Consider the following 144,179-nt stretch of genomic DNA (forward strand, 5'->3'; position numbering starts at 1 on the left):
TCCCGATGAGAGTTTTTCTATTGTCAGCTTTACCCCTATTAAGCCACTCAAAATTTAATACACGTAAATTAATTTTGTTTTGGTAAAGGCGATGGCGGATAAGAATCCGAAATAGAAGGTGACAAGTGGGAAAAACATTCAAACACACTTTTATCATGATTGGTTTTAAGCGATTCCATGTTCACTAGAAATTAACCCGATGGCAAAAAATATTAAAGGTAAACAAACCCCCATTAAGCAGTACCTCCCATTTTTCTATGGGTGGCCGCTTAATAGGGGTTCGACCGAGTATATTAATAAAGTTAACGTTACTGTTACTGTCAGCCGAAATAGAAAAAACTCTTGGTTACGAAAAACGATGATTAGAACAGAAAATTAGATAAATTCACCCAACAACAACAAGAACCCAGAATAACTTGAAAGCTAATCAAGCTGAGTGAAATTAAACAGTAGACTTTAAGAAAATAATTCCTTACAACACATTACCAAAAGTTCAAGGATTGGAAGCCAGGAATGCGCATGTACAGCTTTGATGTACAGAACTCAGCAAAAATATCAAGTGTTGGCATATACGTTAGCTATAGAACTGCAGTAATGCAAATCTCTTTCATAAATAAATGTGTTTCCATGCAGTTAGCACAAGTTTTCTTTATATATATGAAGCTAGACCAGCTGTTTTCCAGGGGAGGGTGAGGAGGACTCACATGTTAATTGGGCCAGGATGTTTGTATCCCGACATAGCTAAGCCTTATTTTATCCCTTAAAGATTCCATTCTAAGCAACCACAAAAGCAAGAGCTATTCTAGTATACTAAAGACACTGTTCATGATGGTTATGACATGTTTTGAGAAAGAAAATTCATTAAACATTTCGTCCCAGATCTATGAACAACATCAAAACATTATCACGGACCTTTGAATTGTTTATTTCGTCGTTTAAAACTCTAACAGATTCCTTTAAAATAAATAAAATATTCAAGTTCTGTCTGGAACACCCTAAATGAAACTAAAATCCGAGGGATACGGCGAGTATCCCCACCCCTTTCATATAGAAGTCCTCCCGGGAGGTGGACACATGTATGCAGGTCCCCTTAACTTTGTCTTGGCTTTCACAATTGTTTTGAAATTGTTGAACTTTACCGTTGAATTAATGCAAGTAACTAAGTCACCCATGTAATGTATGTGTAAGTAGTTTTTGTTATTTACCCACGGAGCATCGAGGAGTTCTTAGGAATTCTTTATTAAGGAAACGTGCCTAGAGACTGAATTGGAATTTGCAGTTTCTGATTTTGTAGATGTAGTAAAATTAGATAACTCTGAGAAAACTCTCGAACAAGGATGAGAGCCAACTTCAAACTTGTAGTCCAGATAACTAACTGGTTTAACATAACCCTGTAATTATGTCCTACTCAGTATTAAACGAACAACAAGATTGTCTTAAATGATTTTTTTATGCTCTGTGATATCGCACGTTTTTAAAATGTATGCTGTCCGTATTGTTGGGCGCAACATTTTGGCGCGTTTGGCCACCCTGTTGCGACGTGATTCGACACGTTGAATGTTGTTGGCTCAAATTTGACCATTTTCAAACTTGAGCCATTTTTTTAAAACACCCAAAATGTGGCAACACGTCGCAACAGAGTGGCCAAACCCACGCAACATGTTGCGCCCAACAATGTTGCGATATGTTGCGTTGAAGATGTTGCGATCGTTTGGCCGGGTCCGTATGGGATTAACTCTTTGTGACAACACTGAAAACTGATCCACGCATATCGTTGTAGAGGAAATCTGAAAATTTGCACTTTTTTGCGCCAGATTTATTTCTTTCTCCTTTCATGAGGCGTTTCTCTCTCATATTTTTCATTACTGTTACACGGCTTTGCCCCGGGAAAATCTTCCAGACTTTAGAGTGACCTACCAGTAGCGTTCCTTACATGTCTGAAGAAAAAATGTATCAAATCGCGTTCCCCGTACGTGTCGTTATAATTCATTAATATCTGGTGATGCAGAAGTGACCTTCACACTATTACACATACTAACTTGACGCCTAAGATCGAGGCTTAAAATCGTCAACGTTAATATTGAAATAGCTGTATTTGTTTAGCTAAATATCACCATTAATTACTGCGCCATCTTAATTCTTGACTTGACAATTAAGAAGCTGGTTATTTCTCACAGGGCGAGAAAATCCATTGATTTTCTATTCAGAGCGGAAAAACGTACTGCGCGGCTTTCTGCGCATCCCTAACTCCACTTGCGGGCTCAGGTAGTAATGCAAGCTGTATGGTGTGGCAGTGGTTGGAAACAGCGGCGTATGTCGTTCGAATCATTTATTTATACTTGGGCAAGCGTGAATCGTTTTCGGCATTTCTCTGTTAAGAAACGAGTCTCCCCCTGCCTGCTGAGGGGCTCTCTTACTTATATATTCAATCGGTTGCTTATATGAATGCAATATGTAAAGAGTGTTTGTGGGGGAAAAAATGTGTCTTCGCACCGAGATTTCTTGTAGAGATCGTTTTCGCGTGACGTCATCACTTTCCGAAATCCAAAACTAAAGAGCCACCAAAGTTTTTATCCTCATCAGGCATAAGGGACAATACACTTATATTTGTTTAAATTTTACAGCTCAATAGCGTGCTTCGTTTGGAAACCAGGGGCCCGTTTCTCGAAAGCCCCGGAAACGTTTCGGGCCCGTAAAGCCAAAGCAAAATCTCGAACCTTACGATTACAGAGCTGTTTTATTCACATATTCTTAGGATGAAGAAAAGTTCCCTTCATACAAGAAGTTTCAGGCGTATACACTTCTCCGACTTTAGAAACAGATGGACTAAAAATGGCTTTGCGGACCCGAAAAGTTTCCGGGGCTTTCCAGAAACGGGTCCCAGAGCATTTTGAATTTCAGCGTTATGGAGGTGCGTGACACAAGGCTACGATCGAGTTTGGTGAAAAATATATACTTATCTCATGATTTTGAGCCTTTTTAGAAGTTAGAACATTAGGATAAGTGCTTGTGTTAATGCTTGTTTGTTCAGTACTGGTAATGAGTCACCTAGAAAGCCAAAGTAAGGTCCAGATGTTTACACTATTTTCCGGCCGCCATATTGGTGTACCACGGATGCACACCAACATGGCGCTTTCTTACTGGGCTCTGTAAATTTCTGCGAAACATTTCGACGAATATCTGAAGTTTGGAGAAACGCACAGGCCCAAAACTTAGAAAAGTGTCTTATTTAGTTATCTTCTGTAGCATCACAATTTCTTAAGTTTTTCCACTAGATAGGTTGTTATTCATTTTTCTTTCTTTTGTTTTAATTGCGTGAAAGAGAAAACGATCTATACAGCGGAAAAATAAAGGCTTTAGGTTGATTTTGTCAGAACAAATTGATTCCCCAGGAAAAGAATACACCAGCTTTTCATTAGTGACGTTAAAATGTTCCTTGTTACCTCGAAAATGCGAAAGATCGACGAAATAGACCTTCTTAGCTTGGTTGTTTTGTTGTCCCATTTCAGGCCATGTGATGATATTCTTGAATTCTTGCTTTCAAATTTTCAAATAGTCGCATTTGTATGAATGAATAATTTCAAGATAGATAAAAGAACAATTCTCTAGAGAATATCACGTGGTCTGTAATGGGAAAACAAACCGCCCAAGCTAAAAACGTCTATTCCCGCCATTTTTTTCAAACCTGGAAGTCTGGTATGCGGCCAAAACTCGCGCATGCTTATGCGTTTTTCCGCTCTGAATTCTAACTGGTGTTTCTCTTTCTTTTGACGCATTTGCATACCTGGGTACAAGGAAATGTACTGTCGTACCGTCTCGATTCCAAAGAGTCGAAACAATTACAGTACAATATTAGTATGACATTACTACTGTAAAAGCTTATTTAAAATGTTAAATGCATTTAATTAACTCTCTGTAACACGTTCTTCACCGAGCCAGAATAAACGCTTTTACCCTTTTCAACCGCCAGGGTGTGAATTTATATTCGGGAACTTCCATAGAGAACTTAATTCTTAGGGGAGGAGGGAGGGTAAATTTCCAAAATGCGAATCTTTCAACCTCAAAATTCCTAAAATTTCGCGAGGTAAATATATTGGAACAGGAATTCTCGGTAAGAAAATTTTCAAAGTTTGGGTATACCTTGCGAGGATGTAATCTTTTCCGCAGCTTTAGGAAATCCCTCTTCCATTCGCCGATAGAAATTTCCCCAAATTCAACCGGAATTTTGGTCAAATAAAAAAATCGCACGAGGTTTCTGTAGCATGAAGCGAGAAGAGAATTTCTGATCCAGGATAGGAGGCTACTCGAGAGTAGGTTAACCCCAACTGGGATTTAATTTGTCGATACCCATTTACTCTCCTGGGTGGAGAGAAGCACCGTGAGTAAGAACACAGCACAGCGGCCCCAACCACGGCTCGAACCCAGACCCCTCGATCCAGAGTCCACTAACCATGCGGTCACTTTGTCTTCATACAAATTGAGCCAAGAATTACAAACTGCGATGATTATTACAAAGTGAGACAGCACACCATTTTTTGATCCTTTGAATGCCCGGGTTCTAGACCCAAAAAGTTTTGACTCCCGCTCTTCTTAAAAGAATTGAAATGAAAGAAAATATTTATGAGATTACAAAAAGATATACATAAAAGTTCAAGTTTTTAACATGCCTTATTCGAAAAAAACTAAGTAAGTAATTATAAATTGAAACAACAAAAATAAGAAAGAATAATCTGTACACTACAAACGTGTCCTTGTAAGTCTAATTTATAGGATAGTTTCAAAATATTCAGTTTTAAAGCTATAAAGCTGGTTCAAGCCATTGTCTCGAACTTTCCTGGGCTACGATAAATTTGAAAATGAAAATGCGTGTTAAAACATTTGTTTAGAAATTACAACCCTGAAGAAAGTTGACTTGTTTTGTACTAGCCCTTGATGCTGTACGCATTTCAATTATGCATTGCAAATATGCATTGCTGACTTATTCTGCATCATCGACTAAATTAATTGTGACTTGATGAGTAGCAAAAACTAAACTGTTTGAAAGAACATTAAAAAATTACCAAAAGCTTAAAAATGGAGATGAATATTAAAACATTTTACATTTTAGAAATTACGTCTAGGAAAACTGACTTGTTTGGAATAACCTAGCTTGACAGTTATAATACATTTTAGAAATGTCATAAAAGAATACTCTTTTACGTGGGTTAATTCGACGGTTGTCAGTTTAGAGCAGTAGTGAGTAAATAATAGTCTCTAACAATACAGTAAAGCCCAAAATTAAGGCAAGCTCTGGTACAAGCTGTAAAACATCTGAAATTCCTTCAGTTCCCTGCTGGAACTACATAACTTTGGACAATTTCTTTTCTGCTAAAGTGGATCTACAGTTAAGCTTTTTTGCTTGTTATGTTTAAACAAGGAAGATATCGTTAATTATTCATCAGGAACGTGTGCTTTTTCAAATTAAACAAACTGTCTCTCGTCCACTTCCGAGTTTATCCTGCAGCAGAACTTTACAGGTTGAGACTGAAGCGTTTGCTCCCAGGAAAAAAGAAATAGTTGCTCGATGAGCACATGAATCCACGGCCGAAGGTAAGTCGATTAGGAATCTTTGCAGGACCTGGGTTTAATTCAATGTCTCCAGATAACAAAAGCTTCTTTTCTGACAAGATGTAGTTCTTCTTATCCAACTGAACTCGGACAAAAATTCTGGATAACATTTATGATTCGTACCAGAAGACCAACACTTTTCTTGTTCAAATTTTGTTTAAAAAAAAATCGAGTAAAAAAAGACTCTTCTTCATGAGCAAGCTTGACAATCCATAGTTCATCCCTTGAAATATCTCGAAAGGGATGAATAATCCCTCGAAAGGGTTGAATAATCCCTCGAAAGGGATTCGAGTTTCCTTGAGAGGAATGAATTACGCGAACAGTGAATTCGTGATTCTGTGCCATTTGGGTCGCCCAGTGATGTAACCGGCCTGATCGCAGATTCTGTTCTACATTGCGAAATATTGTTTTAAAATTTGAGTGCATGGCATAAATGTCCTCTGCATCACAAGCAACATTAGGGACCTTTATACAATGCGAGGACAGGTAGGCCAAGACGGGAACGGCAGTGGACGCGGGAAACTTTCGCGTACCGTGTCGCCAAAGACAAAATGCTTTAAGTTGTGTAATTTTCGAATAGGACGGCGACGCCAATAACTCTAGCTTTATAAAAGCTTTTCATAAAACCATTGAAATCCCTTTGAGATAGTATTGAAATATTATCCGGTTAAGCTGAAACGATGGTGAACAGACGACACGGAACTTACTCTTGTTTATATGTGTAAAGCAAACCTTCCTGATCTGTCGGTATTTAATACTGAAAGAATCCAGAATTTCCGTATGAAGAATTTATGTGAACGATCTTTGTATCGACCTGGTTCACATAGCTTTTTGTTAGCAGAGCCCTTTAGAATCGATCCTGCCGGTAGCTGAAACAAATATTTATAATAAAACAACCCTTACGTTGAGTTCCGGGTTGCATGAAAACATGAAATAAACATCAATTTGCAAATGTGCATTTTATTTGCTCGATAGCTGCTTTGAAGGCACGTAACAATCGTATTTCCAATTAAAACCTTTCGAAAACCCCTCAAAATCATGAAAGATCATTCGAGAACAATGTTTTGGCACGTTCGCTGATAGCTGTACCTGGTTATATCAGAAAAAATAGAAAACTTTGTCTACTCACCAATTCGCGTCACTTCCAAGAGATCTGTGACGTCATTGCGGAAGCCTGGGGAAAGAAATTTTAATGCCGTATCCCATAAACCAACGCGGGCCATGCGGGAAGGTTTGCAACAAAGAAGTCGTTCCATGGAAGAGAGATATTTATTCTAAATTAGACTGAAAGTGAAAGGTCTAAGTCTTACTTACTAGGATGTCTTCTGTGGGTCGAATCCTGGTATAATTCTTTCGGATTTCGTCAGCGCTCGATTCTTTCCTGTAGAAGAGTGTTGAATTTATATCAGGAGCCATAATCGGGGACGGAGACCGTAAGTGCGCGCCATTTCTAGTATTGGGGCTCTCCCCATGATATGGGATAATTTTTCTATTTTTAGCACAAATTGCGCCATCGCCAGCGGCACACGCGCATACATGCTGCGAGCATTTTTGCGGATGTCGCGCGGGGAAAATGGCGTGCGAAATTCCCGAAATTTATCATGTTTTTGGCCCACAACTCAACGCGTTTACGTCTGTTTGAATTTTGCGTAAGTCTTTGAATTTTGCGTAAGTTTAAGTGAAGTAAGACAGTGTCGAATTTAGGTATGTTCCGCTTTAAGCTTATATATATCGCTGACCAAGTTGTGCTCCGATGCTTCTTTTACATGAGCTGTATATTACTCCCCTTTAAATTTTACATATGTTGAAGATTAACAGCTTTTCCATGACACAGCAAAAAACTAGCTGGATACATTTAAATATAGCAGAGTTTCAAGACTTCATAGTTTCCTAGCTCCTCTTGCCACACGCTTGCGAGGAATTTGCCAGTCTATCGCGACCGAAAAGTAAAACAAAATAATTGCTAGTTTGAGTTTCGCCTGAATTGTAAGCAACGCTTGATGTTTCATCAAGGCCCAATAACTTTACGTCCGTAGATACTGCTCAGTATATTTGTGTAAAAATCCAGTAAATTATCTGTTGTCGATGAATGAGAGCGCCCGCCGATGTGTGTTTTGTACAGTCAGTCAAATTGTACTTCTGCCGCACTTTCGTGTGAAAACGAACATCGAGCTCAAATAATAACTCTATAAGAGTGAAGAATGATCATCGCAGTTAATTTTCCAATTTAAGCAATTGGAAAGAGGAAGCCTGAAAAAATCAGGGCTTCAACGGGCTTCCCGTTGAAGCCCTGATTATTTTTTTTTTTTTTTTTTTTTTTTTTTTTTCAGGCTTCTTCTTTCCAATTGCTTAAATTGGAAAATTAACTGCGATGATCATTCTTCACTCTCATCTACAACCGCAGTTCATATATGAATTATTTCACATAAACTTCACATAATAACTCTAGTTTTTAAACGTGTTTAAGATTGATAAATGTTTGAGAACATGTTAAAAGCTAAGCTGAAAATATGTGAATAAAGCAGAAATAATCAGCAAAGTTACGATGACGCTCTCTTTAATCAACTTCAAATAACGATTTCGATTTTGTTGATCGAGTTATCAAAACTCCTTATCTATTTTCATTTTCGCAGTGTAAAATTTCACTCTGTTGAAGAAACACACATGATGTTAGTAGCCGTTTTGCGCCGGTTCGTGAAATTTGTTGCAGCATCTCAGCACAAAAGATAACGAAACAAATCTTTGTCAAGATTTGTTGACAGTTGAAAACACCGACTCGGACTTGAAAGTGCACGACCTCCACTATGCAAATGACTACTTGTGCGCGTCAGACTTTCCTTTCAAAAGCTTTTGCAAACTCGCCAAACAAGTAGAAACAACAAGAAACCATCAAAACAGGTTTTGGTTATGATTAAGCATTGTCTGAGAAACTCACAAATTAACTCGATACCATAGTAGAGATTCAGTTTCTTGCTATATTCTTAAGTCAGAACAAACGCAAAAGCAAGCACGTAAGCTTGCAACTAGCGCGAGCAGATCTTATTATTCATTCCCAGCGCGAGATTGAAGTCTTGTTTTCGACCCTGTAAAACCCACCTTTTTTGTTAGCTCAGAGCATAAAACTACATACAAGCGCCCTGGTTCTAAGTCTCTGCCTTATTCCCTGCCATCGCTGTGAAAAATATGCAAGAGAATCTCTCAACTCTCACCATTTGATCACGCAACGTGACAACATCCACGCGGGAGCCCCCGACATGTGCGTGGATCCGCGCGGATATATGACGTCAGGATGGCGCAATTTGTTCTCAAGGGCCCATTAACCGATTTATGCGCGCGCTCGCGCGCGTTGCTAAGGAGGTGAATTTTTACTTCCGGTTACTTACGTCAGCCTGAGCACGGAAAATAAAAACTCAATAAAAACTCAATAACTTCTAAATTCGCTAACATTTTAGATGTTTTTCTTTGTGTTTCACAAAATGCAAAGTAAAAAAAGTGTAGGCAAAGACAAAATAAGAGAAACACAGAAAAACAAGAGCAATAGAAAGAGAAAAACTAACTCCGTGTGGCTCTGTTTGATCTTACCGAAGTGCACTGGTAGTGTAAATTGCGCACGTGCTGATAGGGTAACTTCCAATATATATCGAGCGCACTTCCGGTTTCTTCAAATGCTAAAGGAAACGCGGTTTTTCATTAACTCCAGCCTTTTTTGACGTATTTCGATTAAAACCAACGTTGGAAACATAGCTATGTATTCCTTTTTCGAAATCATGCTTTTTTCAGAAAATTACGAATTTTTTATATTTTGAAATTCTCTCAAAATCTGACCTTTTAGAAATGAAACAAAATCTATGCATGGCGTAATGAGGATTTAAATTAAAATATTAATTCAATGAAAAAAATCCCGATAAAGTAATTTGCCTGGGAGCCTTTGCATTTTTCCAGTATTAGTCACATGACAGTGGGCGTGGCCTGATGACGTCATCACTAGTATTACTGATCATGAAAAAGTTAAAACACATGAAATAACTCTAAAGTAACTAAAAATGATGAGGTTATATGAGAATAAATTTTCCTTAGCAACGGCTCGAAAAGATCGGTTAATGGGCCCTTAAAATAGAAAAATTGTCCCATATCATAGGTGCGCGCGGATCCCAAGACTTACGGTCTCCGTCCCCGATTATGGCTCCTGATTTACATTCAATCAGTGAGTAAATTTTGACGGAGTACTCAGTTTTATTCTGCGGTGGAAGTGTTGTTAACAGATCTAAACAAGCTAGCTGTCGACCGACTCTGACGAGAGTCGGATCTTTCAGGACCGGATATCTTTCCTCGGGATTTCTATGGACGTGCGAACTAGGTGGGGAAGTTTCCTGTAGGCCTCCATCGGCTGGTCGCTTCAAGGGTGGAATTTTTAGTAGCAGCTAGCGCTTTTTCCATTGGCTGAATTTTGACTCTCTTTGACGCATCAGTCCTACCGTAATCCGTCAAGCTTGATCGACTTCTCATCAAGATGGACAGACTTGGCCAATCCGGTTTTAAGTGCAGACCAGAACTGCTGGTCACTACCGAGAACAGCTATAACATAAAAAGGATCAAAAAATGAAATGAATAGACTTCAGCCCTCCTTTTGCAAATGTGTATGCAGGGTTGTGCAACACATCACCACTTTCTTAAACTGTAAAAATTCTGTTATACCCCATTTATGTAAAATGTAGGTTTTCATAATTATGCAGGACTTTTAGTGTACCGGTAGCCCTTTTTTTTTATTTTTAAATATCCCAAAAAGGGAGCAAACTTGTGAAAGACATGCACATTATTCCTAATTTTAAAAGTACTTTGGTGATATTTCAAAATGGCACTTTATACTTTGGTTTTTGTTACTCTTATTGTGTAGTTCTAAGAAATATCCATAACCACCCTACAGATCCCTACCTCCATTGTGTCAAGGACAGTAAAGCTAAAGAAAAAATTTCTGGTGCCTTGGTGGGTTTAAACCAAAAAACCTTCTCTGGAGAAGATGTGGATATTTCCCTGCACAATACAATCACTATCAGTGTAAACTAGTTTGAATCGGCACATTTTACCTGCTCCAATTTTGGCAATTCGCAAACATAGCGTTTCAGCTGACCGAAGGTCAAGGTGAGCAGTACCAGGGTAGTACTCAGAAAGGGTGTACCATTCAAATTTTTACGCCCAGTGTTCCCAAGATTTTGTTTGGCGAACTCTCCGTGCTTTTCTTTGGTGGGGGTTTTTCCACACAGTTCAGTCTCAAAGTGTTCTGGCAACTCTCTGCATCTGAAACTGTGTTTCTGGACACACTCTATACACACTGTATACACACTCTATACACTATATTATTTTCAAATTATATTTCACAAAAAAGGGCATGCCCGCAACTAGCAAAGGCTAATCTAGGCGTGCCATCCCTTAATAGCCGAATTACAAAAACATACGAAATAAGAAATTAATTAATTAAATTGAAGGAAAAAATACAGTATTAAATAACAACAAGAAATCCGTTTCATTGACCTAATTTAAAATATTAAAGGTACAGCTACAGTTGGCTCCGGTGGTCTAGGGCTTCTGGGATTGGATGAGTGGATTTGGCAGATGAACTGCCAGTAGATAATCTTCTCTCCTTACCATTCCCACATGTGTGTCTAATAATTTTTATTTCTTGCCTAGTCAGTGGGTGTTTAATTGTTTATAGTTCTTTAAGTTGTTTGTAAAAAGTATGACCACATTTTTTTGTTGTCTCATAGTCATCATTCCCCAACCAAAGGGCAACAGTCAAAACCGTGCTAAGTAAATTGCAAGGCTCGATTAGTTTCACTCTTACACTGGTTTCTCCTGTCAGATGACGAGACCATTTTAGTCAAGAAAAGCCATCTGTGTAATCCATTAAAGTCAGACAATTATTGGGTGTATTGATTACACTCTGAGTACCAGGTTGGGTAAGAAACAATGACAATGTACTTTTCAATGTCAACATGACCTACAACCACTTCTCCAAATTCACTGAATTCTAGACCAAGTTGTTTCCGTAATTCTTGGTGAGTGTCATTCAGATGACCAAAAATCTCATCCTTGCTTAAAATTGGATTGATGCCAATGGGCCCTTCCAATATTTTCCCCCACTTGTTTCTCAGTACATCTTGTGTTTCTTTTTGACCAATCGTAAGTGACCCCACAATTCGACAAGAAAATTCCATAAATGCCGAGTGCTGTTTTCTAAAAACACAAGGCATAATGGGCTCCTGGCATAACAACATTCTTGAAAAAAGAACCATTGTCAATTTCGAGGAGCCAGTCGCAAGAATAAGGTTTGTTTTTTGAAACTATTTCAGTGAACACTTGCCTCTGGTTGTAGGAACCAGTGCTTGGTGAGGGCTCTGGACAAAACAGTGCTTGAAGTTCTGGGTAGCGCAGGAACAGTTCATTTCTGGACTTGCATAATTTGCTGTGAAAATCGCGAGTTCCATCAGTTCTGTGGAGTAAAAAGTCAACGGGTGACACAATTTTGGCAATCCTTGGTAAAACTAAATCCACAAGTTCTTCATCGTTCATACAGTTCAGCAGCTTGCTGACCCTTTGCATCCTTGAATAAGGGTTACTCTCGTCGTCTAGAAATTTTTCTACCCATTGTCTTAATGAAACCCGTTTCCGGGAGATTGGCAAGCAACCGGGTTTGTGCTTCGGATAAAGACGAAGATGTTCGTTTAAAATCTTTTTGTTTTTGTAAAATTTACCACAGTTTTGAAATGGGCAATGAAGACGAATTACTGACACGGCGTTACACACATTTTCCTTGGCTTGACAAGACATCCAAACAAATAATAAAAAGCCACAATACAAACAATTAGCCGGCAAAAGAAACAATATGTAAGTACATTAAATGTTGGATGTCGCCTCGTCAAAAAGCCCGTAAAAATTGTGCCACCCGCGACAATGAAACTGACTTCGAGAGAGCAACGAAGGCTCCATCAAAACTTCTTTAAAATCAGCACTCATAAACAAAATAAAATTAAGACAAACACACCATTCCCAAAAACCAATAACAGCTTTCTCCTGGCTTTCGGTAATGCGAGTAACATTTTCTGTTGATAAAGCCAATGTCCAGTACATAACAAAGAAATAAAAAAGCTAACTTCATAAAACGCAGGAGAACATCGAGCTTACGTTTGGATTGTCTGCAACGCTCCTCGCTAAAAGCTGTCAAAGCATTCAACAACGCAGAGTTTCTCTTCTTGGCAATAACTGCATTGTACAAACTACCCAATGACAAGTCTTCCCACTTGTTGACGGCGAAAGTATTTTACTACATCGAGCTCGCATCCCGTCGACCAGCCGCCATGATTCGAAAACAGATTTAATTGCTGCACGCGTTGGTTTATGGGATACGGCATTAAAATTTCTTTCTCCAGGTCCCGCAATAACATCACAGATAACCTGGAGCAAAGACCGTGGGAAAACGATTCTGCAATGTCATACGTACGGTCAGCGGTTAGAGATCGTAGTCATTGACAATGCTCCGTAAACGCTGTGCTTCTGCTAGTAAATTCGCATTTTTTTTTTTCCTCCGTTTTCCCAAGCAACTCCCTCTTACGAACATTGACAGGTTTGACTAACCGAACGTCTGCCGACAAATCAATCGTGACTAATCTTCACATATTTTGTTCCTCTCAATCGTACAGTCGGTCATTCAGGCATTAACCGGGAAGCGATCTTCGCACATCCGAAGTTTGATTAAGCACGAATATTCTTTTGTTACACGATTTTGGTTAACGGACACGCTCGATGACACAGAATCTACGGCCCTCTGGCCGTAGATTCAAAAACACAACAAAACAGGTAAAATGAGCCCAAATTATGAAATACTCAATTTTCTGCTATGCGAAATGTATGGTTGATGTCTTAACAGTATATGTAGCAGTTTCTTACCAGTCCTAGCTTAGTTTTCAGTGTTTACTACAAGAGAAAGTCGCAGTTTGCCCAAGCAAGACGTACCCCTCTGGTAAGCCCTTCCATGTATTGCATAATTTTGGTGAAAAATGTAATCTTGATTACATTCGATTCAGAGTTATATATAATGTTTCCAGAGGCATTGTTTCATATTAACTGATTGTCCCTAAGTATTCTGACTTAACGCTTGAAAAAGATGGAGTTTCCTCTTTGCAGAAGGCGAAGGGAAAAGCATTTCAACAATTTATTTGTAGTGTATGGGTTAATAGAATGTGAAAATAAGCTCTTATTCCCAGGTATTTGCCAGGTGTAGGTGCAAGGTACACGGATCCTTTTCTCTGTCCTTGTCATTTATTGTCTGATAACGACTATTTAATACGACCGTTGAAGTGGCAAGCATCAGTGTTAAAGAAATGCCAAAGAAAACGTACCGGATAGCATGATAAATGAATGATTTTATTCCGCGAAAGAAATCTGGAAATGATCACTAATCTTCAACTACATGAAGAGCAGTTTTATCATTATTATTATTATGATTATTATTATTATTATTTTATTTCATCTTAGAAGTTACAATACTCACTTACAAATACATACACATATAATACACAGTGGACCTCTTTACAGATATATATTACACACACTCTTTTTTAACATTATAACGACAAGCTAGCGCAGTACAACATTATAATTGCATTGGTTTTCAATATACTTGTCCCATTTTTTTAAGATGGATGGGCAACTTGTTACAAGATTTGGCGACCATCATTTCAAGTCGGTGAATCGTCTTAATCCTAGCGTTTAATACTATAATGGATGGTTTGGTTTTATTACATCTGCAGGAATAAATATATTTTTTCGCAATCAACAAAATTTCGGTGGGGCCAAACCACCCCTAAAATGGGGCATGTAAACGTGTGTTTTGCAATAATTTTGTGAGTTTTGAGGATTTGTCCACGAACTTGGCAAGGAGGTATGGGACATTGACCAATAATTTTGATTTTAAATGTTACAGAAAGTTTCAAGTTATGACGTCACAATTAATGACTTCATACCAAACTCGTAAATTCAGTTTACTAATTTGGAAACGTTTTTGCCCGTGTTCGAAGGTAATCATCAAGACAAGTTCAGTGCCGCAAACCGTTTGTCCATATCACAAAAACTAGCTGAGATATGACTTTTCGAAGTTTGAAGTTTGAGTTTTCCCAGGAAAGAAGTTCCCCCGTGCGAAATATTTGTAAGTTAGAGTTGTTGTTTTGGTGCCACTATGTCCAGTTAGGGACCGTTCATTTTTTATGAGGTAGGGGGGGTTGGTGGGATTTGGGGGGGGGCCATGCGAAAAAAAATGGCTTTCGAGGGGGGGCCATCCCAAAAAAATAAGGGGAAAAGGGGGGGTCACGTGAAATATTTTAGTAAAACTTTAAAATGGCGTAATGTTTGAATATCAAAAAAATTGCTATAGAATAAACATAGAAGGCACGATACAAATTTATTACAAACTTTCCTTCTGCTTTAAAAAAACGTTTGGCGACAAAAAGCATTTGTAGCTACTGAAAAGAAGTATTTAACACTGTTATTTTTGAATGCAACTTTCAATGGCACTCATCTTCATCTCCGCTGTCGTCGAGTTCTTCGTCGCCGCTTGTGCTGCTATGGGAGTCTCTTTCACCAATGCTGCAAGAAGCAGCAATGCTTTCCGTCAGAGTGTACTCTTCAGGGTACATGAAGGTGTAAACATAATCTCTGACTTCCCGCTCAAGGTTGGTGGTGATTCTGCTTCTTGCAGCATTGGTGAAATAATTCCCTTCCAAGAGCTGTGCGATGTATGGTCCATCTCTTCTAAATATCGACGTCGCAACATCCTCAACTTTAAGACACTCTTCCGGGACGGCCGTTCCAGGAGGGTACACAAGGCCTTGTGGAAGATCATTTCCTAATGGGTTTCCAACACAGATTCCATAAACTCGTTGGACGTTGTTTTCAGTCCGCTTCCTCTTTCTTTCATTTGACTTTCTGCGGTTTTCTTTTTTCCTTCTCCTTTTGTTGATGTGCTGTTTGAGTATGCCTTTGAATATGCTGTTATAATTGCTCTTCTTGTTTTCTAGTGCTTCCATGTCCTGCGTGACCTTCGTCAACTTAGCTTCTGTACATTTGATCTGTTTTACATTAAAACTGTGGGCAAATTCTTCGCCCTGCTTTAAAGCAAGCCCATTGGACTGAAAGAGTGTGGAATCGTGTTCCTTTACATCTTTCAATATGACATTCAACTTTTCCACCATTGCTCTGTGCTCTTTGATGGAGAAGTTCAGTTTTCTTCCATCACTGGACTTCAACTGGTACCCTTGCATGGAAAACTCACTCACCCTTTCTGAACAGCCATCCGCACTTAGAAAGATTGCTTCTTTTGCTTGTAAGATGTCAAACTGCCTGGATCGTTCAGCTGTAAACCTTTTCTTAAACGACTCGTCGCTTTCGCCATTATTGCGCATTTTGGAATGAGCCTCTTTCATGATGCTCATGTAGTAATGCGCTCTTTCCCCGATTGGATTAACAATATAAAGAAGAAAGAGCATGGAAGTGACAGGCTGGTTTTATCTGACCCAGAGAGCGTTGCTCTATTTGCAGATAAGTTTATTGTCAAATCGAAGTTTGTGGTGGATTATCTTCAGCATCTTGAAGTGCTGGAATTTAAAAGGAAAAAGAGAGCAGAAGAAAAGGCAAAGTTAAGTAGGGAAGAGGATTATCCTTGGACTGAGTTGTGCGAAGATCTAACCAAGCTTAAAAAGCTACGTGTTCCAGAACTAAACAAGTACTCAAAACACCACGAGGTGAAGCAGCATTTGAAAACCAGCAAGAGTGAGAAAGTAAAGGCAATTGTAAGACATTCATGCTTGCAGCAGAAGAGTCCTCTCAGAGCTGGCCAACCAACACTGAGAAATGCCAGGACATTGACACAACATGACAACAGGGCAAGTGCTGACAGCAGTGAAAGGGATGAAAGTGACAATGATGAGTATGACAGTGATGCCATTGACTCTGGGGGAGAAGATGACTCAAGTGACGTCATTCTTGCATTCATCAATTCAGATGAGGAAGATGCCAATGAGAGGCCAAATGCCACACGCTCAGGGCGAGCCACAACTAGGAGATCCGAAATTGACTTCTCTTTCTTTTGATTTGTTTTTTAAACAACAGCTCTCTGTCGTATAGAGATTGTAAATATTGTCTTCATAGTGAGCACAATAACGTGAAGTAGGGGGATAATAGAGAAATATTAAAAAAGTTGAAATCTGAATATTGTTTGTTCAATTTTTTTTGGGGGGGGGGGTCATCCCAAAAAATGACCGCTATAAGGGGGGGCCATGTGAAAAAATTGGTAAGCTGAGGGGGGGTCATGCGATTTTTAAATGGTGCTTCCCAAATCCCACCAGCCCCCCCTCCCTCATAAAAAATGAACGGTCCCTTATAGTGCAGATGGGGCTTCCCAGACGATAAGAACAAATGTAATACAAAAAATCACAATGGAAGATTTTCTTGTCACTGATAAAGCCGCAAAACTGTGTTTGTGACGTCATAAAATGTGACGTTATCAATTCTTTCATCTTTTATAACATCGCTATAAAACACAAAACTAAAATTCTAAAATCATACGATTTTTGGCCACTCTAAGCATTATATCTCAGCAAAATATTAGCTTTCCCAGAAAAGAGCTGAAAAAAATTTGACAAGGGTTTCGATTTCTGAGAAAAAGTATGGCTTGGTAGGTTTCCCAAGGGGGACGCAAATTTATACAGTATCAAGGATATTTGTGACGTCATCATTTAAGATTTTGTGTCGGTCTTGATGTCGAGACAATCGGGACAAGAACGCAAGCTCATGCGCCGAGTTTGGTAAAGAAATAAACAAAGAATACCAAAATAGCCCAAATGCCCCATTTTCTGTTTTTTTGGCCCCACCGTTTACAAATAAATCTCTTTTACAATCCATTATACCTTCATTATGTCTTTATTAGAAAGAGGTTCAATTTCAATATCTAGGTTGCTCATCCGTTTTATAACTTCTGCCCAGAATTTCTTGGTGTAATGGCAAGTTACAAAAAGATGTTCAAGAGATTCGTCTGCTATCCACAAAAAGAGCGAGCTGGAGATGGAATTATCCCAATTTTGCTAAGGAGGACATTCGTGGCAAGACAGCTGTTGAGAAGTTTATACAGTGGAACCTCGATTTAGCGAACCTCTATTTAACGAAGTCCTCGATATAACGAACGATATTCTATCTCTTTTTTTTTTTCAATAAGTGTAATGATAGCACGCTTCTGTGAGTTCAACAATTCTCCATGATCGTAAGAATAATTTAAAGTTTCAACCATTAGATTACTTACAATATTCCAAAAAGCCTTATAAAATTCTGCCATTAAGCCGTCATCAGTTAGTTCAAGCCAAATTCTCTCGTATTTTCCTCGGAAGTTTATTCCATCTTCTCTTGCATCAGTGTGCATAATTGTATGTACCTTAGAGCATACAGTCTTACGTTCTGGACAAGTCAATTGTTTTCCTTACTATCTCACAGGCTCTTTCTACACAGTGCTGACATTACATTCATATATTGCCTATGTTGTAACAAAGACTAATTTTTTGAGGCAACATTCAAAAACTACGATAAGTTTGAAAATGAAACATTAAACATTTTAGAAATTACGTCTGCGAGAATTGTCTTGTTTGGGCTAATCTTTGACAGTTTACAATGTTAGAATTTTAGAAATGACATTTAAGAATATTGTTTGGCTGGGTTAATTTGACGGTATGACAGTTTAAAACAGTAGTGAGTAAATAATAGCCTTATAAAAATACAGTAAAGCCCAGAATTGAGACAGGCGCGGGGACAAGGTGTAAAACACTAAGTTTTCTTTAGTTCTTTGGACAATATGTAAGCAAAGAAATTTTAAGACGAACAAGAACTAAATTTCTTTAATCAATCACTATGCTGCTAAAGAGGAATCTACCGTTAGGCTCTCTTCCTTCTTAGGTTCAACAAGTAAAATATCATTAATTATTAATCAAGTTGGCCCTTGCGTGTTTTTAATTAAACAAACTGTGAGTTGTCTACTTTTATTTCCACAGAAAGAAAAGTTATCGTACAGCAGGAATTTTCAGTTTGAGACCGAAGCGCGGGCTTCCAAAAAAACAAAACAGCAGAAAAGGTAAAATGGACGCAAATTACCAAATAATTAATTTTCTTTCGGTAAAAATGTATCGTGGATGTTTTAACATCTTGTTCATCATTTCAGTGTAGTCGGTTTACCACAAGAGGAAGACACAGTTTGCACAAAGAAGGCAAAGCCTTCTGGTACGTTTTTCCTAATAAGTACTTTTTTAACAGTAGGTATTATATAATTGTAACATTTTTTGGGGATGAAAAAGTCATCTTCTTTCCAGTGGTAGTGTTCCCATTGTTGCGTTAGTATTCGGAAATTACGCTTGAAAATTATGAGCTCAGCCGAGAGCAACTCTAGCTTCTGAAGTGTTCTTCAAACTTTCCAAGTGCATCGTAAGTCCATAGACGCACAACCAAAAGCACGAACTAGCTCTTCGTTTAATAGATATTTGGAACAATCGAGTAACAACGTTATTTCGACGATGCAGTCATATTCTCTTTTATGTTCAGTTCAAGTGCGTCTTTGTTAGTACGCTTTGAGTTTTTTGAGGTCGATTTTTCTGTTGTCTCGTGAGTAGCTTCCACACATTTCAAGTATTAGAGTCTTGTAACTGCCATACTTTTTTTCTTTCTTTTTGACTAGAATAATTCTTTGATTTAAAAGAACATTTTAAAACAATGGTAAATTAAAATACTTGTTTTAAAAGACTTCGGGCTAACCCTAGACAGTTTAGAGTTTTGAATGATGGCGAAAAAAATCGCTATTACCTCAGTGCTACATTTGCATAACTACAATAAAATGGAGAAGCGAGACAGGTTCTGACAAAGGTCTTTGAACTATTTATGAGACAAGAAAGATTTTCAAACCGAGGAACAATTCCAGAGACAACTCTTTCATTTTCAGTTTGCTGTAATGATCTTTCATCACTTTGCTGCTGTTGTCGTACTTTCCTCTGTTAGGTTCTCGTCCTTTCCTAGTTTAAAATGGCATTAATTATTTATCGCATCGATTAACTGTTCTCCTATGAAATAAAAAAAAAACTGTTGTTAGCAGTCGTAGCTACTACCGTTTGGTGAATGTAAAAACGTCAACTCGAATTCAAACCAACAACTCGCAACTGGCAATTTCAACTCGCAACTCGACTCGACTCGCGTTCTTCCCACTCACAAACTTTACACCAAAACAGAACAAAATTAAAACATAGGGTTGATGTGGTTTTCTGCAGGTATGTAAGATGATACCACTGTTGTTTCTACAAGCCATTGTTCTTTTTGGCGCAGCACAGATAAGTAAGCCATTCACTCATTTAATCTTTGTGCTATTGTGTTTCAACATTGTGTTTCAACATTGTGTTCCCTGTGGCCGTGATCGTTAAGTGTAGCACCCTGCCGGCCACTGTAACAAATTCAAGGCCCATGGCAAATTAGAGCGCCAGCATTGCCATTATAATAACCACCACATTCCTAGTTTTCAACATCTTGCACATATATCACGACAGTCCCTAAGATCTGTGGTAAAGCAGAATTCTGACGAATACAATGGAAAATGCAGTATCATAGAATATTTTCTTTCAAACTTTCAACTAATGCTGTTCTGATAAAGTCTTTCTTTCGACGTAAAAGCGCATGGCCAGAAATTGCGGACATCGCAACGGCGCAGGCGCGAGGTTACTTGACAATATGGCCGCCAAACACTCAAAGGAAATGTATGGCAGAAATAAAACAAAATAAAATAGAGCGCGTTCTGGCTTACCGGGAACAAGTGCCGCGATCCGGTAGAGTTCTTGAAAGTTTCCTCGGCTATTCTGATAAGTTGGTTTTCACCAACAAATGTTACTGGCCCTGCTTTTAATCGATGTTTATTTTCGAAGCTTGGCCCATACAATGCTCTACAAAACAGGGGCTTGAAATCCCATTTTTGCATCCCAAGAAGATTTTGATCCTCTGTAGCAGACAACATAATCGGGATATCCCAAGTGCCGCGATCGCTTGAAGAAAAGCACCGTATGATGTACTATTTGACCAATTTTCACCTGCGATGCTGATTTCCTCGCTCTGCTTTTTGGTTTTAAAAAGCTTGCAAAATGACGGAAATTAAGTTCGTAAACAGCCACGTTAAAATCCCCAAATCCGCTGTCTTTGCACGGCGATATTTCGGCTGCAAATGGTCCGATTTTTCTCCAAAAGACATCGTTTGAAAGGCAATTTTCTCTAGTTTTTACTTTTATGCAATTATTTCGGTCAGCAGTTATTTACATGCCCAACAACATCTTTTTGTACAACAACTTTTTCTCTAATGTCGTTGAGCCCGAAGTACGCCGTACTGAACAACGGTATGCACCACCAAAATGTGTACTAGACATATGCCGCACGAAAATTAACAGACTCGATGTCCGGAATTTCTGGCCATGACTCTGTCAATAAATACTCATGCATGGTTAGTTAAAGTGATTTAACTTTGACTTTTTAAAACGTAATTAACTGCTTCCAACAATTAGACTTAGAGTCTCTAAAAACGGTTTTGAAGAAAAGAAGCCGTCGCCACTTAGCTTCGGCCCTCTATGGTTACCCTGCCGGGGTCTTGGCCCTCATTGGCCGAAGAGTATAATGACTCGGACAAGACATAAGAAGGGGATAACGCCTGTAAGCTTTTCGGCATTCATGCCGTGATCATCTTCAAATAAGCCTTTTCTCAGTCACGACTGATTTCCTATCAAGTTGTTATAAAACAGATTAGGCATAATATCCACAGTGGAACACTCGCGTCACCGTTCACCCCAGTTTAATACGGTCACCTCGTTAATACGGCCTGGTCACCTCGTTATTATGCCTACTTTATTCTGGCCCGAGCGAAAGCCCAGTCAGTCGCTGTCTTATTTAAAGAACCCCTTCAATACGGCCACCCCGTTGATACGGTCACCCCTTTAATACGGTCACCCCGTTATTACGGGCAGATTTTTGTGGCCCGTTGGTAACCGGATTAATGGGGTTCCACTATAAAACGAAATCTAAGTACAAGTATCAAGATTTGAGGGTTGTAATACAATTTTTTCTGAATTGATCAACCTTGTTTGAGTTTGAATTTAATCCAAACTTTATGATTATTTTCAGCACCTACCAGCGGAGGTAAGTAAAATATCTAGGAAAGGTAATGGATTTGTTCAAATTCGGCCGTTCCTGTTGAGAAATTCTTCAATGTTTTCGTTTAATTTAATTTGCTGCGTTTCCTCATTCAGATCACTATGCGTTTGTTTTCTGAGGTCAGCAGAATAGAATAGATTAAGCGTTCGTGTTTACAAAAGACTGCAGTGATTCTACGAACCTTATATTAGTTCAGATCAGAAAAAGGTTCTCCTCACGATAAATAGTGAGAAAAAACTCTATGAGGTTATCTAATGATCTAGGTAAATATAATATTTTTGGACAAAACCGGAAAGAATAATTAAGTAAAAATCAAATACCCTACAATAAGGAGTCACAATTAATTTTCCATGACTCTAAACTGTCTTGTTGTAACTAACTGGTATGTTTTTACTTGAAGTGGATGGTTGTACAAATTACGCGGTCCTGAGTGAAGCAGACCGCGCTCAAGGAAACGCAGAACCGCCTCATGGCAGAGACGATAGCACCCTGAAACCGGGTTGGTATCGTTTCCAAGGAGCTGCCGGGGATCGGATGCCGGACAAATGTGTTCCCTTGAATCACTGCGGTGTTAAATTTCCAGGTTGGCTTAATGGTGCACACCCGACAGTCGCTGAAGGAGTGGTGACACGTAAAGTCTGTTTTAATATTTTCCCAAACTGCTGTTGGGGTAGCAACATCATTAAAGTGAAGAACTGCGGCTCTTACTACGTGTATGAGTTACAGAAGACACCTACTCCGCTCAGTCGCTATTGTGGTAACGCCGGCGCTGGTAAGTTGCATTGATCAGTTGTGTTAATAGCCAACCTGAATGACTGAAAATATACCATGAGCCTGAAATATGTTGACAAACCTCCCAGCGTATCTAATCGAACAAAATCGAACCAAAATTCAATCGAACTCCATCGTTCGATTGAGTTCGGCAATCGAACATCTATTTTGCCGTGAGTTCGATTATCGAACCAATTGAACAAAATCGAACGCAATCGTATTCAATCCGATTCGATTTTGTCTGGATCCATTTCTTGATAAGTAAATCACGCAGGAGTCAATCCTTTATTGAATGGAATTAATAGAACAACGTCCAAACATCAAACTGAATGTCAATGTTCGGTTATACATATGCACAAGAGAACAAAACGACAGTTAAATACTGAAATGCATTATTGTTTACATTTTTATAATAGTGGGGAGAAAATGGCTTCTGTTCTGAATGTTGCCGTAGTACTCAAATAGAAGTTGCACTATTTCATTAACTGCTTTGGAACCGATCTTCTTAACAATACGACACTCTGCTCCCACATCAACGCTAAAACGACATTTTTGATACCCTTTTACAGCACATGTAATGTCGATACATGCAGTCTCATCACGGGTCTCCTGGATATCACTTTGGGTTCTTGACGCTCTCGACATTTCTTTTGGTACTTTTAGGGTTCACTGAAAACTGACAGTCATTCCACCTTCAGTAGAAATTTCCGTCGACCACGTGGCTATTATGGGGTATTATGCAGATGTGACAATCGTCCTATCAAATCGCTAACAAATTTAGGATTCAGGGAGATTAGGGGAGCCGTTCACCGTACAAAATTTCCACAAAATACACACTTGTTTGACAATAGTGTAAGGCATTTCTTTTTTTCATTATTTCGTTTTTTATCAGTGTTAATATTGAAACATAAAAATCAAACAAACAGGAGTTCGGTAATCGCACGTTTGATTGAGTAGGATTTGTCGACCGTTCGGTTATCGAGCATTCGATTTTGTTCGGTTGTCGACCGTTCAGCAATCGAGCGTTCCATTTTGCTTGATTGACCAAATTTCAGTGTGAGTTCGATTATACTCGATTACCGAGTCCAATCGAACAATTGGTTTTCGATTGGGTTCCACAACCGAACGTTCGATTAGATACGCCGGGAAACCTAGAACGTCAAACAAAATAAGAAAGAATAAGTTAATATGGCAAGCCTGAACAAAAATGTAGAGGATACCCTACAAAAAGGAAGGACGTGCAGGAATCAATGAAAACTTGAGATTTTCTACATTAACTGTTACTTTTTTTTCTAACTTCCGAGGCCGAACAGAAGCCATGTTCACCAATCTTCACACATTCACGGTGCACCTGTCAGAAGGTTAACTTGCCGATCACGCAATTAATATGCATGCATGCACTGTCCAAAATTTAAAACTCAATTTCTCTTCGGCAGTTTATCAGGAAAACTTGGCACCGCGAAACACACCATTGGCGATCTTGCCCGGGGTAATTATGATTGTTCTCAGTCACTCAACATTTATGTCAGTGAATTTTCCCAAAGTAAGATCGGTTGCATCAGTCTTTCCCCAGGGAATCCTTGCATTTACCAGGAACAATGACCTCGCGTACTGTAACCGCGGTTAATTTGAAATCTAATTTTCTCAGACATAAGTCACTCTATGAAAAATTGAACACCTTCATTCCCTGGGTACGTGCAACCTTACCAAAGTAATTTGAAATTTCTTATTTTACTACGGAAAAAAAAATTAATAGAGAAAATCATGTTTATATAGGTGAAGTAACCACGGTTACGATGACAAGTCTGATGAAAATGAAAGGTCTAAGCAGTACAATGGTTACTGCGAGTACATTAAAAATCTTGCCACGTTTCTAAGGCAACTGAACTTTGAAATGGCCGGCCATGGTTTATCAGTCAACAGTCAACATGGTTTATCAGTCAACATATCGAGTTGAGGATAGTTCTAACATAGACAGATATACTGAATAGGTTTAAATCAAGATAAACGTGAAAGTTATGACTGTAGACTTATAAATTAGCTTTCTACGCGTAGTCCTTGGCGTCGTAAGACACCAAACACCTCTGTGAGAAACTTCAGAATTGTTTTACAGAAGTAAGAATGAAAGGGACGGTTCAAACTACTTGGCATGCCAATGTTAGAGCCTTTGGAGATCTATTTAAAGCCGGAAGGGGGGCAGCAGCTAGCAGCTCTACTGCTTAGGTCAGAGAGTTTGTTAACAGAGGAAAAGAATTCGAGAAGAAAGGACGCTTCTTCAGTGAGCTAATAATACGTCCAACACTGATATCGAAAGAGCTCCTTTGCGACCAGCATTAAGGTCGAAGTTCACCAATCTTCTACACACGGAACTGGCGCCTGGTAAAAGGTTTAACTTGCAGAGCACGCCCTGCAAGTGCACTGTCCAAAAACTCAACTTCTCACTGGCAGTTTACCCATCATTACCCCTAGCCTGGGGTAATAAACAATTATTGGATGAGGTTTATGTGATATCCAGATTAATCCCTACCGAGAGCTTGATTACTCTGGATATCACAAAAACCGAATCTAATAATTGTTTTATTATACACTGAACAAACAAAAAAATGAAAGTGATGTTTTCTTCTTCACTGACAGCAAGCAACACAAGGCGCGCGAACTTGACATGACACTGTGGTCACACATGACATGATTACCAGTGACCTTGAATGCCCTTGACATGATTATTATATAATCTGCAGCTAGATGACGTCACAGGCGCCGATTTCGAAAATTCACTGTACGCTTTCAGCCAATCAGAAAAGAAATAGTGAGTTCAATATATAATAATGATGGTTATCTGTCAATAGAGAATCTCCGTTCTCGGGGAGGGTACTTCCAGAAAAATTGGGTGGGGGTGTGCGGCGAGTTTCCCAAAACCCTCACCCGTCAACTAACATGTGATAAAAATCTAGAGACCAAAATGGCCAAAATCGATACCCTATTTCTGACCAAAACGGCCTAAAAATCATACCCTTCCTATATAGCCAATTAGTACTGTCTTCCAATACAATAAAAAGAAATTCCTGCTTGTTAACTTGGAAAACCATTGTTGGCTTTCCTAGAATTTTCGATCGACAAAGAAATGAATGAGCTACGGTAAATCCTCTCGATACATTACCAAGAACAGAGATATCTTTGACGGACGAAAATGATTCGGGAGGAAAGCAGGTTTCTTCCGTAAGCAGTCCTAATATGTCAGTGTCTGTGAAGAGGATTTAGATAAAGTTTTGAACGACTAGTGGATTTATACTAAAACAGTTAGACTATTCGATCGCTTTCGATTTCTTTGCGTAATAGGTGACTCGTTAACTATTATTCATGTGATAAAAAATCTCGAGCTCAAAATCTGATTGCTAAATATTGCCTCAATAGCCACGTTCTAGCGTTTAAAGGGGATTTCGAGAGCAGAGTCTCTAGTATCTCGATTCACGTAAAAAGCTAAGTAAAACGATTAGCTGTTTTCTCAACATAAGTCTCATTCGAATTTTTTTGCATGGGTTTTCATGCGTTTTACCGAAGCCAAAATTCGACATTTGAAACGATATCGACGACGTCATGACCTCCTGCAACATATTTTCTAGCTCAGCCCTGCCACTCGGTCAATAAGCTCAAACGTTTGTGCCAATCCGAGCTTGGCTTTATTAATGTACTATGGCTTGCTATACGTACTTAAATTTAGACGCAGTGGAACAGTGGAACATAGAAAAAAGGAAACATTTCCTAAGTTATTACTTTGTTCACTTATTACTGATTGAGTTGATTTCCTATACAGCATGTGTTCCACCGGGAGAATTCCTTGAAGGATCGAGTGGATTCTTTTCAAGCCCGAATTTTCCAAACGGCTTCTACACAAACAGCAATTGTACCTGGAATATCACAGTACCCTTTGGCCGAATTATTAAACTAACCTTCTTTAGCTTCACTTTGGAGCAAAACCAAAGCTCCGCGTGTATTGGAGAGCCAGAGGGGGCCAGAGTTTTTGTCACTAATGTTGCCTCGGATGATGGCGCTCAAGAATTTCAGATATGTGGGCGAGAACTTCCTGCTCCAGTGTACTCTGTCGGAAATACCATCCAAGTTACGTTGCGATCTGTTGCCAATGGTTACCCAGGACTCAATGCATCTTATGAAGCGATAGATGGACTACTACGTAAGTCAGTTTCTTATGACAAAAGAAAGAAAATGGGGAGCAATATGGTCGTATATCTACCATACTATAAATTAAATTATTTCAAAACGAACAAAATATATACAGAGAAAACCTCCCTAAAAGGCTATAAACGTGCAGTGAATTTAAGTTTCAGCCTATTCCTAGGATTACCTAATGTGTGCGTTGCGCAGTGTATGTATTAAAGTTACCTGAAACGGTTTTTTCTCTTTGGTCTTCTTGTTTCAGTTAAGGGACCGTTCATTTTTTATGAGGGAGGGGGGGCTGGTGGGATTTGGGAAGCACCATTTAAAAATCGCATGACCCCCCCTCAGCTTACCAATTTTTTCACATGGCCCCCCCTTATAGCGGTCATTTTTTGGGATGACCCCCCCCCAAAAAAAAAAATTGAACAAACAATATTTAGATTTCAACTTTTTTAATATTTCTCTATTATCCCCCTACTTCACGTTATTGTGCTCACTATGAAGACAATATTTACAATCTCTGTACGACAGAGAGCTGTTTTTTAAAAAACAAATCAAAAGAAAGAGAAGTCAATTTCGGATCTCCTAGTTATGGTTCGCCCTGAGCGTGTGGCATTTGGCCTCTCATTGGCATCTTCCTCATCTGAATTGATGAATGCAAGAATGACGTCACTTGAGTCATCTCCTCCCCCAGAGTCAATGGCATCACTGTCATACTCATCATAGTCACTTTCATCCGTTTCACTGCTGTCAGCACTTGCCCTGTTGTCATTTTGTGTCAATGTCCTGGCATTTCTCAGTGTTGGTTGGCCAGCTCTGAGAGGACTCTTCTGCTGCAAGCATGAATGTCTTACAATTGCCTTTACTTTCTCACTCTTGCTGCTTTTCAAATGCTGCTTCAGCCCGTGGTGGTTTGAGTACTTGTTTAGTTCTGGAACACGTAGCTTTTTAAGCTTGGTTAGACCTTCGCACAACTCAGTCCAAGGATAATCCTCCTCCCTACTTAACTTTGCCTTTTCTTCTGCTCTCTTTTTCCTTTTAAATTCCAGCACTTCAAGATGCTGAGGATAATCCACCACAAACTTCGATTTGAGAATAAACTTATCTGCAAATAGAGCAACGCTCTCTGGGTCAGATAAAACCAGCCTGTCACTTCCATGCTCTTTCTTCTTTATATTGTTAATCCAATCGGGGAAAGAGCGCATTACTACATGAGCATCATGAAAGAGGCTCATTCCAAAATGCGCAATAATGGCGAAAGCGACGAGTCGTTTAAGAAAAGGTTTACAGCTGAACGATCCAGGCAGTTTGACATCTTACAAGCAAAAGAAGCAATTTTTCTAGGTGCGGATGGCTGTTCAGAAAGGGCGAGTGAGTTTTCCATGCAACGGTACCAGTTGAAGCCCAGTGATGGAAGAAAACTGAACTTCTCCATCAAAGAGCACAGAGCAATGGTGGAAAAGTTGAATGTCATATTGAAAGATGTAAACGAACACGATTCCACACTCTTTCAGTCCAATGGGCTTGCTTTAAAGCAGGGCGAAGAATTTGCCCACAGTTTTAATGTAAAACAGATCAAATGTACAGAAGCTAAGTTGATGAAGGTCACGCAGGACATGGAAGCACTAGAATATAAGAAGAGCAATTATAACAGCATATTCAAAGGCATACTCAAACAGCACATCAACAAAAGGAGAAGGAAAAAAGAAAACCGCAAAAAGTCAAATGAAAGAAAGAGGAAGCGGACTGAAAACAACGTCCAACGAGTTTATGGAATCTGTGTTGGAAACCCGCTAGGAAATGATCTTCCACAATGCCTTGTGTACCCTCCTAGAACGGCCGTCCCGGAAGAGTGTCTTAAAGTTGAGGATGTTGCCACGTCGAAATGTAGAAGAGATGGGCCATACATCGGCCAGCTCTTGGAAGGGAATTATTTCACCAATGCTGCAAGAAGCAGAATCACCACCAACCTTGAGCGGGAAGTCAGAGATTATGTTTACACCTTCATGTACCCTGAAGAGTACACTCTGACGGAAAGCATTGCTGCTTCTTGCAGCATTGGTGAAAGAGACTCCCATAGCAGCACAAGCGGCGACGAAGAACTCGACGACAGCGGAGATGAAGATGAGTGCCGGTGAAAGTTGCATTCGAAAATAACAGTGTTAAATACTTCTTTTCAGTAGCTACAAATGCTTTTTGTCGCCAAACGTTTTTTTAAAGAAGAAGGAAAGTTTGTAATAAATTTGTATCCTGCCTTCTATGTTTATTCTGTAGCAATTTTTTTGATATTCAAACATTATGCCATTTTAAAGTTTTACTAAAATATTTCACGTGACCCCCCCTTTTTCCCTTATTTTTTTGGGATGGCCCCCCCTCGAAAGCCATTTTTTTTCGCATGGCCCCCCCCCCAAATCCCACCAGCCCCCCCTACCTTATAAAAAATGAACGGTCCCGTATGTCCTAGAAACATCACCCTTACTGAGACATCAGGTGTTATTACTAGTCCTTTTTACCCCAGAAAGTATCCAGATAACCTGAACTGCAGCTGGCAGATAACAGCATGCCAGGGAAACCGTGTTAAGCTAGAAATTGACATGGGCCTAAAAATCCAACAATGCGGTCCACAGAACGCGTGCACGTGTGATTATCTGCAAATTCAAAATGGTTTCACGGCTGATCCGGATTCAAATGACAAAATATGTGGTGCACCTGGTGAGACTATAACATATTACTCAATTCTTGAGATCCTGAAAGTGCTATTTGTCTCTGATGATACGCAGTCCAAGCAGTACGACGGATTTTCAGCAACTTACACGCAACTGAGTTACACTTCCCCAAGTAAGAAACAAATTTATTTATTATTGAGCCACAGCAAGAGAGAATGCTGTGTTTGCGAAATGATTCTCGCTGCTATCTGGTAACTTTTTAACGTTAGTGGTACTAGTTATATTTCTCGTTTTTTCGTGACCTTGAAGCTAGTGATCCCCTGGCCTTGTGGTGACAACCTAATGGTAAAACAACAGACCATAAAACCGGTAACTAGATGTTTGTGGAGATCCATTGCAGTTCTCCACATGATTTACGATTTGAAGAGCAATGTTCTGTAAATTTTCTCTGAACTGAAATTGAAAGTTAACTTCAGAGCAGTTTTCCCTAAACTCTGAATCAACTCTCTATAGTCATTAACATATTTTCCCAGGGGTTCTCCCACACAGCAACAACAACAGCAATGCAAGAATGTTGTTGAATGCAAGATAAACATAAGCGTTATCGGTAACTAAAACATTCACTCTGCATTTTCTTTTGTGATGGGCATAATGACCATCGTATAAGGCGATCTAAGAAGTTAGACATCATAATTGAATTAAAAAATTATATATTTTGCAGGCTCGTCAAGTCATCCTTTAATATCAGTGCCCCCAGCCATTTCATCATCCTTTTCAGCCTCTCAGAAAACACCGCTCAATGTGCTGCCAGCCTTGACACAGAATATCTTAGCAACAAGTGCAATAAATACAAAGAGTATAAATGCATCACGAGCTACTGAATCACACTTGTCATTACTTGAAAGCAGTGTAAGTCGAGGTAAGGATTGAACTTTGTTGTAAAATTTAACTAATAGTATGAACGTTTCATTTCTCCTTACAATGCCTCACACGAAAACTGACGGGAAAATATTTGGCCCTCGGTTATTCTAATTTATTTTTATTATAGTAAAGGAGGCAATCAAAAAGAGGTGCTTGAGCCAGTGGTGTATATGTGACATGAGGTTGCAAGGGATTTTAAGTCCAGCCAAACTTATGTTGCTAATGGTAATAACAATCACTTCCCATCCTTCCATGTCCTCTATCATAATAATTCAAGCCTTTTTTCTGTTAAGCGTTCTTCTGCCTCCTCGTTGTCTAGTTTTATTGAACTAAATGTATGAGTATTGCCGGGGTATCACGAAAGCGATGTATGCTCCAAAACATCGATGGATGATATTTTACAACTCAATTTTTCACACTCAAATTTGATTTCTACAACTTTTAACTTGATTCATGATGTAGAACAACAATTTAGTAGAGAAAGCATTGCTGATATCCTCTTGATATTTTGTTCGTAAGTAAGCACCATAAGAGATAGAAGTCCGAAGTAAAATTTCCAAGCGTACTTGCAGAATTATTTTCTGAGTGATACTTATCAGCACAGCCTAAATCGAAAGTAGAGATTGTTGCCTTCTTGCTTGTCTCTATTTTGTTTTTAATTCTCTTTTCTTAGATATGTTTCAATTATGTAGGTCAAAAAATTTGCTTTATCAAGTTTCTTTTTTCCGTTTTCAAGAACTTTACAGGTTGTAATAGCTGGATCTTGACTCTTGTGCCTTGTTTACAGGTGCACGTGTCTTAATGTTTGAAGCAATACATACAATATTTGTAAACTAATGAAAGTTGTTAATTGATGGTGTTTACATGTAGATGGAAAGTTCTACGAAAGAAAACCGAACCTCGTCGCTATCATCTATGGTGGTACCGAAGTAATCCGAGGACAAAACGAAAACATCTCTGTGAATGCATCACTTTCCTATGACCCGGTTGTTGGACTTGGTAACCACTCCGGGATGAACTTCACTTGGCATTATGGTGAGATCAAAGGCAACTATTCTGGCCTACAGACAGCGGCGAGAGACTCCTTTACAGGAATAAACCAGTCAAATGTTCATTATATTGGGAATGATTCTGGACTTGAAGTCACCTTCAATACTACCTCTTCCATGTTCCAGGACCTGACGACCTTAGTAGTTAAACTGGTGGTGACAAAAGATTATCGCAGCTCAAGTGATCATCAAGTTATACATTTGGTAAAAGGGAATCCGCCTCAAATATCTCAACGGTATGAAAATTGTTTCATTGCTTATCAATCCTGTCACTTGCCCCCTGGTCTGCAGTATGCATTTGACCCCCGGTGTGCAGTTTGCAGTCTGCAGTCCGCAGTCTGCAGTTTACACTGACCGCTCAAGTAACTATATGTTGATTCTATTCTCTACATTATTATGTGATACAGGTAGTAGCAGATGTCCAGCTGATAACACCACGACTTCACACCAAACAAAATAACTTAAGGTCATTCCCCAGTATTGCATTGCGCATCCCTACTACGCATAATTTCACGCGTGATTAACGCGCACGCATTAAAAAATGGCGGCTTTTTCTTTACGGCTGGATCTCGCCATCTCGCCATTTTCTCTGTTGTTTTAAATTGAGTAATAAATTTTTCTGTGTAAAATAAATATGGACCAATTCTCAGTGTAGAACAAATAACAATCGTTCGAAATGTGAATTTAGCAAGCAATCGTGACTACAATCATGGTGCTATTATAAGGATTTATTAGGTATGTAAAAGGTGCTGTTGCTCCTAAATGAACATTGGGATCCATCATTTTTATTTCAAAATTTAAGTTCCTATAATATAAACAATCGATAGGCAAAGTTTCACAAAAATCTCAGTGCAGGTTCTATTTCAGTGGAATGACCTTAAGTGGCAATTAAGTCCAATTAGAGTATAGTTGAATAAACTGGCTATTCAGAAATAGACAGAATTGAATAATTAATAGCACATTTTAAAATTTATTTAAAATGTTAGTACACCAGAACAGTGCATTAAACAGCACATGCTATAGAGAGACATTAAAGACATATGTTTACCAGATTAAACATTTATTTTATTCCACACGATTTTACAAACCAAACTTTTAAACGATGTCCTGACAGTCCAAGTGTCTTCGATATTCGAAAATGCCCAAGAAGTTCCGATCCGTACCGCACACACCGAGGATTAGGATTTTTTTAACCTATTTTTTTGAACGAAAACTAATATATGAAAAATGTACGATGGCAAGTAACAAAAGGATTACGTAATGCCTAAAGCACGTGAGGCTTTGAGACGGAAAGTTCATGCGTCCGCGAAACCTAAAGAGAGCGACAACACAAAATTGCGGGAGATCAATGCAGCCAACTTGACGCGTACCGCGGCGGCAAAGTCCATCGGGAGTGAAACTTTTGGTACTTGCTACCCGGGCAAGTATCGGGGAATTGACGTTGTTATAAAACAATATAAAGAAAGAAGTTGTCGAGGCGGCGAACGCTTGTCATTCCTACAAAGGGAGGCAAAACATGAGGCCAGTGTTTTACTGCGGTTAGGAGATCACCCAGGTATTCCACTTTTATTTGGTGTATGTCTAAAAGAAAAGCCAGTGAGCATTGTCATGAAATTCCATGGAGACGGAAAAGATATCCTAACAGTTTACAAAGCGGCTAAGAACAACCTCATTAGTGAAAAGAAAGAATGGAACACTATTCTTTGTGAGACCGCCGATGCCTTGGATCACGTACACCGTTGCGGTTATGCCCACAACGATCTGAAATCGAACAATGTTGTTCTAGAAAAACGCGAAGATGAGCGGCTTCACGCAGTAATAATCGATTTCGGTAAAAGTGTTTTGTTAATTAAAGCAAAGAATCCTCCCGCGAAACCGATGCATGTAAGGGACCAGTACAAGGACAGTTACATTGCGCCAGAACTTGTTGATGGTAGTGGAAAACCATGTATTAGAAGTGATATCTATGCGCTGTCTTTCCCGATCAAATCTGTGTATAGACTTTTACATTTTCGAAACGTTGCTGCTGTGAAGAACGCTTTAGTAACATCGCCTGAAGAAAGACCGACAATCAAAGAATTAAAAGCGGCTTTAAGTGCTGACGATTAGAGAGGTGCGAACTTTTTTCAAATTTATAGCAATGAGGCACTAACATTTCGTTTCGTTTCAGTTTGATATCAAAATCGCTTTTGTTTTATGATTCCAGCATAAAGGAAAGTGGTGTCAGTGTATTTTTTCGGGTTCCTTTTTATAGTCCAGCTTACTGTAGCAATCAAAAGCGATAGTTAGCGCGCACAATAGATGCACAATGTATCGTGTCATCTCGTCTTAGCTTTAGCTTCTAGTGTTTCATGCTGTAGAAAGGCTAATAATACTCGATAAAATGAAATAATTTGAATAAATTGTTTTGGACATTGTCACAACGTCGTAATTATTTAATTTACTGTCATCTTTTACAGTACACGACTAATTAGAAAAACACCTCATCTGATGTTCCTGGAGCTACAAGGTGTCAAACCATGGCATAGAGTTGCTTATGCAAATTAGCCGAGGGCACATTCAATGTGCCCTCACCTAATTTGCATAATAGGTTTTGAGCCTTTCAAAGCTCGTCATTGGTAAACACCGTGAACGAATGCAATTGCCCGTGTTCATTACATAATGCTTAAAGGTATTGGTAAACACTAACAAATGCAATTGTCGCGTGTTCAACATACCCGCACTTTAATAGATTTTTTTCAGTTATTTCGTCTATATATTTATTTATTTATTCATTTATTTATTTATTCGTTGATTTACTTGTTTTTCAATTCATCACGGGCAGTGTTCTCAAAACCAATGCTTGTCGTTGATTCTGGATGCAATTGGTACCCTGGTTCACTTTAGTACTTTTAGTTATTATTTCTTCCTTCCTTGGAACTTCTTTCGCCACTAACCGACAAGGTTCTTAATGCTAATGTTAGATTAGCATGACATCCATGACAAGAAAGAAATGCTTACTAACACATAGCCATGAAACAAACAAGCGCAGTTACTCAAAGATTGCTTATTTGTTTCATATGATAGGTCTTTCCTCCTTCCCAGAATATAAGCTGTTCAAAGGCATTATACATGACACAATATTTGATTTCATTTGATCCTCAGATGTATAATAAATTGTGAACCTAAAATCAGTCCATCAGTTAAACTAAGTATCCAGTCACAGTGCCATGGACCGCAGTGCTCCAAGATATCTGCATACCAATGGATACTTTACGAGCAATACCCATCTGCCACAAATAATGACACTGTTTGGAGGAAGATACAAGATCTGCAACTTATCACAACTACACCCTTCAATTCTAGCAGTATTGTAATCAAAGAGGACTCCCTTGATGGCGGAAAGTACTACCGGCTGGCAGTGTTTGTTCAAACTATGGAGGGTCAGCGAGGAATGAGTGCTCGCGACATCTCACCTTCATCACCACCTACCGGGGGAACATGTTCGATCACTCCATCAAATGGCACCTCACTGAAGACTGTTTTTAACCTGAGCTGTAGTGACTGGGAAAGTGACAGCAACCCCCTGTCTTACCGGTTTCAATATCAACTACAGAATGGTCTACATGGGCTCTTGTTCGACGGCTCTAGTAGTAGTGTCAGCTCATGGCTGCCATCTGGAAACTTGTCTTGGAATTATGCTCTGAAGGTCAATGTCACAGTGACTGATAAAAATGGCGTGTCTGCTCCAACAGTTCATTTGCCCGTGCAGGTACAGTATATCCTTGATTATATTAACTGTTGCATCACGTTACAAATGTATAACATACATGCATATTAAATTACAGGTTGTCACTTTCAACAAGCAATACGTTGTCACAAATTAAACATAAATCCTTCTGTAGGTTGAACCATTTCCAGAGCTCTTGAGACCAGAACACATCACCAGACTTGTCACAGCAAACAACAGTGAGTTTAATAATGCAACCAAAGATGAGGATCTCAGCAAAGCAAAAAAAATAGCAAATGCAGTCCTTCAAGCAGTTTTAGAAGATACTACCACAGATTCAACAAAAATTTACAAGGTAATGAACTATTTTTCAATAAATTGCTATTTATTTAACTACATGCAGTTTATTCTGCACCATAGTTCCAAAGTTATCATTTCATCTAGACTTCGAGTAGTCTCTCTCTTGCTTCGTCCATCGAGCATGATGCAAAAAAGAACCACGAGAAAAACAGGGCTGCCTGAAATCCTGGGGGCAAGAAGCGCTTCTCGACCCAAGGATTTCACGCGGCCATTTTTTCCTTGCAGTCTATTTACGGTCTCGCTTGATGGACTAAGTGAAAGAGGAACTACTTGTAGTCTACATATCATCAGAAGAGCATAAATTTAACTATATGATTTGTCCAAAAGATAACCTGTGTGTAGACGTCTACTTTCTTGAGGAAACAGTGAGGTCTGTGAAGCCAGGCACAGTTCCTGACGTTTGCCGTTCTCTTTTCAGTGTTGGTTTCCAAGCTATTTAGCTCATTCCTGTTTCTGAAGGGTATGGTACGCTGTGTTGAGTTTAAATGAAGTGTAGATATCCATTTCAAATCTGTTTGACTACGGTGATAACAAATGTTTATAGCACTTAGCTAGGTCTGCATGGTTTCGAATTTTGCACCTCTGTAATTTGGCATAATTATATTTTGCAAGGCGGTTTCCCTCCGCTGATCGATAACTCTCTAGGGCAGAATGTTACAAATACGGGACTGGACACCGTACATGATTTCCCAATAGGGGCCTGGCACTAGTTTATCGGAACAGTGCGTTGTTCTCTTCGTCATTCTGTAGCAAGAATGATCGCTGTGAACAAATGAGTATTTTAGTGAAATGGATGGATTCCTATTACCCAAGACTGTCAACAGTATTCTGTCATTCTGCTTCCGGGGGACGTAAAAAAAACAGCACAAACCGGACGTGTTAAGTCAAGAAGAAACATACCAAACATTATACCACATATTAAACATCACATAAATAATGTCGAGTTTCTTGTATTGATACACAGATAGCCAATCAGAGTTGACTTTTAATGAGGCTAGTTGTTAAGCAACCATTTAGAGCACGGTCCTTGAATTCTGGAGAATTAGCAGAATACTGAAACATAATTAGGGAAGGCGCTTCTTAGATGTCAATTTTTCTGCGTGAAGGGAAATTATAGTAGAAGTTTGCATGCTGGCTATACCTATACAGTGGTCTTGACATGCTTAAATTAGCAAATCAAATTAATTTGCAGGTGATTAACCATATAATATAACTAATTACATGTATAATTATTATATGGCTGTGTCTCACAAAGACTGGGAACTACCGAATTCACGAATTTGATTGGCTGAAATCGATATTGACCGCGGTCCAGATTTTCCCATTTAGACCGGCACCTAGACCGGTTTCATTTTGCATTGAAAAAGTAGCAAACTAAAATACAAAAATGTTCACCATTTTCTTTTATTTTCTTCTCAATCATTTATGGAAATGCCAAAAAGCCTGATGACAAAAAAAAAGTAAAGAGAACGAGCAAATTTCAGCAGGTTTAAGTTAAGTTCATTGCCGTTCGCAAGCAAAATGTCAGCAAACTAGTTACATTAAACAAATTAAAGTTTTTTTCTTTGCCATATAATAAACATCTTATTAACCGAGCTAAGTTGGTCTGTATGGGAGAATCTTGACCTCGGTCTTGTGTACAGACCTCACTGCGTTCGGTCTGTACTCGCGACCTCGGTCAAGATACTCCCATGCAGATCTCCAGCTCGGTTAATAAGAGCTAAATATAGAATTATCATTATCATTATCATTATCATTATCATTATTATTAGTAGTAGTAGTAATAGTAGTATTGTTATTATTATATGCTTTAAGTCAAATGCTGAACAGTTATTTGTTTTTGGAATGTGCTGAAAAAATGTCACTACAGAAACTCATCTGGCAGTGTTCTCCCTACAATTTATATAAATTGCAGATTCAAGACTCCATCATTGAAAAGATTGTCTTACTGCGAGTGAAAAGTCTTCCAGACCTTTTGCAAAGCTCTTCCATTATAGGGTCTGCTATTCATGAAACAGAGAGAGTGTCTGTCAAGTCACTGGTGAGCAAACTAAATGTTGAGGGAGGGTAAAGCAGGAGGATGCCGGGTTGTGGTAAGGGGAGATGAACAGAAAAGGGGATTCCCCTTTCCTGATTTCTCTAAATATTTCACAATCTCTCATCCTGCTTTAAGATCAAGCTTATTTCCCTCTGTTCTACTAAATAATGATATTTATACTAGATGTTTTATCGTTGCCATCCATGAATGTCCAGGATTGCGTGCATGCCCTGTAGTATGCTGAATCTCATTTACTTTGACTGTGTTATATGCACCAACTGGGTTGTTTCTGGCGGTTAATTTTCCAGTCAAACAGTGACGTAAGCTCAAAACATTTTCCATAAGCGCTATACATCCCATCATTTCAACTTTAAGTTCAATGTTTCTTGGCAATGGCCCTGATGACAACTATGAGTTGGGTAGTCACGTCCCACTTGATGCACTTACATAATCATTATGGCTCCTGGTTTCGATCAATTTCTCAAATTGCGAGTTTGGGACGTCTGTAAAGAGAGAATCATACTCTGATATCAGGTGACGTATGTGTAGCCATTGTTAGCTACAACAGGCTGTGATAAGCTATTGTAGCCTCAGATTCAGCCAAGCAGATTATGTACTTATTGACTGAGTAGGAGGGCCTGACGGGAAAATATTTGGCTCGAGGTCAGGACGTACGGACCGAGCGCAGCGAGACCCAAAGACCGAGACCCAAATATTTTCCCGTTCGGCCTGACCTAACTCAGTCAACAAGCTTTTTATCATATGACCTGAAAATTTTGAAAATTCTGTTTGAACCTAAAAAGGACGCGATTACATAACATCAGACGGCCCCCGCGCGGAACAACTACAATACAATAATAATTATTAAGATTCTACAATAAAAACTTGTCATTTAATTCATCGCGTCGAACAAGAAACACACAATTCATCGAAAAACACGACTCGTTTTCTCATTTTTGTTTTTCAATGACTGTAAGTCCTCAATTACAATTCATGCTAACGAGATTGGCTGACCTGTTTAAAAAACCAACAGAAAGTTGACATAAAGCTGTCAAAAATATTTCAAAACCATCAAAAACTTAGCGAGTGACAAAAGTTCGCTTCACGCTTCACTGAAATTGTTCACAAATCTTCGTCCGAAGACTCAAGAAAATGTTGGCGTCGTTTCAAGCGATTTGTCGACCTCTTGGATTCTCTTGAATATTAATGACACCGATGTTGGCTCCCGCAAACAGTGTCTGGTTTGCTGACTTTGCTGGTTTTGCTGTGTAGTGGAAATTACACATTCAACACAAGCGAGTTTTATTATCTGGATGAACTGTACGGTAAATTTTGAACTTTTGTTCGTACTCAGTTTTGCCTCTTCAAACAACGCTGATGTAGAAAACTCGAAGAAAACATTTATATCGTACTTTGTTTTCTTCGCGACTGGCCGGTTTCTTGCTTTTGACCCACGATGAATTCTTGATTTCTGAAAGAATTTTCGCCTCAAGACTGTTTGCTTATTCCGAAGGTTAATTATCGGACAGTTCATCCGGAAAAGTTGTTTTCTTGACTGCCTGTTTGCTTGTTGTTGGCTTCTGAGAAAGTTGTGAGCTTCTTCAGTTGTGAGGGGTGTTGACTTTCTTTCTGTGCTTTCGGAGTGAGTTGGCGACTGAAGTAGTTCTGCATCGGACAGTTCGCCAAGATAGTAAAATTCGCTCTCAGAATGTTCACTTTCATCACTCATTTTGAAGAGAGCAAAATTTTGCAACGACAAAATTGTTTAATCATTAACTCGCATCGAGTTTCTAGGAGGGCCGTACGCATTTCTAGTCGGGCCGTGCGCGTTTTACCGGCTCTATCACTTCGACGCGTACGGCCCTCATACGGGACCTTTTTTCTTATGGTTTTCCAAGGAAATTGCGCGCGGGGCCATACGGGTCATATGAACAAACCCTCTTGTAAGCCAGTTTACCGCAGGAAAAAAAACATAAACATGTTATTGGCCGGCTTATACGGACCGACCATGAGCCGGCCAATAACATGTTTATGTTTTTTTTCCTGCGGTAAACTGGCGTACAATAGGGTTTGTTTACGCAACTTTGTCATTAAATCGGCTTACGCGCCGTCTACAAACAGTTCGTAAAAAATCTAACGAGCGCACGAGCGAGTAACTCAGACACTAGACAAAGAAAGATGTATTATAAAAGAACATATTTATTTCGAGCCACTTTATGTTAGTTGCATTTGGTTTACCAGTTGAGTTCTCCAAAATGGTTTCTCCGGTGTGAAATTTCGTGCAAAGTTTGAAATTATACTACAAAAACAATTTCTGTCAGTCGCTGCGAATCACTCGAAATCAGACTTTTCTACTGTAAGTTGGGTAGCAGATAGCGAGGAAATTCGTTAAGTGCACTCCACAGAAATTTTCTCAAATACAGCAACGATCAGAGAGGTAAATTTGACTGAAATTGGTTCATTTTTTACTCAAAACTGTACAGAGAGAGACACACAGGAATTTACGCGCCATTACAGCGCCGAGCTACAAACAGCCAAACAAACTCTCACAACCTCAAAAGACTCAATTGAATTTACCTACAGTGACTTTCCTCGCCATTTAAAGGTGAATAGAGGTAAACTTGCGTTGATTAATCGTCGATAGAAGTGTAAAAGTGGCGAAAGATTGACGATTACCGCTAATTCGTTCACGAAAATAGATCAACGCGACGGATTCCGCCCGCTCCAGGAACCAATCAGATTGCAGGATTTGTTGAATTCTGCCCACGCACGAGCTGAGAAAAAGATAAAAGAACTTTTTTTGTTGCTTACGACACTTTATTTTGATAGGAATCCTCATTGTCTGCTATTGAGTCAATGGCATCACTCTTATGGAATACTACTCAAGCAAAAGATGTGGCAAAGATACCGCTGATTACCCAATCTGCAGAAAACTTAGGTTCCTGTCTTAACAGCTTGCTGAAGGTAGGAGCAGTCATTGCATCAGGAGATGTTGGTTCTGAACTTCAAGAAAAGGTTAATATTTGCGATCTTGCATTGTTAATGGCTGTAAATTGTTACTTCATTGAAATGCACAAGGACACACTTCGATCTATAACTTCGACTGTAATCATATTTCCTTAACATTACCTAACTTGCATTTGACACTAATAATTAAGTGACGAATTCTTACACTAACACTTGTTACAGTGGTTAGATTTTTCCCAAGCTTGGCACTGGTTACATATTTTCCTACACATGACTCGCCTTTCATGTTTTCCTGTACTTGACACTGGTTACATGTTTTCCCACGCATGACTCGCCTTACATGTTTTTCTATATGCTTGGCACTGGTTACATGTTTTCCTATACTTGACACTGGTTACATGTTTTCCTATACTTGACACTGGTTACATGGTTTCCCACACATGACTTGCCTTACACGTTTTTCTATGCTTGGAACTGGTTACATGTTTTCCCACACATGACTCGCCTTACATGTTTTTCTATATGCTTGGCACTGGTTACATGTGTATCAATCAGCTAAACTCAAGAAAGACGGGACAACAGAAGTCCGGCAAGAAAACACAAGCACAGGCTTTATTTCAAGTGAAGTCCACATGGAACTGACGCCATCTAACATACGGGAACTAAATGACGTAACGATGTAACGATATGTCACGCAACATGTCACATCTCCCCCAATATAGAAAAAGCAAGTAAAAATGAAATATGAAATAAAATAAAATAAGAAAATAATGAGCCATGCAAATCTAGCATAATAAATGTTCATTGGCAAGTGTTCAATGTCTATAACCCCTTCAAAGTCCAATGATCATGGGCCTGGCCTTGTAGCCACACAGCAAGTTCTATTAAGTCTCTTTAGTATTCAAATGTCAATGTTCAATAATAGTGAACCATAACAAGTGTTCAACAAACTAATCAAACATGCGATGCTAAAGTTAGGTTCAGTGTTCAGTACTCAAGGTTCAGTAAGTGAGGCCAAGAAGCATGACAGTCAAGTATTGTAATCTGCGAGATAGGATGGTCTTTTTACAATCCGTCCTGAGCGGGTCCTTGTTATCACACCACAGTCCGACTCAGCTATCTCTCGGTTGAGTTCAACAAGGGAAGTACCGGTATCCAGGGTGCTGCTTGACTCTCCTTGACAAGTTGAGTCACCGGTTGTGTCAGGAGTGTTTGAGACTTGTGGTGGTAAATTAGTAGTAACCTCAGGAGGCAGCTCATTGGTTCTCTTCAGATGAACTCTGTTTCGTCTGTAAGACGTCCCATCTCCTGTCTCCACTTCATATGACCTCTCATCGAGCCTTTCCACGACAACTCCCTTCTTCCACTCCTTTTTTCCCAGTACAAACGGCTTCATTCGCACAGTGTCACCCTCGCTCAGAGGGGGTAGATCTCGGGCGTTGGTGTTGTAATACCGGGCTTGCCTTTGCTGGACTTCCTTCAATTTCTCTCTCTCGTGAGCCGAGTTGAGTGTCCTTGGCTCCAACAGGGTGCTAGTTGTAGGCAGTAGAGTTCTTGTTCTTCTATTCATGAGCCTCTGGACTGGACTGCTTCCAATGCCTTGTGATGGGGTGTTGCGTTCAGCAAGGAGCCCCAAGTAGAAATCGTCTCCAGCTTTGGCAGTCTTGCGAAGCAGTCGTTTGGCAGATTTGACAGCTGCCTCTACCTTGCCATTGGCTTTGCTGTTGTAGGGGAATGTAACACTATGCGCAATGTCCCAGGTCTTTGTCATTCTCTTGAATTCTGCAGCTGTAAATTGAGCGCCATTGTCACTTACGAGCTAACATGGACTGCCATGTCTGGCAAAATGAGCCTTGAGTTTCTTCACCACAGTCTCAGCATCTACACGGTGCAGCTTGTCCAGTTCCCAATAGCCACTATAGTAATCCACTGTCACCAGGTAGTCTGTCTGGTTCAGGGAGAATAGATCAACAGCTACTTTCTCCCACGGCCTCTGTGGCACTTCATGGGACATGAGGGTCTCTTTGCCGTGCGAGATTTCAAACAGCCTACAGGGCTCGCAGGTTGAAATCCAGTGTCTGAGTTCAGAGTTCATGCCAGGCCAATACACACTTTCCCGTGCCCTCCTGAGACAGCCTTCAACACCAGCATGGGATGCATGTATGTCTCTCTTTACGTCGGCCCTAAGTCCCTGGGGTACAACAAGGCGCTCACCTTTGAAAACGAGCCCATCATAAATGCTAAGCTCATCTCTCATGCTGTAGTAGGGGACCAGTTGGGAAGGAACGTTGGACTGGTCCTCAGGCCAGCCTTTCAGTATGGTGCTCTTCAGGGCTTGTAAGGTGTCGTCTTGTTCAGTCTCCACTCGAAACTTCTGTAACTTCCCTTGTCCAATGGGCAGGAATTGGACGGCATTGACAACTTCAAATTCATTGCAGGTTTCTTGGCCATCAGCTGGTAGGTATCATCGGCTCATCATGTCTGCCAAGTGCTGTGTGTGACCCGGAGAATACTGCACTTCTATGTCATAGGCCAGACTTCTGAGCAACATGCCTTGTAGACGTTTCGGTGCCCTGTCAAGCGGTTTTTTGGTGATGGCTTCAAGTGGCTTGTGGTCCGATCTGACAACTACCCGGCGACCAAAGGCAAAGTGGTGCCACTTCTCCAGTGCAAAGACAATAGCAAGCATCTCCTTTTCTATGGTGGCATAACGGGTCTCAGGATCTGTAAGTGCTCTGCTAGCGTATGCCAGTGGTCGACCTTCTTGCATAAGTGCGGCACCAATTCCCAGGCTGCTGGCATCACACTGTATAACAAGCTCTTTGTCAGGACTGTAGTAGGCAAGGATTGGAGCCTGGGTGACTAGTTGTTTCACTTCATTGAAAGCTTTGTCTTCAGCATCGCCCCAGTACCATTCGACTCCCTTTTGTGTAAGTCTTCTGAGTGGTTCCATTACTTGGGAAAGCTTTGGAAGGAATTTTGCAAGATAATTAACAGTTCCGTTAAGTCTTTCAATGTCCTCCTTGGTCTTTGGTGTTTGCAGCTTTAGGATAGCTTCTACCTTACTTGGATCTGGTTTCAGACCCTCTGTAGTGAGTTGGTGCCCCATGAAATCCAGTTGTTTCACTCTCAGGGTCACTTTCTCCTTGTTGAGGCGGATGGATTTCTCTTCGCAGCGCTGGAAGAGTGATGTGAGGTTTCTGTCATGGTCCTGCGTGGCATCCTCAATGGTGTCTCCAACACCATAGATCAATATGTCATCAGCTATACAGGCAACACCCACCAGTCCTTCCAGGGCTTGATGGAGTCGTTTTTGGAAGATCTCAGAGCTAACAGAGAGTCCAAAGGGAAGACGTCTCCACCTATACCTCCCGAATGGGGTAGAGAAAGTGGTAAGCAGACTGGACTCTTCTTCCAAGGTACAGTGCCAATAACCATGACTCAGATCAACTTTGCTGAAAACTTTCGCCTTTGTAAGGTCAGGGAGGATGTCATCCAGTACAGGAAGCTGGTAGTGTTCCCGCTTTAACGCGAGGTTAAGGGGATCGTGGATCTATGCAGATCCGAAGACTTCCATCCTTTTTGGTTGCAGTTGCCATCTGATTTACCCAGTCGGTGGGTTCATCTACGGGAGCGAGAACTCCGACCCCGACCAGTCTGTCAAGCTCCTGCTTAACCTGGTCTCGCAGCTCAACAGGCAGCCTTTTCGGTGGACGAAGTACCGGCTCTGCATCGGACTTGATGGTCAGACGTACAGAGCCAGATAAGGTGCCAATGTCGCCATTGAATACATCAGGAAAAGCTTTTAAGACGTCTTGCTGGCCTTCAACTACTCCATTAACACTTTCAAACTTATCATAGTTGACTGTGATCAGCTTCATCTTCTCAGCTGCCTTGCGACTCAGCAGTGGGGTTAGTTCAGCTTCAACAACAACAAACTTCACCATGTACTTCTTGGAGGTTTTGGGGTTCTCTAGGAGGAGTTTACAGGTACCAAGTGCTTTCATTTTTGCTTTGTTCCACATTTCGAGGGAAATGTTGGATGGCTGAATTTCACTGTTGCCTATGCAATTTCTGGGAATGATGCTGACAGTAGCTCCACAGTCTATTTGCAGTTTGACTGGGCTGGAGTTAATGTTCATTTCACAATAGATTGGCTTATCCTTCCTAGATGCAACACCATTGACAAAAGCATTAAGGGTCTTTACAGAGGCCACATCCGAGTCGGAGTCAGAGGAGTCACAGGCCTGATTCACTAGGTGCACCTTTCCTTTCGTCTCACAGACCACAGAGCCCTTCCAGTGATTCATTTTCCCGCATGCATTGCACCGTTTACCCCATGCAGGACACAATTCTTTTTTCAGAACATGAGTCTGCAAGCAGAATTTGCACTTGAGCTTTCGTGACTGCGTGGTTTTCCTGTCAGATGATGGTTCAGGGGGGTCACTCCGTTTGCCATTCGCTCTACGTGATTGGTTTACCCAGTGGACTTCCTCAACTTTTTCACTCGCACCAATTGCCTGCAGTTGAGTTGTGGCACTTTCAGATGTGCGGCAAATATCAATACATCTCGTTAAATCCAGCTTTCGTTCTTGAAGGAGCCTTTTTCTGGCATCGCCATTTCTGATGCCGAGAACAATACGGTCTCGAAGAAGAGAATCAGTCATTCGAGGGCAAGTGCAAAAGTTACATGTTTCAGCCATGTTTCGTAGTGCGATCAGGTATGCATCGAAGCTTTCGCCGACTTCTTGATTTCTTTGGTTGAACTTGAAGCGTTCATACGTCTCGTTGACTTCACCCGTGAAGTACTCGTCAAACTTGGCTATTATGGTGTCGACCTTTTCGGGGTCTTCGCCGGTGTTGTACCGAAAGGCGTTGAAGATCTCCAATGCACCTTGACCGATGGTACAGAGAAAAAGGGCTTTTTGATATTGAGCATCTTGGCTGGTAATCTTCGCTACAACCGCGTAGTTAATCCAGGTTTGTTTCCATAATTTCCACTTTTTCGGCGAACAGTCCGCAAGGTTGAGTGGAGCAGGAGGTTTTACATGTGGTAATGGCGGGCGATTCGGTTGAGCAGCGGTCAAGGTTGGTGCAGAAACGGCGTCAGCTTCAACTCCGGTTGCAGGCATGACTTGCAGCGGTTCTGAGCAGATTCTCAACCGCTGCCACCATGTATCAATCAGCTAAACTCAAGAAAGACGGGACAACAGAAGTCCGGCAAGAAAACACAAGCACAGGCTTTATTTCAAGTGAAGTCCACATGGAACTGACGCCATCTAACATACGGGAACTAAATGACGTAACGATGTAACGATATGTCACGCAACATGTCACACATGTTTTCCTATACTTGACACTGGTTACATGTTTTCCCACACATGACTTGCCTTACATGTTTTTCTACGCTTGGCACTGGTTACATGTTTTCCTATACTTGACACTGGTTACATGTTTTCCCACACATGACTTGCCTTACATGTTTTTCTACGCTTGGCACTGGTTACATGTTTTTCTTTGCTTGGCACTGGCTACATGTTTTGCAACACATGTCTCGCCTTGCATGTTTTCCTATGCTTGGCACTGGTTACATGTTTTCCCACACATGACTCGCCTTGTATGTTTTCCTATATTTACAACTGGTTACATGTTTTCCCACATATGACTTGGCTTACATGTTTTCCTTTACTTGACACTGGTTACATGTTTTCCCACACATGACTCGCCTTACATGTTTTCCTATGCTTGGCACTGGCTACATGTTTTCCCACACATGACTCGCCTTACATGTTTTCCTATGTTTGGCACTGGCTACATGTTTTCCCACACAGGACTCGCTTTACATGTTTTCCTATGCTTGGCACTGGTTACATGTTTTCTCACACATGACTCGCCTTGTATGTTTTCCTATGCTTAGCACTGGTTACATGTTTTCCCACACGTGACTTGGCTTACATATTTTTACACACTTGGCACGGGTTTCATGCATGTTTTTTCATTGCTTGCCTCTGAAGCAAGTGCCATTCCCGCCTTTCCATTTGTTGTATGATATGCAGCTGGTCACATGTTTTCCCAAGCTTGACAGCATCTACTTCAGGTTTTTGGCATGGCATGGATTGATTCATTGTGTAAACTGTTTCTTTTCTTGTGATTGGTTGACCTCATGTGAGTACTTTGGAGTTTGATTTGTAAGACAGCTCTTTTTTGTTTTTGTTTTTGTTTTGTTTTGTTTTGTTTTTCAGGGTAAACGTATAGTAGAGAGATCCATGAACATCATCAGCTTAGTTGGAGATGCAGTGCTGGCACTAAGAGTCCCGGATGAAGAAATGATATCGATTGAGACGACAGGACTGACCTTGACCTTAGCCCGCCATAGCCCGGATAAACTTGAAGGATTGAAAATTGAAGAAAGAGGTGCTAGATTTGTTTTGCCAGCTGAAAAGAAAGCATTGAAGTCCAGCGGAATACAAGGAGCAAGTTTTGGGGATACTCAGGTATGGATATTGTATCAAGCAGCAGATGATGACCGTCCTGAGGGAAACAAGTTTGTTTTGCTTTTAAACCTGACATTTCTGAAACGTGTGGTTAGAGATGTTTCCCTCCACTTCATCTCGAGAAACACCGAGAAACTTACTGTTCCGCCCGTGACCGGAAATAAAGTGTACAATTAGATAGTCGCTAAACAAAACGTTTTTTGAGTAGCATCATGGCCTCGCACGTGGTGTTTAAATCTAGGTACATTTCTTTTGTATTGTAATGACGGATTTGACTGCTTATCGAAAGCTATAGATCTCTTCCCTAATCTCCATTACAACAACAAGCTTTATTTCCCCCTTGGACTAACAAAAATATTATTAACAGTCCTAAGAAAATACGCGCACTGATTGGTTAAATATCGTGTTTCTTTCACTCGATAGAAACACAGAACTAGCACGAGCTGTTGACGTAATGATGACGCGAGCAAAGCGAATTTACATTTTGACAATCAAAGTTAACAAGTTGTTTTCCTTTTTTTCGTCGTGGTGTTTTCTAACAGAAATAGAAAACATGTTCTCTGTGTTGCTATCGAGTTATAGAAACACTCGTGAAAGTTTGGGAGAACTCGTGTTTCTATTTAACAATTAGATTATGAGCTCGAGATTTCTATCACGCATAGAAATCGAGAGCGAATAATCTAATTGTTTTTGTATAAATCTACTAGTCGTTCAAAACTTTATCTAAATCCTCTTCACAGACACTTCGAAAACGCCAATAATCGACCGTCATTTTGCTAACAAGGGCACACTGCTACGCTACTCAGTATCTATCACAGCATCAATAGTGAGTAGTGTAGCCAATCAGAGAACGGTATTCGTAATCAAGGAACGCTAGTAGATTTATACTAAAACTCGATAGAAACTCAGGACATGGTTTCAATTACTTAAACAGTGTTAGGGGCCAGGCTACCTGAAATAACTAGAGAATTAAAAATGGCAGTCAGCTAGGTCTACAGATGTTATTTACCATACTTGTTTAAACACGGTATCTCATATGGGACACCATCCCTTTAACGTTATTAATGCCGTGCAGTTGACAGTTTTTGTTCTTTTTGCAGATGCTATCAATCCCATTCAATCCTTACACCTGGGACAGTACTAAGCAAAGAGTCGACTCTGATGTCTTAGCTCTTGACTTGAAAGATGACACACGCAAGCTGATCAAAGTATCAAATCTCTCAAACAACGTTATCATCGTTGTACCATTAAAACGCCAGACGGTATCTCTTGAAAGTCCGCAGTATTTCACCCAGAATGATAATCTGCGTTTTCACGTAATTGATATTGAGTACGAAAATACCCTGATAATGCTGGAAATCACGCCTACTGAGGCAAATACAAATCTGTTTGTGTACTTGCGATATGGTCAGCGGCCAACCACCCAAGAGCATGACCTCAATGCCACTGTCTCAAAGAGCGAAAAGTGTGTTTGGTCACCAGGTGCGCATGGCAGAAAGGATGGCAAAACTAAATGTTCCCAGCTGACGAGTCCAATAGAAACTCTCGCCAAGCGACCAGGGAAGTACTTTCTTGGAGTGCAAGGCTATAACAGAAGTGGAACAAACTCTCACAAGAGGGAGAAAAGATCATGTTTCAGAAATAGACGACAAAAGCGTTCATGTGTCGAGGTCAAGGACCCCCTTCCCACTCCCCCTCAGGGCCAAAATGTAACTGTGGTGCCAGCATACGATTCTAAATCGGATCATAATTATACTCTGAGGGTAGCCCTTGGGAGCTGTGTCTTCTGGTCAGAGGAGAGGGAAAAGTGGATAACAGAGGGCTGTCGGGTGAGTGGTGTAAATGTTCTTCAGTCAGGTCTCATTTGTCATTTCAATTTTGCAATCTAGTGATCTTTAGAAGCCTCTGCTTCTGAAATTCTGATATGAAAAAGTAATCCGCGGCAATTGTCCAGGGCATTTAATAGTTTTCGTAATTTGACGCAGGCTGTAGCATTCTACTGCTTGTTTACGGCAAATTTGCAACCCGTAATGAAGTGATTATTTCAAGACTGTGGTGAAACTCCTTTTATGATGAAATTTGTAACAGACTGACAGAGATAAAAAATATTTTTTGGTAGGACGTTTTACAGGTAATGTTATCAGATTTTGCTAGCCTACGTACTACAAATGACAATGTGGATAATTTTAAATGATTTAACTTAATTTTAAGGGATTTTTTCTTTTTATTTCTTACCAGGTTTTATCAGCAACATTGAACGGATTTATTAATTGTTCCTGTAATCATCTGACTTCATTTGGAGGAGCTCTTTTGATTAAACCGAATCCCATTGATTTTGACAAGGTCTCAGTGGAGTTCAAGGATCTCCAAGAAACTGGAAATGTTGCAGTTATTGTGATGATCTCTGTAGTTCTCCTCTGTTATATTGTCGTGCTGCTTATCGTCAGAAAAACGGATAAAAAAGACGCTAGAATTGTAAGCATTGATGATGACAATTTATTTCAATAGCGTGCATAATTACAGTTAAGACTGCAGTCTCCCTTATGGCTCTATATATGAAACTAAGTTACAACAGGACCAATTAGAGGAAGTTTAACCATTTCAAGGTATAAAAATTAATGTTGCGTTCAACTGTAAAATCCGCTGTTTTGAACATTTTACAAACTTGCCGGGTTGTACCCTGGAATCTAACAATTTCAGTTCAACAATTTTGGAATTCATGTCAATGTGGCTTGTAAAAAAAGTGTTGTAAATTTAAGCAACTGGGCTAGCAGAGGGCTTGAAGCTGCACCCTCGGGGAAACTTTTCGGTCTTTTATCCGATGGAGCTCAAACTTTGCAGTGATAGAACTTTTAATTTCAAACAATCATATGAGGTTTTTTTATTATTATTACTTAAATATTTTTCGGCGGGAAAATGACGTCACAGAGCTCAGGGCAAATTTTAGTTTCCCTGTTAACCGATGTAATTGATTTGGAAAGAACTCATTAAGATGAAGTGAAATGCGAAAAACTTATTGAAAAAGACATGATGATAGATGCGAAAGCAGCCATAACACTACTGGAAAAAAGACCTGAAAACATTTTCAGGCTTTGAACGGGATTCGAACCCACGACCTTTGCGTTACCGGTGCAATGCTCTCCCAACTGAGCTATCTAAGCCACATTAGAGCGGTCTTATGTTCAGTGGACGTAATACTCGGCTCAAGTATGTCAATTTCATAATAATGGATGTCCAACAGTAGCAAATGTAGACATGATGATAGATACGAATGCAGTCATAACACTACTGGAAAAAAGACCTGATAAAAAACTCAGGCTTTGCTACTGTTGGACAGCTATTATTATGGAATTCACATACTTGAGCCGAGTATTACGTCCACCGAACATAAAGGGCCAACTCACACACGACCGCTTTTAGGTCTAGTATCTCACAGTACATTAATAAATGAAATCCACTTTGATTTCTAGACTGGTCTGCCAGTGCATCTACCGTCCACAGCAAGCAGCTCACACAGCTATCGGATAATCATTTCCACAGGCGTGTGGAGAAATTCAGGTACAACAGCTAAGGTTGCCATGGAGATATACGGTAGTGAAGGAAGCAGCGGAATTGTTCGGCTCAACTTAGACGAGCCTGGCCTGAACAATTTTCTCTTTACTCGTGGAAACACGGATGTGTTTGTTCTTAAATTTAGCCAGTCTCTTGGTACGATTCAGGCATTGCGAATTGGTCATGACAACTCTGGTGAGAGCCCTTCCTGGTTTCTAGAAGAAATCGTTGTTATTGACGAACAGGTGAATCAGGCTTGGGCGTTTACCAGCAGCCAGTGGCTTGCCCTGGAGCGAGAAGACGGTCGAATTGAGCGAATCATTGAACAGGCGCCAAATGAGGGCACTTTTAGACACGAGATGCTAAAACGTTGGTGGAGAGGTCTGACTGAAACCCATCTTTGGATTTCAGTTCTAGCGAAGCCGAGAAGAAGCCGCTTTACAAGAGTGCAGCGAGCGTCGTGCTGCCTGTCAGTGCTTCTTACAGCCATGTTTGCTAACGCGATGTTCTATAAGTTGGAAGGCAAATCTGAGCAAGTCCTACAAGTAGGACCCCTGAAATTCTCGTGGGCCCAAATCATTATCACTTTTAAAAGTGTACTTATCGTTGCACCCATAAACATTGTGACAGTATTACTTTTTCAGAAAGGAGCAAGTGAGATTCTGCGTTGTCGTAAAGCGAAGTGGCTTACCTACCTGGCCTGGTTCTTTTTGTTTAGTTCTTGTGTTGTTTCTGCTTCGTTTACCATCTTCTACAGCTTGATTTGGGGAAAGAGCACCAGCGAGCAGTGGCTAGCGTCAGCACTTATATCACTGGGGTTGGATCTGACAATTACAGAACCTGCTAAAGTGTTATTCATTGCGACATTCCTCGCAGCCATTCTCAAATGGAAAAAGAGTAGATCTGAAGGACGCCAAAGCCACGAAGCAGCTAAAAGTAGCCCCTCACAACAGCGACTGTGGAAAATGAAGCTATCTGAAGTGGAAGACATGAGGAAACAACAGCTAAAGAAAAAGAACTTGTTGCTTCTTTACTTCGAGCTTGTCATTTACCTCCTGTTCATCTTCCTGGTGATGGTCTTGTGTTATGGCAACCGGAATAGTTACCAATATCACATGACAAAGTCCATACGGGATGGGTTACCAAACTTTGAAAAGGTAAGTATTGTCAACAATGAAACAAGTCTGGGTTAACTCCAAAGTGAGTTATCATGTGAATTCGTTTGTTTTTTTTTTTGTTGTTTTTTTGTTTTTTTTTATCTCTTCATAGTTAATAGAGGGGAATGGTTATGAAGTCCGGCAAACATCAAAGGAGCAAACAAAGATGCCAAGATTTATGTTGGAAGGTCCACGACCGTGCACAATCTTTTGTTTTGCGTTCATACACTATGTATGAGTTACCAAATCAAACTATTTCTATTGGTTAGTTCCTCGGTCAGTAGTAAACAACTATTTTGTTTTGTGCACGATTAAGGCCAAAACAGGAAGCAAAACCATACAACAAAGAACTTTTTCGAGTTTCATAACCATTCCCCCCTATTAACTATGATTTGTTGAGCTGTTCTGTTCAACATATCTACAAAATGAGCAGTACGAACAGTAGGCGTGATGTTTAAAACCAAAGCGAAATGTTATTCAATTAATTCAACTGAGTCAGAGCGGTTTTTACTTGAGTGTCGAAAAGTAAATTGGTTTTGTCGTATCATGCTACACGATTGGCTTAAAAAACTCGCGCCATTTTGTCAAACATAACCAATCGTGACTTGCCCGCATACGTTTTCCCGCGCTCGGCGTCAGCTTCATGCATTTACTTCGATTATCGATTCGTTCGTTGGTCTGTGTCCTTTGTGACTGGCTTAAGTGATTGCTTTGGTTTTGGTTTTACGATATTCATTTGGAAACCGCTCTATGTTGTCAGAGAGGTTTTCAATTGAGCGTTGAAAAGTAGCTGGCTATTTGGAATGGTGCGGAATTAATAGTGATATTTTTATTCTGGAATAAGGTCAGTCGAACGCATCCTGAGAATGAGTCCAACCAATTTTAGTGCTTAGAGCGTGTCCTCACAAGACATGCGGAATGGAAGCGATTTCGACTCGGTCCATAACCTTGGGAAAAAAAGGGAACAAGGGAAATATTACTGCAGTATGGAACTCGCGTTGGTTCAATAACATTCATATATTCACCGGTCCATTTTCTCTTTCTCTTTTCTCTATGATAGGTTCATGATAACGAGAAGCTCTGGAGCTGGTTAAATGAGGCTTTTATCCCAGGTGTGTTTGCGGGCCGATGGTACAATGGCCAACAAGAGAATCAAACAGTGTACATTGGAGACAAGCACTCAATCCTTGTTGGGATGGCTCGAGCCCGCCAACTAAGAGTTAAACCGAGTAAGTTTTAGTCTCAAAGCTCAATGTTTCGCGATGGCAATAATCGCCACTTTAATTGTATCCGGAAGAAAGTGCATACAGAGGCTCAGATAATGGCTAATCCATGACGGTCTTTAAGGAGTTACGTCTCGGTTTGTGCATCTTGACAAGTTTTGCCTAAATATTTTAAGTGCGTCCTTTGTAATCCGTTTTAATCTTTTCCATCCTTTACCATCCTTGTTCCTTTACTGTTTAAGATTATCTCTTTGGTGTTTCTCTACTTTAATAAGCTACTATTATTCGGTTTCTTTCAATTTGAAGGTAATTTTGCATGTGGCCAAAATTACTTAAAATACCGTGATTGAGCTACTTCAGTCACTATTCTGTGAGCTGAAGACAGATAAACAATAGCCTCCATTTGGCGCGGAAATACCCTCGGATATTTGTCCTTGGACATTATCTGTTCTGAGAAGCGAACGGTTCTCCGAGAGTGTAGCTCGAGGAACACTGTGAGCTTTGAGGAATAGATAATGTCCACGGACAAATATCGGAGAATATTTTCGGGCCAAATGAAAGCTATTTTGTTTATTATCCTTCAAATATTTTTCGCAACACGCGTGGATTTGAAAATTAGGGAATATCACTCGGATATTCCCCAGTTTTTACTGGGACGAGAATTCAGTCGCGTGACGCGTTTAGACCAGTCGCGCGCGAGTGAAAATACTTGATGGATTATAAATATACCTTATTTAGATGCTTTGGTGGGTAGTATCGCTGTATATTTTTACGAGTTGTGCCGTATTTTGATTAGCCCGTAGGGCGAGTCAAAATACAAACAACGAGTAAAAATATAAAGCGATACTACACACCAAAACATCTAATAATAGAACTATTATTGAATTCGGTTTGTCGCGTTTACTATTGCTTTAACTAAAATTGTCCAAAAGCAAATAGTTATACCTGTTCCTTCAACATGTTGTGGGACCCTTGAAGTGTGAGAAAAGCAGTCTATGAGTTATATCTACTTGGAAATTTGTCAAAGTAGGTTAATTCTGAATATAGCATTAGCTAGTATGTTCTGATTAACCCCTTTGCAGTAGAACAGAGCCTTCTTTAAGGCATGAACAGCAATTTTCTAATAATAGGTTTGTAAACATTTCAGCATCCTGTAAAGTTGACTATATGACGAGAGTATTTCCGGTGTGTTACGACGGATACGGACTAGAAAATGAAGATAGAACCCCCTATAGTAAACCAGCCTGGAAGCCCACTGACAACTCTTCGAGTCACGAGGAGCTACTTCGACTTTGCCCGAAGCCCTGGCGATACCAGAATCCGGGGGAGAGTGAAACTGTGCCCAAGTGGGGACAATTCTCATTTTACCCTGGGGGAGGATTCGTGGCTGACTTAGGATACGAGAACGCAACAGGTTTTAGCACTATTAAGAATTTAAAAACTAATGACTGGCTGGACAGACAAACTAGAGCTGTTATTGTGGAATTCTCAGCCTTCAACCCGTCAGTAAATGTTTTAGCTATTGCAACGTATTTCTACGAAGTTGGGGCGTCAGGACACACGGCAACGTTCAAGAGAATTGATGTTCTCTCTTTGCCCTCCACTCAGACCGTCGCCAAACAGTTGTATATGATCTGTGTTCTTTTATTTATCATCTTCGTGCTGTGGTACCTTGGACGAGAGAGTTACAAGCTCTACAAGCGGGGTTTCCGGTATTTTAAATCCTTCTGGAACTGGATGGAACTGTATCAAGTGTTCTTCTCCGTGCTAGCTATTATTATGTATGTGGTACAATCGGAAAAAGTGTCTTCGGCCATCAGAAAATTACAAGAAAACGTGTATGGTCATGTGAGTTTCCAAGAAGCTCTGGTTTGGCGCGAGGTAGATAATGTCGTTCTTGGTTTGTTGGTGCTTGTAATCTCTGTGAAACTCTTGCGCCTGATAAGATTCAATAAACACGTCGCTGTGTTTTCCATAACATTGAAGCACAGTGGGAGACATCTCGCATCTTTCAGTGTTATTTTCTTAATTCTTTTCATTGCCTTCTTGCACTTTGGTATTCTGACTTTTGGAGCGGGATTTGAGCGCTATTCATCGTTTCTAAAAGCTAGTTTTTTCCAAGTAGAGTTGACTCTGGGTCGAGTGAAAGCAAGGCCAGTCAATCAGTTAGAGCTCACCAACAAAATGTTCGGAAGAATTTTTGCAGCCATGATTTTGCTGAGTACTACCATTTTGGCGATGAACTTCTTCATCGTCATACTGAACGACGCACTTGCAGAAGCAAAGAACACTGCAAAGGAAAGCCCACTTTACGACCCTGGCGTGGACGAATGCAGCTGGAACAAAACAAACCAACGCCATCAATTTTATGATAAGATAAGTAATGGTTTACGCCAACGGAAACTCGAGGAAACGTTAGCCCGGTCAAGCATCAGCAAAAAGGCATCAGGAAATGCGAAGCAAAACAACTCGAAAAAAAAGTCCTTCTTTGATCAAGGCAGTAATATTATTGTATATCCGAAGCATGCAAGGAATGAGCATCGTTGCCATCTTAATAAGAAGGGAAAGAAAGTACGTTTCGCAGAGGATGTCACTAAATTTCAACTGAGAAGATTACAGGCGACCAAGAAAGATCTGTTCCAACGCTTGGACAGTATAGTCCAAGCATATTCCAGAGAGGCCGAGCAGGAAGAGAAATTTGAATTGATTATGAATGAGATAGGTGTTCATAACTCTTTGGATCCCATGATAAACGTTACAGCTTTTTCGAATGAGTCATTTGAATATCACGAGCGACATCATTGAATGAATGAAAAAAATATCTAACTGAGGCCATATTAAAATTTTCATTGTACATAATGTAACCGACTGAAAACAAATTAATTCCTTTAAGTAACAAACAAAGTATGCTTTGTTAAAAAAATGATTTGTGTTTCTACCAGTTTGTCCAGAGTATGCATTCTAACTTTTCCATTGTACTCCAGGAATTGTTCAACCTCGCTAAGCGTTTAGTGGGATCTTTGCAGTCATAACCACATTTGTAAACAATTAAAGTGATCCTGGTGCGGACTGAAAAAAATGTGAAAACTTAACCAAATAATTGTGTAATTTCCAATCATGACAGCATTGTAGCTAACGACTACGTTGCTATTGACAACTGCCCTGTATTTCCAGCCTTATGGTTATTTTGAGCAAACAATACTTTTTAATTTTTCGCTTATAAGTTTAACTTATGTATAAATATTGAGTAGAAATAAAGTTGTTGTTGTACTTGAACCACATCTTGTGACGAACTAAGATTTTGCCCAGTGGGCCACTAAACCAGCCTTACTCGCATTTTTTATTATCTTCCAAAGAAACATCCAAGCAACGCAAATGTGAACATTTTTTGTTTTTTTTAATCTTTCATTCACTTTTTGTTTTCTATTTAATCGATTATTTCTTTGCTTTGACCATTTTGCTTTTTGTTTATTTTTTCTTTCTATTGCAAGATAATAAGGCGAGTTTATGTTACAACACGATGTGTCAGTCGAGGCAGTGCCCCTTAAACATGCAAAAGAAAACTCGGTCGATGTCCAGCCATCTTAACCAACCCACATTTGGCTTCAAAGGGAATGTTGTTGTATTCCTTGTTGTTGTTGTTGTTGTTGTTGTTGTTGTTGTTGTTGTTGTTGTTTGGCACTGACCGAACTAGTATTCTTCAAGAAATTTTGTTAACATTTCCCTTAACGACAAATATTTTTTTCAGGATCTTCTGAAAACAACGAAGCCTCCTAAGCATTATGCGCTGAACGTTTCTGAACTGGGATTTACATCACATTCATTTTTCCGAGTGACTTGATTTTTATACGAACTCGCGCGATTGGGATAATGATTTCTTTTGCGTACTTAATGAACTCTCGTTTATGTAGTAAACTAAGGCACCTTTATGGCCATTTTCTGCAGCTAACATGAACGCGGAACGCCCACAATCGCTAAAAAAAAAAATTGCAATTTTTAAAATTGAAAGTTAAAATCATTCTTGGAAAGCAATTCCCAATGCTTACTTCAATAGATATAGAGGATTACCGTTTCTTTTGAAATGCAACTATAACACAAAAAATGTAGACAACAATGTTTCCCCCTTTTACTAAGAACTTCTTGATTACTTTAGTGAATTACCAGACCAATCGTGATAGGGATGACTGCTTCAAAGGCGACTTAATTATATGGAACAACATGCAAAGATGTCACTATCGAAGGAAAATCTTTGTATTGGAAACTCCTGGAGCGAGCCTGGGATATATTTTGCCGGTACGAGATCTTCTTAAGAATACTGGCAAATATCTATCTTATGAAGAATTCAAGACCAAATACAACATTGAAGTCAATTCATCTATTATCGCCAAATTCTCTCTGCAATTCCCAAAAGTCTTAAAAATTAAAAGCTATGACTATTAAAAAAACTCTAGCAACAATCACAGAAGAAACTGATGTATATCAGCTTGCCTAAGGAAAAACATCCGTTTGTCTAAAATGCGGTGCAAGGATTATTACTCACTCTTCCAAGTGAAATGGGAAACACAACCAACATCAGTTCCATCATTGTCCAAACATTCCCCCTCGCCCCCCACTTCGCCAACAAATGGAATAACTTATTTGAGAACATCTCAAAAATGTCGGCAGACAATAAATTACGACCAACAAGGAACTTAAAAGAGAAGTTCATGCTCGTTCTCACGAGATAACAAATGAGCCATGTACGAATTCAAACTATGAAAACACTGACAAAAAGCTATGACTACTCACTTAAAAACAAACTCAGATGTTGAAAAACTAAAGAATCGCCGTAAGCAGAACTTCAAAGATGGGGTAAACAACACGCAGTTGTCTAAAGAGGATGCTCAACGAAGCAACTTAAATAATAAATACAGTCGAACCCGGTCGTTTAGGAGAGCTGGGACCATATTGGGTCAAAATTTTGTCTCATTAGCATATGGTAACTGCAGAGACTTACCCATGTTTTGAATGTTTTATTGATATGAGAAGTCGATTTTGAGAAAAAATACAGTACTTCCCATGGAGAAATTTCCGTCTCTTGTGCTATCCAGGAATATATGATGTTACAACACCGTGTTATCCATTTTTGGCGCTATTATAACAATCTGTCAAGTGGTTGCTTACGGAAGGTTAAAAACAAAAGAAATTTCAAACTTTAAGCTCTAAAAGTGGTCGCGGTCGCTTACGAGAGGTGGTCGCTTACAAGAGGTTCCCAACATAGTCATTTAACTGGGAAACTTTTGGTATTTTGGAAAACTGGTCGCTTACGAGAGGTGGTCGCAACAGGAGGTTCGACTGTATCTAAGCGTGACTCGTCTTAAAATATCCTGATTGTAAAGTATCCTGATTCTTTTCTTTTTTTTTTATTGTCCTTATTGTGTTCAATCCCCCCGGGGGTTCTCCCTTATATGGGCTATATAGGTATGTGCGGCCCCAAAGGGTTTATTTTTTCAGCCGTTTTGGTCATAAATAGGGTATCGATTTTGGCCATTTTGGTCATAAATGGGGTATACTTTTTGCACTCTAGACTTTAACTTTTTGCATTTGCTTTGGTCTGAACTAGGGAGCTAATGTTGTAAGGCCACAAGGCAAGTCTACAACTGGGCATTGATTTTAGGAACAGGTCATAAATTGGGTATCAAGTTTTTGATCAGGTCATAAATAGGGTAGGGAAAATCGCAGATTTTGGTCATAAATAGGGTAAGGGTTTTGGGAAGCGGACCACACACCCCCACCCCCACCCGCACCCAATTTTTTGTTGTTTTGAACAACGGATTTACATCATTTTATAATAAATTAATGATAACAAACAGTAGGTGATATAATAAATGATTATTAAAATCAACATTGTCATGGTGTTGTCATTCTAGTTGTCTAAAATTCATAATAGAGTCAAACCCCTATTAAGAGGCCACCTTTGGGGAAATGGGAGGTTGTCCCTAATAGGGATTGGTGTACTCTGAATATTTTTTTTGGATCGAGTTAACTGCTTAGTGAATTTGGATTCACGTCAAGACTATCATGATAAACATGTGCTTCAATGATTTTATCAGGCGTCTCTTTCTATTTCTGACTCTTATCTGTCACCGCCTTTTCCAAAACAAAGCCAAACTACATGTATTAAATTCTGGGTGGCAGTTTAACAGGGGTAAAGGCAATAGGAAAAACCTCATTGGGACAATCAAAAGGTGGCCACGGCCACTTAATAAAGGTGACCTGTTACTGACAATGATTTCGGGACTTTGATAACTGGCCGCTTAATAAGGGGTGGCCCCTTAATAGAGGTTCAACTGTATCACCGCACAAAATGCACTTTACACAGTTGGTGGTCTTTGTTTTGTGTTTATTTAATTGCATTTAACTTGACTATTCAAGTGTTATGACATTAGATCTTGTTAAAGGCAGCAACGTCCATAGACTGAACAAAATCTTCAAATTTTGTGATTTCCTCCTCCAGGAAATCTGTTGAGATTTTGTCGTCTTCAATGACACAGTTGATCTGCAACTTTTTGATGCCATATGCGAGAGGGACGAGCTTTGATGCACCCCAGAGCAGACCATCAGCCTCAATGCTGCGAACAAGCTTTTCCAATTCTTTCATGTCTGAAATCAAATGAAGTTGTTTACATACTGCAACTTTCAAGAACACACAAACTTTGAGTTCAAAAACAGTCTGTCTAACCACTGCATTGTGCAGTGTTGAAAAACCATAATCATGTACTTACATACCATTGTACAGTACATAGGCTAGTAGATAGCAACGAAAGCAATAATGAACAATGATACACAAAAAGAATTATTTTCTGTTTAACTCAAGCTCTGTTTATAGTTCTTGCTCTTTTTGGATTTGCAACTGGGAACTACTTATAAAATAAGACATCCCTAGATTCAATAATTATTGTCAAGGTAAAAAATAGGTCCGCAATGCGTCCTTGTGGTCTTATGCTTAGTTTTATTCCGTTCAGTTGGAGTGTTGTTTTAAATGTCAGTATCTGGGAGTTGAGTTGCTACAAGTGAGAAGGTAGAAAAGTTGTTATAAATTTTCAGTGGGAAATTTATGTCAGAATACTGTTTACTTACTTAATTTATCCTCTAATAATAATAATTTGTTTAGCTCTTAGTTCCTGTGGTACATAACACAACAACAATCTCTCAATTTAGCCCTATTCTGTGCAACATGTTGTGGCTTGTCCTATGTGAGACAGTTTTAACTCGCTGAGCTCGGCACTATTTACACATGTCAAGTGAACTTGTACAATAATGCAGTGTCAAGATGTTTTGCTTTTTAAATACATTACAACATCAATAACTGCATCGGGCCAAGTTGTCCATACCCCAGAACTTATCCCAGTTTCCATGGTTTAAGTGACTAAAAGACTTCTGTGAGAATAAAGTGTCTTGCCCAAGAACACAGCACAATGACCCTGACGAGGGCTTGAACCCAGACTGCTCAACCCAAAGCATGCTGACCATTGGGCCACTACACTTCCATGGCCTTATGCATCCTATGATTGCAAGGACACAAGGAGGAAAGATGACAGTGATAATATTTCTATTAAATACCTGTTTCGTCGTCCCAGGGCTTTACATCAAGAAGAAGACTAGATTTGGCTATAACTGTCTTTTCTAAATAGCACAGAAAAAAATATGTTAAATTAGTCATTTGGATTTTCCTCTGAGGAGAGAACCCACATGTTTAAGTGCCCCTATGATCAAATTCTTGATACCGGTATCCATTTTTTCACATTTTTGAACACAATAGGTCTTTCCAAGATATCTTGCCAAATTTCAACCTATTACATTAACTCAAAAATACCACACAGGTTGAAATTATAATAACAATTAGTGTAGAAAATTGCAAAAACATAATAATTCTTTAAGCAAATTGCTGTTAATACCAATTATTTCAACCTGTGCGGTATTTTTGGGTAAATGACGTCATTTACTCCAATTCTCAACCAAGACTTGGAAGAAGAAGAATTAATGGCGGTAAATTGTCTGAAATAAAGGTCCAAGAAACACGAGTTCTAATGTGCGTAATAGATTGAAATTTGGCACGATAACTAGGAATGACCTATTGTGTACAAAAATGTAAAAAAATGGATATCAAGAATTTGATCATAGGGGCACTTTGAAGGGGTGGGGATGACCAATGTGTAGTTCCAGAAAATATACATACCTCCCCCACGGAAGGAATTTTTTCCAAGACACCCCACCCCTCTGGAAATTCCAATTAAACTTGATACATTCCTTTAAATTTCTTAGTCTTAAAGAACCCCCCCGCCCCCCAGGAAATTCCAATCCCTTCTGTGGGAGGAGTATGGATATTTTCTGGTACTGCACAATCTGGAAATGGCTCAAGCTTTATTTGACTCCTAAAATAAACCAACTTAAAACTAAAACTCAAGCTAAAGTAAAACCAGTAGTGAGGTAAATAAAGATAAGGGAATTTTAAGATTCCACACCAGATCGATCTAAACCATCAACATACACGTACATGTACCAGTAATATCATCATATTTTAAACATTCTCTGCACCCAACCTTTAAGATACCTTGAAAGCCAAAATGTTTGTGTTCTATCCTAAACACTATAAATGAGACCAAAATCCTAACTTTACTCCCAGCTCCTTTTCACATGGGAGCTGCTCCACTTCCCAGGTAACGGTGCCAATTAAAGAATGACTGATAATCCAAGAATGTCCATTGCATCACAATTCAGCTGGTACTGGGTTTTGTGACAGTTAAACTTGTGGGATGCACTTCTCCATCAAATTTAAACTCTTGGAGAACAGAATATTTCACATTTGAGAAAACCTGGTTATCTTATAGAAAACACAACATGTACGTACAGTTTACATTAATTAAAATTTGCACTTTAAGGTACTTACTGTTAGCTTTCTTGGAAGCATATTGTTGTAATCTCTGTTGCTTAAGTTTCTCAGCCTCTTCATCATCCTGTAATTAATCCAAGCTCAGAATATTAAATCCACTTTTGGATGATTTCTTGGTGTGTGCCAAAATCATGACTTGAGTATTGTAAAAACTAGGGTATCTAAACGATAGTAACGCTGCGGCACATTCTGTTGATAGTGACACATTTTATGCAGTGATTCATCTACCTGCGCATGCCAAGACTTGCATTAACCTTGAATGCATCAACTTCATGCATGATGACGCATCGATGGCGAGGTGTGACAAGGGATCGTGACAAAAAAGCACATAGTGATCTAAACTATGTTTGGACGTAACGATACACATCAACCTCCCCTTTTCCAGATCACGAAAATTGAAAGATGTAGAAATTGTAGGAGCAGAAATCTAACTTATAAATTCTGTACTGGTATGCATTAAATGTCTCTAGAACGTTGACAGACTGTGCAGAGGACATGTCCATTGCAACGTGTGAAAATGCTAAAGCTTTAGCTTAAATTCATGTTTGGATGAAAAGGAATAGATTGCAGCATACATGTATATGAAATTATAGTGTTCTATGGTTTTCGTTTGTTTCAATTATTCTACAAGCTTTACAAACTTTCACATACCGCTTTAAGAACAAAAGTAATAGTTGTGAAAGTCAAGCACATCATTTCACTGGTAAATCAGAGCAAAACATAACTGGCCACGCGAAAAAGGACGACAGCTTGATGGTGTGACATCCTCGTGTTGTTCGTGGTGCAATGCACTCTGGTAAAAAGTGTTGCAGTGCACTCTGGTTAAATGCAATGCATTCTGGTAAAAAGTGATGAATTTGAGAATTCAGAGTTCGTAACGTTATACTAAAAATAAACAGTACTGTTTTAAATGCCCAGTCATCAACTGATCTTTACAATTACCTCTTCAGAATCTGAACCAAAGAGATCAAAGTCGTCGTCATCGTCTTTTTTGGTGCCATTGCTTACTGGTCCGGCACCATAGCTATCAAGATCTTTTTTGCTGCCAGGAAATGTGGCTTTTTCAGTTCCAAATGATGCTATGTGGTTATACCAGCGTAGAACATGTGGCAGATCTTCAGATGGACATCCAGAAAGTGCTTCAAACACTACTCTGTCACCTTGGGAAGGCACATAGCTGGCAACAAAACAAAAATACACTCTGATAATTCAATACTACAGGAAATAAATTTGAAAAGGTTGCTACATGATCAAAAACTAAACTGATGTGTTCTGTTCTTTGAGAATGTAAAGCCTGGGTTTCACCTCAGGACAAGCAATTTTCCACTTGTGCTTGCAGTAATGCTCATTCTTAGTTTTTTATGCAAAAGAAGACCAGGCTTATGACATCATTGCAGAATCCTGCATGGTTGTTACTAACAGCAGTTATGCATCTATCAATGTTAAGCCAGAGGGGGAGAAACCAGGGCATATGTGGGATATTTGGCTTCTATTACCTTCCCCACCCTTAGGAATTTAACTTAGAGTCTTGGCCCCAGAGTGGAGATGTTTGTGATGTTTAATTTTTTTGTGAGGAGAAATGAACTGAATCACGCCATCACAGTCATGTGCTCATCTGTGTGACCATCTTCAACAGGTTCTCATAGAGAACACAGCTGTTTTGGAGGTGAATACTTGTTTTCTAAAAATAAGAAAACTACTTCTCACTACTTACTGTCAATGTAAAGTGATGAAACAGGTCACTTTGTGGGGGGTTGTGTGGATTTTGAATCTACAGTCTCACTTTTTGTCAGACAATGATGCGTTGGAATTCTAACATGTTCCATCCTTTAAGAAGGAGAAATTATGCCTCTCTTGAAATTAACAGCCGGCTGCAGGGCAACATGCTACAGCTCTATCCTAGATTGTGGAAACCTTGTTCTGATTGTACCCATTTTTGGCCCTACAGTGGGGATTCTGACCAAAAAATATTCTGAAAATCTGAAAACTGTGTTCTCAATGAGAACTATTTCAAGATGGCTGCACAGAAGGGCACATGACTCTGATGATGTGATTCAGTTCCATTCCTGCTCACAAAAAAATTTAACATCACAAGCATCTCCACCCCTGGGGCCCAGACTCTTAGTCAAATCCCCAAGGGTAGGGAAGGTAATAGAAGCCAATGCCCCACATATACGCGGGGTCCACCCCCTCCCCCTTGGGCTTAACATTGATAGAAGCATCACCAATAATATGCAACCTTCAGAGAAAAGGTCTTTTGAAAAGTTCAGTTGTAGTCACAGTTACAGTATAATATCTGTCAGCTGAACTCCACCTGCCTGAATACTTCACAATTAATTAACACTCCAGGGTTCAGTGAAGGTAACAACTAATGCGATACAGCTTAGCTGTCATTTGAACTATAACCAAGCAGGACAGAAGAAAGCTTGGAACTGCCAAAGCACTCGATGTACAACTTTGTACACTGCCAAGATGATATCAACCTTGGAAGGATACAATATTCATAAAAGCTTCTCTGCCCATCACAAAACATTGAAATGTTCGGCTAACACAAAGTAATTAATAAAAGCAGATACAGACCATTCGTTTATTAAAGAATGAGGACTTTAAAGCTCAAATTTAAGTTACAGAACTTGAAAGTATGAATTTTATCATGATTTTATCGAACCCAGTGATTTGTTCCATGGTAAATCTTGATTTCTGTCGATACTTTTATCCAAAATAAAATTCTACTTTACTTGGTGGAATGTGTTTTCTTCTAAATGAAAGCTTACAGTAGCTTACAAATCAACTGCTGATCTTCTTTTAAAAGCGTAAATATTTTCCCTGCACGTGGAATAGAAGGTTTCTCTTCCGATAGCTATATGTTGTAAGAAAACAAGGGACAAACTAAATATACATACCCTTCGATGTAGCTCTTATCTTCGAGATATTTATTCAAGGTTTCCAAGCCTGATCTTGATTTCAGATCACCAAATCCCATCTTTTTAATTCGATGCTATGAATTTTCGTTCGTCCGACAAGTCTGCCAGCAAAAAGGGGAATAGGATATCCCAGCATGCATTTTTATCGCTGCTCGGACTAGTACCCAGTCTTAGACATTTTACATGTGAAGCACATTAGGCATTTTCGCCTATCGTCCACACTAAAACGCCCGAAATTAAAACACTGATGAAAACGGAGACTTTCGAAAACGGTTTCGAAAGTGGATCGTTAATGAAACGCATCGTTTTGAAAACGCTTCGTTTCTAGTGCCGGAACGGTGACTAAAAAAAAAAAGCGTCATATCCTGTCGCTTCCATCAACGCCTTAGTGCGGACGAAAGGCAAAAACGCGTGAAAAAGTATGCATTTTCGAATTGGTGTGGACGAAAATATTTTGCTTCATTTTTGTTGAGACAAAACCGGTACGTATTAAAACGCATTAGTGTGGCCGGAGCCTAAGTACCTATAACTAGCCCCAAGGGAAACAGTGAGTTTTGTTTACCCAATGTTCCCCGAGGCGAAGCCAAAAATTAAGCAGCCAACCCCAAAGGTGACACAATCCCCAATGTTCCCCGAGGCGAAGCCAAAAACAGCGAACCCCAAAGGTGACACGATAAAGAATGGTGTTATCTTTTGATGTTTTCTAGGTTCACCATGAATAAGAGCCATCTTTGGGGAGGGGTGGGGGAGTGGGGGGAGAACTATAATATAGAGAGGATGGTGGTACTCGTCGGAAATTTTGAAAAGAACACCAAGAGGCACCAAGATCCTGTTTTTTTGGGCGTGGCTTGAAATTGTTTTCGCCCTTAAGAGGTACCAGTTCTAAAACAACAGATTAACTATTTATTTCATATTTTTTTTATAGCAATAAAGACGAATGCTACTCGTAAAGATTATGAAAGCATTGTCATAATAAATTAGTTGATTGTCAAATTTCTCCTCTCAAGCTCCCGCTGTGGTTCTTTGAACCCTGTGACGCCCGGGGAGCCATATACGGCTACTTAATGGTCGTGCTCTTTATACCACTTGTGACGTCATCAATTTAGATGTCACCAGACATGATTCTTGATAAGCAGATGGTAGAGCTAGGATAGATCTATCCGCACAACAGTCGACAGCATTCTGACGTAGCAAATTGAAAAACGTTATCAGTTTTGGTGCAAAAATGGTCGTAAAATGGCCCACTATCCTATAATTGATCAAGGTCCCATTTACAGGCTTTGCCAGGAGCTCCTGGCTTTGCCCATAATTAACACCCAACTTTTTAGGGCAGCCAGAAAAAATATGAAACATAAAAAGTAGTGAGAGTAAAAGGGCTGAGGAAAAGGAAAGGAAAAGGGCAATAAAAAAAAAAAAAGTGGAAATTTTGTCTTATAAGCATGCACCAAATCAAACCATTCTACATTTTTGTACCTAATCTTGGGGAAATCTATCTGTTTGGTAAAAAAAAAAATAGCTTCTTCAGCTCAACTAAAACGGCATTTTTTTGGTGTACATATGGTCGTCAAAGGGTTGCTTGAACACTCCAATAGGTGCCAAAACCGCTTTTTTAACCCCTCAAAGGTACGACGAGCACCCCTGTCCTTCTTATATGGGAACCCCACCGGGTTCAAATTCCCCACCCAGCCATATGGTGTGAAATCCCACACCCTAATACCAACCATAGACGTCAAACCCCCCCCCCCTTCCCCCCCACGACCCATCAACTACCGTAGTCAAATGTTTGAGGTATGCCGGGGGAGTGTTGTTGCATCACACGGTATCAATGTTTGATCAGCAGCAAATTTAGAAACACATTCCCAAAAAGATTAGAGGGGAAGCACTCATAACGGGCTAGTGCGATAACCTGTTGAATAGACCATATTCGTATTCTCGGTATATTGGACCGGACGTAGCTTGCAATGGAGGCTCACGAGGGTGAATATCATTAAAAAGAGATTAATGTCATTTGCATTTGAAATAACTCCTCGCATTAGCCTCAGTTGCAAGCTAGTTCCAGGCCAACACCGAGAATTCAAATACGGCTTACAAGAGGATCGTGGGACTACAGAACTCAAACAATTTTTTTGGAAGATTATTCGGAAAAAAAAAAGAAAAACTGTTTGCTTTTGTCCTTCTTTTGTAGACTCCTGTCTCCGCAAATAAAGATAGTAGAAGATGACGGAGTAGGATTCCTCTTTGATAAGAAGATCGAAGAGTAGACTGAAGAGGAATGGAATTGAGAACAAGAATACACATGCTTTTTTTTACTTCGCAAGATTTTTAATGGTTTTGCTGTTTTCGACTGTAAGTTTCCTGACAGAGGTCGGAATTACCCATCTTTATAAAGATCGTTACAATGTACCTACGGTCTAGGTCATTACTTCACACATAAAACAATACGATATTTATTGCGCCCAAAGGAAGTCTATTTTAAAAATAAATATATTATTCCTTATCTCACAAGCAAAATCATACCTACAGCGGGCACATACATGGCCTTTGCCTAGATCCGATGCAGGGTTGCGTGACAACCTCACTCAAGGATTTGCGCCACGCTAATCTCTAAAAAAACGCAAGTCACGCAAATATTTGTAACGATGAAGTGCCTCTTTAGTGGAGCATTGCTTCCAATTTCAACGCTTGGTGGCAATATCAGGAATTAGATTTGTCTCTGTACTTCAGAAACAACAAGAAAACAAAGTCATAATACAAAATGAAAACGATAAAAAATGTACAAAGTTAACAAGATAAAATGCTGGCAAATTAAAAGATCTCGGTGGCAATACATTTGGGCCTTGTTCAATAATAGTTTACAATTCTAATCTTGATTTTTTTTTTTTTTCTTTGTAGGCCCTTTTCTAACTCAGTTGCTTCTGGAAAAACAACTCTCTCCTTGTATACAATCGCCAAGTCCTTGTGCTGATCGGCGCGGAGCGATTTAACAATACCAGAAAGGAAAACTCCTGTTAACAGCAATGGCGAAAGAACTTTTCAGAGAGCCTGGATCACGATTAACACGTACTGACAGGCTGCACAATGTGTTTAGAAATCGGCAACTGACTCGGCAGACTTGACAATATCTTAACGTTTGGGCGGATTCATGGTTTCACCGAAACATTATTCTCAACTAAAGAACCACATTTTTGGCAGGAGACCAAGTACAGTCTTGAACCGAGGAGACTAAGCGACGCTTCTGTGCCGGGTAGGACCTTTGTTACACGTAGAAACACCGTGATTAGCGATCGCCAATTTGAGTGGCTCGGTCTCTTAGAGAACTTTCCATCTCTCAACGGAGACTGTAAGTGAATATCTTCATAACTCGTCACAAGACTCTCACGGACGACGCCCACCGATTCCGGACTGGGACCTCTTGATGTAGAGATTGAGCAATTTCATCTGTTTAAGAAAACAGGTATAAAATTGAAATAACTTGGTTTATATAATTTGACATTACTAAGCTTACTGTCCACAAAGCAGATGATGATGACGATGATGATGGTGATGGTGATGCAAATTACAGGATTTCGATGACCGTTTGTTAGAGTAAGTCTGCGTAGCTGGCGGTTTAGCTGGTTGGGATAGAGGAACGAAAAGAGCGTGATCCGCGAAAACGAGCAGCGAAGCCGCGAGTGGCCTGGGAAGAATCTCCCATCAGACCCCTCGCGGTTTGGCCGCTCGTTTTCGCGGCTACGCTTAACGGCTACGCCGGCTGCTCGATCGCGCGCTCTACTGCAACTAAACCACCAGCTACCCAGGCTATAGGGTAAATAAAATGATGCCAGATGAAAAAAAAAAAAATTGTTGAGAGAAACTTGCCGCCAAGTATAGCGCAAGTGCAATTTTACAAATTTACTGTTGACTTGCAGAGGAATATACTCCTAAGAGCTCGCCTCCCTGGCCATTCACTCACGATCCCGCTCGCTCACTCGATCACTCTCCAATCATTTTTGAATTACTCGACTAACCCTTGAAAAGTCTGCTATCAAATCTGTAGCCACAGAATAATGACAGATGGTAAATTTTCAGCTTGGTGAATAAATGATAAAGATGAAATGCTCATTTGTCACGAGCGTTGGGTAAACAAAAAATCTGAATCCCCGACAGAATTGGAACTCGTGACCTCCCAGATACCGGTACCTGGGAGGTCATGGGTTCAAATCCTGTCGACGACTCAGATTCTAACTTTGTCCCACGCAGGTGACATATTCGTTTTATTTCATTTTGATCTATAACCGATAGTAATGAATTAACGAGGATAAATTCGAACCTTTGTCCCAGATAGCTCGGCCAAATGTGGCATTAGGGTCTCCTCACCGACTGAACTGTGAATCGCCACAAGACAAAACACACTAGCTTTACGGACACTGCTCTCCACATGATCATAACACTAAAAGAAAAAAAAAATTGTTTGGACAAAGGAATAAAGAATGATTCAAATAGCACGTAACATATAGCAGTTATTTACCCTAATTAAACCAGGCACAATGTCTGAAAGGTTCTCTCCAACCGTCTCGCTGTCAATATCTTCCACAACCTAAAAAGGAAAAAAACGTTGGGAAAATTAAGATTTTTATTACCCTTTAGAAGAGCATGACAAGAAGTGACATGGGGTGACACAGCCCGTTTAAAATCTTCATTTAACTGCTAGTCAACAAAAAGGCTGTGTTTTCTTACATAAAGCTGTCTTACTCAGGTATACAGTCATGTACATTGCATAAAACGTCACTTGTTTTCTTTTCACTTTGCTGGTGGTATCCAGTGCCTCGTGTTAATGCACAACTCGGTATGATGAGCCCCGGGTCAATCCACACAATTCAATTGTTTACGGAGTTCAATTGTACCTTTGAACGTAATTGTACCAATTACGACCGTGTTTAAATGTACAATCAGACTCAGTTCGCGCTAAAGTCTTTGTCTAACTTATGCAAATTAGAAACTCTGAACTCTTAGTTACTCTTGAAATCGCATATTTAATTAGTTTCCCTTGACAATGGCGCCAAGATGTCGCCGAAACGTCGGATTTATCTATCGTTAGTTTTTGCCTGTATATGTTTATCTAAATCATTGTTGATTACAATTGTACCTTGACTGTCATTTTCAGAGCAGCAAGATTGACGGGAAACTCCGCATCCCTGAGAACTGGGGAAAGTGCTCTAAGACACACTTCCGGTGGAAGATTCTTGGCGATTGTCCCGGCAGCCTCTTCGGCGACCCGAGCAACCTGCAACAAGTAGCGGCAAGAATGTGTTTAAAGAAGGGAAATCACGATAAAAACAGAGCCAAGGAAAGAAGAACGGAGAAATTTATACGCAGCACAAGTTGAAACACCAACGGGCTTACCATCAGGTCACTGTGTTAATAAACTTGCTGGAGAGAAAGTAGCAGTCGCATAAATGAACTCTTTACCTCTTTCTGCGAGTCCTTGTGAGCATTAAGAACAGCTTCAATCATTTTGTCGTTGCGTTCGTTGAAGGCATGTGGTTTAGTTCGCACCATATCCCTCAGGACCCGGAGTGACAACAAACGAACTGTAGGCTGTAAAAAATGGATGAAGTGAATACATGAACATGTACAAGTACTGTTCCTTTATTCATCCTAATGCCGTTAAATTGAGAAAACGGGCGACTGGTATGTTAAACTTATACTAGCTGGGAAAGGGTCCGCGCGAGATTCGAGTCCACACGTGTTCTGAGGAACTTATTGTCACTTGATTTGCGCTTGCTCCTTGTTACCTTTTTCCACTGTACAGTGATCAATATTTAATCTCTCCTGACATTATCAATACAATGTCAAACAGACAGGTAAGGAGAATAAATAGAATCATCAACAAGATATCAAGAATACGCTATGGTTGTAGGAACAATTTCTTTTTTGAACACGCGACACTGAAAGTTTCTGAAGGACTGAAGTGTGCTGAGATCTATCAATATAACATGCATTTGCTATCACCTCATCATCTCCAATATTCTTCATAATCAAAGACAGCAATATGTTAAAGTTGTCTTCCCATAGCTCAGGTGTCTCCTCACGGGCCATTCTCAGTAACTCTCCTAAAGCCTCTTTCTTGTCCTCGGACTGCATACCGGAGGGTGCCCCCAAGGGAACCATGACAGGAGATAAAGCGTCTGCGTTTTCTAGGGACACATCTGTAAAGAAATACAACTCCATGAGATGATTTAACCTCCACCTCTCTACAACGGCCCCTTTAGACTACTTATTAGGGAGCTTACGAAAACCACGACAGCAACGGCAACGTCGCTAATAAAACGTTTAATGAGGGAAACCATGGCTGTGCACGTGTGTTATAATTCTTGGTACATTTCTCTGCCGTCCTCTGCAAAACAACAACGTGAAATGACCAAGTTCTGCGTTGTTTGGAGAAGTAAGTAAGTAAGTAAGTAACTTTATTTAATGAGAGTAAAAACACTTTACAGTCATTGACTGATAAACTCGTGGCCCTCCGTTAAACAATTAAAATATAAATCACAAAGATATTAAAATATCTAACTATGAATAATAATAAGTATAAAACTGGTAAAATTACTAACATCAATAAAATGGACTAAAATCTTGTTGGTGCATGCGATACAAGGAGTTAGAGGACACTAAGAAATTGTGAAATGTTCAATGTTTGCATACCCCTTCTTTATAAGCTTGACGCATTTCTCTTTAAAAACATTAATGCTATCACAGGATCTTATATTAGGAGGTAGGGAATTCCATAGTGAAGCTGATGTAGAAGCAAAAGTTTTTCCTCCTTCTGTCGCTCTGTTGCTCTTAGGGCATCGTAGCGTGATGTGACTATAACGCGAGGATCTTACCGATATCACTCATATCTGAACTACGACGGCTAATTTTTTAAATTTTTCTTTCGAATTTATCGCTGCGTCCCAGATTCAGTTTCGTGATAGCTTTGACAGTAAGAAACAAAGTAAATGACTTAAGGGTACCGCGAGATTCGTAGGTAAAATATAAACTCATTTTTTAATCCACGTTGTCGTCGACGTCGCCGTCGTGGTTTCTTAAGCTCCCTATTTTGTACCGCCGGACGGTCCATATACATTTAATCTTATAATATTTTAACCTCTCTTCAACGGGAACGACCACTAAAGCGCGTCTCAACTGCCAAGATAACCTCAACAACGGTAGGTTAATCAACGACTGACGAGTGGTGTATACAAAACCCCATTTCTCTTTTGTAAAAGGTCACAAAAATTTATCCGTACCGCACGTCGTTGGTCTCTGTTTCTGTTTGGTTTCTGCTTTATTGATATATTTTGATTGTGTTACGTGTGTTACAAGATTCAATGAGCTTTTTTTTTTTAATTAAAAATGTTGCACCCCTCGGAAAAAATCAGGTTTCATATTGTACCCCCACCTCCCATAAGGACCACTTTCTTATGTCCCCAAGGGGCCCGTTGTGAGGAGGTTCGACCGTATATATAAGGAGTGACATTTTTTCGGTCACGTCATGCGAGTCTGATACCGTTAACATCACGCTTTCTTCAAAGAAGATTAAGGACAAAATCTGTTACCTTTATCAAACTGTTCATCACTGTGATCCATTCCTTCTAATGAGCGATCCAGCTCGTCCTCCACTTCACCGTTCTTCTTCCGGCCAGCAGTGAGGAAACCGTTTATTTCAGGAACCTGGAACACGTTGAAACAGAAATGTTAAAGGACGGAGCATTATTTTTGTGGAAGGGGGGGAGGGTGGTGGGCAATTTCTGGGGTATGATTTCGTTTTTTGGTAGGCAATAGCTTGTGCAAGAATGTTTTTTAGGTTTATTTTAATTCTTTTTTATACACAGGACCTGGATAGCAGAAAATGCTAGGAAGTGTAGTGATGCGGTTCTGTCCTCATGTAGCACACATCCCAAACAAACAAATGATCCCGACTGTCACTAAAAGATTCTCAAGGGGTACACGAGGTCAAGCAAATGTTCGCTTGCTTCCAACCGTCAGGAAAAACGCCTCGTGAAGTTTATTGCATATGGTAGTTTCATTTCATAGTTGTTTGTCTTGGACAAAGCCGGAAACAAGTGTACCTCAAACGAATACTCCTGCTCTATCGAATGCGTGTTCCAGGATCATTTGCGGGAAGTGTAAGCATGATCAGATAACGATAGCATTTTTCTTATAACAATCTACAATGTGTATTTAATAGTAATAACTCAGTGCCAAATTAACAGCGATGTTTATAGTAGACGTTTCGGGCCCAGCCCTTCCTCAGTGCTACGTTTAGCACTGAGGAAGGGCTATCCCGAAACGTCTACTAAAAACATCGTTTTTAATTTGGCACCGAGGTATTACTATTTACAACTTTTGAACTGTTTACTGTGCCGCGCAGCACCTGATCCTTTTGGATTACAAATATTTATTACAATGTGTGGTGACGGGTTGCTGTTCAAAAGGAACCACAGTCGTGCCAAAAAAAACATCAACTGAACATGCAAGCGAAATACAATTTTCTTATCTAATATCTTACCATGGGAAGTTTACTCACTGGATGAAAATCATTTTGTTGATCTTGATACTGCCTCGGGTCATACTTATGTCCCGCGGGTCTTTCCGCGCTTGGCGGTTCAGCCGCAGGTTCAGCCGCAGCAGTAGCTTGAGGGTTGTTTTCCGCATGGCCGGATGTGATGTCGTCACTGTTGTACCCGGATGAAACACTCGGGGCGTCTTCCGGTTGGCGAAGCGCGCCGTCCCCACGGTGAGGGGGTGGGGGAGATGCGTACCTTCCATCTAAAGACTCATTCGAGCTTACAGTCTCTATCTCGGTGCTGCTGTCTCTGTGAAAAGAGCTGTTGTTTGTCCGCGGTGAAAAACCGATTCTCGTCTGCCCGCCCCGAGGGCTTTGAGTTGTTTTCGTCGGAGTGGGTATCTTCGTGTGGTGCTCGGGAGAGCTCGGATGATCGGCTCGGTTTTCGTCCTTTATCGGAGACGCCCCTTTCATTGAGGATGACGACAGCGTTCTGTAGCCCAGTCTTAGCCTCGGTCTCTCAACCGAGGAGGACATACTGTCCACATCGTCAAAGGTTGAGGCAGAAGATGACGGCGAACCACGGCCAGCGGCAAACGGCTGGAGAAAACAGAAGTGGAGTAATGATTAGAAAAAGTATTAATGACAACTTAATATTACACTGGCGGATCTAAGAGGGGAGGGGGGGGGCAGTCCCTCTCCTCCTATTTTAGGCAAAAAAAAAAAAAAAAATCCCAGGAGGAAGAAAAGCCGGCAGGGGCAAGCAATCCCCACCCCCATAGCTCAAGGTCTGGATCCGCCACTGCATTACACCTGCACGAACAATTAACATACAGCTCTATGAACGGGGTTCAACACTAATCGTTCTTATCTTGCGAAAAACAGAAGGAGCACACGTGTCAAATATTGAAAACGACTAAGGGAATTTTTCAAATTTGAAAACAGACGCCTCTGTTCAAAAGATAATAGAACAAAGGGACGCCGAGAACTGCTGAGAATACATTAAGAATTCTTAATGACTTAACACATTAAGCAAGTGACATACCTCGGTACCCTGGGTACTACTTTTGAGATGATTATGAAGCAGTTTAGTGGCACCATCCTAAAGAAAAAGAAAATCAACACACATGTTAGTCTATTAGTTTTGTATGCAGAAGAAAACGTGGTGCGAATAACTTCGCTCTGAAAACAAGATAAGGATTCAAAGTATTGGTTGACTTTTCAGCTGTTCCTTTGTCACCATAGCCAGCTGACAAAACAATTTCGCTCCCAAAAATCGTGAGATAAGGATTGTTTCCATTGGCCCTGAAACACCCCACTGGGCGAATGGTCAGTTACGATTTTTATTTATTTATTTTTAATTTTATTTAAACGGCTTAGCCCTACGCTCTTCCCGAACGTTAGATGTTTTGACGTCGTAACTGTTAAACACATGGGCAAAAGGCAAAGGTTTTACTTAACTCGTGTTCAATTTATAAACATCTAAAAAATGCAACTAATAATCTCAGAAAATAAGAAGTTACAAAAGGGATATCTGCAAGACGTTGCTTAACACGATGCTTCGTATGAAAGTAACGCAGAGAACAAAAAAGCAAAAGAAAGACTTATTTTATCCATTACCTGAAATGATTTAGGCAGTACTGTTAACATCATGCTGAATTCTGGAGTGTTCAGTTCGAACAAAGCTACAATGACGGCCGCGGATTCCTAGCGAAAAAACATAGGGAAGTAATTATTGTAACAAGAAATAATTATTCACCAAAATTTTTCAAGTTGAATAAATTAGCAACAATTACCTTTCTCACGTCTGCGCTCTTAGGCTCCGTGGTCCACGTGATTATCCTGGAGACCGCCAAACGTGTTTCTTCGTCAAGTTAAGGTCACCAAATGTCTCTAACAAATCCTGAAAGCTTTTTTGGCACTGATTTCAAAATAAGACACAAACCAAATTTAGGGCAATTTAACCTAGCCTATTCCAGCCAGCAATAGGCTAGGAATAGCTTTTCCTTTTTTCCAACCATGATCTTTTCTTCAGTATCTAAAATTCACGTACCATCTCCTAACAAGTATTAAAGAAACCTATGGAGATCAGTGAGGAGTATTTGCATCTTGACATAAAGTTATAACAAAGCAAAAGGATACCACCAGAGTTGGTAAAATCACTTGGATCCATTAGGCCAATCAAACCTTGCAAATACTGCAAGATGGCTATTTTGACCTGCAACACAAAGATAACACATTTTAAAAGTCAATGCGAACACGCTGTCTCACGATAGGGGAATCTCTGTTTACAATATTTGCCTCGTTAGCATACGCGATTCACTTTCTGATCAAGCTACAAAAAAATCAGTTCTGAACATTGAAAGGGTATAATACAATTAACTGTCACAAGGAATTTGAGAACGATGTATTAAATAGTTTTTGTGCCACGCAGTTTTAAAACTCAAAATTTAACAAAGAATGCAAGGGTTTGTTAGCGCTTTTGCCACCCAGAAATTTTGCAGTATTTGAAAGACAATATCTCCCTCAATAGTACACCCAAAGAGCTAAAACCCTTCCCATGCACTGAGTTTCACTAGCTCTTTAACTGTTTGGATTCAATTCATATCTGACATGACACCAATAAGCGTTCGAGAATTCGGCGAGTTATTACAAGGAACGGTTGGAGCTACCAAACACAATGTGAATACCTTGAGGTTCGGCGTCTGAGTTTGATCCGTGATGAATCTTGTTAAGATACTGAACTGAAGATCATATGGAAATGAATCTCTGGAAAAATAGAAAGAAAGACAAGTCACAATCCACAGGATTTAAGCTCAACGTATTCTTTAACTTTTACCTCGGTTTCATCTATAAACAAGCACCTTATAATTCCATTCAATCATATCGTTATCACTCGTGGTTGCAGCTTTTCTTTTTGGGGTCAGTCTTTCTGTTGGTTTTCCTCGCTTTTCAACCAATCGAAAACTCAAGTGCCCGAATTGATTGGCATGTGACTACGTTTTTGTATGTCTTCGCCTCAGACCACCTTGACTTTTGATTAGCTAACCAACAATCACAAAGATATCAGATAAGAAAAGATATCAGAAGTTATAGACTTCTTCACGCGGCAAAGGTCTGGCAGGCGTGTGTTACTAATGTGTATTTTTCCACTAAATATATATGAGGCACTTAAAATGACGATTGTCAATCTTGGCTACAAGAGATTAAGGTAGGTTAAGTCTGCATACGAGCCCAAGTGGCCCATCAGTCCGAAGTTTATCTCTGGTTTCTGTAGCATGAAGTGATTACGAGTATTTCTACTCCCCCCTGGATGGGATGCTAGTCCATCGAGGGGACACCCCCAGTATTAAAGTCGCCGGTACCCTTTTGTACACCTGGGTGCAGAGAGGCACTGTGAGAGTAAAGTGTCTTGCCTACGAACACAACGCAATGTCCCTGGCCAGAGCTCGAACCTGGACCGCTCAATCCGGAGGCAAGCGCAAAAACCATGAGTTCACCGCACCTCAAGAACCATAAGTCACCACCCTGAGCTACAAGAACAGAAAGGTTATTCTAATCACCATTTTTACCTGATCACATCCAACACTCGTACCACCTTTGACTGCAACGAACTCAATAAATCTGTACCAAGCTTGGTGAGAAGGCGTGACAACAGAACGAACAACCAATCATGAAGATCTACTTTGTTGACGACTATAAAGTCACACAACGCGTCTAAAAACAAACTGTAAACCTACAGACAAATACACATCAAAAGATTACTATAGTTATTGACGTCTCTGTGTTTTTCGATAAATTCTTTCACCAGGTAAGTGAAGTTTTAAGACCGGCATTGAACAATTGGGAGTTATAATTTCACTTACATTACTTGAACAACGACTTCGAACAGCTAATGTTTTTTACGCCCTGTTTGCACTTCTTTTAAATAAAGAACCCTTGTCAGCTTCCGCCATTTTCGATTCCATCAAAATTATCGATAATTGCATGGTGAAGCGAAATTTTATTGCTTTTCTGTAAGTTGCGTTCCTGAAAGTATGTTTAGTTATCTTAAGTAGTTTCACAGTGATTTCCTCCGTTTCGACATGCTCCGAATAAAATATGATAGCCAAACTCTCGCATGTAAACAAAAACAAAGGTGTGGCTGACCAGAGCCTTCTAAGTGAAGCCAGTGGGAGTGAAGTCTCCTGCACCGTATGCTAAAACAAGGTTTGAAATAAAATAATAAGTAAAACACTAATAATCCGTTACAGATGATGTTTTACCTTATTGTGTGGATCGAAAAACAATCTTGTGAGACATTCCTTTATCCGTCCAAGTTCTATTTGGCTGTTGGCGACAAAACCAAGAAACTACGGTAAGTTAATTCGATGTAACTTCCCTTTACTAGAGAAGATTTCATTTGAGTGTCAAAAAACCAAAGCCAGAGTTATCACTCTGACCAATCACAAAGGACGCAGAAAACCCGGTGAACCAATCAAACTTGAAGTAATAACACGTAGCTGACGCGAAGCGCGGGAAAACGTGTGCGGGGGAGTCACGATTGGTTTTGGTTTTACTTCTGATTGGATGAAAAGTGGAGCGAGTTTTTTAAGCCGATCGTGCGGTGCAGTGATGCAAAAGCAATCACTCTCCGACACTTCATGAAAACCACTCTATCTTATCACAAACTTAAGCAAGCAGTTTTCTAGAATATAGGAAATAACCAACTAGGAAAAAAACCTGACCAAAACTCTCCTACGAGAACTTTTGCAAAATGTTATAATAATAATAGCCAACTTTATTTATTGAGGGTAACACACAACAGTTATCATTGAAAAACCAGTGGCCCTCAAAAAGGAGAAAGGAGAAAGAAAAAGGAGAATTTATAAGATGAACAAAACAAAAACTTGAGAACAAACCTGAGAACGCCAGAGTTTAGAAGAAAACTTTGAAGACATATGACACCGTCCCGTCTATCGGACCATACATTACTGCTGGTTAAACGAACGATCTCTGCCACCTCCTGAAAAACAAATACGAAAACCACAAGTCAGGGGGGAGGAACGTAAAAAGAAAACTTGTCCGGTGTCCTTGGCTAAACGAACAGTGCAGAAACTTTACAAACTAGTTAAAATATTTAAATCACTTCACCCCATTCTATTTTAGACAGAAACAATTCACAAAATGCATCACAATAAAGCGAAATTATTTTGACGAGTTATTCTTTTTAACAGACACTTGTCTAAAACAAAAAGCCTAAACAAAAATGCTCGTCATGAGGTCTGTCACAAGGTCACAAGGTTTGTAGTTTTACAGCTTTCTTCAACCAAATACATACTAGTTACATCCATACCTAGTTACATACAGTTATGCAACCATTTTGAGAAAATCAAAGTGACTCTTGAGACATACCACAGTGAATCACGATTAATTAAGTGTTGCAAAACTATTCTATACCGGGCCACAGAAAATACAGTGGCAATAACAATCAATGCCGCGCACGATGGGTAGGTTGGGGTACTACCTGATTGGCTGTATTTTCTATGGTTTGGTATAAAAACTACGAATCAATCTCCGCTTCAGGTAGACTGCGAGTAGTCTCTCTTTCGCTTAGTCCGTCGTGCGTGACGCGAAAGAAACCCGTGATAAAAGCTGAGACTTCGCGCGGCCATTTTTTTTTTTCTCGCGGTTTTCTTTCGCGTCACGCACGAATGACTAAGAGAAAGAGGGACTCCTCGTAGCCTACGTGTCGGAAAATGTTCGACGAATTTCCGGCGATGCAAAAACCTTAGTAATGGCTCGATAATCTAAGCCAAACTGCTCAGAAGAGTTCACTTGCAATATGTTTTTGCTTCCCGCTGTTTACAGCTGGATTGCCGGCAATGTATGACCCTTTTAATAGTTGCGAGAAAGTAAACCTGCCATACAATAACTGCATAAGTAATGAGGAGTCAAACTGGGAAATTAGTTTCCCGGTAAGACGTACGGCTCGGAAAGTATATCAGTAATGAAAAATAATGCCCTTAACCCTATACATCCATCTGAGTAATCCTTCCCTTTTCAGTACCGAAAAACGTGACACGAATAAGAAATATTCCACTCAAAATGCTTTATCTGGCACTGAATTGCTCGTGACGACAAAGAATGCAGTAACATGAATTTCAAGTGATTCCAAATATAGCACAAATTGCGCACGGGAAAGTCTTTCTAAGAAATAAACAAACGCAGAAAGTGAACAAATGACATATTTTTCATAACATAGAGCTCTAGGAAATGCAAAGCAAATATCAATTCACTCTGGGAAGAAACTCGAAATAATCAAAATATAGAAAATGGAAAAAATATGCAAGTGACGAACGAAGAAAATAAATATTTTCTCATTTTAAAACACGACAGCGGTTAAATTCTTAATAACGCAAATTGTGTTCATAACGTAATAACACGCGAGACATAGGTTAAATAATGGGGCATTGCAACCACGAGAAACTTCATTTTGCCTTGTTATAAATAAAAACATTCTTGACTGGATCAGAAAGGACCCTTCGAATCTTTACGAAAAGAAAAGAATAAATACATAAATTTTACATGATTACGCATGCACCAGTGAACAACAAACTACATTTTCAGGAAAAAACGCAAAAGATCAGTTACTTAGCCAAGTTAAAGTTGAAATATGTAAAGAACCTTAAAGCTGAAACTCGAGTTTCCTTGTATGAATACTTGCCTTACAGGTGAATTGTCAATAAGCTCCGTATAAAATAAACAAACTTCACCATATTGCAAGCCGCTACAAACCGCTACAAATCTGATGTACAACTGTATTTTCATAAATTTCATCAGAACAGAGCCCGCTTCGTTGTTCGAAGCTCGAGGAAAAACAAAAAAACATCACTGACGGTTCCCCAACAACAGCGTAATTAATCATAGCTATAAACGATTTTTGACATCGAAGGATCATGAAGCTCTGTGGTTTCCGCTCGCGTGTAGCACTAATTTTGTTCCTTTTGCCCGGAATAACAACACAATGAGCTACGAGACTCACAAACACAACTTTAAAAACGTTACGCCGCGTGTTTCAAAAGTTGCAAATGCGTTTCAATACAAAAATAATAATAATTCGGGCAAGAGATCGAAAGGCCACAATTCGGTGCCCTAGCTGCCTAATGTACCGTGTACATATAACGAATTCACACTCCAAATTCACAAAATGGACATTTAAACTTGTTATTCGAGGCCTAGACTAGCACTTACTCTCTAAATGTAGAATGCTAGTTGGAATTTAAATCAAACCAAACAATAACTACAATTCACGAATAGAACTGGTCGCACTTCGTACCTGTCGGAATAATTTAACACGGCTTGGGCGGATGTAAAGAAAAATCCCTTTTCTGAGGCAGTATTTAAACCACAACCACTCCTCTCTTGGATTTCCAGGAAAAACAGTTCTGACAACGCAGCGTCTATAAACAAAAAGGTCGATTCGAAGACGATGGCATGGAAGCACGGACCATCGCTTTGTCTTCAAGCGCATTTTGACAGCAGCTCGGCCTGTGGTCATTATCTTATTCAGCCACTTCTCCGTTGTCTCTTTCCTTCAAACGACGCTAAACTACGCTGTAACCTAGCCATAAGTTCTAGTTTTCACTTCAGTTTCTTTCAAGGAGAATCTCGAGCAGTTTGCCAAGCATATTTGCACGTTTTGTTTCAAATGAACGCTTCGCCGTTCAACACTGTATCAGACAGGTTAGACTGTTGTGTAATTCATGAGCTATCCACCGCATTAACATACACCACTGATAACCAATTGTTTTTCAATCAATCTGACTTCGCGCGGCATAAGACAGTTTACCACGGCACCAAAGCGATAGCTTTAATATTTCGATTTTGGGTCAAGAGTATGTACGCGTGTTTACGGTGATATTATTGACATTGAGAAAAACTTGCTTCAGGTTGAAAGACAAGAATAACACAAAAAAATTATGAATAATTGATGAGCCAGGCTAGGACACAAAGAAACAAACAGCTGTAAGAGAGCTTTGTTTTCATTACACTAGAAATGCATAAACTAAAATCGAATACAAAGTTCTGACTCTCGCGCATTTCATGTTCAGAGTAACGCTAGATTTGTTCGCCTAACGCTTTCGCCCGTTAAAGAAACCTTTACGCTTTTTTCTCACATAAATAGCAGGTACAATTTACATAACATAACAGTTTTAATAAAAAGACAAGGATTTTTTGAGTGTCATTTAAACTAACATGTTTTGCCCGTTTAGCCATCGTAGAATTGAAAGGTTTTCCTTCAAGTTCTCGGCATTTCAAAACTTGCGAAAAAAAATGCGAAGATTATTCGAGACGGTTCCTTAAATCAAAACAATTATTTAATGCTCTGATTATCCTGTAACTGTTCCTGTTCCAACTATTAAAATTAATTCTTCGCTAAAGTAGTCACACATTACTGTCGCACAAGCTAAGAAATCGTCGAGATTGAATGGTAGAGCTCGTTAGAAAGTTTGTATGATTCCAAATGTTTCAGACTTTTGGGCTCAGGCATAAAAGCGACGCTTTGAACTACACCTACGACTTGTGACAAACCATGGTCGAACCTCGACCTTTCCAGTCTAACCACAAAGAAATTAAATTTAAACACTTCGGTGAATATTGAAGAGATTGAAAAAAAAACAACAACAATAGCCCCTGAGGATAAAATAAGTTTGTAAAAATAGATTTTATCAAGTTAAGATTGACCAGCGATTTTGCTAATTTTAGTAGTAAATTGAGAACGGTAGACCTTTGACTGTATATTTACAAGCTTATCGATATTTTATTCAGATTTCTACTGTGTACTATTCTAATGTTTTAGGTTCAGTCATAAAAGCGACGCTTTAAACAACACCTAGGACTCGCCAGAAACCGTGGCCCGACCTCGACCTTTCCAGCCTAACCACAAAGAAATTAAATGTAATCACTTAGGTGAATTTTGAAGAGATTGAGAAAAAAAAAGCAATAGCCCCTGAGGATAAAATAAGTTTGTAAAAACAGATTTTATCAAGTTACGATTACGTAACCATTTTGGCGGAGTGATGGTCGATCATTGAAGATCTTCAAAAAATTGTCGATGAACAGTTGTTTCCAATTCTCTACCCGATTTAGTTCAGGACTCCTTCAACTGGTCTCGTTTATGTTGCAAAAACTTTCACATACAATTGAAATTCCGATCTCATTTCAGGTAAGAGGCGTTTGAGAATTAAGGGTTTTATGCATCCAATATTTTCCTTGTAGCGAAGATCTTTAGACGAATTTACTTCTAACTCTCCATACTCTGTAGTTCATATTCCTCCCCCAGTGTAACAATTACCAAGCGTTTCTCTAGATGTCGTAATGTTTAGTGTTTGCATGATCTTAACTTGTGGGGTGCTCAGCGCTTAGTAGGCTCGATTACCAGCCGCTGTACGGGAAAGGAACCCGCGCTCCTTCCTCGGGAAGAAACGAAGCCCGGACTTGAGAGAGCAGCGGACATCAAGCGCAAGTGCTGAACAGGTCTCTTAATTTTGGCAAATTTACACTGGATTAAGATATTTCGTGCCTTACTTAGCCTGCAGGCGCTTTCCGTGTGTTCACGAGTTATCGGTATTAGTTCGTGATCGTGTAGATTTGCCGCCAAGTTGGCTTAGGAGAGGTGAGCGGGGAGGAGGTCTGGGCTTACTCCTCACTCCTCCCTCTTGCTCCTCTTTCAGCCTCATTACTACCCCCTAGGACGCTTTTTCGCCTCTCCCCAAGCCTCTCTCGAGTCCCAATCCAAGATGGTGTTCGCTCGATCAAAGCGCGCTCGCTCGCCAAAATGCCTTGCTGTGATCAATTCAACTTACGTTTCCAGGTTCCAATACTTTATGATGATTTCGAGATCCTTTAGAGCTGTAAGACCTCTCTGATGATATACTCGCTACATCACTATCATCATCATCAGAACACTGCGAGTTTGTTGAACCAAATGAATATTTCCTCCTGGAAGGACTTTTATGCTACAACAAAAACAACACAAACAAAAACCCCTCAGATCAAACTATTAATTCCGGTGTGGGGGTCCTCAGGCTTCAGGTATATGGAAGGGTAGGAATTTCACAAGTTGAGGTTTATGAAAGGGCAGGGATACCTGTCGTTTAGATACGTGTACGGGAACTGGATAAATAAAACCTATTTTTGGATATAATCTCTTCTGGTAATGCCGGATGTTCTCTCATAGTATTGTTCATTGTCTTCACTCCAAGGGTTTAGAAAAGAGATGCAGTGTTCTGAGGCAAGTACGTGAGAGAGATACCAGGGTAAGGGATTGGACCTCGGGACGGAGCTTCGGAGCTCCCCGTTCAAAACTTTGTAGAGACCCCACCCCGGCTACCTTGCCTACCGGTACCCATACATTTCTTATAAACGCCGGTCTGACAATTTCGTGGTACATCAAGATAAATATTTCACTGTTCATGGTTTTCTTTATTCTCAAGGCAATTCTACCGCAGGGTTATAATGAACGAATAAGAAAAACGACAACCGAAGAGTTATACAATGAAAACAAGACTTCTAATAACAGGTGAAGGTGACAACTATAAGAGTGAAGACTGGAAAGAGCGACTTACCCAAGCGTCCCAAACCGCTGCTTCAGTGACGCCTTTAGCTGTGGGCTCACCTTGACCTGACTGTTTCGCCAGAGGAGGATCTACAACAAATATGGACGAGATAAACATAGAATTCTTCGGATTGCGCGTGCGATAACATGTGTCTGGAGGCAAGCACATATTCTATGTAACCGAAATGTTTGCATGGGCTTGATATACAAAGTACGTCAGCCCCACTATACCAATGTCTCGTGATTTTGGTAACGTGCCCTCGCCGTGCCGCCTACTAAGACTGGTAACTAATAAAATTCTCCAAGACTGTTGCAAGAGGAAATCTCGGACTGTTGACCATGTGGAGAAACTCAACCTGCCTATTTACATTCTTCCGAGTTAGCTTGTGCCTCTGTTCCAATATGAGTCTTCCTGTGAAACCATTCATATGAATAGTTCGCAGAGAGACTCGTTTCTGCCAAAGAGACACAAGGTAAGTCTAAAATGGCCTAAAGTACATCGAGTTCCCGAAAACATCACCGAAAGAGTTAATCGATCTAATCAAAGTAACCCCAAGTATGCTCGCATTGCGGAACAAAAGAGTTGCTGTTTCTTCATCTTGCAAGGTTTTTAACCCAGACGCCAAATTTGATTCACTTTCCACAACCTGTCAAAAGCCTAAAATTCCCACCTAGTTTTCTCTTTACTTAGTTTTCTTGTATGCTCATTCAATACTTTATTCATTGTTTCTCATCGTACTTACTGTGTAATGGACTGGTCTTTTTCATCACGGGCAAGTGACTAGGACTGTAACCTCTTTCCACACTCAACCGCCTGTCTCCTCTTCTGTCTGGACTCGTGTCTCGACTCGCTCCGCGTGAGCTCGCGCGTGAACTCGCGCGTGAGCTGCATTGAGACGCGGTTCGCGCGCGACTAAGAAAAATAACAAAAGGAGACATAAGTTAGAAACTGCAGCAAATTACGCCGTCCGTTGTGTGTTAACATGAACGCGAGGAAAGTGAAAATAAACGGTCGGGTACTAGAGTGTGAAACATAAAGAAAAGACTGCTGTAAGTAATTTATTACATAACCTGTTAGAGCTACCAGAGCGGTATTCTAATGATTTACGCGAAACTGAAGTCAGAGCAACGGAGGAGTCAATCAATACAGAGCTATCAACTGAGAGTAAACATGTAACTGGTTGTAAGCGCGGGAAAAACGTGCTACCAGCGGGAAGCCCGGGAAAAAGTGACGTAATTCAATTCACGGTTAAAGTTATTGTTGCCTCTGATTGGATGATTTGATAAGGCCTTCACTCTTATTGGTCAGAACCAATTAGAACTCAGCAAATGCAAATCACAGCAAGCGAGTACAATTCATTCATAAAGCCATTAGAAAAGCGCTCAAAAATTATCAATGAACAAAAGGATTATTCTAAGTACAAACGTGCATGGATTTCGACAGTCCTATTCGAAACGCCTTAATCTTGTTTGTTTATTCGTTTGTTTGTTTGTTTGTTTTTTTGTTAGCGAGTGGATTTAAGTTTGTTGGTGATTGCTGGTAGATGCTCCTTTGAAATATTTTCAAGCTGAGTTAAAAGTTACAACGGTTCTCGACAGCTATTCCTATCAAGCAAAACGACTTAGTGTGGTAACAGCAAGAGGTTCTGAAGAGTAAGAGGTTAAAAGAACCACAAGGCAGAAATCAGCGTCAAAGTAGATTACTCACAAACTGGGAACAGGAATATAGGAGATAGAAGGATTAGTAAGCGGTCTGGGCAGAAACTCGAAGCTAAGATGTCGAGAAATACTGCAACAGAAGAAAGTGATAACACAAGAGTCAGTTGTGCATGACCATCACAAGAATAAGAGTTAGTTTGACGCGTGTAGTTTCGGTTTGACAAGATTAATGAACAAAGTGTACGAAACGAACGTGAAAATGACAGAAAGAGAAAACAGAAAGTTAAAAAAAAGGCGAGAAGAAGAGAACTGGATAAACCAAACAAGAGGTAATCGAAACAGAAAAACAAAGCAAAGCGAAACATGTGAATAAAAAGAAAGACCAGAAAAAGACCAATTAAAGTCAAAAGACATTTGACGATGCGCATTACACATAACTATTTATTAATTTGAAGATGATGAAGATAAAATGACAACGTGGCGAGTAAGCGAGCTTCACTAACTCGCCAAGGCGGCTAATTCACCTCTATCAACTTCTAATTAATGAATAACTACCAACAGTTTCTTTAGAAACTAGCAATTTTGTAACGCGTTACACAGGCTTGTATAGAGAGCGTTTGACTTCAAGGGGCTGAGTTAAGATTATGTACATTAGTGAAACTACTGCTCCCAGTCTCAGTTTCGAGTCTGATATCTGAAGTGTCCAGATAAGTAAACCGATGGTTAATTAGGAATAAATTATATAAACCATTACTTTTTTACGTTAGTGTTAACTTATTTTACGATTACGTTATATTGCAGTTACATTACTTTTTACTGTGTTAAGTTAATACAATTAAACGTTATTACTCACAGAGATTTAGGAACAGGGAGAAAAGAGCGAGACAAAGAAGGGGAGGCGAGGGGAGACTGGCACCTGGGGCTAGTCAGAGCCTCGTTGCTGTAATGTTGAGAAGCACTGGAAAAGACAGCAAAATCAATTAACATAAATTATTACCATAAAAGGTCAAAAGAAAATTACTCGGTTAGTAACAAGATTGACAGAGTGCGGTATGGAGGATAGAAAAGTAATCTGAAGACAGAGAACGGTGTGAAGGATAGAAAGTAATCTGACGGAGATGCGAACTATGTGGACGAACGATGAATAACGTTGGATATATCAAATTGAAGACAAGATTGACAGGCAGTACTCACAGAGGTTTACGAACAGGGAGTAAAGAAGGAGAGCTAGAGGGAGGGGATTGGGGCGACTGGCACCCAATGCCAGCCAGAGCCTCGTTGCTGTTATGCCGAGAAACACTGGAAAAGAATTGACAACACAACACAACAATTAAGATAAACTAAAACTACCACGTCATGACAGAAATAAACTTAGTATGGGACTCGTAGACATTTTCTCGGCATCTTTACGTTCCTTGAAATAATTTCAAAACTCTCGAACGAATTTATCCATGTGCTGTAAGTGAGACCCCTTGTTTTCTACCTATACGGTAGTTCTTAACAATTTGATTCACAATGCCCGCCCAAGTAACAAAGAGGAAACAAAACTTAAGAGAGGTCGTCATTAAATGAGATCGTAGGCAGGTAAAGCACTTGCCTTTAACCTTAATAACCATCTGTACTATATTCTAAAACGTTGCTAAACCCGACCTAAATACTTAGTCATCTATCAACCTCAAATATTAAGCGTTTATCCAATGTCACCTCTCTGACTCGTGGCCAGGCCCTAAAAACTCAATCCTGACGACCCGACGGTCTGTTTACAATACAACGGTGCATTAAATAAAGGCACAATAAAGACAAAATTTGTATCCAGAGTCCATGATTACCCATCTTTGGACAAAAAAATCGGCGGTCTGAACACACGTTAACTGTGCACGAAACGAAAATTACAAGTGGCATACTAAAAATCTAGTGGTGTAATTGGCCTGTAAATTATGCCCAACTATTAAAACCATTGAAAACCCTAAACTAGTACCTTTTTTTTTTGGAGGGGGGGGGGGGGGGGAAGAGGGGAGGCGACTTCAATTTCACTGGTGGTTTAAGATTTGCGACGATTATACATGCGAAAATTTATCCTCACAAAGAAAAGGTAGATGCTGCTTGTGTGATGTAACACAAATGAAGAATCATCACCGCATATCACCAAAGTTTGTTCCGTGAAATATTAACTGGTACATTTTGGAACGTTTCGCGAAAATAAAAGGCGTCAAGATATATAATTATACAGTAACAGCGCTTGCAAGGCGAAAGTTCCAAAGACATGATAAGAAATACAATAGAGCTCAACGAATTTTACAGACTACTAACAATGACAACATGACAAGAATCATGAAGCATCGTTTATCACACAGAGTGTAAGAAGGAATATCAGAGAAAATAACAACATTCTGAAGAAGATGTCAATGGCGGTTACCTTGGAGTGGGTATTTTTGTCCTCCCTGCTAAGCTTTCTCTTCGACAGTATGCCTCAGACCTCTCTCGGGGAGGAAACGTGGACAGCAGTCGCTCGGGGGATTGAGATCTACTACCAGCTGAAAAGAGAACAACAAACGATTCGTTAGTGGCACACCGGCATTTGGCAACAACACTGTGCATGCTTCAAGTTCCTCGTACTATTCTCGCACGAGAGGGAATGGGTACCATGATATTTTCAAAAGAGAACCCGCGTCAAAATGGCGCCAATTTAAAATCTCAGCCACTTGTTTTCATTTCAGAGGGCTATGGTCATGACGAAACAGCTACGGCTTCTATGTCGTAGACATGTCTTCTGGAAATGTTTCTTTCATAGATCTTTCTTTTAGCAAAATAGTGGTCTTTGCTACATAAGAAAATGTTTTGCTATAAGCCGAGCATTCGTATCAAATTTGTACTAAGTGACCTTCCTCAAAGTCAATCCTGAAAACTATTTAGTCATCTTCGTCGAAGTTACAATGCCTTCTGGGTAGCAGGGGTGGCGCAGAGGTGAGAGCGCTCGTCTCCCACCAATGTGGCCTGGGTTCGATTCCGGCCTGGTGTCATATGTGGGTTGAGTTTGTTGTTGGTTCTCGCCTTGCTCCGAGGGTTTTTCTCCTGGTTCTCCGGTTTTCCTCCCTCCAAAAAAACCAACATCTCCAAATTTCAATTCGACCAGGAAAGGGGACCTGCATGAAAACTAGCTGAGGCCGATGTGGTTTCCGCACTAAATATAGTAAATTTATTTTTAAAAAATCCTTTCTGTATATTGGTGGCTTCATATCCGAAAAAAAGATGCCGCATTCCTTTTAGCAATTCCCAACACTGAGTATGCACAGCCATTTTGCCGCTTATAAATTATAACATACTCGCGCCGCACACGAAAGTATCGACTTTACTTACGTTGAGATACTGTGCCCCTTGACGGATACTGGGTCCGAGGTTGCCGCTGTTGCACGTGGTGATTTGGAGGCGACACGCGGGGTAACGCTGGCCGGGTCTTGGAGCGCGCGCTGGCTCGTTCAGTGGACCGCTGATCAATGTTACTGAGGGAGCGGCCCAGAGCAGCCATGGGAGACAGAAGGGATCCTGGAGTCTTGGACGCCACGGCATGACGGGAATCTACAGGAAATAAAAATAGATAACACTTTCAATCGTCCATTACTTTCCTGCTGTTCGTTCTTCATTAAGTTATGTTTATTCGTGATTTTCTGATAAAGTGCAGTTTTTTGGCAGTTTAACTTTCGGTGTTTCCGTATATCCTTTTACACTTTTGTAGGACAATCTGCCTCGAATCAGGAGTAAACACCAGGATGAGTAGAGGCACTATGCATCTTTCTACGAAATCAAAACACAGCGACACTGTCCAGGGATCATTACCTTCTCTGTGATTGGTTCTCGCCGCCCGGCTCGAAGCTCCTACTGTCTGACGGGATGGCGCGGTGTGACGCGAACTGAAAAGAAGGCGAAAACACCAACACAAAATAATCAGTCACATGACAACTTGACAGTCGACTGCAGAACAGCCCCCTTGCATACGGCTGACATTTGAATTGACCAATCAGGATTCAGCAGGCGGGAAAAACTTTACTGTCCGGACGTCAATGTAAGTTAACAGGAAAGGCATTCAAATCAGGCAACTTTGCTCACTAGAGATGGCATTAAAATACTCACGAAAAGGGATTTACAGTTCCAAAAACCATATCAGATTGTAAAAAGTGAAAAATATGAAACATTTTGTCTCCAAGCTTCTAATTTGGCGCCAAAAATGGGTCGCTGACGTCCCGCATGCCAACTTGCTCGTAGTTCGTCGAGTGTCGCCAGGTAGGATAATAGTTGTCTTATTTTGAACAAAATGTGCTGTTCCTCGTCAAATTAAACACGGAATTCTCAAGTTAACTATTAGAAGAGACCAAAGCAACTTTAGCATTGTCTTTAGTTTTGTTAGCTGCGAAGAAAAAAGCTATTATGGTGTCTTTTCGGTAGGAAAGCTTAGTTTTGACTGCCGCTCGTACTGCGGGCGCAGCCGCCGTATGTAAGGCCGTGTTCAACCCGGGTATTACAGCTCCAGGTCGATAGGCAAAACGCATCCAACCACAGACAAACGAATGAAAAAAAAATGTTCTTCGGTTTAACCTTCATCTACCGCAAAAACCGCAACATTCAAAATACTTTTCATGGTTTTCCACTGATTAGGCAATATTTGAAATTATATTGTAACAGAATAACCTGTGGTAAACACTCCACTATAGTTAATATTGAACGATTTAAATGGACAGTATATTTGAGGCGGCTTGTTGATTCAGTACTCCAATTATCCCACAAAACAAGGTGAACGCAAAGTACAGAGGCGGTTAGCTATTGTAAAGAAATCCAAGTTAACAACAATAATCTATTGAATTTCATCTCTTTCTAATTACCAAACCAAAAATGAAAACAAACCAGTACTGTAGAAGTTAGAAAATTTAACACGGAGCTCTGTGCAGATTCAATATCAGTTTTCAAGTATTCTGTTTTCGCAATGATATAAAACTCGATTTTTCAGATCTTCAAAAGATATTGTACAGCATGTATATTAAAATTGGCACGCGAAATGAACCATAACAGGAATTAACATTACTTATAAATATCAACACAGAAAGCCACAAAAGGCTCGATTTCACACACGTTTTGCACAAAAGGAACATTGGTTCCACACTTCAGCAAATTGACTGTAAAAGGACAGAACATAGAAAACACGCTTTCCCACTGATATGTTATCCATCTATTTTGCACGCTTCGCAGGAGTAAATTCCGCACTATTCAATTGAACAACTATACAATGAAATCTAATTAAGATCACTCCAAGTTATTATACTCGACCAAAAACGTCGAAAAATACAAAATCCGCACGAAATATCAAAACCCAACGAGTGAAATTCTTGCATTATAATAACTAAACGCACCGACAAACATGCGATTTGAGTTCATAGCCCGAAGCAATAACCATCAGACGGGAACAAGACTAAATTATAACAACCTCATGGATTAATTCAACAATCTATGTTCACTTGTTTAACACACGCTCGCCGTACTTCCACGTACCTCGTTGTGCCGTCTTCACTTGCAGCACTTGATGAACGCACTCGGTTACCGGGTGCCGGTTTGCTTGGTTTAACAGACACAAATCGACCGGACGACGAAGTTTTTGCTGGACCGAGGTTGGAAAGATTACGGTCGTTTTCCAATTGCTTCTGCTTGGAGGCATCGAATGACTTTAACAAGCTGTAAGAAATAAATAATAGGATTTATTTCCATTAGACCAGGAAAATTTCACTGGAAAAATCAAATTGTGGCTCCATGCGAGAATTGCGCAGTACTTGTAGTAGTACATCCATGATGGTTGATCTTCGATGTAGCAAAGCGCCATCAAGACAGAACTTGTTATACCGGAATAGCGAGCAATATCTTAACTGCATATATCACTATTCTTAAGCACTGTTCTGTTGGCATTTAGTGACGGCAAAAGCTCTAAGTATCTCGCATTATGAGAGCTAAAAGCAACGGACAAATTTAAGTCAAGTTGTTGACCCTTATACGAATCTATTCTGTAGGCGATTTAAACAACTAATTAACCCGCCATGAATATTTATAAAGATAATTCTGGTCAGAAAGAGACAGCTGAAAGGAAGTTACAATAAACGAAAGCCTTACTTCTCTGCCTTGTCTCGAAAGTGTTCGTGGTAGTGCCAGAAAGACCTGAAAACATAGGAAAACATGCGTTAAGACATAGAAAGGTGCTAATTTTTGCTCAATATTGTTAAGAAGTTATAGGTATCTAACTTAACAGCTACATTCTTCTTTTCAAAAGAAAAGCGCTGTAGAGTTTGCACAATCTCTTGGGGGTGTTAAGCCGTTTTCACCGTAAGCCGCCCGCTAACATTACTGTAAAGAAACTGAACTTACACGCAAACGGCCATCGCGCATTGTTTGCTTTTGAACCTTGTCAGCCCTAAACACTGCGTTCAGATTCTCCTTAATGGCTTTCTTACATTTTCCGTTACTTATTTTAAAAGAATTTGGCTTCTGATCAGCACGTAACTCTTACTTCTTGTACTAAGAAGATTTTTTATTTCAGCACTCAAGGAAGGAAAACGCTGGACACAATTACTTTTGCCCGACCGTCTGTTTGATGGTTTAAAACAAAAAAAAAGTCAATTCATTTATTATCAAGTTTATCGTCATAATTTGGGGTGTTCATCATCGCTCACTTCACACATAATTTCAAAACCTGACGAAAACATTCACTTAAAATCTCACATAAAGAACAGGTGTCAAGCGATAATACAGAAAGGTTCTCATTCACGGCTAACAGCTATAAGAGTCATGTAGAGTTAAGTCCTTTACGCAACACGCACGTTATTTCAACGTGTTCAAAAGGTCTAAACATTTACAGGTGTGAGGCAAAGAATCACTCATATTGACTCCATCAACAAAAAAAGCCGAGTTTGGAGGGCGCAACACCCTTAGTAACAGCAAAAAGATGGAAGTGTTCTGGTCGACATAAGAACAGCATACATCGTTCACAACAAACTAGAACTTTTAAGGTCAGCAATTGGAATTTGCGCCTTTGTTGAGGCAACAGATAACGCGATATTTGATGATAACCAAATTCTCCCTAAGAAGAAAGAGAAGTCTACCAGGGCAGGTAAGGAGAATATCCATGTGTATCGTTACCTTCGTGTGGCTGCCCTAGCCTCAGGATCTGCATCAGAAATTCCTTTCCGTATCGCTTCTTCTATTTCACTAACACGGCTGATGAGAGAGAGAGAGAATGACAATGACAAGAGCGAAAACAGTTTAAACGGTCTAATTGTTCAAACTCAATAAGACTGTCCTTTTTGCATTTTCCTAAAGCTTAAGATATAAATAATTGCGTGAAATAACAAGGAAAACAATTTCCCATGGGAACTCGCGAAAATAAATTTCAAAGCTCAGAGAAATTGTGCAAACACGGGTAAAATTTTATCATATGAACTTCAAAATTTGTTTTCGACATTTGGTGTTGATAAAAATGTTTTCTTTTGAGAATATTTTTATCCTGTCGCACAGAAGTTTCTAATAGTAAAAATACGGTGTAAATAAACTCGGTATAAAGTTTTTGTCCATTTGTTACTCAAACTTCTGGTGGATTCCTTCGTAAAGTCGAAAACTTGCTTTCCAAGAAAGACTGAGTTCGCAGCTTTTCGCAAGAAAAGTTGCAAAGCAAGACGTGGCAACCTCGTGGCGTTATGTTGGTACCATATTGTCGTCGAAAACTTTTGTCTGAATAATAAGCTTCGGATAGTCTTCGAGTGCTTCTACGATCGCACGAGAATTTTACGAGGACCGAAGTTATTCCCTGGAATCTCTCAGAAAATTCTATTTTGTTTTGAGTTTTTGCGGCAAATCAGTGATGTATTTACTCACGGTTTTATTGTGGAGGTGTCCCAATGAGTGAGAAGTAGATCAAGATATTCGCAGCAACGCCTGTAAAAGAAATGGCAAGATAAGAACATAAGCATTTGATTTTATGCCAAGCTATGACCAAATAACTGCAGCTAGACTAAATGATACAAACAGTTACACTAACTGCCTTACCAGAGTTTCAACAATGAACTGTCGTTGGTATGTCGCTATGTTTAAGTAGAAACGTCTTTAAACAATCATAAGCGACCCTGTGATCAACATAGCCATTATCATACGAAAAGAAGCCATCATTTTTTTTTTTTTTTTTTCCTGCGATCATTCATAAATTCTGTGATATTGATAAGTTCAACTTTTTACAAACGGACACAAAACCAGTTACCTTCTTATGATGCTCGACTTTGATGTCATATTGTTCGTTAGAATAGGAATAAGTCGATGATTGTGTGTATTCTGTTTGAAAACAAAATAATAAATTAAAGTAATTAGTACTCTACGTTATGGGCGTACAACACGCATTTACAAACCAAACAACGAAACAAGATGCGTTAAAAAACTGACCTTTAGAATAAACCTGATACATGCGTGTCCAGAAGTTGCCATGATCTACCGGAGAAGAACGACAAAATGCATCAGAACACTGCTGTAAACAACGATGGAAAAAAGGAATATCCACCTTATTTCTGAAGCAGAACCAACGGAAACTTATTTGGAGCAGAACTTTCGCTGATTTAAGAACTTTCACTCTTTGGAAATACAGGAACTTAGGAACACCTAAAGTACGCAGTCCAATGCAGGTTTTGGCGGGAAAATTCTGACGAGTATGTTTTCGGAAATCCTTGCTTCAGCACCCGACGACTTCCGATTCATAGTGCCTGATTAAAATAGAGCACCAGCACTTCCAAAGCTGTCACGTCAGCTTGTTGAGATCGGAAGTCGACGGCTACAACAATTATCCGAAAAAGGACCGAAGATATTGACTGAAGATTGTGTCAGAGTAAAAGAAGAGAAAGCAAACTTCTTACCTTCGCGCTGTTTGTGATCAAGTTGATAAGAGTTGGCAAGACGGCTTCTGCCGTGTGATCAAACTGATTTTTCAGAACGGTTGATAAGTAGCTATAATGAAGATCATAACAACATCAACATTATTTTCTCAGCAAAAGGTACATTCTACGAATGTTCACGAATTGCTAGAAAAATCGGTTTTTATTTTAGTGAGTCTCACCTCATAGTTACACAAGCCTCTCGGGCGACGGATGATCGCAGATCCTTTGTCTAAAAAAAAACAATAAAACACATCGTACGACAAATGAATATTTTATTAAAATTTAAATCTAATCTACATTTACAATGTTAGTACAAGAAAATAACCACTTCTACTATAAACCAGTTTATATTTGTTATCTCAACCTCAACCAATAAAGAGTTTTCACTTACCGATAACTTGAAAGCACCCTCTTGAAGTCTTAGTAATGAGACAAAGTTATCATACTCCAAAGCGCCCCCTATGACTAAACTGCGAATTTTCTTGAGCTATGGGGAAAACCAATATATATGCGATAGTAAGTTAATAATTCTATTAGTCACTCAGCTTCAAGGTTAAAACGAACAACAAATTCAAGAGTATCACTGCTGAGAAAGGTGAAGAAGCTATGTAGCGATTTACAAGGCATTTTTGAATTTGTGCAAAATTCCCTTCAGGTAGAGGAAAACGTAAAATAATGACGTGCTATGATAATTTAAAAGCGCCAAAAACGTAGGATTAAATCTGAAGCGATCAAAGATGGGCAAGATTCATTGGGAAAGATTGACACGAATTGCAACACATAATCTCAACACATTAAAGCTAAACTTTGCGATATAATGTACTTTCTCCATAAAATCAGTGCAAAATCGAGGCGAGCGTGACACAGTGGTTAAGGGCACTGGACTTGTAATCCGGAGGTCCCGGGTTCAAATCCTCCTTCCTGTCACCAGATGGATTTGTTTTCCGTGGTCCCGAATTCAACTCGTCCCCTCTTTGCATTTAGCCAACTGGTCTGCCTCCAATCATGCTGGGATTTTTTATAAGCTTCTGTACACTACTGGGACACCCGTAATTATGTGTACCCTATCAAGAGCCCATCACTAGGAGCGTTCCCATATTCCTGCCACAGAGTTTTCACAGACCGATCTATTTTAAGTTTGCATCTACCGCAACTTCAGACCCCCACAGGAACCTCAGTGACCAATCACAAGCACGGGCTTAATTCATTAATTTCACCGGAAGATTAAGTCGACGTGTCCACCTGAAGCCGCCATTTTTCTCCTTACCGATGCGCGCTCATGTAGACCGGAACTGACATATTTCGCGGGAAAAGAAGCCTAAAACTAGATCGGTCTGTAAAAATGCCGTGACATAGGCTTAGTATGGGAGTTGCACGCTCCTAGTGATGGACTCCTGACCCTTTAAAGTTAATTAATACTTACAGCCGCTACCCTATGTTCCCAGTCATTCTTATCGTCTGATAACACTGATTGTATTTTCGTCATTTCTTCAGTCAAATCTTTTCCACTAAAAACCTGAAAAGTATACACCGCGATACAATAACAATTCACACTACTCAAATCCTGTTATTGTGTGGAGAAGAAGAAAACAAAAACATATCAATATCTTCCCGAGTTCTCCTATATTTTACATACCTTAACATCAGGAGCGTCATAAAATGCATTTTCAAAGTCTGCTTCATCAACTGCACCTGCTGACGCTACGAAAGAACAACAACAAAAAAGCAATTGTTACCCTCTTTAGGCCGAAATTAAATATAATTGCATTCAGCTCGTGGAGACGCGGTAGTCTCATGGTAAGTGCGCTCGACTCCGGATCGAGCGATCTGGGTTCGAGCCTTGGCCGTGGACACTGTGTCGTGTTCTTGGGTAAGACACTTTACTCTCACAGTGCCTCTCTCCACCCAGGTGTATAAATGGGTACAGGCGAACTTAATGCTGGGGGTAACCCTGCGATGGACTAGCATCCCATCTAGGGAGAGGTGGTTAAGAAATACTCTAGTCGCTTCATACTACAGAAACCGGGATAACTCTGGCCTGATGGGCCACTTGGCTCGTATGCAGACAATAGAGAAACTGACGACAATCTGGCCAGGAAGTTGTTCTGTTACATAATTAAATTCTCTTCACTTGTGCTATGAGAAATGTGTCGAAATCAGTATGGAGAATGTGTATGCTAACATCAGAGCATGGACGGCCTATGAGCATTGCGTCAAATTAGAACTACCAGCCAAAATCCTGATTTCCAACTTTTACTCCACAAAAATATCTACAACTTTCGCCTCGCTTGTTTGCGATGTTACTTGATTGGCGTTTGGTTCTCTTCCATGGCATCAGTTTTATAGAAAATTGAAGGGAGAAAATTACAGGGAGAGTTAATTTAAGGAATTACGGTCATTTCGTTCCATAGTGAGATCGCTCCTAGTCAGTTCGCACAAACCAAAAGTTAGATCGCTCCACACGAGAACTGACTTCGACTTTTTATAATGTGTGGTCAATAATTTCATTTCATTCGATTACGCTTTGGCCTTCCTGATGATCGACATAAATTCTTGTACGTTTTGAATCAACAAAAAAGCCTTCATTCTTAATGAAAATCATCTTCATAAACCGATGGACAATAACATCAGTTAGGCAAGTTAGCTACCACCAAGAGACGATGATCTTGCTACAATCTAGTAAGCACTTGGCACTTAAGTTAACACTAAAATAACATGGAAAGAAGTCACTTCTGCATGGAGCGATATCACTTCTCGTGTGGAGCGATCTAACTTCTGGTTGGAGCGAACTGACTTGGAGCGATCTAACCATGGAGCGAAGCGACCAGATACTAATTTAAGTTAAGACATGTTGTACCCGAGTTCGAGGACGAGCCAGACGTTTTTGCTCCACTGATTTTCCTCTGAGGTGCAGACTTTTTGGCTGATCCAGCTCTGGAAGGCGCTGCCGTGGAAAGCTACAACAACCAAAGTGATCAAAAATAAATTTCCTCTCAAAATATCGGTATTTTGTTAACAGACAGAATTAAAAAAAATACTACAGACCAGCTTTACACAAAGCGGACTTGAATTCACCCACCCCTCCCCCATCTAATCCGTGCAAGAAGCTACATTCAGACTAAGAAAGACTAAGTATAGATGCGATTAAATTCTCAGGACTGTAAATAGAAGAAATGAAGGACAATTGCTTTGAATTTCATTGTAGAATATTCCGGAAAAGAATATCAAGGCTAAACATGCGCCAATGAAACAAGGCTGAAAATACTGTTTGCTAGCAGAAAAGTTGATTCTTCTGAGACAGAACATTTAGCGAAATCAGCCACTTTGCACCTGTATACATGTATTAAATAATTCTGTGCAGAAAACACATGCTTAAAAATATATTGTTGTTGTATTTTTAAAAGCTCTGAATTTGATTGCATTTTTATTTGGTGAAAACAAACGCTAAAATCAACCACTTTATACCTCTGTTAATCATTCTGTGGGACCAACAAGGTCGAAAATATTGTGTTATCTTGAAGATTAAGTTAGAACAGTCTTTCTTCGGTGAAACAACAGTTTAATACAATCATCCACTTTGTGAAACTAAACAAGCCAAGAAATACTACGTGACAAAAGCTGAAATCAATCACTTTTTGCCGGAATTACTACAACTGACTAGCTGTGCAAAATAATTCACAAAAAATACAGCTACGAAGTTATATTATATTATCATTATTCAGAGGGCTTCAAAAACATTATTTCCCTGCTATCATACATGTAGATGAGGATACCTGTTCTAAATGTCTTTCCATTTGTTGTGCATTACGCAGACACCACCTTGTCATTTACAAAATAATTCACGCATAACGTAACATTCAGATCTGCCCAAAGCATGGCTCCAAATGGATAACAATAGGTTTCACGTAGAGTGAAACTGCATTTACTTGTCTTGCGCCGTTTTCCTCGTGTTCATAACAATATCCTGATGTATGTTTTTCCTTGTTAACTTCTTTGAATTTTATATTTAATATTCAAGACATGTTAATAGTCTGACTAATGTTTTCACAGCCACAGACGTTTTGGCTCCATGGCCATCACGAGCAATTTCGTCTGGAAGTTTCTTGTCACCTGACAGCTTACTGTTTGCACATGAGCACTGGTTATGCAGTGCAGAGTACAAAAATGTAAAAAAGATTTTTTTTTTCCACATTTGTTTAATACAACAGGTATTAATTATATCAGAAAGAAGCTGCCATAAGAAAGTTTAATTCTTCCAAATAATGTAAAACAATTACATCACCACTTTTGTTAGAAATTGAATATGAATAACATGATTCACACCTGCTGTGGATGAAAAACACAATTAAGGAGTGATCACATGATGGCATTATGTCTTTGTTTTCTTTATTGTGGGGATTGATAAATTTTCACATTAAGCTGACTTCCTTTAATTTCAGTTATTTTTTTTTAAATGTGCAGTTTCAGAAAATATCATAACTCCTCCATGGAAGGATTTTCCAATCAACAATCATACATGTCTTACATTTTTTGGAATGCCCACCAGATAAGAACCGTACCCATTTCAAACCATGTTACATGTATACTAAGATGTTTAAATACAACCTTCTACAACTATTTTGGGGTGAATAAGGTAGGAGCTTTGCTTGTACATGTACATGTGGATGTGTTTGATACACCCACTCAAAATTTTGGTCAGTGACTCATCCCAGGCCCTGCATTACCTCCCCCTGCCTGATAACGAATTTGACATGTAGCCAGGGGTGTAAGGAATGGAATGTCCATATACACCCCAAGGAAGGTCATTAAACATTCCGAGTGTGGGGGGACTTCTAAAACCACTGTTTTTAAATAAAACTATGACACTAAAATGGAATTTTCATCCAGGTTAGGCAGGCAGGGGGGTGCAGGGGAGAGAGTCTAAAGCAAAAATTCTTCCTTGGAATCGGTAGGATATTTTCTGGAAGAACATGTTTTCATCTCTCACCTTTGCACCATCTGTCTCCACTTCACCATTCAATCTTGAAGATCCTGAAAGAAACCAAAAACAAGAGTTATTAGCATCGTGGGCAGATGAAGCTACAAAACTAAGCCCACTAAAACACTTTAGAGAGAACAAAAATCGTACAGTAATGAGTATGAAATTTACCTTTCAACCGTGTTAAATTTAACACTTTTAATAATTTCCAAAATGTGAACAAATCCCTATTTGCACATTTCAAGGAAGCCATAACCAGTTTTAAACTACAGTTAATTTTATCGCTCTTAATTGATTGGTATCAAGATTCTCCCAACTGTTCCTTATACATTTTACATAATTCCTTGGGAGAATTTGTTTTTTAATCAAGAAGCTACCAAGATGATCAGGAGGCTAACCTTCAAGTGACTAATCATTTTACTGACAATATGTACACCAACAGAGCAGCATGGTAGCATGGCAGAAATCCAAGAGGGAGTAGAAATACTCCTAGTCGCTTCATGCCACAGAAACTGGGATAAGCTCTGGCCTGATGGGCCACTTGGTTCATGCAGACTTAACCTTTTTTAAGTTAATTTTAACTTTTTCTCAACTCAACATTTAATTCTTTCTGTCCTGAACTCAAGATACAAGTTCTCCTTCAGCAGTTTCCATACATTTAACATAGTACTAGCAGGGAGATTTTTTTTCCAAACATCCCTGGAGACAATTTCCCATTGTTAAAGAATTCCTCAATTCATGTGACCTATGCCTACTCCATGATACAGTGACTGATAATCACAAGGACAAATTACAGATTCAATTTCATGTATCCATTACATATTTGAACAAACACATATAAAATAAAATTAAAACACATCATTTATCAGCAATCCTTCATCAAAGCACTTGTAGACAATGGCATTGATTTTAACTGTGAAAAGAAAATGGGCTCCATGGCCGTGTCTGAACCTAATAAACTCAACACTAAGACTATTAGTGTCGAGTTACATACACATACTGTCTAACTCAATAACTCCTTTGTAGCAATCTTCTAACAAGCCTGCTTTTAAGAGTTTGAAAGTGATGCTTGAGAAATTGAAGCAATACATTAACAACACAACAGATCTTGAGCCTAATGAACTTGAAAGAAAATACCACCTTTGATGAAGTTTTAAAAATAGCATGACCCCAAGGAATCATAAGCAAAGCAACAGATCTTATCAACACAAACCAAAGGATGACCTTTTGGCATACCTCCGCACACAGCACTGTTAATATTAAGCACACATGGCTGATGACTGGAGACAAACGTCAAAGAAAGTTAAACAAAAACCTTCACCCAGAACTCCAGTCCAGAAAAGAAACAAAAACATCCATTAAAGATCCATGTGCTAATCTCTCTGCCATTTATTTCATAGTCAAGTCTTTCTACACAAAATTTACATCTATTGTATAACAAGACAAAAGAAAAATGATCTCACAAACTGAATTAGTGTATTACTAGTAAGACTTACTCAATACTGATATCTAAAGTGAATATTAAAAAGTCTTGCTACATTTGGAGTTAATAATTACGAAACAAATTCACCAATCACCAATTTTGTAATATCCAAACATAAATCAACTGAAAGTCAAAGGAACTGATTCAGAATTGAAAATGAATTATTTCACAGTATGGATGAAATGAAAGTAGATTAATTACATATAATAAATAACTACACAATGAATCACAGTAGGAACCAGGTGAATGTTAATACCATTCAATAGCAAATCTAGTTCATATTAACCTGTTGTAAACATGCCAAGAATACATGCTCAAAATTATGTGTCAAAAAATCATGAGACAAAATATTTCACAGCAGGAAAGACAAAAACGGAAACATATCCTTGAGGTAGTTGATCTCAATTTCTATTCACAAGAAAATTATCCACATCATGATTCTTATGTTTGATGAACATAAAGCAACAACTAAATAACCTACTGACAACTACATCTTACGTTCAAGACAATCTATTCAGAATTTTAAACTTCAAAATACACAATATTTCTCCAGCCAACAATGCTAGATTTGCATTTTGCCCACCACGGTCTACACTATACTTCAAAGAATAAATATCTTACTAGTTGCAAGTTAATAACAATATTTTAGGCTCAGCCACAAAACCAAGAAAGTAAACACACAGAAGGAAAATAATAAATCTAAATTCTAATCTACAGAGAAGAAAATCAAAGTAGACACACATTTCATAAATGGCTGAAACATATTCACAATGTAAAACTGAAATTATCATTCATGAAAATGCATGAATGAACATAAACATTGATTCACTCAGAAACAGAAATTATAGTTATTATATTGTGACAATTTCTACCTGTCAACATGTAATTCTTTTGGTAAAGAGAATCACCAAACAAGCAGACTAGAAATCTAAATTAACTCGGCCTGTCTGTAAACTGCCATCTGATGTACTCCATAAGCTAATCACCAATGTGAAATTCTGTGTCAGACATTAGCTGAACTAAAATTAATTTAAATTCAGAATCTTAAACATTACCATTTGGGCTTTGTTGAAAATCCAAGTCTATCTCTGGCCCACGACTGCAATAATCCTCAATCTGCTTCAAAATCACCAAATATTCTTTAGAAATGCCATCAGCACCCAAAAGGTCATCCACCATATCAGTTTAGTCACAAGCAGACATGAAACTACAACAACCAAGGTTTCATGGTTCTTTGCCTTGAACACAGACAAGTCAATTGATGCCCCATTTTGCACTTGAAAGATTAAGGCAACCTTTCTGAACCTTGATCCAAAAATAAACTATTTCCAATGCCCTGATTCCTACATTACAGCCATGCTTGGTGAACAAACACTAGAGAAGCCATGTTTGGTTTCATGAAGTGTGCTTGAACAGCATATAAATGATCTTCCCAAGCCTCCCTTCTCACCAGCCAATTGTAAATGTCGTTCTATGCTGGAAAGTTATTCCATAAAAGCATTCTTGAGTGGCCAATTTCATCAAAACATTCAATTGGGCCCAGGTGCAACAATATTCTTGGCATAAACTAGGTTATGACCAATAAGTGAAATTTCATCCTGCTTTGCATCTAACTGAAAATGAATTTAAAACTTCCTGCAGCCAATAGCAAGCCACCATAAGTTAATATTTTATGAGAACACAGTTGGTGCCAATAATTTATTAATCAAAATGAGAAAAAAATCTTCACCTTATTTAAGGAACTGGTGTTTTATTTCTTGAAAGAAACCCCAAAACAATGATTTAATATCAACTTAAAATGATCACTTAAGGTTAGAAACGAATGAAGCTTAGAGGTATGTGCTGTGTAAATTAACATACACTGCCATGGTATACACACATGCCTCACAGCTGAGACACAATATTCAATTTTTGAGAATTAAATAATTTAGACATGCACAAACAAGACCTCCCCACAAAAATGTGTTTTGAACACTTCAACATCAGATATTATACCACTCAGTTCTTGCGCTATACAGTGTTCTTGATTGCATGACCACACTGAAGAATGTTGAATTTACATTATGCGGTTTACACAACACTGAACAGCTACAATAGAGAGCAGACACAATGCAAACAAAAAGATCTCTATTATGGCAAGTAAACTCTTAAGCTTCAGCACAGGGAAATTCTACTTAATATGACCTGTGGATGACTCAAACATTGACCTAAAAATAGGAGTATGGGAAGATTGGATCAGGAACTGTAAACAGAAGAAAAAGAAATGAAAACAATACATAATTATAATCTGTGCTGAGCATCACTGGAATGTAAATGTGAATAAGAGCAATTTATTCCAAATGTCAACATTTTTTAAATTACATGTATGCAAGCTGCTTTGTTAGAAATTATCCAGTATTTAGCAAATTGTTCTAAAAACAATTCTACATTTTTTATGAATCATGCTATGGAGTTGCACTGATTGAATGCAAAAGTAAATAAAATAAATGTCAGTAATTTCTAGCTGTAAAAAACCCCTAAAATTATCATTTATAATCAATCTAAGATCTAAGTATGCGAAAACTTTCCCAGTGTCAAGAAGCAAATTCTCCTTCCTGGTTTCAATCAATTTATTATGATCCTAGTTGAGAGAATTTTTATTGAATGTTACAACTTACAACTTTACTTTGCTAATCAGTCCCATAAAATGCATGCATGGAAGACTTTGTTTTCAAGATATCTTCACAAGAAATAAATTATGCACCTGGGATTAAGAAATAAAATCTCATGAAGAACATGGCGGAGGCTTATTTTGTGCCTCTAGATACTGGTAAACTTAATTATTATTACTGGGCTTTTTAGTATCACTTGCAAACTAAATGATTAATTAATTAGCTACTTCAAACAATTAATGTCTTTTTTTAATGAAATTCAGGACCAGCACTTAACATTGTACAATAAAAATATTGCATCTAAAACACTGCAATTAAAAATATTGGTTGTACATGTTGCAAGCAGTAAGAAGATGCATTATCCATATTCAAAGCTGACAAGCCCCCCAATCCAATTTGACTGTCGTAAGTTGCTTTCAGTTGACTCTTCCCTTGCTCTTCCCTCGCTACCCATCAAGGTAAACAATTGTGTTCTTTTGTTTACTACAAGTATATCAAAAGGCCCTCCATCTACTGACTAGGAACGTCGTCTATACTCTGGCACTGTACTTTAAAACTACACAAGCGAATCCAATATTAAACTTAGGGTTACATATATGTATGGCACATACCCTAAGTCAAGCAGCTGGTACAGTAACACTTTTCAACACTTCTTTATCTTAAAATGTACTCTGTGTGCTAAATTTACAATCCTTAAATAGTGGAAAGGAGGCAACCCAGTGCTCACAACAAGGGGTATCGTTGATCCTGGTTCTCTGTTTATTCCAGAGGGGAACCAAACCTCACACATGTCCTCATTATAAATATTACATGCTGTTAATATTTTTAACTTCTATTGACGTGAAATGGCAATTCAACTTTAAGCACGTCCTTGGAATAAAATGTAAAATTAATAAAACATCCTGACTAAAAGGCAAATTCTCCCAAGATAAATTAGAGAAAATATTATGAAACTTGGCAATTATGAGAATTTTAATGCTGACCTCAACAGACCAGAGCAGCACAAGTAGCACCACATCACTGCAGCTTATGCAAGAGTTATCAGAAAATTTCTCTAATGTATATTATTTATCTCATACCATTTGGTTCGTTGATGGCCATGTTTCCTGACCTGGCTGCTTCATCAAATTTTGCGTAAATAATTGATAATCTGTAGGATGAAGGAGAGGAATGCATTGAGCACAAATAGTAAGAGTTATTACTCCTTAACAATACAGATATCACACTCCACTCCATGAATAGCAAACTGTTCCACAGACAGGTCTTATGACATGATTATGATTATGATTGTGCAAGTTCTCTATAAAGTACATGTACCATCCCTTTATACCGGCTACTTGACTTTGACTTTTAGTCGTACATGTAACCCCCCCAGTGGTACTGAGCAGGAACCTTGTACAGGCTACAAACTAAGGTGTTTTATTAAACATATCTCAGCATTGAGTCATATTTCTGGAAACAATACTAAAAAATGTGGATTTATAACTGATGATTTTACACAACATTTTGATGACTACATGTCATCATTTTCAAGTGCAGAGAGAATAAAATTGATAACTTAATATAATTATACCGTGCAAGATGATAAAACATGAAGGTGTAAAAGTGTACATGTAAATGGTGACAAATTAATTACAGTTTAAATAAATAGTTTGGTGTGCACGGAGTCTGATTGCGTGTTTAAGCATGGCCTCTTCTTTCTTGTGAATAACAGTTCATAAATCAGACATCTTTTCAAGTTAATAAAAAGATGTCAATCACTGAACGGTATGTCTTGATTAAATTTAGTAAATTTGTACCTATGTACTCCAAGACGTTTGAATAAACATACGTATTATTATTCATTGACTGCACTGAAATAATGTCACAATCACTGAAATCATGAAATACTAACAATGACTCTACATCTGGGAAGACAAAAAATTAACTACACATTCAACAATTTCTTGAGTCATTGTAGATCTAGCCCTTTTTCTAAATGTGAAGACAACTCATAATAGTGTTAGAATAGTGTTACACTTTCTAATCCATTGTATTAAATTTATTGTATTTTTTATTGTATTTTTATTGAATGTATTTATATTGTCTTGTTCACTGAAAACCTCACTTTTGAAAGTGTACAATGAAGTTTCATTCATTCATTCACTCATCTTCAAATTTGTCCAGGTGGAAGTCTTACATAAGATTAATATACATCCTCTCATAAGAAAACTTCCATAGAAATTTAGCTAATACCAACCTAGACGACGGTATTCCCTTCTTGCTTAGATCGACTCTCACTTTCTCACCAACATGCCGGTAAATTTCCACTAGACTATTGATTGCACTGTCACGAACCTGTGATTAGTAACAGCAATTTACTTCTTTTAGAAACATATTTTGTTAACAGGGAAAAAAACATTTACATGTACAACAAACACAGAGACAACAGTTACCAAACACAAAGAAACTTAACTGTACATAATGTACATGTAAGTGCATGGATGTTTATCTCAATCACATTGCACTGTAAACTTGAAGAACAACCATTCTTTTCCACATTCTTACCTGACTGTTTGGGTCACCAAGAAGCTTACAGATGTGTGGCACAAATTTTGAGATTGTCAGAGATGATGGACCAAATCTGAATACAAGAAGCAAGCAAGATATTCAGTCCCAAGACCAAAATATTAATGAAATGCCCATACAATTACTAGGTCACAATTTCTTTTATCATACACGTAGCTCCTTAGAATCTGGCAGAACATGGCAGAAATACTCCTTTTGAAGATTTTCTTAATTTGTCTTCATTAATTTTTGTCTGGCAGCATATATATTTAATATTTTTAGTTCACATTGTGAGGAAAAAAAGGTATTACTGTCACTATGGTAAAAATAAAGCCTAGGGTTATTAAAAAACTTTTTCATTTTATAACCTTGAGGCAACAATAAACTACAGTGTGAGAACTGCATCAAGACAGCCATGATCAATGAAGTTTAGTCACAGTGTACATTACAAGTAAACACATTTTATCAACTTACGAATTTAGAGCAGTAACAAGACAGTGTAGCACTTCCTCTCGCACTCGCCAGGCCTTGTGTCCAAATGCGGGGATTAACTGTTCAAGAACGTGCTGTGAAGAATAACAAAATCATCAAACATTCTTTCTGCTTTTCATAATCCTGACTGACATTTACATGCAAGGATAAATACAATTTTAAATTATTCTTGTAAAGCTTATAAAGTTACCTGAGGTGTGGAAACAGGGTACATAAACTTCTGCAGTAATTCTTGAGAAGAGTCTCGCACCTTAACAAGTAAGAAATGAACACAATATTAGATAACTTGATATGAAAAGAAAAATATCATATGCATCTCTAATTAGCACCACTTAAGTAACATTACTTTGTGGTTACAGAAAACGTATACCTCCCCACAGAAGGTTCACAAGGTTTTCTAGTGTGACCCCACCAATCTGAAAAATACAAGTTTAGCTTACATTTATACTTTCCTTTAAAATTTCTGCCTTATGAGACCCCCACAGTCCATTTTCCACTGACATTCCATGGGGTGGTTACAGATATTTTCTGGAACCTCACAATATATTAAAATTGAATGCACATCCACTTCATCATAAGAAGTACTTGTTACCTAGCAACAAACTCTTAAGCATGTAAGGTAACCAGCGCTGGACTAAAATCCCAGCCAGAAGAGTATGCAATACTAGCCCTAGTGATGTCCCATTACAGAAACAGAAGTTAAACATTAGCCTGATTACCCACTTACCTCAAAATATATGACTAATACAGAACTATACTGTCATTTTTCGATAAAAATCAGCCAGAAAAAGTTTAACACAATGTTTGATGATGCCATGACATCATTTTCAAGTGACAATATACCATGCCTCACATTTTTCATCCTAAGTACCCCCTCTAGTACTTGAGTTTAATGAATAAGACAGTACCCATCATTGTTCATGTGGTGCTTAAAATGAACTCTGAATTAAGTACCTGGGTCACACTAAATCAAAGAATTAACATTGAAAAGGTCCCATGAAATGAAAAGATGTTATAGATGTAATAACATACAATCATAAACAAGTACAAGTACAAAAAAATAGCACTGTTCATTTACCTGTTGTTTGCTGTCTCCTAACCTATCAATGATAGCAGGGACAACTGAAATAAATGAAAAAAAAAATACATATCGCTTCAGTTTGAAGTCAGGTACACAAAATGCCCACTAAAACAAGCTGTGGCTTGCACCTGTCAGAAGAAACATTCAAAGCCACTGACTTCACTGAGATCACCGTTCAGAAATACAGATTGAAGTTTATTTTGATTGAATTGATTTTCACTTCTTGAAGAACTCCCTATAAAAATTATGATGAAAGCATTGCTAAACTTGAATTTCACGTCAAGTATTTTCATACTCTAAAACATTTGCAATGCAAGTCACTCTCTAAACTGACCAAACAATGTAATGGCTACCTCACAAAGACACTAACAATAATGCTCAAGGAATTACAGTGATCTCGATGAACCATACAGTATGATCAAAATTCAAGCCAAAATATTTAAAATGCAAACTATTTCAAAAACCAATTTTTTTTTACTGAAAAACAAAATGTAAGATTGTCAGAACATACTAATAGTAGCTACTATTACATCACTCAGTGTTAATGTTTTAAAGCCATTGGCACTATTAACAGGTAAAACTAACTAGGATAGTTTTGTAGTATTGCAAGAAGCTGGAATTTAACCTTCGAGGAAAGAAGAATTGGGACAGCTGATAATACTGATTTAAAGAGAGAGTGCTCATCAACCCGAAAGCTTTTTCCTTCCCTTCCCCCTCCCCTCCAAAATAACAAACAATCAAGTGTACGACTTGAGGAAAATCAGTCACAGTTTGAACAAAAATTTTGACAAAGCAAGAAGTCATGTATGAAAAAAACCTGCCTCTGAAAGGGTTCATAACACAGAGAAATACATATTAAACATAATCAGGACATACTGTATTGCAAGTAATAATAATAAATTCAGAAAAACACACCTTGATACAAAAGATACTAAACATAAAAAACAGAACTACACAGACAAAAAGAACATTTGAACAGTTTTAAAGGAAAAATTTAAACATTATATCAAACATGAAATAATATTGCACTACATTTTACTTTCACATATTTAACCAGAATAACCATTTGTATATAGGTAGTTTATAATCTCATGTTGATTATTTTACATTTGACATTTGACTTTACCAATGAATATCATCAAATTCAAAACACATTGAAAGAGCTACCTATGCATTCTGTCATGCTAGTAACAAGCATACCTCAAAATGCATTATCATTGACTAAGGTGGACACAGATGGTTCTTTCCAAGACAGAGGAATCACTAAAGTTGGCAATTTTTTTTTCTTTTTTTTTTTTCAATTCAAATAATCTAAGGGGAGTTGAAAGATTTTTATGCAAATGCAGTTTGTCAGCTGTCTCAGCATGGTACTACAGAGCTCTATTTCCTTTTCACTCTAATGCACATTTATTAATAGACCTCCTATGAAAGATTGATACCACTGGTTTTGTCATCATGGCTTTAATCTCAAGGAGAAAATTAATAAAACAACCTATCAATTTTCTAGAAGCAAAAATTTAACTACCAAATTTTGAGGCTAACTTAAGGTACAATCAGCACATGGCTTAATGTAAGCCAATTTTTTTCATCTATTTTTGGCTGATTGCAAATTATTTCTACAAGGTACAATGTAGTTCCTGTTATGACTTAAACATCTCAAAATAAAGACAACTTCAAAGCATTGTTGTTGATACCAAGATATATATTGCTAATAAAAAAAAATTTCAGACTGAGCGCTCTTCATGTAGAATGAGCGAGATTAAAAATTACTCTTGCTCAGAATTATTTTAAAATTCATTTTTTAATTTTCAATTATTTTAAATTAATTCAAAATGATTTTAAAAGCAGAGACATAAACAAGATACATTTATAAATTCATCTTGATTATGGTTGCATTACTAAATTAATCCTTATTTTTAATCAGAACACAAAATCCTAAAATAAGCTGCTTGTTGGTAAAATTCCCAAAACTGACCTGTGCCTTAAAACCTCTTCATACAACTATCACCACTGGTGTATGTTATCAGCCACACACAGAATTGCAACTGGCTACAATGTCCATTCCTTGGTATGTAGATATTAATCACTTGTAGTCGCATTTAGGAAATATTAATTAAATTGCCAAAGTTGAAGCAAAAGTCCACTGACAATCAAGAAATATAATCAGAAGTAATTCAATGGAAATACTGCATGAAATTTTTCAATTGCTGTCTTTTGATGTGCTACAAAGGTCTACCAGAGAGTACCTTGAAAGGAAAAGTATCATTATACACTAGTGAGGCCACTCTCACTAACATGTTGGCATACTATAGATTTGTCCCAGCTTGTCACTGATGGGTAGTGACAACTTTGTGTAGGTTTGTAGCAAGATGGAATCTTCTTGTTAATTAGTGCAAAGTTGAGATTGAGATATTTTTACTTGAATGCTCATCAAGCCACGCACCTCTACATTTACTCCCTGTTTCACCCACCTCTATTGTTCTAAGGGCATGGTTTGTTATTTCTATTGTTTATTCTAATGTTTCTTCAGCCAATCCTGTTCAGCCTTCCTCAGGAAATACTGTATGCAACATAAGATCATGTCACATAAGATCAAAGTCTATTTTACAAGAAATTACTTTTTTCAGAAATTGTTAGTATAAAGTTTGTTCCTCTTTCCAATTACTGTTTCCAGGATTGCTATCATGAAATTTTAAAACATTCAACAGTTATATCCATGCATTCTTTTTCAAAGGAATGCTTGTACCTACATCTGCTGCTACCTCTAGACTTATTAGCCCACAAGATTATCTGTCTGCCTCTGAATATAATCCAGAAATTGATTTTAATTAGTAGATAATCCTTCAGCACTGAAACTCCTTTACTGTAAGGTCAGAATCTTCAGGAAATATCACTCAATAATCTCTTGAGATTAAAATTAATCTGAATATCAATACCCCTGTTTTACAAGATTAGCCAGTATAGATGGACTATGATCCCATCATTTGCCAAAATGTAAATTACACTGACTCAAAATATAATTAGTTTTTAACATATAACTAAGCGAGTTGCCTTCCTTTACAAAAATCTTGATGGATAGATCACAGTTCAATTTTTAGGGAGGTTTCACTGTATGACAGTTAAGCTGCATGCAAAGAAAGTCTGTCCAAAGCACAGTCTGAGAGCTACACATAGAGTGGAAACTTTTGTCGGGCTACATTGTACATGTAGTAGATCATATCCACCATTTGCCCGATGAGTATTATGGGATTTCTTATTTGATGAATGAATGAGGATTATTGAGGAAGGGTTTTGGGCTAGCATTCCATGGCTTCAACTCATGGAAAATATATTTCCTTGAAAAATCTATTTTCTTTGCACGCTGATCAAGTTTCTAATTACATTTATTATCAATGATTACATTTAAGGAGAAACTAAATAGCATTTGCCATAGAAAGTTTAAAAACAGATCAGCTGAGAAAAGAGAAAGACAAAAGTTTAGCAATACTATGAAAACAAACAACTAATTAAAAGCAGTGACACCTTCAACTGGGTGAATAGTTTGCAAGTTCTGGTTTTTTCTATGCACATTCCAAACCATGGAGGAAAGATATTTAGATGTTTCTTCACAACTTCAACCTCAACTTCACTTTATTTTGCACTTACAATTTGAAATTACAATATTAGCATAAACAAAAGAAAAAAAAGATACATATATAACAATTAAAGGTGACAATGGTATACAGTTTGTGCATGGAGGCTAACAGAGCCGCTAGGTTATTGAGTTAGCCTCCATTTCGTTTGAGTGAACAGAAAAAAACATGAGAGTAGAAGGACAGATTACTAAAGGAAAGAGCTAGAAGAATTGTGGAAACTTACGTTTGATATTGCTGAGATAGATCACAGTGACAAATTTGCAAATTCATTGAGAAATAAACTTTAAACTTATGGTAGGCAATCTTGAAGAAAAAACCTCAGCTATACAAGCAAAAGTTACTGCTATGTGTCAACTCAAACCAAAACACAAAGCATAATGTAAACTAACAAAGCAGACATTGTTGGCCAATTATTAGATTATAATAAATATCCATTCCTTCATTTTAAGTCAAATCTTGACCCACATGATATGATTAATTCCTTACCTGTCAGCACAAGATTTCAATAGCTTAAGACGTTCCCTACATTTATTCAAACTGCTCTAATATACTGGTCACCACTTTGACTATCCATTCAATATGCAAACTTATCTTCTGGTTGGGTAAACACAACGCTCATGCATACACAAGTATGTGAAACGTACGTCATTGCCAAGTCATATAACTTGGGACCATGAAAGATTGCATGACTTAGTAAGAAATTGACAGTTATTTTAATAAAATCAAGTTAAAACATGGAAGAGCATGTGAAAGTTTAATTGCTGTACTTAGAACAATGTGCTGAAAATATGCCATATAGAAAATTTATTTTCTTTAATTGACGCAGAAAGTACTCAATACTTAAGTTATTTAATATGTATAATTATGTACAATAAGGACATAAGCGTCTCCAATAAATTGAGGAATTTAATTTAACTTTGTCGTGACAAACTGGCTGTTGTAATACAGCACTAAAGCCAATTGACACTGCATCTGCAAACATCTCCTCAGCACGACTTGTATAAACACTCCATAACAAGGGAAGAAAAACATATTTATCAGTTATGGAGTAACCCCATGGATGACTACAAATTGCCTGTCACAATTCGTACTCTTTGGCACAAAACAAGGGAGACTCCGAACACGGTTTGAACAGGTGCTTCGCTTGTTGTGGAAAATTTGCATCCACCAGAAATTTATTTATTTTTAATGACCACGTAATAGGTCTCTTTACCGCCAATCTGAATTTGCAAATGCCTTCACAGGCGAGTTGCTACAGACTTGAACCACTAATGCAGACTCGACGAAAAAGAAAATGCATGCCGATCGTTCCTCGATCCATTACATAAGGGACCAGACTGCCGAATTCACAGCTTGCCTGTGTAAACAAAGACAGGGATTGCCAACAAAACATTTCGTAACCCATCAAAGACTAAAAAGCCGCCGGTTTTTGGTTTGTTTTTGATACATTTAACATTTCAGACTTTGATTCAAACATAGATCTCAGTGCAGACATCGGAATCGATAAAAGGGTATCTAATCACTCGGTCCCCGACACCGTGTGCGAAATAGATTACGGTGTATATATTATTTAGCACAAAGCATGGGAATATTGTTAAAGCTAACCTGGCAAAAGATGGCTCCGAAAATTAGCTCCAAGGCGATCAACAATCTGATGAAGGAGGTCCAGTCCAGTCAGGCTTATCTAAATAAAAATAAAAGCATATTATCATTTCTTTGTATGATAATTTTCTCTGGAAAAGACGGATAGTCTAGCTACTCAATAAGAGAGCAGGGGAGCCAATATTTTACTCAAGAAAACAAAGAATGGTTTCACTAATTTGCAGTAATAGCCCGAGTCTTAATTAATCAACGACTGCAGTCTTCACAGAATAGCCGACCACTGCGTAGAAAATAAATAGGAATATTCTACAATCCCGCAAGCTAACTCACTGTAGTGCAGTATATTCTCTGGTACATGCACACCAATACGACAACCAGCCAAATCAAATAATTGCGATAAATTGTCAGCTCGCATGCTTGCGAAACTTGCCACAGATTTTCTCAATCTGTAATGCAGAAGAATAAAATCTCGAGGACAAGATAGCAGTACATGCTTTCACTGTCTACTTGCCTTAAAATTACTGCTGTTGACCCAGCCAATAAGACCATCCAGGAGCTTGTCGAAACCAATGAACTCTATTCCATTTGAAGGATCGCTGAGATAGTTCGAGAAGTCTTCGGCCGCCTTCAGTCTTTTTTGCGTATCTTGGGATGCAACAGCGGCTAAAATGCCTTCTAAGAATACTATATCTTTCATTTCCTCTGTCTGATTCTACGTCCAAGTAGAAAATTAAGTGAAGTCCCCACAAGAACAATCTCGGTATATTTCACTTTCAAACTCTTTCGAACCGCATCACCCTGGAACACTTGGCTGATTCGCGGCTTGAAAGTTAAGATGGCGCCCCGTAATGTAAAGACATCGTCCTTAATAAGCGCTTTTGTTTGTCAGCTAAACAATAACATCCAAACAGCCAAATCCAAGAGAGTTCAGCTTCGTTTCTCCCAACCAAAATGTCCTCTTCAGGATTCACACGATTTGGCCGCCATTTTTAGAGTCCAACGAATGCGAGGTAGTGACGTCATGGCAAAATCTAAAGAGAATTGCAAATTAATCAGAGTTGTGAAAGACCCCGAACGCGACAAATGAACACCATACAGAAACACAACCAAGCAAAAGCACAATCAGTTTGCTTCGCTTCTTTGTCCGTATCGATAAACATTTTATTTATCCAAAGGGAATATCTTTGCCGATTTAGATGCTTGGGCAAGCTTCCAATAAGGGTTAGTCAGCGTGACACAACGTGTCACGCACGAACGATGGTAACAAAGCGTAACTCTGTATATTGCCAGATAAACATATCTCTTGTTATAGCAAAACGTGTGTTTCTATTTAGGGAATATAAAACATGTTCCATGCGTTTCCATAGATTCGATTTAAGTAGATGTTTGGAAGTAAGAACCAAAACGGTGGAAACAAATCTGTCACGTAAACCATTTCATATTTTTACAGCTGTTCCAACTGAACTTCTCGGCTCGATTTCCAGCCGTTTTATTGGCCCACGGGAAAATTAAAAGTAAATTTTTTCTTTATTTCTATTCTGAATGAACACCCGAAATAATTTTCTTCGTACTTAAAACTGTTAAGAAAATCGTAACGTTTTTTCTGCAGTAACACTGAAAAACGGCTTGTGGCAGTTTGATAGCACTATAAACTGTTGCGAAGGCTTGAATGAATTCTGCAGTACAAAGCTACTATTGCATGACATTACTCGCAAACTTTACTGATCTGGTTTAAGTATGCTAGCTCATACCTATTTTTGCTCACACTCTGCCCAGTCAGCAAATTTTCGGCACTTCGTTCAAACGTTCATTAGCATTTAATTGGAGGGACAGTAACTGTTTTTTGTTCCTGATACATATACTGCAATCGTCTGGATGTTTCACTGAAATAAGCCAAGTTCATTCAAATCGTATTTAAAGTACTCAGAAGGAAGATTATTTCGCCAGATTTTTTTTTTTTTTTTTTTCACTTTCTGTGCCTAATGCAAGTATCAAAATCCATTTAAGGTATGCAGCCATTCACTTGATAACTGACCTTTTCAATATCAAAAGCCATAGCTTTTGATTTTATGGGGGTCCAATCAAAATTCCCAATAAATTGGCAATCTTGCTTAGGTCGACTTCAGCCAAATCGTACGAATCAGAAGCAAACTGTTAAAAAAAGCTACTCCCGTTCGTACTTGTGCAATGAAAGCTGTTCTCCGTGCATATTTTCGAATCTCATGATCAGTAAAAGTGATCAACCTGAAGGCAGTCCTTTTCATCACCAAGCAAGGGGTCAAACAGTCAGATCCGATCAGTCATTCTAAAAATACTAAATGGTCAAATATATACTCGAGACGCTTGACAAGCAGTTCAAATATTTTTCCAAAATCATGATAAAACTGCATATTTATGTTGAGGTTTGCTAATGGTCCATTCATTCCTTCTCTAAATTCTTGCAGCGATTTGCTTTTGCAGGTTCTTTTTTTTTTTTTTAATTTGTCCCCAAGCCCCTTACGCCATCCTTTATATTTCGAGCTCTACCCAGCTGTCGGGTGATTCCGCGAGTGATATTGGCGAGCACATACATATCTTTTCGGTTGACGATCTCGCCGAACCGTCTGAAAATTCATGCAACGTAATGGAGGGAATGTGAAGCCAAGGAAGACGACAGTGCTGTGAAGAATAACTGACAAGGAATATCATCTTGGCCAGATTCAATCCAACGTAGATCAACAGAGACTATTTTAATCGATTTGTCATATATATATTTTATTGTAAAATTACATGCATCTCCTAAGTTAGCGCATATTATATTATTGCTGGAGTCGTGATTACTCCAGATAAATTAAAGAACCTGGTTTATAATAGCTTCACCTGCATTCTGAAGAAATTCACAGACTTGCTGTGAGGTGCTTTTAAAACTATTTTCGAAATGCAACCCTGTCTTAAATCAGATACATATACAATTTGTTTGTTATCCTTTTTATCGCCCCAAGGCGTCACGTAAGTTACAGTTTATTAAAAATAGTTACGCATACAGTTGTTAAGAGATATGTATTATGAGTACACCCCTGCTTTGTCATAAATAAAGTAACGATCCATCTTCAAAGAAACAGCTTTCTTTTCCACATGTCTGTCGAAAGGGTTTTTGACTAGTCAAACTAGGAAACTCTGAAAAATAAAATAAAGAGTGATGTGCCATGAAGATTGCTTTTTGAATTTCTCTAAGCTCCAGGGGTATCTTAGAAGACGGGAAGATCAAAAGGGAAAAGTGGGCACGCAGAGAGCGGAGGAAATGGGAAGAGGCGGGAGCATCAAGGCCTTATATGCCCTCCTCCGACCTCCCTCCCTCCCTCCCCCCCCCCCCCTCCTTCTCGCGGTTTTTTAAATACTAAAGAAGCGTTTTGCAAAGGGGAGAGATTTTCTCATGTGTCATTCCTAAATTAAGTTTTATGGCAGGGGTTACGTAGCCTCAACTACAGAGGCGGGCAAAATATGTTGGAGAAGAGAGTTACCTTGTTTGTATTCGTCCTTTCCTCCTTGATCAAAAAGTTTGCGATCGTCTTCTGTAGGTGTCCTAAAAAAAAAAGGAAATAGCTAGGTAAATGTGAGAAATATTAATCCATCTATTACTCTCACAGCTGCATGTTCCTAGTCCAGTCCTAGCGGGACCCTCTCTCCCTAGCGTTGCGTGACAGAGAGAGGGCCAGAACTGCGCGCACATGTGCGCTGTAGAGCCAACTTCACACGAGAACGTACCCGGCTTAAGTGCAATTAGCATATCCTTGTGACGTCTTTGCTCAATAAGGGTTGAAACAAATTCAGACTAAAAGTTTATCCTCAATAGCATTGCCTTCTTAGAAATCAAAAAAAAAAAAAAATTCGTGCCAATAATAAGCTCACCAGTCATTTTTGTAGAGGTAATCTTGATCTTGGCATATATCTTGTCCTTCTCCGATCTGGAGTGAGTAATGATCGAGGAGAGGAGTCTTTAGAATGCATGCAGTGTCCATGTCTGAGTGTTGTTTGTATGACTAAATTCACACATTTCTAGATACTGAACTCTACGGCTCTACGATCTACGATCACTCATTTCTAGATAATGAACTTTACGGTCCTACGGTCGAACCCCCTAATTAAAAACTTGACAGCATTACACGCTGACTTGGCTTCGGAATGCCGGAAATCCTATTTCCGAGAACCTCAGTTTTAAGAATTTTCCGGGGAAGGATGACCATGGACCCCCCTACAGCATACAGGGGACCGCCTTCTCTAAAATCCTGTATCCACCCCACAACAACTATAACACCACACCAGGAGCCATTATGGCTCCTGACCACACTCATACCGTGATCTGCCACATAAGTTTGACGTCAGAGCGAGCTCGAGCTTCCCAGTTTAGTGCCTTTAATCGTTCCTAAAGGGAAAAACAAACACAAAGCCGGACAGATAATTAAAATTCTCAACGAGTTTAAAGTAAAAGACGTGTGATCGAAAAATTAATGCTATGCGCTAAATCGCGATGCTCTCGGTCAGCCTGAACTGAACGGGTGGGTCACGGTTCTTCTTTCAACTGAACTCAACTCTCTATAAGTTAATCAACAGAAATATTATAGAAACGCCATGTACATGGAGGAATTGTTCTTTTATAGCAGTTTTGAGTTCTCGGGCACATGCAAGTTTCTTAGAGAATTGCTCGATTTCTTTGCTCAGAACACAAACTCTCCCTATAAAACAGTGTACTTACGGCGATGATTTTTCGGTGCCTTTTGCCTTTCTTGAACTTTCGTTTCTTCTTTGTCTCCTCGCTATTTTGGGCTCCTAAAAGTCTTTTCAGACCAAGTACAACAAAGCAGGTGGACAGAAGTGAAAGATTAGAACACTAAACGTTCGAGATTGCCCTCCCCCCCCCCCCCTTCCTAAAAAAAAAGTCATAGTAAAAAAAATCTTCATCCCCAAAAGACATTATTGTTGCGCTTGCAGCGCCTGCCAAATTCCAAAACGAGACGAAACGAAACGAGCTCTAGGCGTGTTGTGACAAACTAGAGGGTAGGACTACTTAACAGGTCTTCTTCCAGGGTAGACAAGTAAACCGCGGAAAACCAAAGTTGACGTCGACGGTTATTGGCGATTTATTGCATCAAAATAAACGATCGTAAAATATCGGTCCCGCTTGAGCCAAGGGTTCAGGATCAAGAAGCATCGAGAGTACGACGTTGACAAGGCCACGGGAAATTGAACGAAAACTACTTTAAAGGGACAGCTTTTAGATGCGATTACAAGCCCAATGAAAACAGAAGTAAACATTGTAACCACGTTTGTAACTAGGATATGAGACAATTATTAACTAATCAAAATGGGCCTTTGTGTAGTGTCCTTTAAAAACAATTATTGCCGGAGTGTTATATAGCAACTGGTACGAATTATAGGGGGAAGTACCAGCGCATAAATAAGTTGGAGTCGAGAGCCGTTAACCCTCGGCTAAGCCAACAGTCATTTTTCGACTGTGATCGTTGCGGAGGAAGTAAGGGTGGAGGGGAGAGCTGGCTTACTGCACCACAGAAGAAAACTTTCATGGTGTCGATGCGTTCACTCGGCCAATGTTTCAATTATCTTTGATGATAAATACGCGCGAATTTAACATGCACGCGCGCATGCGAGTATGTTGAGAGCTTCATCACCCGCTCAACATGAGCCAATAATTTCAAAAAAATGACCGTTAAAATGAAAGCGCACATATCATGAAAGCGTAACAGATTTCGAGTAAATTGTCTCGGTGCCAATTGATTATAATTCAGAGTAAATGGGTTGTTAGTTCTAAGTGAACGCAAAAAGCTCAGTTGAATCAGATAGCCATGTTGAAATGCTCGCAAGTGAGTAGACCCATAAGAGGTTGTTGACTCGAGTCCAGTTGTGTTCACCTTTGTCTTCTTGACCGGTGAGCCTTGAATGCTAGTCGAGTTTATACACTGAAAGCATGTTTTGTCAAACTAAAATTTCAGTTTACCACACAAATATCGCGTTTCAAAACTTCGCGGATGCGCAAATACAAATTTGATACTCACCGTGTAAACGAAGAAGTCTGTTAAGTATTTGCAATGGGGCCTCGCCTCGTAAAAATCCTCTGTTCTACAAACCTTTGCTTGAATTATCCGCCATCTTTCCTAAATAAATCTTTCCTTCGTTAGATTTTACTGATGATACATGTAAGAGGACGTTTGTTTTCGTACGTCAGTTGTACATCACAGTTTTCGTACACGTGTGCTCTCGTCAATTTTGAAGCCGGGTTGATGCAAGCAATCGAACGACACACTTTTTTGAGCTTGTCTATAACCATTCAGATTGAAAATCAGTTTATGGTAGTGACTTATCTATGTAATCAAAAACTAATGATTTAGAGGAAACGACACTGCTACTAATTCGGTTCAAAACTAGCCTTCCTCGGGACTTAGAAAAGATAAGTGACTAATATGAAATCATACGTTTGCAGTGTGTGTGTTTTTTTATTACTTTCAAGTTTATAAAAGAGAATAAAGACAAGTGCCGATGTGAAAGAAACAAAAAAAACCAGGAAAGGAAAGTAAAAAAATAAGAAATCCCTGCGGCGAAAAAACGTGACCTCGAACCAGTGGAGAGCAGAGCTTGCTTTTCAACACTTATGCACAGGATATATGGGTTATTGACCAAACTTGTTCGGTCAAGATGGCTGGATATTGGCCAAGTTCCTTTTTTTGTGTGTTTATGGACCGACACACAAAAAAAAGAACAAGGCAAATGTGATGGTATTGTTCAAGCCAAATTTAGATTTTGAAATCGAAAGCGCCATCGCTGACAAGAAAGGTCGGTATCTGTTGCTAAAAACCAACATGTTTGAATCGTCCTTCTTGCTAAGCAATATTTACGCGCCAAATGACATTACCGCTCAGACAGCGTTTTTTCGTAACCTTGACAACATTCTTTTACCGTATGCAGATTCACATCTTGGGAGGCGACTTGAATTGCTCATTAGCACCTATAGATAAAACAGGTGGAGCTCCGGTTCAAAAGAAACAAAAAGTCATTGATGAGATTGAAGGCTTAGTCGGACGATTCAAACTTCAAGACATTTGGAGAGATCAACATCCCAACAAAAAACAATACACATGGCGCGATAATTCCTTGAAAGTGCAATGTCGTTTGGATTACTGGCTTGTTTCGAAAGAATTGCCGTCTGCCATTGATATAAACATCATCAACCCCACAATATCCGATCACAGCGCTATCGCTTTTACTTTACAATCCAAAGAATATGCTAAACGGGGACCCGGGTTTTGGAAAATTAACAACTCGTTGTTAAAAGACGCAAACTTCATTAATGAGCTCAAAAGCAAAATACCCGAATACAAAAATAAACATAGCTATCTCGCTGACAAAGGCCTGTACTGGGACATGCTCAAAATGGAGATAAGAGGATTTTGCGTCCAATATTCAAAAAGGAAAAATAGAATAAAAAGAAATAAGGACGCGACCTTCAAAAAGAAATTGACGACATGATGACCTTACTGCAATCAAATAGATCAAAAGAAAACATTGCGAAGCTTTACCAATTAAGAGCCCAACTCAACCAGATTGCTGAATATAAAACTGAAGGAGCAATGATTAGAAGCAGAATACGTTGGCATGAACAAGGGGAGAAAAACACCAAATACTTTTTAAATCTCGAAAAAAGGAGGTTCACAAAAACACATATAACTAGACTTAAAACGGACGAAGAAAGGGAAACTACCTGTGAAAATGAGATTTTAGAAATGCAGAGAGCATTTTATGAAAATTTGTATGCAAAGGCCCCCTGCAATAGTGACACACATAATGCCTTCCTACAAGACCCTAACCTGGTTAAGTTAGAAGAGCACGACCTGCATGAGCTTGAACAGCTTTTATCTAAAAGCGAGTGTTTCAATGTCCTCAAACAGTGTGCCAAAAACAAATGCCCAGGCAGTGATGGCCTCTCGGTTGAGTTTTATTTGCACTTCTGGCATCTACTCGGCGAAGAAATGGTAGAAAGTTTTAATTACGCCCATAAATTAGGAAAACTAAATATCACTCAAAGACAAGGTATAATAAAGGTCATACCAAAAAAACGAAAGAACCGGCTGTATTTAGAAAATTGGAGACCATTAACGTTACTTAATGTTGATTATAAAATAGCAACAAAATCAATAGCTCACAGAATCGCTAAAGTCCTTCCCAAATTAATAAATGAAGACCAAACTGGCTATGTCAAGGGCCGCTACATAGGACAGAATATTAGACTCATCAATAACATCATGAAGATAACTGAGCTGGAAAACATTACCGGCATGGCGATTTTTATTGACTTTAAAAAAGCCTTCGACACCGTTGACTGGAACTTCCTTTTTAAGACCTTGGAGGCTTTAAATTTCGGCCCTCAGTTACAACAGTGGATTCGAACCTTTTACGCTGACTGTTCAAGCTGTGTAACAAATAATGGTTACGCCTCCGCTTTCTTTAATCTACAAAGAGGTGTTCGCCAAGGGTGCCCACTTTCTGGCTCCCTGTTTGTGCTCTGCGCCGAAATTCTTGCTAACGCAATAAGGTCTAATGCAGGTATCCAAGGAATCAATATTTACGGAAAAGAATTCAAAATTTCACAATACGCAGACGATACCACTGTTTTTGTTTCCGATAGTATATCTGCCCAAAATTTATTCCAACTGCTCAATGCCTTTCAAAACTGCTCAGGTCTCGAAGTAAACAAAAGTAAAACAGAGGGCATGTGGCTGGGCGCAAACAAAAACAACTTGGAGGAACCTCTAGACATAACATGGCCAAAAGATCCCATACTTGCGCTCGGTATACACTTCTCCTATGATGAAGAGGCTGCCTTTCAAAAGAACTTTGAACAGAAATTGTCTTCAATGACTTCCCTACTTAACCTGTGGTACCCTAGGAACTTAACTCTACATGGCCGTATTGTCATCCTAAAAGCACTAGCCCTTTCCAAACTTATTTATAACACCGCTGTCCTCCCTGTTACATCTAATTTCATTCAAAATGTTAATAAGGTTATATCCCAATTCGTATGGCGCAAGAAAACCCCAAAGATAAAGCAAACCACAATGATTGGACCGAGAGCAAAAGGAGGTCTTGGAATGCCTGATTTTGATGCAATAAACAACGCTCTCAAAGCGACCTGGATCCGAAGACTTGATAACGGTTACCCTTCCGCGAGCTGGACGCATATCCCTGTTACCATGTTAGAAAAATGTGGTGGCAAATTTCTCCTTAAGTGCAATTTTGATCTCAAAAATCTCAATGTAAGAATTCCTCTCAAATTTTACGAGAAAGCCTTGTTGGCTTGGCAGTCAATCAATTTGTTTACTCCGTCCTCAGAAGAGGAAATACTTGATGAAATTCTTTGGAACAATAGATTCATCAGGATTGGTAACTACTCGGTGTACTACAAAGAATGGCATGAAGCGGGTGTAGAAAAAATTAGAGATATCTTCAACGGTGACACATTTACATCTTACCGAGATTTCTGCTCTCACTTTGCCCTTAAAACTAACTTTCTAACCTATTACGGTTTATGCCAAGCAATTCCATCTAACTGGATTAAAACTTTGAAAGGCAAATTACAGCCGCATTCGAAGGAACCTACAAACATGGATAGAATTCCCCTTGAGAAGCTCTCTTGCAAACTTGCTACTAACTACCTTGTTGAAAAGAAGTTCGTTTCTGCAACCGCCGAAAAAAGACTGAAAAGAGCTAATTTGAACGACCAGCAAATTTATCAAACGTACATGATGCCTTTCAAGGCCACTAAAGATATTCAACTCTCGATGTTTCAGTTCAAGATTGTACACCATATTTTACCCACCAATGCTGCATTACATAAATTCGGTATTAAAGAGCACGACCGCTGTCATTTATGTGCTGAAAAGCAAACAATTACACATCTCTTCGTAACTTGCCCCAACGTCCAGCTGTTTTGGACAGAGTTTACTGATTGGTGGTACAGAAAAAACAATACTGTAATCACGCTCTCTGAAGCACAAATACTTTACGGCATCACAGACACCGTGCCTCTGTGTCTCGGTTTAAACCTCTGTACAATAATTGCAAAATATTATATTTACACCGCTTCAAAAAATGAGGAAGATTATTTCTTAGACGCTTTCTTGGCTATCCTTAAAAACAAAATAGAAAAAGAAACTAGCAGAGCAAAGGTGCAAGTTAAACTGTAAATATAGCTAAATATACTGTAAATTGTCGCTTTTTTGTCATTTTTTTTTTTTTTTTTTTTTTTTTTTTTGCAGTTTTCACTAGTTCTAGTAACCGTAGTAAAAGTTTGTAGTAATTGTCCGCGATTAAAAAGTAGTGTAACGTAAGCGGTTTAAATAATACTGTTGTTTCGTCAAGCATTGTAATTAGAGCAATTTGTAATTAGCGTAAGTAGCTGTATTGTTGTAGTTTTATACGTAGTTTTTTGTAATTAATAATGTAAGTATGCGTGCTGTAAAAAATAGATAATTAATAATAATAAAAAAAATAAATAAAATAAAAAAAATAAAAAAAAAAAAGAGGCAAATGTCCAGCCATCTTGACCGAACAAGCTTGGTCAATAAAGGATTTATTATATGGCTTTCGGAGAAATTTCTCTTCCGGGACACGAGCGGGCAAGATAGCTCCATCTTGCCTGTTCGGGTAGCCAATCACAGCGCTGGATCTGATTCATCTTGCCCACTCACGGAGCTACCCATATAATAAAGCGAATTGTAGGGTGGATAGGACGTTATTCACCCGTGTTTGGCTTGCTTTCTTTCATCGTTATTCTCTGCAACTTCAACCAGGAGTTTTTCTGCGCTGTGTTGAGATGCGCGAAACTAGCAGTTTGGGAGGGGCGAGGTACAAGAGAGACACGTGCTTGTGTCAACCTCGTCCCCAGGGCCATCTCTTCGACAATTTTCAAAATAGTGCCTTAAAATAACCGGCCAATTTGAGAATACTGGAGAAGAGACCCTGGTGCTGGTGTTTCTCTGTCTCTCGCCTTTGTTAGGGCGTTACTGAGTCCACGCCTAAAAGGACAAGTCCTATAGGTGAAGAAATATTACTCTTCACTCGTCACTCGCCACTCGCCACTCGCCACTCGCCCCTCGCCCCTCGCCCCTCGCCCCTCGCCCCTCGCCCCTCGCCCCTCGCCCCTCGCCCCTCGCCCCTCGCCCCTCGCCCCTCGCCCCTCGCCCCTCGCCCCTCGCCCCTCGCCCCTCGCCCCTCGCCCCTCGCCCCTCGCCCCTCGCCCCTCGCCCCTCGCCCCTCGCCCCTCGCCCCTCGCCCCTCGCCCCTCGCCCCTCGCCCCTCGCCCCTCGCCCCTCGCCCCTCGCCCCTCGCCCCTCGCCCCTCGCCCCTCGCCCCTCGTCACTCGTCACTCGTCACTCGTCACTCGTCACTCGTCACTCGTCACTCGTCACTCGTCACTCTTCACTCTTCACTCTTCACTCTTCACTCTTCACTCTTCACTCTTCACTCTTCACTCTTCACTCTTCACTCTTCACTCGGGAGAAGATGACATGAGCAGCGCCAGTCACCCATCAACTTACTCACCTTTCCCAACAGACCTTAACTTACCTGATCCACCAATTACCGGTACTGCCCCTGGGCTACTGCTGCTTCGCCCCTGAGAAAATATAGAAATTTGCACAGTTTTAACCCTTAGTTTGAAAATGACATTTGCACCGAATTGAGAGTTTTGAGACTCGATTAATGAAATATGATAGCATTCGGGGACAGAATGTTTTTTCTTAATATTACCTTTTTAAACAAAGGGACTAAATTTCAACAAGTTGGAGGTTTAACTTTTAAACTTTGTTACATTACGAAAGTTTTCCGTACCAAAACGAAGCGTTTGGCTCTTTGTATAAAATTTATAAATTTATTACTGCAACCTTGAGTTATTCATATTATCCTTCGTAGTTTTCATCAATGTTAAGGTTGGTGTTCGTGTTTATAACCACTGAATTTGGCCAAGAGTTTGCAGATCATGCCTGAGTTTATTGACGATACCTCGCAGATGGTTCAGCATCACAGGCCTTCTTACAGTGAGGGAAATACACTTGAAACAAAACTAAGACAGATTAATAAAAGAGTTGGAGAATGCGAGTTATTTTCCTGGTTAGCTTAAGTGGAAAAGATTACGGTTTTTGAATATGAAGTTAAGTCTAATTTTAACAGCTGCAAATCTGCAACATCTTCCCAAAGAGAACAAGTGCACGGGAAACAGACGTTTCTGGCTTCCTGAATATTCTGCAGTCTGTAATGTTATTACAAAGCGGCGGCAATCCTACCCATTAAAGAAAGGGACGAGGAAGGCACAAAAGGCGACATTTACATTGTTCCGGAATAAATATTTTTATTAATACGAGTTGGTTTCGTTTGTCTCCTTTGTAGATACAAACGTACTTGATTTATTATTCAGGTATCGCTTTCACTTGTTTGAATTATTGCTGTTAATGGCCTCCAAATCACAGGTATGAACGGTTGTAGAGATGGTGGAGGTTTATGGGCAAACTCATTACGACTGGCATTTCTTTCGATTTGAACGTTATCGTTGGCTTTGAGTTGTTTGTTTACTTTTCATTTTATCTTTTTTCAGAGCAAATGATGCTTTGCATAATTATGCTACTACTTTTGTGAAGGTGCAATGTTGCATGATCATTTTATACGGTATGTGCTAGTATGTCGTAATTATGGTGATTGTATTCGAGGTGTAAGGTTTTCTTTTTCGACAAAAAAACCCTGCAATGTGATAACGAACTTTGAACTGGATTCGTTGTTAAAAAGTTTGGAATTTCGCGGTCCTCCGGCCTGCTAGCCGAAGCGGAAACCGTTATTTTTTACGGCATTTTTATTGTTACAGTTTTGAAAAGATAACGCAATGGTTCGACAAAAGCTGGATCGGATCGGACCGGACCGCATCACGGATCGGATCACGGATCGGATCACAGAAAAACAAACAACAAAGTTTTAAAGAAAAAAAAATCCAAAAAAAATCAAATCGTTTATAAGGTAATAATAAATAAAAAACAAAAGTGGAAAACTAAAATGTGTTAAATGAAAATAAGAATCCCGAATTTAACGCAATGACAGGTTAATTACAGAGAATGACAAGAGGTCATTTAAAAAGCCACATAAGCGCCTAATTTACGACGAATTTAAATTGTAATGAACAGGCAGATGTAGTTATATTTGAACGTTATTTGGTTCGAAGCTTGCGTGAACCTCCCATTCTCGTTTTTGAAATTGTTGTTAGTATCAGTGGCTAATTCTCGGCTACATTCTCGTGTCAGATGTGAGCGTTATAGCTGGCGTTACAGTTAATGAAAAAACTTACGTACGAAAGCTTAAGGACATGACTTGCTTTAAAGGAGCTACGTCACGATTTGCGCACCTTCAAAAAACTAGCCTAGTTTTTCAAGTTCGTCATTTGCAGTCCTAGTTAATCTTTGCCATCCTTAACGATCCTCATTCCGTTTTGATAGTGTTCTTGACTCCTAAGTGTTTTCTATCCTAGAACACGATCATTTTAAGGTTTTATTCTATTTAAAGGCAACTCTTTACGACCCTAAAAATGACTCTAAAAATCGTGACGTAACTCCTAAAATGTTGTTTATTCTCGCGTTCCGTTATCGTTCACACTATCAATGTTATTTCTATAATTTTTTGTAAAACAGCTATATTTCCTTGAAATACAAATGGTTTGTTTCGTTTTATTCCAGTGCGAAATATCGTATTCCAGACTCACATCTTGTAATAGTATAGACTTGTCTCAAAAACGGAAATTATTTGAAATCATCAGGTGTTTAATTTTTTAGTGTTTCTAGTTTTTGTGTTTCTATTCATACGTTCGTCCTATTATTACCATGCTGACTCGTTTTATGACAGTTTACCTTTGATGCAAGTGGGCGGATATACGAAATATCATTAATCTGAACTGCGGAGAAAGATATGAAGACATAATTGATCATCGCAATTATACACACAACTTGAGCAGTTGTGAAATTAAAGCCTGAAAAAAAATTCAGGCCTGAACGGGATTCGAACCCACGACCTCTGCGATATCGGTGCAGTGCTCTACCAACTGAGCAATTAAGCCAACTGGGAGCTGGTCACATTGTGAGTTCCTAATATACCCGTAGATGGTGAAGAGTGCAAGTGAATATACGAAATATCACATAGTTGAACTGCGGAGAAAGGTATGAAGACATGATTGATCATCGCAATCAAAACCGAACAGCCTGAAAAAATTCATCTTTGACCAGTTCCCAGTTGGCTTGATATTATAAAAGAATAAAGGAATATCACACCTGAATTAAATAAAACGTTCTGCTCACAGTAGTCACTCTAGTGTAATTTGCTCAACAAAATTTTGAATTTTGAATCTTGAAATTTGAATTTTTTTTCCTTGATCCGATCCGTGATCCGGTTCATGATCCGGTCCATGATCCGGTCCATGATCCGGTCCATGATCCGGTCCATGATCCGGTCCATGATCCGGTCCATGATCCGGTCCATGATCCGGTCCATGATCCGGTCCATGATCCGGTCCATGATCCGGTCCATGATCCGGTCCATGATCCGGTCCATGATCCGGTCCATGATCCGGTCCATGATCCGGTCCATGATCCGGTCCATGATCCGGTCCATGATCCGGTCCATGATCCGGTCCATGATCCGGTCCATGATCCGGTCCATGATCCGGTCCATGATCCGGTCCATGATCCGGTCCATGATCCGGTCCATGATCCGGTCCATGATCCGGTCCGTGATCCGGTCCATGATCCGGTCCGTGATCCGATCCGTGATCCGGTCCGATCGAGATTTTGTCGACGCCGGGTTTCGAATTATCTTTCGCTCTCTCTATAATTAAAGCATTAACCATAAGACCAAGAAAATTACTTACCATTTAGACTACTCAACCAATTTCAAACCGTAGTAAAACCAAAACCAAAACCAAAGTAATTGCCTGATTACTTTCCACACCCAACTAAACTGAAACCGCTCTATTGGTTACGAACGCGAGCCATATGATACTGAACAATACGACATTAATTATTCCTCTCTACTTCTTTTATATCTTCCGTAGCTGACTTATGATATTTCAATTTCATGGCTGGTTAATAAAGAAACGAAGAATCTAGCTTGGGCTCAGTTTTCAAGAGGCTTTACTCAAAATGGCACGTTTGACCCAAATGATTAAAATTGCTAGCAAATCAAAAACTGCTTATTTTTTTAATTTAGTGAATATTGCGTACCAAGACGTCGGAACACCGCTGCAGCAGCAGCTAAATCATCTGAAGAGCTTGCCATTGACATGGCTTTTTCTGCAACTGGGTTCTTAGTGTACCTCATGGATTCGCCGCGCTCAATACCTTTGACCATTTCCGCGCAGCTGGTGAAAGACGGCAATACGGAATTAAAAATTCTGCCAAGTCACGAGGGTTTTATTGAGCGTTTTATTTCTTTCCAAGGTCTTTTGAGGTTGGGGGTGGAGAGGGAAAGCTTATTTTCAGTTCTTAAGTTTATCTTCAGAAAACATCGGAACTGTTGTTCAATCATTTTTATTTAAAAGCACGATTTATTATTCAGGTATAGCCTTATTTCACTCTTTTGAATTATTGGGTAAACAGTTAATGGCCTCCAAATTAGAGTTGTGAAGTTTCAAAGTTGGTGGAGTTTTTAGAAGATTTTAGAAAACAATGGCGTCACGGAAATAACGTGATTTAATTTCCCTGAGAGAGTTTTCCTCAAACACAAATCCAGAATGACCAGTGAATGTTGTGTTTTTAAGTACCTCCGGCAGAGTGCGGACGGAAAACATTTGATGCGATTTTAGAATGAAACCTGTGTTTTTCAAATTCCTCCCGTGAAGTGTGCGCGGGGTCTAACTTTGCACCTCCAACCGTTTGACTGACAACAGCTGAAATCTGAGACTTCGGTGTTCCCGAAGGTAACTCTGTAGAACACTCGGCACGGCAACGGCAACGGCACGGTTTTGGAAATCCACATTATTATACCACGCGTGCGTCGATAAACTCGGCAGGATACGTTCCCGGGTTGAGGTGGGGGGGGGGTTACTCCCTTATAAGAGCTATAGAGGTATGAGCGGCCCCAAAGGGTATGGTTTTTTAGCCGTTTTGGTCATAAATAGGGTATCGATTTTAGCCTATTTTGGCCATTTTGGTCATTAATAGGGTATGGTTTTTGCACTCTAGCCTTGATATGGGTATGTTTTTAAGAAGCCACTTTTTCATCATTATCAAATTAACAAAAGCCCTTCACAAATTATGTTTACGGTAATTTAACATTGGTCTGAATTAGGGAACTTATTATAACGCAGGTCTGAAACAGGGTTTTAATTTAATGGTTAGGTCATAAATACGGTATCGAATATTTGGTCAGGTCATAACTAGAGTAGGGTATATCGCAGATTTTGGTCATAAATAGGGTAAGGGTTTTGAGAAGCAGGCCGCGCACCCCCACCCAGCTTTTCTGGGAATACCCCCCGCCCCAAACCGGGATACGTTCATGTCGCGAAAGACGATTGCATTCTGGGCGATTTGTAAAATTAGTTATATTTGCCGACTTAGCGAATCATTTAATGTTCTGTTGCAGGCATCGACATCGCATGTTATCCCTCAGAGTAATTATGGTGATGACACAAGTTCGGGAGTTAGCCTGCAGGCGGATTAGCGGGGCAGAGAGCGAAACGCTGGAGTGAAACGCGATACACGAGCGCAAAACAAAAATCCGGTTTTTTTCGTCTCACGCTCCGCGCTTGTGTATCGCGTCCCGCTCACTGCCCGCTAGTCCGCCTGTTCTGCAGGCTAAACCAGAGAGGACTCAGGTCTAGGGGCTCATGGATTATGCTCGTATAGAATCGAATATTATGCTTTCTGGCGTCACCTAGGAAACCAGTCTAATATTATGTTTGGCTGGTAATATGCTCGTGTGTTAAATATGACTGACTTTCCCGTACAGTTCACTGCATTATTAAATGAACACTTTCTTTCATAACTGGGCTGTGTCTTTCGTCACCATATCATCGAGCCCCGCGCTCTTTGCTTCCCACTTTTCACCAAAAAATTCAAAGGCACCTGCGAGACGAGGCAGATGTTTCAGCGTGTTTAGCCGTCGTTCATTTCTGAAGATATTGTTAACTTAGAAACCTAACAAAATTATCATCCGTTTGTTTAGTTATAAGAACGATTTAAAATATACTGAACCCAGTAGGAGATTTTCCTGCAACTCAACTGGTTATACAAATAATAGCCGAGCCTTAATACCCTCCGTAATACCTTTACCGCGTAATAAATGAATCAATGCCAATTTCTGGCGGAGGATGGTTTGGGTTGCGAAGCTACAATGATTAAACAGTAAGTTAAGATAATAATGATGCTCTTTTCCGCGCTTTCCTTCTTCAGGAGGAAGTAACAAACAGTGTCTGTTACACATGAACGATATTATGTGAGGCTTGGTTTACTTTAGGAACAGGATCAAAACCGCTTTGATAATCAGAACCATAAAGCAGATAAACATTAGCGGGAAATTGAATGTCTGCCAATCTTTCTGGTTTTCTTATTTACTATTATTTTCTGCCGAGAGGAGGAAAGGGGTGGAGAGAAGGGGCGGAGGAAAGGGGCGGAGGGAAGGGGCGGAGGAAAGGGGCGGAGGGAAGGGGCGGAGGGAAGGGGCGGAGGGAAGGGGCGGAGGGAAGGGGCGGAGGGAAGGGGCGGAGGGAAGGGGCGGAGGGAAGGGACGGAGGGAAGGGGCGGAGGGAAGGGGCGGAGGGAAGGGGCGGAGGGAAGGGGCGGAGGGAAGGGGCGGAGGGAAGGGGCGGAGGGAAGGGGCGGAGGGAAGGGGCGGAGGGAAGGGGCGGAGGGAAGGGACGGAGGGAAGGGGCGGAGGGAAGGGACGGAGGGAAGGGGCGGAGGGAAGGGGCGGAGGGAAGGGGCGGAGGGAAGGGGCGGAGGGAAGGGACGGAGGGAAGGGGCGGAGGGAAGGGGCGGAGGGAAGGGGCGGAGGGAAGGGGCGGAGGGAAGGGGCGGAGGGAAGGGGCGGAGGGAAGGGGCGGAGGGAAGGGGCGGAGGGAAGGGACGGAGGGAAGGGGCGGAGGGAAGGGGCGGAGGGAAGGGGCGGAGGGAAGGGGCGGAGGGAAGGGGCGGAGGGAAGGGGCGGAGGGAAGGGGCGGAGGGAAGGGGCGGAGGGAAGGGGCGGAGGGAAGGGACGGAGGGAAGGGGCGGAGGGAAGGGACGGAGGGAAGGGGCGGAGGGAAGGGGCGGAGGGAAGGGGCGGAGGGAAGGGGCGGAGGGAAGGGGCGGAGGGAAGGGGCGGAGGGAAGGGGCGGAGGGAAGGGGCGGAGGGAAGGGGCGGAGGGAAGGGGCGGAGGGAAGGGGCGGAGGGAAGGGGCGGAGGGAAGGGGCGGAGGGAAGGGGCGGAGGGAAGGGACGGAGGGAAGGGGCGGAGGGAAGGGACGGAGGGAAGGGGCGGAGGGAAGGGGCGGAGGGAAGGGGCGGAGGGAAGGGGCGGAGGGAAGGGACGGAGGGAAGGGGCGGAGGGAAGGGGCGGAGGGAAGGGGCGGAGGGAAGGGGCGGAGGGAAGGGGCGGAGGGAAGGGGCGGAGGGAAGGGGCGGAGGGAAGGGACGGAGGGAAGGGGCGGAGGGAAGGGGCGGAGGGAAGGGGCGGAGGGAAGGGGCGGAGGGAAGGGGCGGAGGGAAGGGGCGGAGGGAAGGGGCGGAGGGAAGGGGCGGAGGGAAGGGGCGGAGGGAAGGGACGGAGGGAAGGGGCGGAGGGAAGGGACGGAGGGAAGGGGCGGAGGGAAGGGGCGGAGGGAAGGGGCGGAGGGAAGGGACGGAGGGAAGGGGCGGAGGGAAGGGGCGGAGGGAAGGGGCGGAGGGAAGGGGCGGAGGGAAGGGGCGGAGGGAAGGGGCGGAGGGAAGGGGCGGAGGGAAGGGGCGGAGGGAAGGGGCGGAGGGAAGGGACGGAGGGAAGGGGCGGAGGGAAGGGACGGAGGGAAGGGGCGGAGGGAAGGGGCGGAGGGAAGGGGCGGAGGGAAGGGGCGGAGGGAAGGGACGGAGGGAAGGGGCGGAGGGAAGGGGCGGAGGGAAGGGGCGGAGGGAAGGAGCGGAGGGAAGGGGCGGAGGGAAGGGGCGGAGGGAAGGGGCGGAGGGAAGGGGCGGAGGGAGGGGGCGGAGTGAAGGGGCGGAGGGGTTAGGAATCCCGGGGGAGTGGGAATAGTGCTCCCACGTCCCTCAAGCTGTCGTGTTAACTGCTACTGCCCGCTTTTCTTAATTTGCTGGATCCGTCATGCAAAATTCTAATCCTACGTTTGATTCGGTTGTAGCGTTCGTATGAAATATTGCGCTTTTTTCTCCAACTCGTAACGTTTTATGACTGGCCATAGACTCGTCATCTCTACACTGTTCTACACAAATTTAATTACTTCTTGATGCTTTTTTGTTTGTTTTGTGGCGGTACCTGCAAAGTAGCGATATTTGAAACTTTGAAGATATTTTCGGCCACGGTAATAGCCTGTGAACAAGCAGCGACGGCGGAAAAAATTGAGCGAGCGAAGAGAGCCGACGAGCGCCAAAAACAGAATTCAGCAAGGGGTCAGCAAGCTAAGCGTGCAAGGTAGGACGGGGACTGCGGGGCAGGACGTGCTTCGCTCACTGAATTCCCCCTCCGCCTCGCCTCGAGATCGTTAGCAGGCTACATTAATGAAGATGACTTACTTACTTAATTTGATGCGGTGCTTTTACAATAGAGCTGATAAAATTTATTTGCCACTCAAACCCAATAGATATAACTACGCCGAACAGCTTTGTTCAAATTGCAAGTCAGCACTGGGGACCGCTACCACAAGACAAGATGAACGAAAAGAATAGGAGGAGATAGTCATGAATTACCTATTACGTCTAATGACCGCTTCTTCGAATTAACCAATACTTTGAAAAGAAAAGAAAAGAAAAGAATACCGAACGTAAGACTATAGGTTAAGTAAGCGATAGCGAAGACTGTTGGGTCTATTTTTAGTTTTGGCTGACAGTTTTGACAGAAATCCTTCCAAACCCCTGGAGCGAGAAAGAGCTCTCTCTCCCCTGCTCCAGGGGGTGGGAACAAGAGAGACCCTGGGTACGAGGTTGCCATTACTCATCCAAATGCTTTCTGGAATTTTCCAAGATGGCGCACTGCTACGCTACCCACTATCAATAATAGCCTGCGTAGCAAGCGTTTCTGTGGAGTTCGGGAGCAAAGAATTACAGCGTGAAAAACGGAGCGAGTAAAGGAGCGGGAAGGGGCGAGTAAAGGAGGGCTCTCGGCCCATTTTCCGCGCGAGCAAAACACCGAAAATCCCGTTCCTCGGTCTTTCTTTGCTCCCAAACCCCACGGAAACGCTTGCTACGCAGGCTACGGGGTTTAATTTGCGCCGAAATTTTGCCTTTGCATCTACTCCCTCCCTCTTCCCCAGAGGAAAAACCTGACTTGAGCCCGCGATCCAATCGAGAAACCAGTACCTGGTCGGCGATAAACTTCAAAAAAACACGCGACTTTGAGCTCTTGACCTAAGCCCGCGATATGGTCACGTGATGCTGGTCAGCAGATGCCTTGTTCTGACAGCTGTCAATTAACAAGAAGATCTTTAAGATCTTACAACCGCGCTTTTAAAAGTTAACTGTTTTGGTAGCATGAGTGACCCGAAGAAAAAAAAACGAAAAAAAAAATATCGGTTTTGAACCTATTTCCAGCAAATTTGGCACACTGGAAGCTGAGAAAATTACTCTATTTCCGGTCATCATTTTTCAGCTCTTTTCGTCATATCCCCCCTCGGGAGGGTTTTGTAAAGTTAGCGAATTAGTTGCAAGCCACCGTAATGGTGATTGCTGTCGGCGAAATATTTATTTGCTAAAAAATTGCGGCCAAATCTTTCGGAGATGGAAGTCAGGACATTTGTAAGGATACAGAAAGTAATTTGGGACCAGTTGCTGACTTGTAAGGCTGAAATTATCCAGAAGTAAGGTTTTTTTAACGTGAACGTAACGAAGGCCACGCGGTGAATAAATTATCGGCTCTTCTCACTGTCTCGTTCTGTTTTTTGTTTCGTTCTCTTTTGGAGTCCGCCGAGGTCATTTTTTCGTCTAAATAACTTGAGAAAAGTTCGAAAAAGATGTTCCTCTTGAATTTTCAGCTTTCAGGCAATAATCCGTGATTTTTTTGACCGAAACGTAGGTTCACTGGTTATGTTAATGTGTTTCGGTGGCTATGGGCGACCGTCGCTTCCTTTGTCGACTCACGCAATGAAGCTAGGTTACAAAAAAAATCTAATAATATTTAGTTCTGGTTTTGTTCGATTTCGTTGAAATTTTAATATGATGAAGCTGGATTGTCAACGAATAGATTTTAATGCTGCCGATATGAGGTAGCTATTAACGCTAAAGTGATATATCGCTTCGATGTCAGGGTTTTGAAGAGATTTTTTTGCAACGTGTAGGTTCGGCGTAGTTTTGTAATCTGAGATTTCTGTTGACCCTGAAGAAACAAAGTTTGGCGAGTAAACATTACAGATTGCGTAATTCAAAGTTGGCCGAGTGGAGATCTGCGTCTGGTCTCCGACAAAAAAAAAAAACAAGAAGATCTGTTAGATCTTAAAACCGCGCTTTTAAAATTGAACTATTTTCTTAGCACTACAGTTGCAACGCAGTGTACATTCGAAAGTAATCCTTGATGATTCATTGATTACTGTAGACATCACATCACTTGATCATCACAGACTGTACTATTGCACCATCAGTCGTAGCCGTTGCGAAATCTCCGATGACGTAATAGTGTTAATCTGGAACTTTCTTTGGGATATGTATGGGCATGAAGATACGAACACTATTAACAACAGCTTTCTTTCTTAAAAGTCAAGTTTAAATTTAATATGTTCCTTGAGTAAAGGGCTAGCAAAGAAGTCACACGAGTCACATAATTCAAGAATTGCGTTATCGACGGCTATCTTTAGTACGGTGGTTATTTCCCTACCAATGACGTAATCATTGCATGTCCTGACATGTTCTTTGCTTGGCTTGCAAATATTTCATTTTCCTTCCGATCTATGAACTCGCTGCGATGAAAGAGCCAAAGAATTTACTTCATTTGCCTAAAACCACAAGAAATACTCGCAAACTTGCAAATAAATTAATGACCGTCGCTTCTGGCGAAATAAACTTCCAAAGTAAACACGATCTTATTAGTCACGTAGCGAAAGTGAAAGCTGCAACGTTAACGCATTCCATGGCTGACGTAATACCTTTTTTTAGCGTATTTATTAATCCCTTTGAATCCAACGCTTCGATAAAACCAAAAGAAAATATATTTTACCCACAACAAAGGAAACAATATCCGTAAAATTATCCGTGTATTAATGTTTTAACAGCTTCTGGCGGAAAAAACATCACACGTTGCGTGACTCGGAATTTGGCCGCGCGGAGGTCTGCGTCTGGTCACCGACAAAAAAAAAATAACAAGAAGATCTGTTAGATCTTAAAACCGCGCTTTTAAAATTGAACTATTTTCTTAGCACTACAGTTGCAACGTAGTGTACATTCGAAAGTAATCCTTGATGATTCATTGATTACTGTAGACATCACATCACTTGATCAACACAGACTACTATTGCACCATCAGTCGTAGCCGTTGCGAAATCTCCGATGACGTAATAGTGTTAATCTGGAACTTTCTTTGGGATATGTATGGGCATGAAGATACGAACACTATTAACAACAGCTTTCTTTCTTAAAAGTCAAGTTTAAATTTAATATTTTCCTGGAGTAAAGGGCTAGCAAAGAAGTCACACGAGTCACATAATTCAAGAATTGCGTTATCGACGGCTATCTTTAGTACGGTGGTTATTTCCCTACCAATGACGTAATCATTGCATGTCCTGACATGTTCTTTGCTTGGCTTGCAAATATTTCATTTTCCTTCCGATCTATGAACTCGCTGCGATGAAAGAGCCAAAGAATTTACTTCATTTGCCTAAAACCACAAGAAATACTCGCAAACTTGCAAATAAATTAATGACCGTCGCTTCTGGCGAAATAAACTTCCAAAGTAAACACGATCTTATTAGTCACGTAGCGAAAGTGAAAGCTGCAACGTTAACGCATTCCATGGCTGACGTAATACCTTTTTTTAGCGTATTTATTAATCCCTTTGAATCCAACGCTTCGATAAAACCAAAAGAAAATATATTTTACCCACAACAAAGGAAACAATATCCGTAAAATTATCCGTGTATTAATGTTTTAACAGCTTCTGGCGGAAAAAACATCACACGTTGCGTGACTCGGAATTTGGCCGAGCGGAGGTCTGCGTCTGGTCACCGACAAAAAAAAAAATAATAAACCACGGGTAAACCTAGAACCGCGCTCGGCCCATGGCCGCGCGGTTAATAAACCACGGGTAAACCTAGAACCGCGCTCGGCCCATGGCCGCGCGGTTAATAAAAAAAAATAAACCAAGGGTAGAACATGAACCGCGCTCGGCCCATGGCCGCGCGGTTAATTATAGCATGGATGTCACGTGACAACCAAAAGTTTTTGAGATCGATAGATTACCAAATTTTCTAAGGTATGGGGTTCCGCTCGCGCGCCTCTGGTGCGCAGGAGCTCCGGTATGAACCAATGAAATTATAGGAAACTATATCCAGTTCAAGTTTTAGCCTGGACTGTCAAGATATCACGTCACGAAACCGGCTAATTTCGTCTTTCAAACTCAACATCGAGATTCTCCGGAAAAGAGAGTAGCTTGGCGCTTTCCTCAGGACTGGCCAGCAAGTGTTGTTAATCTTCGCCGCTCACGACGTAACTATTTTATTGAAGGAATGACCAGCCCATGTATACCCCGATTCCTTACCTGGCAGAGGAACAAACGAGCTAACCAACTGCTGAAACGCTTCACCTCTCGTCGTCCCCCGCGCCCATTACATCCCTAATCTTCTCACTCGCGCTTGCTACCCGCTTGTTATCCAATAGTGTCAAGTGCAAGGGATTGGGAAAAAGGATTCATGTACAGAATACCAATACCAAAATGGAAAATTTTGTTTAAAATGTAGCCTGTACACGGACCCTCTATTTTTTCTCGAGTTCGTCGAAAAAAGCAAGTTTAGCGAAACAGTTACCCGGCGCGTAGGACACACCCGCTAAAACGCAATGGCGTGGGGCTGATGAAAGATCAAGATTAAAATGCAGTCCAGTGACTACGTGTTAGACACCTCTCGATCGCCTAGCCTAGCCTACTTCACAGTCAAATCTCAACTTAGTCGACTGATCCCAACGTAACATGGAACTCAATAAGGAGTCATCATTTTTCTCACAACAAATACCTTTATTCAGCTTCAATCACGTGACTGAGGACCGGGAACTAATTATGCCAGAGCTTTTAATGTTGAACAACACTCAACGCTCTTTTACTCTCCATCACAGGCGTTACTTGGGTCGCTACCAATAGCAGTGCTGAACCCAGATAACGGTAAGCACTCCTGAAATATGAAATGCGCGCCTAACAGATCCGATCTTCAGTGACTCCCGTATTTAACCCCTTCACGACAGTAGAGAAATGGTTGAATTTGGAGCGAATTAGTCTATAGAACAGGCGCGGCTTAGCGGGGAAGAACGTGAAGCGCGGTAAACGAATGAAGCGCGCGAAAGCCAACTTTCTCCTTCGTATGAAAACGACGGCATAAGAAGTTCCTTTTCATTGGACATTCCTCAGCAGTTTTAGTGACTATGCGATCCCCAAAAAAGTGCAAAGAAATGTTCACCTGCTCCGATTACGGTAAATTCGTTCAAACGCCAATGAAAAAATACTAGCGACTGAAAGGCCTCGTTTTCGAAACAAAACTTTGGCGCAAACATGAAAAACTGAGTTTTCCACCTTACCTGCACGGAATAGAATCGATTTCTTCTTCCGTAATTCTTCGAATCGCCGGTTCATAATTTCAACGATATCTTCGTTTGCAATATCTTCATTTTACTTGTAGAGGTAAAGCTAATTTTTCCGTTCTTCACCTGTCCTCTACAAGAAGCGATTTTCAGGAAATTTCTTCCCGTCTTCTTTCTTCTTCAACTTCGCTTTCTTGGCGACATTTTCTTTCTTCGCAATCTTCATTTATTCTTGCCACGACTTGGCGACTTTTCTTCCAAAACTTCCCTTCCTTTACTACTTCATTTGCTCCTCGAATCGATCTCCGCTTTCTTTTCCCTTCCTTTCCGAATCTTCCCCTTTCTTTCTTCATTTTCTCCCTCGTTTCTCACTTTGAACTTAATTGCTTCAATCTTCAATTTTTCTTCTTTCTTGCACTACTTGCAAAATTCACAACCAAACGTTGTCTTCGCTCTTTCTTCGAAATCTTCATATTTCATGCTTGTTTCTACCCTGTCGCAGAACAAAATTAAGTTAACATCGACAAACGAGCTAAACGATGCACTTTATTTCGCTACAAATTTTAAAACAAATAAAATAACTGTTTGATTAACTCGGCAAAACAGTCATCTACAGAAATACTTGACAAAACTGATAAATCAAAATATCCATTGGGTAACTTACACATTTCCAGCCTCAAAACATTTCAGTGAAAATCTAATGACATTATTTGTGTTAATTTGCGCCCTCCTAACTAGAAAAATACTGGTGTTAAGACTCACCGCGCACCAAGGGCCAAACGAATTTTGTTTGTAAAATAACAACATGTGACGGCTTCTGGCAACGGAACCTTTTCACTAAATTTATGAATCACTTATGTAAGGATCTTACAAGGAAGTAACACACATGCCAATGTTTTTCTACTTAAAAGTTCACAAGTTAAAGGTCTCTTAATAGTTGGACCAACAAAAGCATTGTAAAGAAAGACAAACTACGACGATGAGACTTTAAAAAGTGCTTGCTTGAGCCTAACTAGAGCATTACTAAGCATAATACAACAAAGTGAGCTAAACAGAAGAGTAATTTACATGGAAGCGTTCAATTGAAGGCTGCTTGTCAAGCGGTCTTTCTTCATTGCGTGACAGTTTGGTGACATCTGCAGGAATGTTCAGATATCTGTCACGGACAAATCTAACCAATCACAAGTTCTTCTATCATATTTAAAATGGAGGGGGATCACATCCGCACACATGCTTCCTCAAGTATCTTTTACCTCAGGGCAGATCAGAACTACTGTAGCTAAAATAAGCTCTAGCTTACACCTATTCCTATGTAGTCTTCTATTGTCTAGTGATAATCTACAGACAGATACATGTAAGCATTGTATAAATAATACCACACATCTCGCTCATTATCAGTAACGACCTGAAAGAGACAAAAGGAACAAGTCAGTGGAAGAAATAACAAAACGAAACAAAACCAACATGATCAGAAATTACCAGAAATTACTTGAATAACATTTGTTAAAGAAAAATCAAACATTGTCTGCTTGTAAGGAGGATGACCTAGCATTGGATCATGGCATAAAACAATGTCCATACTCACGTGGTGGTGTATTAGAGCGAGAGCGATACCCACTGCTACCATAATAATCTCGATGACGGTCCCTTGAATAGTACTCCTTGTCACGGGTGTAATCATCATAGTGACTTTTCCGGTAGTTTCGGTGCCTGGAAGAAAGTCAGAGGATTGTAAGCATTTAGCAGCTAGTCTGCAAACACCAGGTACATGCAGGTTATAAACTTGACTACTCGTGTCGTGGCAGACAGGGCTGTTAGTAAAAGCCTTGACCCTTCACACTGCATAGTTTGCTGTGGGTGTGAGGATCAACAACAGCACTGGAACTTACTGTGTAGCCTTTCCCATGTAGACTCCTGGAGTAGGAGTGTGAGCTCGTTTGGTGATGGAGTAATCAACACGTATTCGCCGACCATCAATTTCTAAACCATTGGTGCACTGTTTTGCCTGTAAGAGGAAAATAGATGGGTTTACAGGGTTCAAACGGAAGATTGCAACCTTTTTCCAAGGACTTTTCATGGACAAACACCAATAAATTACTAATAACAAGTGATAATAGAAGCATTTGCACATGGGCACCTTTCCAACTAACAGGTTTTTAAGGCCGTTAGCTTTTGCTCCATCTCACTACGCACAATGACTGCTAGTCAACTTGGTTTTGGCTTGCATTGCCACTTGCATTTGACTGGCCAAGTAATATCTTTGTTGTTTTACAGTGTTTTTACAGTGTTGTTTGACATCAGGAAAAGAAAGATGCTAAAGTATATATAAACCAACTTTGCTTTTGACTCAGTAACATTCACTGTTCGAGTGACTTGTTAAAACTCTTCAATGTATTTCCTAGTACAGTTGTGCATGTACAAGTAAATTTCCTTTTTAAGCTCTGTTTTAATCCAACTCAATGGCATTTGTGGATACTCCAAATATCTGACACTTCTTTTGACAATCTTTTTTCTCATGTAAGGAGTGGCGAATGGTAAAGGCCAGTCTTTGTGAGAAAGCGAGACTAACAAGAGAGAAAGTTTGCTGAGAAAACTTTCAAGTTCAAGCGACATTAAGATAACTGTAAACTAGGGGTTCCATATTGGAAGTGAAGTGCTGCGCCATGTAGAAAGACCGTGGGGGTGAGACATAAATATATCACATGGGTACGAGTGCACTAACCATGAGGCCACTGCACCTCCACTGGGGGATCTTAAGTTGGTATATGAAGCTTTTATCTTTGTGGTGTCATACTTTAGATGCCACCAAGAGGAATGAGCAACACAGTTCAAGAGGAAAATACATGCCATCTGACATTTTGGGGGGGAAAATGCAGAAAAATGTGTTGATTATGCAGAAAACACACTGGATTACATGTACGTAGAAATTTTAACAGCTAAAAAAATTGATAATAAAGCCTTTCCAGTGTACCGAACAACAGTGAAACGAAAAGCACTTCAAAGTTTTACCCACATTTTAAGCTCTTTACCAGGGTAAACTTATTAAACATCATGCCTGCCAACTTTGACATATGCTTGATCTGTTTCATTTACCACAGGTTTTCTGTAGAATTTTACATGAAGAATTTGTTGTTCTGTTCTTGGACTTCTGCAACTTAGTAACCAGGCATTACATTGGACAATGAAAATTGGTTTCCAGGCTCTTTGCCTAAAGTTGGTTGGAACGCCTGGACTTTAAAAATTTGTCATGAACAAAATGGCGTGTTTTTGTCGCTGTTTTAGGAGATCAACTACTTCAAAATAATCAATCTCTTTGAATGCTTCCTTTTGCATCAACAACTGTACTCAACGAACGGTCAAAGCACAAGGTCTCAGATTCAAGTTGGTCCATCCCAAATTCACCAATCGCAGACTTTCTACGTAGTGAGGCCTGGGAACTACTGACAAACAGACAACCTGAAGTCAAGATAACAGGACAGAAATAGGAGGCTGCCCTATGCCAGCAGCAAAAATATGACATAACTAAGTCAGAAAACAAATATCAGTGCAACCAACCTCTCTTGCATCTTCAGGTGCTTCATAGTAGACAAATCCAAACCCTCTTGAGCGGCCACTCTGCATTATTGAAACAACATAAGTAAAATTTTACATAGCACCGGTAAGAGTGTGTGCCATACTATACATGTAAATAATTAGTAGCCACTCAGCTGTGTTCTATGATTGGTTCTCTTGTCATTTTCTCTTCACTGATAAACAATGGTCACACACACTGCTCTTGACACTGATAATTATTCTTAAATTTTGGCTTAAAAATACACAAATTGTAGATTTTGGGCTGTTAAGAGTGTCTACTAAAACAATAATTTAACTATTTGCCCTTGTTTTCTATGAGTGATAGTTAGCTCCCTAGCTTTGTTGACTATTCGCCCATAGAAAACTCAAGCTCATGGTCTAATTTACAGTGCTATCAACCACTTACATCTACACTGATTTTTCATATAAAGACAAGTCACTGGCTGGGTGGGCTGGCTATTGATCCAGTCTGAGAATTGTCTATTACTGCTTCATTAACTCTCAAGTTTCCAAGCCATCATGATACATGTATACAGTTTCATACCTGGCGATCATAGACAATCTGGATTGATTCAACAGTGCCATATTTTTCAAAGTACACTCTTAAATCTCGTTCAGTAGTGTACAAGCTTAGTCCAAAAATTCCAAGGCAACAGCTCACTTCTGGGTTATCCTGTCATGAAAAGAGGAATAATATCAATTTATTATTAACTGCAGTAAAATCTGCTAAAAACTGAACTCAGTGAACTGAAGAACTTTATTAATCAGGATAAAACCATCAGCAGAGCTGCTGGGGTCATGCATTAGAGCAAAATAAAACATTGTCAAAAAATCAAAGAGTCTACAAGTTATAAAGACTATGCACATTGAAAAGTTAGAATTACCCGACTCCCAACATGACGTTTCCTTGAGGACAGGGGTGAAACACTTCTTGATCTGATAGAAGAAATAAAAACAAAACTATACTGTTGAGTAACTGAGAGAAATATTATTAATGTTTAGCATTTTTAGAGATTTAAGGTCAAAATAATATTGCTTCAAATTTCCCCCAAAACAGTGTAAAATTTCTAAACCAACAGCACCTGCTATATCTGGCAATACTATAAACACATACCACATACAATACCTTTTGTGCCTATAGTGATATGGACTGCGAGATCGGGATCTTCGCCTCCTCCTTGAATGTGAACGTGACCTGCTACGAGAACGGCGTCTGCGTGAACGACTTCGACTCCTTGACTTTGATCTATCTCTGGAATCAGATCGGGAGCGAGATTTTGACCTGGAACGGGATCCTGAACGAGACCTTGAATGTGATCTAGAGCGAGATTTTGAGCGAGACCTTGAACGGGAAGCTGATCTGGATCCTGCTCCGTTGTACTCACCAGCTTGCTCTTCATCATCTCTATCACTGACATCCTGCAATGTTATGGCATCAACGGTTCATTCAATAACATACATATACTTTTGTCTAAGAAACAAAATACAGGGGACTCATTAACATTTTCAGTAGGAGGGCAACTGGTTTTCACAGGCAGGCAAAAGGTTTTGAACTGAACTTATTTATAACAAAAACGTTCCTGCCCAGCCCTAATGAAACCCCTCAGTGGAATATATGTGCATACGCAAAGAAACTAAAAGTCATGACACTAACAAGACTCTGAATACACCTTTTGCTGTTCATTTACAGAAAATAAACATTCATTTGTTTCCAAGTTTCTTTCATTATGATCATTAAACTCTCATTAACACCAATATGACCTTCATTTGCGCGTAAGGAACGTTCAAGAAAAACATTTACATATGCATTAACATTCAAAATCATCAAAAGAAAAACAATACCTTCATTTGACATTCATTGACTGTAAATGTATTTTCATTTTGGTCGAAAAAAAATTCGTTGTCACGAAACGACAATCATTTACACTTTACGACATTCAGTTTTCAACAAAAGACTTTCAATAACACAATTTGCATGAGAACTAACATTCAATTGCATTACTATGCAACCATATCCATGAAGGTAACAATCTTTAATGCGGCGAGACAAACATTACAACCATAATAACATTTATTTTTGAAAGATAGAATATCAAATTCGCTGAACGATTTATCCTTCAATTGCCACACTAGTAAATAGTAAATAGTCTTCGTTGACATCTTCAAAAGCCCTGACTATCCTTTCGCGGTGTTCAAATGCGATTCTATTTCTTCGTGGCATTTCTGGACAAATCGAACTGTCACTACATGTACATGTATGTCACACGAATACTGTAGTGCGCCCTCTGAGTTGTACGCAAAAAGTTTCGTAAGTGGCCGAATTTATATCTGCAAGGGGAGGATTGTGAAATTATGATTTGAAAAAAGTACATATGGTCCCTTGTTCTATAATCAAATTTTCGAGGAAAATTGGGCGAGATATCTCTGTTCAAAAGAATTACGCTAATGGGCGATTGTTTTCTCTTCACGTTAGGTGAAAACACGGTAATGTATGTCTCACCGTATTTAAGATTGTTACCTTCATGGATATGGTTGCATAATAATGCAATTGAATGTTAGTTCTCATGCAAATTGTGTTATTGAAAGTCTTTTGTTGAAAACTGAATGTCGTAAAGTGTAAATGATTGTCGTTTCGTGA

General features: G+C 39.8%; 5 protein-coding genes and 1 long non-coding RNA gene across 13 annotated transcripts in view; 3 read left to right on the forward strand and 3 right to left on the reverse strand.

Moving 5' to 3' along the window:
• Positions 1 to 5,380: 5,380 nt before the first annotated feature.
• LOC149114633 (uncharacterized) lies at positions 5,381 to 18,921 on the forward strand. The gene is made up of 4 exons (XR_016205840.1): positions 5,381 to 5,589; positions 13,563 to 13,621; positions 18,690 to 18,769; positions 18,857 to 18,921. It is a non-coding gene; the product is annotated as an uncharacterized LOC149114633 (long non-coding RNA).
• A 981-nt stretch (positions 18,922 to 19,902) lies between these two features.
• Positions 19,903 to 56,221, forward strand: LOC149114634 (polycystin-1-like protein 2). The gene is made up of 15 exons (XM_089284041.1): positions 19,903 to 20,013; positions 21,835 to 21,849; positions 22,265 to 22,636; positions 30,196 to 30,393; positions 31,266 to 31,680; positions 34,589 to 35,195; positions 35,329 to 35,508; positions 37,429 to 37,554; positions 40,381 to 40,566; positions 46,761 to 47,012; positions 48,113 to 48,841; positions 49,251 to 49,487; positions 50,483 to 51,721; positions 52,782 to 52,950; positions 54,092 to 56,221. Exons 1-15 carry the CDS (start codon positions 19,959 to 19,961, stop codon positions 55,747 to 55,749), a joined length of 6,438 nt encoding a protein of 2,145 aa, XP_089140167.1. The 5' UTR covers positions 19,903 to 19,958; the 3' UTR covers positions 55,750 to 56,221.
• Positions 32,632 to 33,867, forward strand: LOC149114635 (uncharacterized). Its single transcript, XM_089284038.1, has one exon. The coding sequence runs from the start codon at positions 32,705 to 32,707 to the stop codon at positions 33,551 to 33,553; it is 849 nt and encodes a 282-aa protein (XP_089140164.1). The 5' UTR covers positions 32,632 to 32,704; the 3' UTR covers positions 33,554 to 33,867.
• Positions 56,222 to 59,305: 3,084 nt separating the features above from the next.
• Positions 59,306 to 64,925, reverse strand: LOC110053887 (elongation factor 1-beta-like). Its single transcript, XM_089284044.1, has 5 exons — positions 64,780 to 64,925; positions 62,819 to 63,053; positions 61,874 to 61,940; positions 60,547 to 60,609; positions 59,306 to 59,586 (listed from the first exon to the last, which is right to left on the reverse strand). The coding sequence occupies exons 1-5, from the start codon at positions 64,857 to 64,859 to the stop codon at positions 59,369 to 59,371; spliced, it is 663 nt and encodes a 220-aa protein (XP_089140170.1). The 5' UTR covers positions 64,860 to 64,925; the 3' UTR covers positions 59,306 to 59,368.
• A 2,175-nt stretch (positions 64,926 to 67,100) lies between these two features.
• LOC110053888 (CLIP-associating protein 1-A-like) lies at positions 67,101 to 114,025 on the reverse strand. 7 transcript variants are annotated; one of them, XM_089284051.1, is made up of 45 exons: positions 113,512 to 114,025; positions 113,004 to 113,082; positions 107,761 to 107,804; positions 106,873 to 106,932; positions 106,665 to 106,756; positions 106,191 to 106,266; positions 105,883 to 105,980; positions 104,723 to 104,793; positions 99,519 to 99,562; positions 97,389 to 97,488; positions 96,168 to 96,232; positions 95,955 to 96,047; positions 94,923 to 95,018; positions 94,711 to 94,760; positions 94,511 to 94,601; positions 94,047 to 94,091; positions 93,868 to 93,938; positions 93,489 to 93,548; positions 92,757 to 92,834; positions 91,734 to 91,778; positions 91,125 to 91,304; positions 89,421 to 89,494; positions 88,944 to 89,162; positions 88,003 to 88,120; positions 86,440 to 86,544; positions 85,636 to 85,716; positions 84,671 to 84,840; positions 83,938 to 84,017; positions 83,176 to 83,328; positions 78,229 to 78,332; positions 77,593 to 77,656; positions 76,900 to 77,063; positions 76,018 to 76,096; positions 75,470 to 75,545; positions 75,124 to 75,191; positions 74,948 to 75,034; positions 74,373 to 74,429; positions 73,349 to 73,927; positions 72,378 to 72,492; positions 70,792 to 70,988; positions 70,249 to 70,377; positions 69,926 to 70,063; positions 69,308 to 69,376; positions 69,110 to 69,229; positions 67,101 to 68,238 (listed from the first exon to the last, which is right to left on the reverse strand). In XM_089284051.1, the coding sequence occupies exons 1-45, from the start codon at positions 113,695 to 113,697 to the stop codon at positions 68,176 to 68,178; spliced, it is 4,833 nt and encodes a 1,610-aa protein (XP_089140177.1). In that variant the 5' UTR covers positions 113,698 to 114,025; the 3' UTR covers positions 67,101 to 68,175. The 7 variants fall into 7 exon arrangements, with proteins under 7 accessions (XP_089140177.1, XP_089140176.1, XP_089140172.1 ...); XM_089284050.1 differs by lacking the exon at positions 86,440 to 86,544 and adding an exon at positions 86,781 to 86,885; XM_089284046.1 differs by lacking the exons at positions 85,636 to 85,716; positions 86,440 to 86,544 and adding an exon at positions 86,781 to 86,885.
• Positions 114,026 to 138,496: 24,471 nt separating this feature from the next.
• Positions 138,497 to 144,179, reverse strand: part of LOC110053917 (transformer-2 protein homolog beta-like) — a 7,416-nt gene continuing 1,733 nt past the window's right edge. Inside the window, exons 2-8 of one of the 2 annotated variants that reach the window (XM_020760229.2) lie at positions 142,668 to 142,960; positions 142,426 to 142,477; positions 142,086 to 142,214; positions 141,524 to 141,583; positions 139,858 to 139,973; positions 139,554 to 139,678; positions 138,497 to 139,373 (exon numbers count right to left, since the gene is read on the reverse strand). In XM_020760229.2, coding sequence (XP_020615888.2) covers positions 139,363 to 139,373; positions 139,554 to 139,678; positions 139,858 to 139,973; positions 141,524 to 141,583; positions 142,086 to 142,214; positions 142,426 to 142,477; positions 142,668 to 142,960 — 786 coding nt within the window. In that variant the 3' untranslated portion in view covers positions 138,497 to 139,362. The other variant, XM_089284053.1, reaches the window with a different exon arrangement.

This window comes from Orbicella faveolata, unplaced genomic scaffold (assembly GCF_042242905.1).
Source record: "Orbicella faveolata isolate gen_17 unplaced genomic scaffold, um_ofav_v1 contig_13, whole genome shotgun sequence".
Lineage (NCBI taxonomy): Eukaryota > Metazoa > Cnidaria > Anthozoa > Scleractinia > Merulinidae > Orbicella > Orbicella faveolata.

Bases quoted from the DNA above. Each gene is read 5' to 3' on its own strand.
- LOC149114634 (XM_089284041.1), top strand. From the start codon at position 19,959: ATGATACCACTGTTGTTTCTACAAGCCATTGTTCTTTTTGGCGCAGCA. The intron at 30,394-31,265 runs GTAAGGATTGAA...GTTTACATGTAG, and splicing joins TGAAAGCAGTGTAAGTCGAG to ATGGAAAGTTCTACGAAAGA. The intron at 37,555-40,380 runs GTGAGCAAACTA...TTATTTTGATAG, and splicing joins GAGTGTCTGTCAAGTCACTG to GAATCCTCATTGTCTGCTAT.
- LOC110053888 (XM_089284051.1), bottom strand. From the start codon at position 113,697: ATGAAAGATATAGTATTCTTAGAAGGCATTTTAGCCGCTGTTGCATCC. The intron at 96,233-97,388 runs GTACAACATGTC...GTTCTTTCGTAG, and splicing joins TGGCTCGTCCTCGAACTCGG to CGTCAGCAGGTGCAGTTGAT. The intron at 89,163-89,420 runs GTAATGATCCCT...TATTTCCTGTAG, and splicing joins GAGAACCAATCACAGAGAAG to ATTCCCGTCATGCCGTGGCG.
- LOC149114635 (XM_089284038.1), top strand. From the start codon at position 32,705: ATGCCTAAAGCACGTGAGGCTTTGAGACGGAAAGTTCATGCGTCCGCG.
- LOC110053887 (XM_089284044.1), bottom strand. From the start codon at position 64,859: ATGGGATTTGGTGATCTGAAATCAAGATCAGGCTTGGAAACCTTGAAT. The intron at 61,941-62,818 runs GTAATTGTAAAG...GATTAATTACAG, and splicing joins TTGGTTCAGATTCTGAAGAG to GATGATGAAGAGGCTGAGAA. The intron at 59,587-60,546 runs GTATTTAATAGA...ATTTGATTTCAG, and splicing joins GCCCTGGGACGACGAAACAG to ACATGAAAGAATTGGAAAAG.